The 144179-nt window shown below is 36.7% G+C and overlaps 1 protein-coding gene, 1 long non-coding RNA gene and 1 pseudogene across 4 annotated transcripts; 1 reads left to right on the forward strand and 2 right to left on the reverse strand.

Annotated features, from left to right (window-relative positions):
- Positions 1-47149: 47149 nt before the first annotated feature.
- Positions 47150-63731, reverse strand: LOC124461192. Of its 2 annotated transcripts, none has more exons than XM_047012745.1 (3): positions 61231-61710; positions 47436-47522; positions 47150-47369 (listed from the first exon to the last, which is right to left on the reverse strand). In XM_047012745.1, exons 1-3 carry the CDS (start codon positions 61594-61596, stop codon positions 47337-47339), a joined length of 486 nt encoding a protein of 161 aa, XP_046868701.1. In that variant the 5' UTR covers positions 61597-61710; the 3' UTR covers positions 47150-47336. The 2 variants fall into 2 exon arrangements, with proteins under 2 accessions (XP_046868701.1, XP_046868700.1); XM_047012744.1 differs by lacking the exons at positions 47150-47369; positions 47436-47522 and adding exons at positions 60859-61077; positions 63544-63731 and having other exon boundaries at positions 61144-61655.
- An 11740-nt stretch (positions 63732-75471) lies between these two features.
- On the reverse strand, positions 75472-78349 carry LOC124461191. 2 transcript variants are annotated; one of them, XR_006954966.1, is made up of 3 exons: positions 78158-78349; positions 75758-76268; positions 75472-75691 (listed from the first exon to the last, which is right to left on the reverse strand). It is a non-coding gene; the product is annotated as an uncharacterized LOC124461191 (long non-coding RNA). The 2 variants fall into 2 exon arrangements; XR_006954965.1 differs by lacking the exon at positions 78158-78349 and having other exon boundaries at positions 75758-76388.
- A 10423-nt stretch (positions 78350-88772) lies between these two features.
- On the forward strand, positions 88773-118017 carry LOC6637796 (annotated as a pseudogene).
- The last annotated feature ends 26162 nt before the right edge of the window (positions 118018-144179 follow it).

The raw sequence follows: 144179 nt of genomic DNA on the forward strand, positions 1-144179 counted from the left end.
GATGAGGATGATCGTGGTGCCTCCTCGCAATCTTTATCACTAGGTGTTAATGGCATTTTAAATATTTGTTAGCATTTTAAAATCAACCATATGTTATTAAATTTCCTTCTTTTATACCATACACCCATAGTATATTAAAGTCGCCAAAATGAATGTAACAGAAGGAAGCATCTCCGACCCCAGAAAGTATATAAATTCTTGATCAGGATCAACAACCGAGTCGATCTAGCCATGTCCGTCTCTCCATCCGTCCGTCCGTCTGTATGAACACGCAGATCTCGGAGACTCTTAGTTTGGTATGCAGACTCGTGTGGTATGTACAGTTATCGAGTTTGTTTCAAATTTTTGCCACGCCCCTTACGCCCCCAGAATTTACATAAAACTGTTTTTCTTAACAAGTATAACAGATAGAAATATCAAATTTGGTTTATATACTCGTTTAGTTAGCGCGCAGAAAATACTTGTTCCAACTTTTTGCCACGCCTCCTTCCGCCCCCGCAATTCACATAAAACTGATTTTCTTAAAAACTATGAAAGCTACCGACATTAAATTAGGTATGTAAGCTAGCCTAATAGACGCGCAGATATTGACTATTTAATAATTTTGCCACGCCCATTTCCGCCCCCGCAAATTAAACAAAACTGATTTTCTCGAAAACTAACAAAGCTAAAGTCACCAAATTTAGTATGTATACTGGCTTAGTATGCGCGCAGAATATATATATTTTAATATGTTGCCACGTCCACTTCCGCCTCCATAATTTAGAAAAAACCGATTGGCTCTTGTCTTATCTATTTCTATCAAACTACCAAATTTGATTGAAATCAGACTAGAAACATGCAAAATATACGTATGAACGTATTTTGCTATGCGATCCGCGATCTGAGCGAGATAGCATATGGTATGAGGCATGTTAAAACAATTTAATAGACATACATTTGATTTTCGAAATTTTAAATATTTTTTTCACCTGGTGTATGGTATACCCAAGTCGGCGAGACGACTTACTTACTTCATTATTTTGTATATATTTATACCCTTGCAAAAAGGGTATAATAATTTTGGTCAGAAGTGTGCAATGCATGGAAGGAAGCATTTCCGACCATATAAAGTATATATTCTTGATCAGCACGACGAGACGAGTTCAAATAGCTATGTCCGTCCGTCCGTCCGTCCGTCCGTCTGTCCGTCTGTCCGTCCGTCTGGATCAACGCAAACTCCTCCTAGACCGTTGGACCTACAGAGCTGAAATTTTGCATGTAGGCTTGTAAATACTGCAGGCGTTGTATATCTCGGATTCATCCGGATCGGATCACTATATCATATAGCTTCCATACAAATGGCAAAGTCACGAACAGTGACTTTTCTTAATAACTTCGTTATTTTCTGACCTATTGTCATGAAATTCAATATTGGTGCGTTACACGTATAAACGACTGTGCCAAATTTGATCGAGATCGGGTGACTATATCATATAGCTCCCATAGGAACGATCTTTCGAAAACAGTGACTTTGGTCAATAACTTTGTTACTTTTGACGCGATTGCTTTTAAATTAAATATTTGTTAGTTTAATATATCTGTTAATGACTGTGCCAAATTTGATAAGGATCGGGTAACTATATCATATAGCTCCATAGGAACGATCGGTGGAAAACAGTGACTTTGATCAATATCTTACAATTAGTTTTTTCCTATGCTAAGATTGTTGGCCGTTCTTTCGCAAACATTAGCTTTTTTAGGTTGTACGTTTTTCCATTTGATGGCTATAGGTAAGGAAAGAGCTACCATAAAAGTTGCAAGGGTATACAAACTTTGACGCGGTCGAAGTTAGCCCCGGCCCTCTGTTTTTTTTTTTTTTTGGCTTAGTAACGGGAAATTGAAATTTACATAGGTACACTGAAATATAAATTGGTAGTCTCTTTCTTACATAAATGAATTTAAAAAAAGGGTTTTGCTACCTGTTGTAATATAGTCTATTGCTATGACAATTATGATCTGGGGTTGGGTGATTAAACCTCTAATGTTCTCACCAATGTCCTGACCACTCACAATTCAGCTGCTATGTTATAAGAAATAACAAAACTGGACTGACTTGTATACGTACTCTCTACGATAATAGGCGCCCAGTGTTGGCTGCATAGGTGTATTTACAGCCGCGCTCTCTACCCACCCTACCATGATTTTACTTTCAGCGCTAGTGGAAAATCCCAAAGCAAACGTCCTTATTACCTCATAATAAATATCATTATTATTCACTTAAATTAAATGTTCCACAATCATTCATTTCTTAAAATCTAATATTTCATTCAGTACTATCTCTGAGAACAAAGTTAACTCATAAAAAAAACCCAAACCATTCTATAATATATAAGAAAATTCACAATTTCATAAATGATCAACATATTAATGTGTAATTTCTAAAAAAAAATATAGCTCGAAACTTTACCGCATATCGATTATTATTCAAAGATTAATAAATCCAAAATCAAAAAAAACCAGAGGGCCGGGGCTAACTTCGACCGCGTCAAAGTTTGTATACCCTTGCAACTTTTCTGGTAACTTTTTTCTTACCTATAGCCATTAAAGTGGAAAAACGTTGAAGCTAAAAAGGCTAATGTCCAAAAGAAACGCCTACCATCTTAGCATAGGAAACAACGAAGTATTGATCAAAATCACTGTTTTCCACCGATCGTTCCTATGGGAGCTATATGATATAGTTACCCGATCCTTATCAAATTTGGCACAGTCATTAACAGATATATTAAACTAACAAATGTTTAATTTGAAAGCAATCGCGTCAAAAGTAACGAAGTTATTGACAAAAGTCACTGTTTTCGAAAGATCGTTCCTATGGGAGCTATATGATATAGTCACCCGATCTTGATCAAATTTGGCATAGTCGTTTATATGTGTAATAAACTCACCAATATTGAATTTCACGACAATAGCTTAGAAAATAACGAAGTTATTAAGAAAAGTCACTGTTCGTGACTTTGTTATTTGTATGGTAGCTATATGATATAGTGATCCGATCCGGCTGAATCCGAGATATACAACGCCTGCAGTATATACAAGCCTACATGCAAAATTTCAGCTTTGTAGCTCTTACCGTCTAGGAGGAGTTTGCGTTGATCCAGACTGACGGACGGACGGACGGACGGACACCCGGACGGACGGACATGGCTATTTGAACTCGTCTCGTCGTGCTGATCAAGAATATATATACTTTATATGGTCGGAGATGCTTCCTTCTATGCGTTGCACACTTTGACCAAAATTAATATACCCTTTTTGCAAGGGTATAAATATTCTAAACACTCGGCATAATTTTATGAACATTTCTTTCAAACTTTGACCCACTGTGCAAAAGCAAAACGTCAGTATAAAATCAAGTGTTCAATTCTTTTCAACTATTCGCATACAAAACGTCTTCCTATTTTTAAACCCTTGCAAAAAGGGTGTATTAATTTTGGTCAGAAGTGTCCAACGCATAGAAGGAAGCATTTCCGACCATATAAAGTACATATATTCTTGATCAGCACGACAAGACGAGTTCAAATCGCCATGTCCGTCCGTCCGTCTGTCCGTCTGTCCGTCCGTCTCGATTAACGCAAACTCCTCCTAGACCGTTAGAGCTACAGAATTGAAATTTTGCATGTAGACTTGTATATACTGTAGGCGTTGTATATCTCGGATTCAGCCGGATCGGACCACTATATCATATAGCTCCCATACAAATGTCACGAACAGTGACATCAATAACTTCGTTACTTTTTTAGTTATTGTCGTGAAATTTAATATTAGAGAGTTTATTACGCTTGTTAACGACCGTGCCAAGTGATCAAGATCGGGTGACTATATCATATAGCTCCCATAGGAACGATCGGTTGAAAACAGTGACTTTGATCAATATCTTCGTTATTTCCTAAGCCGTTCTTTCGCAAATATTAGACCTTTTACACAAAAAACTTGCAAGGGTATACAAACTTTGACGCGGTCAAAGTTAACCCCGGCTCTGTGGTTTTGATTCTTTTCAATTTTTCAGTTCATTCTTATTTCTTTTCTTTACGCATGATTTTATTTGAAACAACATTAGAAGTATATAAAATATGTAGTGTGGCAAACGGAGGGAGGTAAGCAACGACAATTGTTTTCGCTCTTGTCTTTGCATTGAATATACTTGCTTAATCTCTCCGACTTCGCTTTATATACAATTTGGTAACAAAAAAATTTAGTAGGAAAACTCACCCTTGTAGCGTCCGACGAAGGCCTTCGAGGAATTGCTGTAGAGGATATAGATTTAATTTAATTTTATACCCTTGCAAAAAGGGTATATTAATTTTGGTCAGAAGTGTGTAACGCATAGAAGGAAGCATTTCGATGATCGATGTACGATAACATAATCAAAATCCTGAAGATACATAGCCCAACGAGCAACTCTCAAAGGAACATCTTTCTTTTTCATGGTCATAGCGATGTTACTGCGTTACAATTAGTAACTATGGTGAATCGAGATCCTAGGATATAAACACGCCATTTGGTTAGTGGTCCAATTATAGCAAGCACTTCGAGTTCGTAAGAATGATACCTTTCTTCGCACAATTTTATCTTACGACTCAAATATTCAACGGGATGAAATGAATTATCCTCTGGATGGTTTTGTAACAAAGCTGCCCCAAATCCGTATTTTGAAGCATCCGCATGTATTTCAGTTTGCAATTTTGGGTTAACCAATTTAAGGACGGGTTCCTTAGTCAACGCAGCTCTTAGTTCGAAGGCGAGTTTCTGTATATGTTTGAATTCAAACTTCGAATCCTTACGCATTAAATCGGACAACGGTTTCGCGATTACTGTATACCTTTTAATAAACTTTCTAAAATAGGAAGTTAGACCCAAAAATCTTTGTAACCCTTTGTAATCTTTGTAAAATTTGAAACAGCTCTAATCTTTTCTTTGCTCGGCGTTATGGTACCATTTTTCACATCATACCCTAAAAATAGGACTTTTCGTTGCAGCATCTGACATTTACTCAAATTAATTCGTAAACCGTTTTTGGCTGACACGTCTAGTACGCGTTTAGCTCGGCCAAACCATCATCGATACCTGTACTTGGAATGATGATGTCGTCCATGTAGACTACACAATCGCTTGCTTTAATCAAATCTCCTAACTCAACCATTATGAATCTTGTAAATACAGCTGGGGAATTTGAAATACCGAAAGGAACATACAGGAATTCATATTGTCCACTCTGAGTAACAAAAGAAGTGTATTTCTGAGAGCTTTCTACTACCGGTACATGGAAAAATCCGTTTGTTAAGTCTAAAGTTAAAAACATATTGGCACCTTGCAAGTTTTCTAAAACGCTGTCCATATGAGCCATGGAAAAGTTATCACGAAGAATCTTTTCGTTTAATTTCCTGTAGTCACAGCATAAACGCTTCTGACCATTCTTTTTCGAGACTAAGACAACTGGAGACGCCTACTCAGAAGTACTGGTTTTAATTATTTTCTCTGCTAGCCATTCTTGAATTTGTTTAATATAAATTTCATGCTTACTGGTGCTGTCGTGTATTATGAACTTTAGCAACTGCTCCTTGTTTTGACTGGTTGATAAGTTCTAACTTGTACATCTCTAATGTGGCATAAATACTTGCATACCGGACATTCTTGATTTGTCGAAACATAAGTAATTATACAATTTCTATGGAATGAGTGCATACTTGGTTGTTGCCCTCTCGTGTAAGTCTGAGATAAATAGTGAACAATGCTACACACTTGTGATGAGGATGATCGTGGTGCCTCCTCGCAATCTTTATCACTAGGTGTTAATGGCATTTTAAATATTTGTTAGCATTTTAAAATCAACCATATGTTATTAAATTTCCTTCTTTTTATACCATACACCCATAGTATATTAAAGTCGCCAAAATGAATGTAACAGAAGGAAGCATCTCCGACCCCAGAAAGTATATAAATTCTTGATCAGGATCAACAACCGAGTCGATCTAGCCATGTCCGTCTCTCCGTCCGTCCGTCCGTCTGTATGAACACGCAGATCTCGGAGACTCTTAGAGCTAGAGCCATCCAATTTGGTATGCAGACTCGTGTGGTATGTACAGTTATCGAGTTTGTTTCAAATTTTTGCCACGCCCCCTTACGCCCCCAGAATTTACATAAAACTGTTTTTCTTAACAAGTATAACAGATAGAAATATCAAATTTGGTTTATATACTCGTTTAGTTAGCGCGCAGAAAATACTTGTTCCAACTTTTTGCCACGCCTCCTTCCGCCCCCGCAATTCACATAAAACTGATTTTCTTAAAAACTATGAAAGCTACCGACATTAAATTAGGTATGTAAGCTAGCCTAATAGACGCGCAGATATTGACTATTTAATAATTTTGCCACGCCCATTTCCGCCCCCGCAAATTAAACAAAACTGATTTTCTCGAAAACTAACAAAGCTAAAGTCACCAAATTTAGTATGTATACTGGCTTAGTATGCGCGCAGAATATATATATTTTAATATGTTGCCACGTCCACTTCCGCCTCCATAATTAGAAAAAACCGATTGGCTCTTGTCTTATCTATTTCTATCAAACTACCAAATTTGATTGAAATCAGACTAGAAACATGCAAAATATACGTATGAACGTATTTTGCTATGCGATCCGCGATCTGAGCGAGATAGCATATGGTATGAGGCATGTTAAAACAATTTAATAGACATACATTTGATTTTCGAAATTTTAAATATTTGTTTCACCTGGTGTATGGTATACCCAAGTCGGCGAGACGACTTACTTACTTCATTATTTTGTATATATTTATACCCTTGCAAAAAGGTATAATAATTTTGGTCAGAAGTGTGCAATGCATGGAAGGAAGCATTTCCGACCATATAAAGTATATATTCTTGATCAGCACGACGAGACGAGTTCAAATAGCTATGTCCGTCCGTCCGTCCGTCCGTCCGTCTGTCCGTCTGTCCGTCCGTCTGGATCAACGCAAACTCCTCCTAGACCGTTGGACCTACAGAGCTGAAATTTTGCATGTAGGCTTGTATATACTGCAGGCGTTGTATATCTCGGATTCATCCGGATCGGATCACTATATCATATAGCTTCCATACAAATGGCAAAGTCACGAACAGTGACTTTTCTTAATAACTTCGTTATTTTCTGACCTATTGTCATGAAATTCAATATTGGTGCGTTACACGTATAAACGACTGTGCCTAACTATATCATATAGCTCCCATAGGAACGATCGGTGGAAAACAGTGACTTTGATCAATATCTTACAATTAGTTTTTTCCGATGCTAAGATTGTTGGCCGTTCTTTCGCAAACATTAGCTTTTTTAGGTTGTACGTTTTTCCATTTTGATGGCTATAGGTAAGGAAAGAGCTACCATAAAAGTTGCAAGGGTATACAAACTTTGACGCGGTCGAAGTTAGCCCCGGCCCTCTGGTTTTTTTTTTTTTTGGCTTAGTAACGGGAAATTGAAATTTACATAGGTACACTGAAATATAAATTGGTAGTCTCTTTCTTACATAAATGAATTTAAAAAAAGGGATTTGCTACCTGTTGTAATATAGTCTATTGCTATGACAATTATGATCTGGGGTTGGCTGATTAAACCTCTAATGTTCTCACCAATGTCCTGACCACTCACAATTCAGCTGCTATGTGCTATATTATAAGAAATAACAAAACTGGACTGACTTGTATACGTACTCTCTACGATAATAGTAGCGGTTGCATTATCTCTGGATGATGTTTCAGCCATGTGTCACAATCATATTTCCAGGTGATACGCATCCTATAGCAAAAGAAAGAGATACAGAGTCTAGACTACCACCACGCCTTCGTTTACTCAACACTTTTCAAACCAGAGTCTAGCTCTCAGTCACTTGCCAAAAGTTAGTTGTTTCTGCTGTTTTGACTGTTCTTGTTAGACTTGAGTTCATGTTGCAGTTCGCTTCAAAATATCTGAAACAATTTGTAAGCTATTTGAATATCCGGATCAGATCTCTGGGCATTGCCGGAGACGGTAATTCCAATGATATTTAACTTTCACGATTTTAAATTGTTGATAGTATAGAATAAAAGATTAGAATGCACAAAGAAATTAAAAGAAGAAAAGGGGTCAATTAACCAAATAAATTATCTACCTCTAAACTTAACGATATAATTAGAGTAGGCCCCTCAGTTGGTCGCCAAAAATTAGTGTAACGTACAAAGTCTCAATGCTGTTGATGGCCAACTAAATATCCATAAATACGAAACTACAAAGGCTTACCAACCATTGCAATCGGCAACTATACGTTATTGTGTGAGGCCTATCTTGATGTTAACACGATTCTTCTGCGGGACTCTTAATGCGGCTAGCATGACAATCGGCTGGGGTGGTTCTTTGATGAATGTGTTTCACCACCTCACACGTCAGCAACTTTAAATAAATTCCGTGCGCTAAAACTCGAAATAGAATAGAGAGAAAAGAATAGAAAAAAATAGTCCTAGTGTTGGCTGCATAGGTGTATTTACAGCCGCGCTCTCTACCCACCCTACCATGATTTTACTTTCAGCGCTAGTGGAAAATCCCAAAGCAAACGTCCTTATTACCTCATAATAAATATCATTATTATTCACTTAAATTAAATGTTCCACAATCATTCATTTCTTAAAATCTAATATTTCATTCAGTATTATCTCTGAGAACAAAGTTAACTCATAAAAAAAACCCAAAACCATTCTATAATATATAAGAAAATTCACAATTTCATAAATGATCAACATATTAATTTGTAATTTCTAAAAAAAAATATAGCTCGAAACTTTACCGCATATCGATTATTATTCAAAGATTAATAAATCCAAAATCAAAAAAACCAGAGGGCCGGGGCTAACTTCGACCGCGTCAAAGTTTGTATACCCTTGCAACTTTTATGGTAGCTCTTTCCTTACCTATAGCCATCAAAATGGAAAAACGTACAACCTAAAAAGCTAATGTTTGCGAAAGAACGGCCAACAATCTTAGCATCGGAAAAAACTAATTGTAAGATATTGATCAAAGTCACTGTTTTCCACCGATCGTTCCTATGGGAGCTATATGATATAGTTACCCGATCCTTATCAAATTTGGCACAGTCATTAACAGATATATTAAACTAACAAATATTTAATTTAAAAGCAATCGCGTCAAAAGTAACAAAGTTATTGACCAAAGTCACTGTTTTCGAAAGATCGTTCCTATGGGAGCTATATGATATAGTCACCCGATCTCGATCAAATTTGGCACAGTCGTTTATACGTGTAACGCACCAATATTGAATTTCATGACAATAGGTCAGAAAATAACGAAGTTATTAAGAAAAGTCACTGTTCGTGACTTTGCCATTTGTATGGAAGCTATATGATATAGTGATCCGATCCGGATGAATCCGAGATATACAACGCCTGCAGTATATACAAGCCTACATGCAAAATTTCAGCTCTGTAGGTCCAACGGTCTAGGAGGAGTTTGCGTTGATCCAGACGGACGGACAGACGGACAGACGGACGGACGGACGGACGGACGGACGGACGGACGGACGGACGGACGGACGGACGGACGGACGGACGGACGGACATGGCTATTTGAACTCGTCTCGTCGTGCTGATCAAGAATATATACTTTATATGGTCGGAAATGCTTCCTTCCATGCATTGCACACTTCTGACCAAAATTAATATACCCTTTTTGCAAGGGTATAAATATATACAAAATAATGAAGTAAGTAAGTCGTCTCGCCGACTTGGGTATACCATACACCAGGTGAAACAAATATTTAAAATTTCGAAAATCAAATGTATGTCTATTAAATTGTTTTAACATGCCGCATACCATATGCTATCTCGCTCAGATCGCGGATCGCGTAGCAAAATACGTTCATACGTATATTTTGCATGTTTCTAGTCTGATTTCAATCAAATTTGGTAGTTTGATAGAAATAGATAAGACAAGAGCCAATCGGTTTTTCTAAATTATGGAGGCGGAAGTGGACGTGGCAACATATTAAAATATATATATTCTGCGCGCATACTAAGCCAGTATACATACTAAATTTGGTGACTTTAGCTTTGTTAGTTTTCGAGAAAATCAGTTTTGTTTAATTTGCGGGGGCGGAAATGGGCGTGGCAAAATTATTAAATAGTCAATATCTGCGCGTCTATTAGGCTAGCTTACATACCTAATTTAATGTCGGTAGCTTTCATAGTTTTTAAGAAAATCAGTTTTATGTGAATTGCGGGGGCGGAAGGAGGCGTGGAAAAAAGTTGGAACAAGTATTTTCTGCGCGCTAACTAAACGAGTATATAAACCAAATTTGATATTTCTATCTGTTATACTTGTTAAGAAAAACAGTTTTATGTAAATTCTGGGGGCGTAAGGGGCGTGGCAAAAATTTGAAACAAACTCGATAACTGTACATACCACACGAGTCTGCATACCAAATTGGATGGCTCTAGCTCTAAGAGTCTCCGAGATCTGCGTGTTCATACAGACGGACGGACGGATGGAGAGACGGACATGGCTAGATCGACTCGGTTGTTGATCCTGATCAAGAATTTATATACTTTCTGGGGTCGGAGATGCTTCCTTCTGTTACATTCATTTTGGCGACTTTAATATACTATGGGTGTATGGTATAAAAAGAAGGAAATTTAATAACATATGGTTGATTTTAAAATGCTAACAAATATTTAAAATGCCATTAACACCTAGTGATAAAGATTGCGAGGAGGCACCACGATCATCCTCATCACAAGTGTGTAGCATTTGTTCACTATTTATCTCAGACTTACACGAGAGGGCAACAACCAAGTATGCACTCATTCCATAGAAATTGTATAATTACTTATGTTTCGACAAATCAAGAATGTCCGGTATGCAAGTATTTATGCCACATTAGAGATGTACAAGTTAGAACTTATCAACCAGTCAAAAACAAGGAGCAGTTGCTAAAGTTCATAATACACGACAGCACCAGTAAGCATGAAATTTATATTAAACAAATTCAAGAATGGCTAGCAGAGAAAATAATTAAAACCAGTACTTCTGAGTAGGCGTCTCCAGTTGTCTTAGTCTCGAAAAAGAATGGTCAGAAGCGTTTATGCTGTGACTACAGGAAATTAAACGAAAAGATTCTTCGTGATAACTTTTCCATGGCTCATATGGACAGCGTTTTAGAAAACTTGCAAGGTGCCAATATGTTTTTAACTTTAGACTTAACAAACGGATTTTTCCATGTACCGGTAGTAGAAAGCTCTCAGAAATACACTTCTTTTGTTACTCAGAGTGGACAATATGAATTCCTGTATGTTCCTTTCGGTATTTCAAATTCCCCAGCTGTATTTACAAGATTCATAATGGTTGAGTTAGGAGATTTGATTAAAGCAAGCGATTGTGTAGTCTACATGGACGACATCATCATTCCAAGTACAGGTATCGATGATGGTTTGGCCGAGCTAAACGCGTACTAAACGTGTCAGCCAAAAACGGTTTACGAATTAATTGGAGTAAATGTCAGATGCTGCAACGAAAAGTCCTATTTTTAGGGTATGATGTGAAAAATGGTACCATAACGCCGAGCAAAGAAAAGATTAGAGCTGTTTCAAATTTTACAAAGATTACAAAGGGTTACAAAGATTTTTGGGTCTAACTTCCTATTTTAGAAAGTTTATTAAAAGGTATGCAGTAATCGCGAAACCGTTGTCCGATTTAATGCGTAAGGATTCGAAGTTTGAATTCAAACATATACAGAAACTCGCCTTCGAACTAAGAGCTGCGTTGACTAAAGAACCCGTCCTTAAATTGGTTAACCCAAAATTGCAAACTGAAATACATGCGGATGCTTCAAAATACGGATTTGGGGCAGCTTTGTTACAAAACCATCCAGAGGATAATTCATTTCATCCCGTTGAATATATGAGTCGTAAGATAAAATTGTGCGAAGAAAGGTATCATTCTTACGAACTCGAAGTGCTTGCTATAATTGGACCACTAACCAAATGGCGTGTTTATATCCTAGGATCTCGATTCACCATAGTTACTAATTGTAACGCAGTAACATCGCTATGACCATGAAAAAGAAAGATGTTCCTTTGAGAGTTGCTCGTTGGGCTATGTATCTTCAGGATTTTGATTATGTTATCGTACATCGATCATCGAAATGCTTCCTTCTATGCGTTACACACTTCTGACCAAAATTAATATACCCTTTTTGCAAGGGTATAAAAATTAAATTAAATCTATATCCTCTACAGCAATTCCTCGAAGGCCTTCGTCGGACGCTACAAGGGTGAGTTTCCTACTAAATTTTTTTGTTACCAAATTGTATATAAAGCGAAGTCGGAGAGATTAAGCAAGTATATTCAATGCAAAGACAAGAGCGAAAACAATTGTCGTTGCTTACCTCCCCTCCGTTTGCCACACTACATATTTTATATACTTCTATTTCTAATGTTGTTTCAAATAAAATCATGCGTAAAGAAAAGAAATAAGAATGAACTGAAAAAGTGAAAAGAATCAAAACCACAGAGCCGGGGTTAACTTTGACCGCGTCAAAGTTTGTATACCCTTGCAAGTTTTTTGTGTAAAAGGTCTAATATTTGCGAAAGAACGGCTTAGGAAATAACGAAGATATTGATCAAAGTCACTGTTTTCAACCGATCGTTCCTATGGGAGCTATATGATATAGTCACCCGATCTTGATCACTTGGCACGGTCGTTAACAAGCGTAATAAACTCTCTAATATTAAATTTCACGACAATAACTAAAAAAGTAACGAAGTTATTGATGTCACTGTTCGTGACATTTGTATGGGAGCTATATGATATAGTGGTCCGATCAGGCTGAATCCGAGATATACAACGCCTACAGTATATACAAGTCTACATGCAAAATTTCAATTCTGTAGCTCTAACGGTCTAGGAGGAGTTTGCGTTAATCGAGACGGACGGACAGACGGACAGACGGACGGACGGACATGGCGATTTGAACTCGTCTTGTCGTGCTGATCAAGAATATATGTACTTTATATGGTCGGAAATGCTTCCTTCTATGGGTTGGACACTTCTGACCAAAATTAGTATACCCTTTTGACTTTTTAAGTCTTCTTTTTCCGTTTCCATTTCTGTGACTTCTGGTGTACCTCAAGGTAGTCAGCTTGGCCCTCTGCTCTTCACACTATTTATTAACGATCTTCCATCAGTCATTGTTCATTCGCGTGTGCTTATGTATGCTGACGATGTCAAGCTTTGTCTTACTTATAAAGATACAGATTCATTTAGTCGGCTACAAGCTGATCTTAAAAACTTTCAATCCTGGTGCCAGTTTAATCTACTAAATCTTAACACTACCAAATGTAAGGTAATGACTTTTTTTCGTAACTCTCCTCAACTGGTCACTTATTTTCTAAACAACAGCCCTTTAGAACGTCTAAATAATATGAATGATTTGGGCGTACTTATGGACCATAAGTTAAATTTTAACACCCATATTTCCACCACGGTCGCAAAGGCCATGAGTGTCCTGGGTTTCATTAAAAGATGGTCAAAAGAATTTGATGACCCCTATACAACTAAAGTTCTTTTTACTTCGCTTGTCCGTCCTATTTTAGATTATGGATCTTGCATTTTTGGTCACCTCAATATGAGTCGCACCAGATTAGACTAGAATCCGTTCAAAAGCAGTTCTTGCTATTTGCTCTTCGTGGCTTAAGCTGGGATCGCAATGTTAAATTGCCCTCGTATTCTAGTAGACTTCTCTTGATTAACCTTCCGTCCCTAACTAACCGTAGAATTATGCTTGGTGTCATTTTTATGCACAAGCTCCTAATTGGTGATATCGACTCGCCTGAGTTATTAGCTCAGGTGAATCTGTCGGTACCATGTAGACGGAGTAGACATCCTTTAATACCTTTATCCCTTAGTCGTTGTTCTTCTAACTATGCTATGCATGAACCTTTTAGGGTCCTCTGCTCTGATTACAATCTTCTATCCCCTGTAATCGGCTCAGAGTTTTCTATTAATATGCTTAAAACATCTATCCTATCCTATTTAGTTATTAGATAGCTATAGTATTATGGGTTTGTCTGTCTCTTCTATTGTGTATTTTGTCCACGCGATTCGTGCAAGGGTATACAAACTTTGACGCGGTCGAAGTTAGCCCCGGCCCTCTGTTTTTTTTTTTTTTTAGTTATGTTCACATTTTTTTTGTTTTTGATTTTGTTACCAAGTCTTGTAAAGCATATGCTCATGCTTGCTTTTTTATACCATACACCCATAGGGTGAAATGGTATATTAAAGTCGCCAAAATGTGAGTAACAGGCAGAAGGAAGCATCTCCGACCCCACAAAGTATATATATTCTTGATCAGGATCAACAACCGAGTCGATATAGCCATGTCGGTCTGTCCGTCCGTCCGTCCGTCCGTCTGTATGAACACGCAGATCTCGGAGACTATAAGAGCTAGAGCCATCAAATTTGGTATGCAGACTCGTGTGGTATGTACAGTTATCGAGTTTGTTTCAAATTTTTGCCACGCCCCCTTCCGCCCCTGCAATTCATATAAAACTGATTTTCTTAAAAACTATGTAAACTACCGACATTAAATTTGGTATGTAAGCTAGCCTAATAAACGCGCAGATATTGACTATTTAATAATTTTGCCACGCCCATTTCCGGCCCTGCAAATTAAACATAACTGATTTTCTCGAAAACTAACAAAGCTAAAGTCACCAAATTGTGTATTGTAAAGTCACCAAAATATGTATACTGGCTTAGTATGAGCGCAGAATATATATATTTGAATATGTTGCCACGCCCACTTACGCCTCCATAATTTAGAAAAAAACGATTGGCTCTTGCAATTTTTTTACCATTGCAATCAAATTTGGCGGACTAATTAATCTTATCTATTTCTACCAAACTACCAAATTTGATTGGAATCGGACTAGAAACATGCAACATATGCGTATGAACGTATTTTGCTACGCGATCCATAAGGGCAGAATTGGCCGTTGGCTAGTGGTGGCGCTAGAGTGCTCGTGTGTTTGCAGAGTGAGCGAGATAGCATATGGTATGAGGCATGTTAAAACAATTTAATAGACATACATTTGGTTTTCGAAATTTTAAATATTTGTTTCACCTGGTGTATGGTATACCCAAGTCGGCGAGACGACTTACTTACTTTATTTTGTTATAGATATTTTTGACATTTCAATTTTTCATTAGATTTCATTCTTTTTCTTTTATTCTAATTAAATTTTGTTAATTTATTCTTCTTCATTTTTTTTCTCATTTTCAGTGCATGTTACCTCGCGACTTGACAAAAAAAAAATTTATTTTTGCACAATGGGGCTCAAAATTTTTCTTCTTTGATTTTTTGTTTGTTTGACTTTTTTTCACTTGCTTCACTCCCTCTGTTTTCTCTTTCTTATTACCAATTATTACTTGTACAATAACCTCTCGTGCACTTGTTCTAACATTCGATTATATAACATTACCTAGATTTAAACAAAAAAAAAAAGAAGTTAACACTTTTCGTTTTCACTCGTTTCCAACATTCATCATCCGGCTTCAACCTTTTTACTTTCTTTTCACTCTGGTTAGACTGTTTTTCACATGGGTTGTTTTCTTTTATTTTTTCTTGCATTTTTAATATCCCTTTAACTCTGATATATTTTCTTTGGGCTGCGTGTTTTTGCCGTTTGTCACTTCTCACCGCTTGCCCTAGCACTTGCCAGTGTCGTAACGGAATTTGACTGATCAGTTGGTCGCCAATGTAATTGCTTCGTCCCCTTTGGTGAATAACTTCTTCGCTGCTTGCACTATCCAACATGAATATCTTGGAATTCTGGGTTTGGAAATCATCGATACCAAAATCTTGGCTTTATATTTGTCTAACAAGAAAATCTATACATATATGGGATAAATATGAATGTCGTTAATGTTTTTTATTTTGTAGAGCTGTGTAATTACCTTCTGCTTAATCGAAGCAATATATTTTAATTTCCTTATTTTGGCATTATGAACGAACATACCGAGACTTAGCAAATCTGCGTGCAAACATTTTATTTGCAAAATTACCAAATTTTATTCAATCAAATTAGCACTTACTCAAGAAGTATATCTTGAAATAGAGAACACCAACATAATTGGTTTCTTTTTATCATCGATTCAAGTCCATGAAGGATGGCTTGTATTTATTCGAAATTAAAATTTACTTGTGTTATTTTAACCACAAAAAAAAATGAACTATTAATTTATTTCACTTCCTGCAAAGAACTGTTTCGCTCGGTTGTTAATTTGAAAAGAATTTATCAAGATAATTCGCCTATGCTCTAGTCCTAGCTTTGATCTTCATTTAGACCCGAAGTCAATTATCAAAGTGACATTTATAAAGTTTTTCGAAGTGACAAAGCAAAAACTTTTTGTGTCGGCATCATTGTGTAAGAGCAAGCGAGATAGGCTGTGCCAAATTTGTTGCATAAAATCGTTGGTGCCCAAATACGTTATGACGCAGACAATAGTGTCGCACGAGCATGTTTGGTAATGGACGGCGATCAGTGAATTTTTCTAGAACAGTCTAGAAATATTGGGACAGAGCGAATCAAGACACAAAACGTCAGCAGAAGCAGAGGCAACCCGTTGGCAGAGGCAAAACTGGACGTAGCGTGAGGCAAAACGTCGGCAGAGGCAGAGGCAACCCGTTGGCAGAGGCGAACCGTTGGCATAGGCATCCCGTTGGCAGAGGCAAAGCTGGACGTAGTGCGTGATAAAACGCCCCTTTGCCACAGAGGCAAGAGACAAAACGTTAGAAGACAACCTGCTGCAGCATGCTGGCAGAAATTAAACGAAGATTTCGTGGGACAGGAGCGGACTTGGGTAAATATTTGGGGACTATATGAGATAGTTCTAACCTTAATTGAATTTACTAAAACTAACCTTAGCATTAATTATTGGTATTGAACATAAGTATGGCATTGCGAGTCGCAGATTTGCGAAATAAGTTGGCCGAATTGAACCTAAGCACAGTGGGAAGAAAACGTGATCTACAGAATAGACTTCATACTCATTACGATATTCAAGACCAAGATAGCGAGGAAGAAGAAGTAGAGGCGAATTAGTCGATCTTGGTACACCTTAAAAGATGTTGAGGGCAGTGTATCCTATTTTCCCGGCTCCGGTAGTTCCGACATTGATTCGTGGGTACAAGAGCTAGAAGAGTGTACAGTACAATGGGACAAGTTACAGACCTTTATATACGCCAAACAGTTGCACAGCTAAATCATTTATTCGGAGTCAACTTGGTATAAACAATTGGGAGATATTAAAAGCAGCACTGCGCAAAGAATTTGGTTCGAAACGATCAGCAGCATCGTTCTCAGAAAAGAGAGGATACTTTACATGAATATTTGTATGCTTTAATGGAAATTGCCAAACCAGTGAATTTGGACGATGAGAGCTTGACAGAATACTTTGTAAAGGGCATTCCAGACTCACAAGTAAATAATGCTATTATATTTCAAGACAGGAATCTACAAGAACTGAAGTTTCAAATAGAAACGTATCAGAAAGTTCGTGCTTCACACAAGTCGTTAAACGAGTTTTAGGCTCAGGCTCCTAATCAGGAGGAAAGATTAATCAGGGTAAAATAATTGATACATCTAAGAATCGGAAATGTTATGGTTGCAGTGATACATCACATATCAGACGAGACTGTCCAAAGAACGATCAAAAGTGTTTCAAATGTGGTAAAGTAGGACATTGAATGGCACAGCGCAAACTAGAAAATCCAATTAAATACGAGAGAAATACAAACGTGGTAGAAAATGAAGATGTTGTAATACAGCCGTCAAGCGAATTTACTCCGTCAGGGTTAGAACTTAAAGACACCGTATATTCTAACGTCATATTTAAAGGACTCGTAGATACTGGCGCTGGTTTATGTCTTATGCGAAGAAATATTTATTTCATGATTGGATCGAAACCGTTATAAGACGGAGCTAGACACTTAACAGGAATTGACGACAGTAAAGTGTTGACTTTCGGTAGTTTTGTAATACCAGTGAAAGTGGATGGTTTAGTTATGAACATAGAATTCTATGTAGTGCCAGATCAGGACATAAGTTTTGATGCTATACTGGGTCGAACGATATTGAACACTGACAGTGTTATATATATAATATATTATATAAATGTAACAGCAAATGGATCTAAGTTTGCTATGCGCAACGATATAGAAGTTTGTCCCACCCATAGTATGACAAAGAGAGAACAAAATGAGTCAGATATTCAGTTGGCAGGAGAGATTGGAAATATCTTTATCACAAATATTGAAGACAGGGATAAGATTCTAGACATTTGAACCATTTAATAAAAGGGGAAGTAGAGCAATTAATTCGAAACTACCAGCCAAAAAGAAATGCAAGCGCACCAGTAAGCATGAAATTTATATTGAGCGACGAAATACCTGTGTATCAGCACCCGAGACGTGTAGCCCTTTGTGATCAGGAAATCGTTGATAAACAAATTCAAGAATGGCTAGCAGAGAAAATAATTAAAACTAGTACTTCTGAGTACGCTCCAGTTGTCTTAGTCTCGAAAAAGAATGGTCAGAAGCGTTTATGCTGTGACTACAGGAAATTAAACTAATAGATTCTTCGTGATAACTTTCCCATGGCTCAAATGGACAGCGTTTTAGAAAACTTGCAAGGTGCCAATATGTTTTCAACTTTAGACTTAACAAACGGATTTTTCCATGTACCGGTAGTAGAAAGCTCTCAGAAATACACTTCTTTTGTTACTCAGAGTGGACAATATGAATTCCTGAATGTTCCTTTCGGTATTTTAAATTCCCCAGCTGTATTTACAAGATTCATAATGGTTGAGTTAGGAGATTTGATTAAAGCAAGCGATTGTGTAGTCTACATGGACGACGTCATCATTCCAAGTACAGGTATCGATGATGGTTTGGCCAAGCTAAACGCGTACTAGAGGTGTCACTCAAAAACGGTTTACGAATTAATTGGAGTAAATGTCAGATGCTCAAAAGTCCTATTTTTAGGGTATGATGTGGAAAATGGTACTGTTTCGAATTTTCCTATCCCAAGTACACAATACACAGTATACACAAACTCGCTTTCGAACTAAGAGCTGCGTTGACTAAAGAACCCGTCCTTAAATTGTTTAACCCGAAATTGCAAACTGAAATACATGCGGTTGCTTCAAAATACGGATTTGGGGCAGCTTTGTTACAAAAGCATCGACAGGATAATGCATTTCATCCAGTTGAATATATAAGTCGTAAGACAAGATTGTGCGAAGAAAGGTATTATTCTTACGAACTCGAAGTGTTTGCTATAATTGGAGCACTAACCAAATGGCGTGATTATGTCCTAGGATCTCGATTCTCGTACCCAATATGGCGTTACTGATTGTAACGCATTCGCTATCACCATGAAAAAGAAAGATGTTCCTTTGAGAGTTGCTCGTTGGGCTATGTATCTTCAGGATTTTGATTATGTTATCGTACATCGATAAGGGACTCAAATGAGGCAAGTCAATGCGTTGAGTCGTTTTGCATATTTTATGATTGTTGAGGACACTATTAAACATCGATTAAGAGAAGCTCAGTTGCAAGATGAGTGGACCAAGGCAGTAAGGACGCTAGTCGAAAAGGAAAGTTATAAAGACTTCTATATAGAGAACGAGATTCTCTTTAAAGACCCTAATTGTGAATTGATTGTAGTGCCTTTGGCAATGGAACGAGATTATTAGACTTGCACATACCCAGGATCATTTTTCCGTCAATATATTCCCGAATTGAGAGATAAGGTTATTCGTGTGGTACATAGTTGTGTAGAGTGTATGGTTATTAACGCAAAGGCTGGCAAAAGAGAGGGATATCTAACTTCGATAGAAAAGGGTGACAAACCACTTTGTTCTTACCATATTGATCACGTCGGACCAATGGAACTTACAAATAAACGAAATAATTACTTGTTAGTTATTATAGATAGTTTTTCTAAGTACGTTTGGTTGTATCCCACTAGGAGCACAGGCGTAGATGAAGTGATACGGTGTTTAGAAGTTCAAGCAACAAATTTTGGGAACCCAGTACGATTGATATCTGATAGAGGCGCGGCTTTTACATCGCACATTTTCAAAAAGTATTGCGAGGATCACGACATCGTGCATTTATTGATTACCACCGGAGTACCGCGAGGAAATGGGCAGGTTGAAAGGATTCACAAGATTGTTATTCCAATGCTAGCTAAAATGAGTTTAGATAATACAGCTTTATGGTATAAATACGTAGGGAAAGTTCAGCAAATCATCAACGATACGGCACCTAGAAGTACTAAGATAGCTCTTTTTAAAATCCTAACCGGAATTGACATGCGTAGATCAGAGGATGTAAACCTTAAAGAACTACTCTATGATCTTCTAATCGAAGAACTAGCAAAACACAGAAAGAAAATACGAATGGAGGCAGTTGAAAATATAAAACAAATTCAGGAGGAGAACAATAAGCCAGCTAATCTAAAGAGAAAAGAGGGAAAACGATTCAAAATAAATGATTTGGTTGCTATTAAGAGTACCCTATATGGCGTTAATCTGAAACTTAAAGGAAAGTATTTAGGACCCTATAAAGTAACGGCAATTAAAAATCATGGAAGATATGTAGTAGAGAAAGTTGGACAGGCGGAAGGGCCTAATAGGACATCAACTGTATCGGAATATATAAAATAGTGGGGACCGTCATTCGGGTCGAATTTAACGTCAGGAGGGCCGAATGTGGGAAATGGCATTGAGAGAGAGCAATCCAAAGTGATAGAAGAGAAGAGACAAACACGTAGTGGCCGAACTTTCTAGTAGTAGTAAAGAGAGCAGGGCATAGGATCATTATATAAGTTGAGAGAGAGCTTGTTAAAGAGGAAGTAGATTATTCGCAAAGAGACTGTCAACTGAGTCGCACGTCAAGGTCCATAAGTAGTCCAGTGTTATTTCTATAAGTATGTTTAAATCTTAACAATATATTGAACTCAATTGTCATCAAACAATTCAAATATTAATAAATAAATAAATATAGTAACGATCATTAACTCAACGCTACATAATATATACAAATATCTTTACGAATTCTCCAACCAATCAAGAGATATCTGCTCAACGAGATTTTCTATAAACCCTGAAAGAAAATGACATCAGAATTCCTAAAAGAACAAGTGGATAAGAGAAGTGGCATGAATGAAAAATCAAATCAAAACGGAAATGAAAATGTAATTAATCATTTTCAACCTCTCGTCAACCTTGCTTCAGATTTATAACACTTTCTTTGCGAATTGAATAGAGAACTGAACCACAAAAAATAAAAAGGACTATCTAGAAGATCAAAGAAACGAGAATGCACAATTTAGTTACACATTTATATTTTGAATTATGGAAATTATGCTTTGAATAATTTTCAGCCCTGTTTTGAATGAGGATTATTGAAAAGTCTTCTTCCATGTGAAATTCATACAATTATTACAGCCAATTCCGCGATCTGTTAATATAGTAAATTTTTTCTTCACATCTATGCAATTTTGATTGGTAATGGAAACGTCTTTTTTAATATCAATTTACGATATTAATTTTTAAAGTTCGAAAAAAAACTTGAAGCAGAGCGTGCATCTGAAATATGAAGAAAACTTTTTGTTTTAATTAAACTTTATATAAAATGATTCAATAGTTTCTTGGCAGATCATTTGCTTCTTATTCATCTTTAATATATTTTAATTCAATTGTACTACAGCGGAGAAATTCATTATAGATATATACATGTAAGACATAGAGATACCAGATAGCTGGCGACACACCATTCTACACTGTTTTTGGGTAGTTTTGCTCGGAAGCAAGTGTTCGTTGGGTAATCGCCTCTCAGTTGGCAGTCGCTCTCGTATAATGCATCACATATATTTACTCTGTATTACATGAACCTATTAAATAAACATTATAATAAACATTAAACTAACCTAAACCTTACATTTGGGGGCTCGCGCGTGTCAAATACAGAGACTTAAATGCATATGTGATCGCGAAAAGTAGAGTGTTGTTTTGTTAAAAGTTGCTAAGTTGTTATATGCTGCTAAAAAGTTGTTAAAGTTGTTACAAGTAGCTACAAACATTAAGTTGTACTATTCAAAACAAAACATTCTTTGCAGACGCGTGGTCTTAAAAATCAATTGCATAAAGTTGTGAAATTCGAAGCCGCCGTAGCGTCGCCAGAAAATTCTCGAAGTTAGGCGAAAAAAAGGGGAAAAGAGACAAAACAAAAAAGGCGAAATATCATGTCGACGGCTCCGGCGAAGAAAAAAGTTGCGAAGCCCGAAAGAAAATCGTGCTCGAGAGTATAGTTCTAATAATTAAAACAAATCTCAAGTAAAAGCAAATTTCAAGTAAAAATGAACAATCCAGACTGGCCTAACTTTAAAAAACCAAAGTGGAAGGAATCCAAGGTTTTAAAGCGGACAAAGTTAAACCTAAGATCGAAACGAAGAAGGCGGTCTTTTCCGCTAATCCACAAGTAATAGTGATGGCTCGTTTTGGCCACGTTTCCTGTGAGGTACGCCCACTCACTAGAAGTCCGACTCCCAAACCTAGGAGTATCAAGAAAAAACGTCGTGTGGCCGATAACGTGAAAAAAATTGCGGTCAAAAGCCTGAAGTCAGTTGGTAAAGAAGTACAAAAAATAAGAAATAAAAAAGAATGGCTTAAGGCCGCAGCTAAGGTCGATGAACTGGAAAAGTTCAAGAAAATCGTTAATAAACATCCCCGAGAGATTGGCGCATACAAATTATGAGGCCGAAGCCAAAGTGGAATGATGCACCAAAATGTGCTAAATTAAATGCTCGTCCAAAATTCCCAAGGTTTTAAGGCGGACAAAGTTAAACCTAAGATCGAAGCGAAGAAGGCGGTAATTTCCCCTAATACGAAAGTAATGGTGATGGCTCCTTTTGGCCATGTTTCCCGTGAGGTACGCCTACTCACTAGAAGTCCAACTTCCAAACCAAGGAGTATAAAGTAAAAACGTCGTGTGGCCGATAACGTGAAAAAAATGGCGGTCAAAAGCCTGAAGTCAGTTGGTAAAGAAGTACAAAAAATAAGACATAAAAAAGAATGGCATAAGGCCGCAGCTAAGGTCGATCAACTGGAAAATCGTTAATAAACATCCCCGAGAGCTGGCCATCCGAAGAGGACACACCAAGATAAATATCGCTAGAAATGACCAAAAAGTTTTGGTTAAGATGAAGAAAGAGGAGGACAAAGCATATGAAATAAAATAAGGATTACGTATATTTATGAATTTTTATACCCTTGCAAAAAGGGTATATTAATTTTGGTCAGAAGTGTGCAACGCATAGAAGGAAGCATTTCCGACCATATAAAGTATATATATTCTTGATCAGCACGATGAGACGAGTTCAAATAGACATGTCCGTCCGTCCGTCCGCCCGTCTGTCCGTCCGTCTGTCCGTCCGTCTGTCCGTCCGTCTGTCCGTCCGTCTGTCCGTCCGTCTGTTCGTCTGTCCGTCTGTCTGTCCGACCGTCTGGATCAACGCAAACTCCTCCTAGACCGTTAAAGCTACAGAGCTGAAATTTTGCATGTAGGCTTGTATATACTGCAGGCGTTGTATATCTCGGATTCCCGGATCGGATCACTATATCATATAGCTCCCATACAAATGGCAAAGTCACGAACAGTGACTTTTCTTAATAACTTTGTTATTTTCTGAGCTTTTGTCATGAAATTTAATATTGGTGAGTTAACATATTAACATATACATATAAACGACTGTGCCAAATTTGATCAAGATCGGGTGACTATATCATATAGCTCCCATAGGAACGATCTTTCGAAAACAGTGACTTTTGTCAACCGGGAGGTCGAGAATGAGATGCGCTCTTTCATGAGGCGGACTAGAGATAGTTTTGACACTTTAAGGGCAGGTTTTAATAAACTCCAAGCGGAGTTTACTGCGGTGGAGACTCAGTTCAGAAGTTTATCGAAACGTAAAAGGACCAGTCCTTGGGGTGTTTCTGTATCTGTAGATCTGCCAGCGTCTCTTATCGTCCCCGACCGGTCTCATGCACCGTCCACTCCTAATGTACAGCAATTGATATCGTTTAAGAGCCCGGTTGTGAATGCTATTAGTAATGAATTACCGGTATCACCTGGGAATGATCTCTTAAAAACGATGCCTATTGTAGTGTCCGATGTGTCTGGGCAATTACCCATTCCAATGGAAATTGCCGATAGTTCTAAAAGTATAGAGGGCCCCGTAATCAAGTTGACTGCTGCAGTGGGTGACTTGTCCAACGTTACTGCTGCGGCTGACGCTTCGGGACCGCGGCCTCTCGTTGGCATACCACCAAAGAAACATATATTTGTTTCTAGGCTAGACCATGTTGTCACATCTGATGATGTAATAGCCTATATTCGGAAGAAAGTTAACGTCTCGAATATTGCGGTGGAGAAGTTTAAATTTTCTTATTCTCGGGACATTTCGTCCTTTAAAATTAGTGTTTCTGCCAATATCTTCGACACTATATGTCGAGAAGATTTTTGGCCTAAACATATAATAGTTAAGGAATATACTGTAAAAAAGAAAAATCGGCAACCGATTCGCTTGCCTACAACAACAACTAATACTATTCCTGCCACATCAGCATCTGCTGGTGTGTCAAAAAACTAGCTTCGTCCCTTAACCTGGGTTACCAGAACGTTAGAGGACTGAAATCTAAACTTCCTAATCTCTATGTAGATAGTCTTTCTTTTGAGCATAACATTCTAGCTTTCACAGAGACGTGGCTAAAACTTGATATTGCTGATGCATCGGTTTTTTCCACAAACTTTTCTATTTTCAGACGTGATCGGATTTCTCGCATAGGTGGTGGCGTTCTGATAGCTGTGGATGCTGCTTTATCATCTGAAATGATTCAATTTTCTAGTACCCAGGAGATTGAGTTTGTCGGTGTTGAAGTAAATTTTAAATCTTTTAATGCTTTCATTACTTGTTCCTATATTCCACCATTGTCAGACATGGTGGTATATTTAAATCATTTAGAGGCAATTCAGTTTGTCTCCTCTTTAGTTTCGAGTCAAGACATGCTCATTTTAATTTACCCGCTTTAGCATGGTCACTAACAGATGAATCTACCACGTTGCTGCCCTCTTTGTCACATGACTTTATTGATGGCCTTCTAGGCTTATCTTTATCCCAAGTCAATCCTGTCTTAAATTCTAATGGAAAATCGTTAGATCTTATTTTTGTATTGGATTCTTCTTATTGTGAGGTTTCTAGGATCGAACCATTTGTTCTTCCAGAAGACAAATTTCATCCTACATTAAATTTAAAAATTTATTTGCCCTTGCTTTCACCATTACTTGGTTCAAATGAGTTACCACTAACTAGGTGCTTTCGTAAGACTGACTTTGCCAGCCTTAATGAAAACATTGCTACTACCGATTGGTCTTATTTGTACAATTGTAGTGATATGAACTCGGCTGTACGTTTTTTCTATGATACTCTGAATTCACTCTTTGATATTTGTGTGCCTCTTGGTAGACTGGAGCGGCTTAACAAACCTCCCTGGTTCTCTCGCGAGCTATTCAATTTGAAAAATGTGAAGACACGATATTATAAGAAGTTTCAAAAACCACGTCGTTCATCAGACTATGCTCTGTATACAGTCGCTCGTTCAAAATTCATGATGCTTAATACGCAATGCTATAAGCATTATCTTCAGCGGTGTAAGCTTCAGTTTTCTTCTGACCCTAAACAATTTTATAATTTTGTTAATTCTAAACGTAAGACCTCTGTGCACCCATCTTTTTTGTCTTTTCAAAATAAAAAAGCGAGCACTGATCAGGCAATTGCCGATATGTTTGCGAGTTTTTTCAAAACAACTTATTCCTCAACGGAATATCGAGCAAGTCCGTATCCTTATCATTTAAAAAAGGCTAATTGCATTTTCAATCCAGTGATTGATGAAAGTTCTATTCTTACCGAACTTAAATTAGTTAAACCTGTTTATTCTCCGGGGCCAGACGGTATTTCTGGATGTGTACTCAGGTTCTGTGCAAACGCATTATGTAAACCCATTTTAAAATTGTTTCTATTGTCTGTAGAATCTTCCTCTTTTCCATCTATTTGAAAGGAGTCGTATATTATTCCTCTGCATAAAAATGGCAAAAAGTCCGAAGCCTCTAACTATAGGGGTATCTCAAAGTTGTCCGCTCTTCCGAAAGCTTTTGAGAAAATTATAACTTCTCAATTGCAACATTTTTGCAGCTCTATTATTTCGCCATCCCAACATGGGTTTGTGAAACGTAGATCTACAACCACTAACCTTTTAGAACGTACATCAATAATTATCAAGGGGTTCAAAAATGGTAAACAAACTGATGTCATATACACTAACTTCAGCAAAGCCTTTGATTCCGTTAATCATACCCTATTACTTTCTAAGCTGAGCGACATTGGGTTTCCACCCCTTTTCCTTTCTTGGGTTCGAGAATATTTAACAAATAGAAAACAGAAGGTACTTTTTAAGTCTTCTTTTTCCGTTTCCATTTCTGTGACTTCTGGTGTACCTCAAGGTAGTCAGCTTGGCCCTCTGCTCTTCACACTATTTATTAACGATCTTCCATCAGTCATTGTTCATTCGCGTGTGCTTATGTATGCTGACGATGTCAAGCTTTGTCTTACTTATAAAGATACAGATTCATTTAGTCGGCTACAAGCTGATCTTAAAAACTTTCAATCCTGGTGCCAGTTTAATCTACTAAATCTTAACACTACCAAATGTAAGGTAATGACTTTTTTTCGTAACTCTCCTCAACTGGTCACTTATTTTCTAAACAACAGCCCTTTAGAACGTCTAAATAATATGAATGATTTGGGCGTACTTATGGACCATAAGTTAAATTTTAACACCCATATTTCCACCACGGTCGCAAAGGCCATGAGTGTCCTGGGTTTCATTAAAAGATGGTCAAAAGAATTTGATGACCCCTATACAACTAAAGTTCTTTTTACTTCGCTTGTCCGTCCTATTTTAGATTATGGATCTTGCATTTTTGGTCACCTCAATATGAGTCGCACCAGATTAGACTAGAATCCGTTCAAAAGCAGTTCTTGCTATTTGCTCTTCGTGGCTTAAGCTGGGATCGCAATGTTAAATTGCCCTCGTATTCTAGTAGACTTCTCTTGATTAACCTTCCGTCCCTAACTAACCGTAGAATTATGCTTGGTGTCATTTTTATGCACAAGCTCCTAATTGGTGATATCGACTCGCCTGAGTTATTAGCTCAGGTGAATCTGTCGGTACCATGTAGACGGAGTAGACATCCTTTAATACCTTTATCCCTTAGTCGTTGTTCTTCTAACTATGCTATGCATGAACCTTTTAGGGTCCTCTGCTCTGATTACAATCTTCTATCCCCTGTAATCGGCTCAGAGTTTTCTATTAATATGCTTAAAACATCTATCCTATCCTATTTAGTTATTAGATAGCTATAGTATTATGGGTTTGTCTGTCTCTTCTATTGTGTATTTTGTCCACGCGATTCGTGCCGTGCGTTATACGGCTGCACAACTCGGTCGGTCGGGTGGGAGGTGGTCAATTATCTGCATGGGCTCGCGCGTAAAAAAAAAAAAAAAAAAAAAAAAAATTAAACATATGTTAGTTTAATATAACTGCTAATGACTGTGCGGAATTTGATAAAGATCGGGTGCCTATATCATATAGCTCCCATAGGAAAACAGTGACTTTGATCAATATCTTCGTTTTTTCCTATGCTAAGATTGTACGCCGTTCTTTCTCAAACATTAACCTTTCTAGCTTGAACGTTTTCCCATGTTGATGGCTATAGGTAAGGAAAGAGTTACCATAAAATTTGCAAGAGTATACAAACTTTGACACGGTCGAAGTTAGCCCCGGCCCTCTGGTTTTGCATTAGAATTGACAACGATTCTACAAATTTTTTAAAATTTCTATAATGACTTTTTTCGACCCATATTTGTATTTGAAAATAAGTAAACATCTGGATTGTTAATGCAATTTTATATCTTCTGCTCTTTACAATGAGGAATTTTGGTTGTTTGGTAGTTCGATTGGGCGTCCCGAGTAGCTTATCTTATTTAGGACCGCATTTCATCCAATTAGCTTTGATTCCATAGCTCTAGAGACAGGCGGACATGGCCATATGTCAGCTTGACAATTATAGATTATAAACTATAATCAGAATTTTACTGTTAACCATTCATAGAAATGAAATTAAAACATAATATATAAGACTTAAATATAATATTTAATGGAATCACAACTAAAATATGTTGATAGAAAGATCATTATGAAATCCTGATCAGACACTGATCGACAAAGGCAGTAGGCGGGAGAGTGAAAAATAAAACGTGAAAAGTAGGCCATGTCCATTTGCCTAGTTTACCTGCCTCATTTCCTACTTCCATATTTCACATTCTAGAAAATCATGCTTGAGAGTATAGTTCTAATAATTAAAACAAATTTCAAGTAAAAATGCCCAATCCTGACTGGCCTAACTTTAATAAACCCGGAAACGGCAAGTTTAAGAAATTTGCCCAAAAACTGAAGGTTCCAAAGATGGCCTTAGATTAGCGCATCCAAATTATGAGGCCGAAGCCCAAGTGGAAGGATGTACCAAAATGTGCTAAATTTAATGCTCGTCCAAAACTCAAAGGTTTTAAAGCGGACAAAGTTAAACCGAAGATCGAAGCGAAGAAGGCTGTAGTTTCCCCTAATACGAAAGAAATGGTGATGGCTCCTTTTGGCCACGTTTCCCGTGAGGTACGCCCACTCACTAGAAGTCCGACTTCCAAACCAAGGAGTATCAAGAAAAAACGTCGTGTGGCCGATAACGTGAAAAAAATGGCGGTCAAAAGCCTGAAGTCAGTTGGTAAAGAAGTACATAAAATAAGAAATAAAAAAGAATGGCTTAAGGCCGCAGCTGAGGTCGATCAACTGGAAAAGTTCAAGAAAATCGTTAATAAACATCCCGAGAGCTGGAGAAAATAAGGCTTACGTATTTTTTGCATTAGAAAAGACGATTCTACAAATTTTTTAAAATTTCTATAATGACTTTTTTTGACCCATATTCGTATTTGAAAATAAGTAAACATCTGGATTGTTAATGTAATTTTATATCTTTTCCTCTTTACAATGCATTGCAATGGGGAAATTTGGTTGTTTGGTATTTCGATTGGGCGTCCCGAGTAGCTTATCTTATTTAGAACCGGATTTCATCCAATTAGCTATCGCTTTTATAGCGCTAGGAAAAGGTGGACATGGCCATATAGTCAACTTGACAATTATAGATATAAACTATAATCTGAATTTTACTGTTAACCATTCATAGAAATGAAATTAAGACATAATATATTAGACTTAAATATATGTAATAGAATCACAACTAAAATATGGTCGTAGATAGATTATTATGAAATCCTGATCAGACACTTACCGACAAAGGCGGTAGGCGGGAAAGTGAAAGTAAAAAGTGAAAAGTAGGCCATGTCCATTTGCCTAGTTTACCTGCCTCATTTCCTACTTCCATATTTCACATTCTAGAAAATCGTGCTCGAGAGTATAGTTCTAATAATTAAAACAAATTTCAAGTAAAAAAAAATTTCAAATAAAAATGCCTAATCCTGACTGGCCTAACTTTAATAAACCCGGAAACGGCAAGTTTAAAAAATTTGCTCAAAAACTGAAGGTTCCTTAAATGGCGACAGATTGTTGCAATCAAATTATGAAGCCGAAGCCAAAGTGGAAGGATGCACCAAAATGTGCTAAATTTAATGCTCGTCCAAAATTCCCAGGTTTTAAAGCGGACAAAGTTAAACCTAAGATCGAAGCGAAGAAGGCTGTAATTTCCCCTAATACGAAAGTAATGGTGATGGCTCCTTTTGGCCACGTTTCCCGTGAGGTACGCCCACTCACTAGAAGTCCGACTTCCAAACCAAGGAGTAAAGAAGTACAAAAAATAAGAAATAAAGAAGAATGGCCTAAGGCCGCAGCTAAGGTCGATCAACTGGAAAAGTTCAAGAAAATCGTTAATAAACATCCCCGAGAGCTGGCCATCCGAAGAGGACACACCAAGATAAATATCGCTAGAAATGACCAAAAAGTTTTGGTTAAGGTGAAGAAAGAGGAGTTCAAAGCATATGAAAGAAAATAAGCCTTACGCAAATATTGAATTTTTTTGCATTAGAATTGACGATTCTACAAATTTTTTAAAATTTCTATAATGACTTTTTTCGACCCATATTTGTATTTGAAAATAAGTAAACATCTGGATTGTTAATGCAATTTTATATCTTTTGCTCTTTATAATGGGAAAATTTGGTTGTTTGGTAGTTCAATTGGGCGTCCCGAGAAGCTCACCTTATATTTTTTTACTTGATCCTTAGAATAAGAAGTAGATGCACGAATATCCAAGTAAAGGTTAAACTTGAATAGGCCCAAATATGTTATAATTAGGAAGTAACCCCAAAAGCTTTCCTAAGTTGTTATGGTAACATTGGAATAAGTGTTTAATTCGATTTTTTAAAGAACGTGCTTTATCCTAATCAATCGAATAAATCTGGTCTTGCGGGTATTGTGGAGACACTTAAAAGCCATTCCCTCAATATTCCACTGTAAATACATCTAGATTATAGACTATAATCAGTATTTTACTGTTAACCATTCATAGAAATAAAATTAAGACATGATATATTAGACTTAAATATAATATTTAATGGAATCACAACTAAAATATGTTAATAGAAAGATTTTTATGAAATCCTGATCAGACACTGACCGACAAAGGCAGTAGGCGGGAAAGTGAAAGTAAAAAGTGAAAAGTAGGCCATGTCCATTTGCCTAGTTTACCTGCCTCATTTCCTACTTCCATATTTCACATTCTAGAAAATCGTGCTCGAGAGTATAGTTCTAATAATTAAAACAAATTTCATGTAAAAAAAAAATTCAAATAACAATGCCCAATCCTGACTGGGGTAACTTTAATAAACCCGGAAACGGCAAGTTTAAAAAATTTGCTCAAACACTGAAGGTTCCTTAAATGGCGACAGATTGCCGCAACCAAATTATGAAGCCGAAGCCAAAGTGGAAGGATGCACCAAAATGTGCTAAATTTAATGCTCGTCCAAAATTCTAAGGTTTTAAAGCGGACAAAGTTAAACCTAAGATCGAAGCGAAGAAGGCGGTAATTTCCCCTAATACGAAAGTAATGGTGATGGCTCCTTTTGGCAACGTTTCCCGTGAGGTACGCCCACTCACTAGAAGCCCGACTTCCAAACCAAGGAGTATCAAGAAAAAACGTCGTGTGGCCGATAACGTGAAAAAAATGGCGGTCAAAAGCCAGAAGTCAGTTGGTAAAGAAGAAAATAAGACTTACGTAAATGTTGAATTTTTTTGCATTAGAATTGACAACGATTCTACAAATTTTTTAAAATTTCTATAATGACTTTTTTCGACCCATATTTGTATTTGAAAATAAGTAAACATCTGGATTGTTAATGCAATTTTATATCTTTTGCTCTTTATAATGGGGAAATTTGGTTGTTTGGTAGTTCAATTGGGCGTCCCGAGGAGCTCACCTTATTTAGGACCGGAATTCATCCAATTAGCTATTGCTTTCAGAGAGCTAAAAACAGGCGGACATGGCCAATTTTTCTAGATAGCAGACTGATGTACATTTTTACATTTGAGCAGTGACAGAAATCTTGATTTATTTTATTTTTTTACTTGATCCTTAGAATAAGAAGTAGATGCACGAATATCCAAGTAAAGGTTTAACTTGAATAGGCCCAAATATGTAATAATTAGGAAGTAACCCCAAAAGCTTTCCTAAGTTGTTATGGTAACATTGGAATAATTTCCGTTTAATTCGATTTTTTAAAGAACGTGCTTTATCCTCATCAATCGAATAAATCTGGTCTTGCGGGTATTGTGGAGCCACTTAAAAGCCATTCCCTCAATATGCCACTGTAAATACAACTAGATTATAGACTATAATCAGTATTTTACTGTTAACCATTCATAGAAATAAAATTAAGACATAATATATTGGACTTAAATATAATATTTAATGGAATCACAACTAAAATATGTTAATAGAAAGATTATTATGAAATCCTGATGAGACACTGACCGACAAAGGCAGTAGGCGGGAAAGTGAAAAATAAAGAGTGAAAAGTAGGCCATGTCCATTTGCCTAGTTTACCTGCCTCATTTCCTACTTCCATATTTCACATTCTAGAAAATCGTGCTCGAGAGTATAGTTCTAATAATTAAAACAAATTTCAAGTAAAAAAAAATTTCAAATAAAAATGCCCTATCCTGACTGGCCTAACTTTAATAAACCCGGAAACGGCAAGTTTAAAAAATTTGCCCAAAAACTGAAGGTTCCAAAGATGGCCTTAGATTGGCGCATCCTAATTATGAGGCCGAAGCCAAAGTGGAAGGATGCACCAAAATGTGCTAAATTGAACGCTCGTCCAAAATTCCAAGGTTTTAAAGCGGACAAAGTTAAACCTAAGATCGAAGCGAAGAAGGCGGTAATTTCCCCTAATACGAAAGTAATGGTGATGGCTCCTTTTGGCCACGTTTCCCGTGAGGTACGCCCACTCACTAGAAGTTCAACTTCCAAACCAAGGAGTAAAGAAGTACAAAAAATAAGAAATAAAGAAGAATGGCTTAAGGCCGCAGCTAAGGTCGATCAACTGGAAAAGTTCAAGAAAATCGTTAATAAACATCCCCGAGAGCTGGCCATCCGAAGAGGACACACCAAGATAAATATCGCTAGAAATGACCAAAAAGTTTTGTTAAGGTGAAGAAAGAGGAGTTCAAAGCATATGAAAGAAAATAAGCCTTACGCAAATATTGAATTTTTTTGCATTAGAATTGACAACGATTCTACAAATTTTTTAAAATTTCTATGACTTTTTTCGACCCATATTTGTATTTGAAAATAAGTAAACATCTGGATTGTTAATGCAATTTTATATCTTTTGCTCTTTATAATGGGGAAATTTGGTTGTTTGGTAGTTCAATTGGGTGTCCCGAGGAGCTCACCTTATATTTTTTTACTTGATCCTTAGAATAAGAAGTAGATGCACGAATATCCAAGTAAAGGTTTAACTTGAATAGGCCCAAATATGTAATAATTAGGAAGTAATCCCAAAAGCTTTCCTAAGTTGTTATGGTAACATTGGAATAAGTGTTTAATTCGATTTTTTAAAGAACGTGCTTTATCCTAATCAATCGAATAAATCTGGTCTTGCGGGTATTGTGGAGACACTTAAAAGCCATTCCCTCAATATTCCACTGTAAATACATCTAGATTATAGACTATAATCAGTATTTTACTGTTAACCATTCATAGAAATAAAATTAAGACATAATATATTAGACTTAAATATAATATTTAATGGAATCACAACTAAAATATGTTAATAGAAAGATTATTATGAAATCCTGATCAGACACTGACCGACAAAGGCAGTAGGCGGGAAAGTGAAAGTAAAAAGTGAAAAGTAGGCCATGTCCATTTGCCTAGTTTACCTGCCTCATTTCCTACTTCCATATTTCACATTCTAGAAAATCGTGCTCGAGAGTATAGTTCTAATAATTAAAACAAATTTCAAGTAAAAAAAAATTTCAAATAAAAATGCCCTATCCTGACTGGCCTAACTTTAATAAACCCGGAAACGGCAAGTTAAAAAAATTTGCCCAAAAACTGAAGGTTCCAAAGATGGCCTTAGATTGGCGCATCCAAATTATGAGGCCGAAGCCAAAGTGGAAGGATGCACCAAAATGTGCTAAATTGACCGCTCGTCCAAAATTCCAAGGTTTTAAAGCGGACAAAGTTAAACCTAAGATCGAAGCGAAGAAGGCGGTAATTTCCCCTAATACGAAAGTAATGGTGATGGCTCCTTTTGGCCACGTTTCCCGTGAGGTACGCCCACTCACTAAAAGTCCGACTTCCAAACCAAGGAGTATCAAGAAAAAACGTCGTGTGGCCGGTAACGTGAAAAAAATGGCGGTCAAAAGCCTGAAGTCAGTTGGTAAAGAAGTACAAAAATAGAAAATAAAAAGAATGGCTTAAGGCCGCAGCTAAGGTCGATCAATTGGAAAAGTTCAAGAAAATCGTTAATAAACATCCCCGAGAGCTGGCCATCCGAAGAGGCCATACCAAGATAAATATCGCTAGAAATGACCAAAAAGTTTTGGTTAAGGTGAAGAAAGAGGAGGACAAAGCATATAAAAGAAAATAAGGCTTACTATTACTATTGAATTTTTTTGCATTAGAATTGACGATTCTACAAATATGACTTTTTTCGACCCATATTTGTATTTGAAAATAAGTAAACATCTGGATTGTTAATGCAATTTTATATCTTTTGCTCTTTACAATGAGGAAATTTGGTTGTTTGGTTGTTCGATTGGGCTTCCCGAGTAGCTCATCTTATATATAGACCGGATTTCATCCAGGTAGCTGTTGCTTTACTGCATCTTATTTAGGAGCGGATTTCACCCAGTTAGCTTTTCTTTTATGTTGGGCGCCAATTATATTATTGTTGTAACGATCCTTTTTTGTCCTTCGGGATATTTACGATATCTCTTGGGCTAGGTTCGGCACAACAAATTTATTTTGTGCCCCGGTGAAATTAAAACACGTTTGATTTCAGTTGTTAGGGCTTAATTGTATGTTTATTCAAATCATTGGTGGGCTCGGTTGGATATGACGGTTTCTCGATGGTAGTTCTGGGCTTGGGCAGCGTTGGTGAGTCACTTCGAATCCCTCGTCGACCCTTCTCGTCTTCCTCTTGCTCCTGTAGCCGTTGCTGGTTACTGTCTCGATCCGTATAGTGTGCTTGATTTGCGCTACACACCTCTGCACCCTTTTCGCTGAGTTCGTTGAGAATGCTTTTGCTTTAAGGCTCTGGGATGAATCCCGTAGCTGTTATCACGAAGCAGGATGTTCCTCAGAAATTGGTACTCGTCAGGATATATAGATCCTGGAATTTCGGCAGTAGGATATATCCTTGTGCCTTCCACTGACCTTGGGTACTCCTGAAGATTGCTTGGCTTCTCTCAAATTTACTCTAGCTTGGGTACGGTGTTTATTATCCTTATTTAAGGACTTGTTGCTATCAAGTGGAACTGTACAGGTTACTCGTAAGGCCTGTATAGTTCTTAGTTTGCTGCTGCTCCTTGTGTTTCCTTGCTAAGTTTCTTAAGGTTACTCGTAAGGCCTTAATTACTTGTTGCTTGATCACGTCTTGATGACTTGATGATTCTGCTTGATGGGCGTTGCCTTTATATAGGCAATTCCCGCGGCCTCAGGAATATCTTGGTGTAGTACCGCTATACAGCTGGTACATTTCCATCGGCCCTCTACTTTCACCCACGCATCCACTTGTTGCTATGCGTGGTGAAAGTCCCGTAAATCCTTTGCGCATATGTCCACTTTCTTTGTGGCTGAGCGCCCATTTATTTCCTTGTCCTTGTCTAGCTCCCTTGTATCTACGTGCTTCCATCACTTTCACGCATTGGCGTCGCCTTTCTATTGGCCGCCCTTCATATCCCGTTGACTCTCTCTGCTTTCTCTGCCAGCGCTGCCGTCGCCCGTCGCTCCCTTTGATTCACTCGTCATACCCAATTTCACCCATATTTGCTCAATATTGATATTTACATACATATATACTAATTGTATTAACTAAAATTATCATTTGAACATAAATAGCCTGATTAATTTAATATATTGTATTATTTAAATCCCCATGCAAATACACTTTCATATGCATCTCGCATCCATCAGATAGAGGGCTTCCCCATGGCCTCATCCCTCCCCCTTCGGCTTGCATATTCCCCTCACACCTCCATAAACCATCATTGCTTCTCGCATCTTTGCTTTCCCCCCTACACCCCGATTCACAAGCATAGCCCTCACTTGGTTTCGTTTCGGTACCAAGCGTCCCCCGCACCCGTCTTTCGGGCTTGCTTGGCCCTCACTTTTGTTTTCTCTCGCTCCCGAAATTCTTTTGGTGCTCGCATTCTAACTGCTTTCGCTCTCATGAGCGTGACGTAGGCATCGCGCGGCCCATTGGCCACCGGTATTCTCCCATGCCGTCACTCACGCATAGTGTACGTGTGACGTGCGTGTATGTACGCCAGGGCCCGGCACAAAGAGAGCGCTAAAAAAGTTTAGTTGTATGTGTGCACTTGCTTGTATGCGTATGTTGCTTTACACTGCGCAAAATTAAACTTCATCAAATTCTGCCTCGAATCAAGAAAACGAGTGCAGCAAATAATCTTATGCAAGAAAAAGATAGAGAAAACAAAGCAGCGATCAATTTTTTCATGTGTGTTTTCTCAACAAAGCGACATAGATCTGCTTGCGTCGAAATGCTGAGGGAAACTAAATCAACCCTCATCCTCTGTGTGAGGACTTCGGCAGCCGTTCGGTTACACGCATACGAGGTGCCGAACGTGTTCGTCCCCCGGGGGATATGAGTGCCGGGCTCTGATGCAGAGGTAGGCGCCCATAGCCCGTGCGGGCACTTTTGCTCGGCAATTGCTCGTGTGGCCGTCTGTGTGCATGCCGATGTAAGCACGAAGTACAAGTTGAGAGCGTAAAAAAACAGCTAGTGTCGCACAGACTTTTGACGACAGCAGTACTATGTCGCTTTGTTACGCAGCTACACGCAGAAAAATTAATGCTTCACTTTCTTACATGGCAACTTTAAAAATATTTTGTCCCTTTAGGGTAAAATGTATATCATAATACAATTAGGTCGGAATTATTCTTTTTCACTTGCAGTTTAATTTTTTTATTCGTTTCTTCACATACGATTCGCGCAGTGTAAAGCAGCTTACGCACACAAGCAAGCGCACGCATACATTGACAGTTTGAGCTGGCTCTCTTTGTGCCTACCCCTGCTCTGATGTACGCTAATGCATGCATTTACCTTTGTCTCTCCATGCTCTTAATTTATCTAATGAGGCCAATGCCCTATTTTTGCATGCAATTATGCCCTCAAGCCCGGTTTCATTTACTCTTATACAGCCACTAATACTCATTATGTTTCCCACGCATCCTTCCGCTTGTACGAAATCGCCAGCGGTTGCGTGGGGTTCGATCGGCCATGTTCGACCGGCCTCTTTCATTGGCTCTTATACGACCGAACTTATCGCATTATGTCTCCCACGCATCTTCCCGCTTGTACGAAAATCGCCAGCGGTTGCGTGGGGTTCGATCGGCAATGTTCGGCTGGCCTTGTTTATTTGATCATTTACATCCGATTTCACTCTTATACTTTAGTTTGTGTCTTGGCTGCGTTTGTATCTGGCTGTTTGTTGTATCTAATGTATTGTGGCTTTGTATCTTGTTTGTTGTAGCTTGTTTGTTGTGTGGGACATTATTCTTGTGTATATAATGTTCCTCACATTGTATGGAGCAGAGACCGGAAAGAAAAGGGAAAACGATTGACAGCTCACCAGGGTAGCCAAACCCAACGACATCAACCAACCGAGTGGCATCACTCCATAGCTGACTCATGGACACCATGTCAACTTAGGTAGGTGCCAAATCCAAGAATCACAAGCATTGGCTGACTCATGTTACCCAGCGATCGTGGCCACTGCTAATATTGCAGATGCAACCGCTTACCCTCTTGTCCATCTTAACTTGCTTGTTGGATTTAGCTCTGTTGTGCTCCCAGTTTGTGGCATTACAGTTTCCTCTGAATGTCCATATGTTTTTTAGCTTTCGGGTGCGGGTGAAATTTTTACCTCTAGTACAGATCTACTATGAGAGCGACTACGAAGTTGCTACGAGAGCGACTTCGAAATTGCTACGAGAGCAACAGAAAAGGAAATGCTCCGTAGCAGTAGCACAAAAATTTATTTTGTTTGCTCCGCTCTCATCTCGCTTTTAATGCTTGTGCTATTGCTACAACTACAAAAAGCGTATCGAAAATTTTTTCCTCTTGCTATCGAAATCAGAGCAGTAGCGGGAGCAAAAAAAAAAAAATCCGACGTAGCATAGCATTTTCAATCCCTGCTTCTCACTCTTCTTTTGCAAGTTTTTGATTATTGTGGTGATATCTTTGCCATTGTTTGATATCATTTTGATATTTATTTATAAACATATAGAGGTTCCTAAAGATCTAGAAAGAAAAACTCAAGCGATATGATGTAGCTTCTCTAATTCTTACTAACCCATAAAAACAAAATGTATTTTACTATTTCAATTCTCTGAATTTAATATTGTTTACTTATTTCATGAAATTCATAAGCACCAAATCTCTCTGTCGCCTCTAATTTATTTAGCCCTGCATAAAAAGCATTGCCTAGTTTTTAGGTTTTTTTTTGTCCTTTGCTCTTTGGAATTAAGTATCAATTTTAATAAAGGGACTTTCTTTTTGGTAACTTTGAAATTATAGTATTTGTATGTGACTTAAGTAAGGTCGAATAACTCTGATATTGGTATACATATAAAAGATGGACAATGCTTGTTTGCCTTCCTTTACCCACTCACTCGTACTGTTCGGCGAGTTTATCCACTTGCTTTGTTGTGTTAGAAATTTTTCAATTTCATGATGCAGCCACACAAACGTTGCCAGTCAACCTTTATTTCCGACATACCTCCACACTCACATACGCACACACATTCATGTTTTGTTTTTGTTATTGAAAACTTTGCACAAAGCCTGGTGCAGGGAGTCCTGCTTTTGAGTTGGTCTAGTGACCATTCCAGGCATTGGTGTGCTTTCTCAGCAATGTGTGAAACACTGAATGGATGCCTGGGAAATTGCTTGTTGTTCGTTTAGATGGGGGTCTTATGGCCTGGAGTTGAGGCACATCCTTCCCGTCCTTCACTAACCATTCACTACACTCATGCGTCTATACAAACAGTTTGCAACTACAATATGAAATGTGTCATTGCCGTTAGATTCGTGTTTTTTCCTTTTGGGCTAGACTTTTTCTCTACTTTTTGGCAATGCAATCATAATAGTATCAGGCATCTACAAGAGTTACACTACAATTGTTCGCTATCTCACAATATCTCTGTAGGTGGTTATAGCCCAAAGCTCTTCACGCAAACTTTACTCAAGCACGTTAACCTTACCATTCAAAAGAATGTACTTTTAGAAGCTTCTACATATTTTTTATAGTAAATAAGCCATAAATACTTAATGCTGTATTAATTTCACCTTAAATGGTTTAATGCATCTTCCATACAATACTATGCATTAGAAGTAAGCAATTTCTGCTCATCATAGTCCTTAGTTAAAGTATCTACCTTTGCGTTTTACTTTCTTCTTTTCAGTGCGAATTTTAAATTTCACTTTAAATACCTCTAAGTATGTAATGCAAAGAGGAATCTGCATCAGGTTAATGGATTCCGTTTCGATAGACATGCGAACGAAGTGAAATCTAATGGAAACGCGTCGTCGACCTTTAAAATGTAAATAAATGTTGTTACTCCCTCCTGTCTCTCGGGATGGCATAACCCTTTCTTCTTACCGTTTATCTGGTCGCGTTTCTTTGTTTGCTGGCACTCGCGGTGGTCCGCTTTTAATGCCGCGTAAATTTTGCAGGATAATCCAATAAAGAGATTTTCGATGTGGCCGTTGGCAAAAAGCCTGGATAAAACAGCCAACAAAACAGCAAAAAGAAAAAAAAAACCAGAGGGCCGGGGCTAACTTTGACCGCGTCAAAGTTTGTATACCCTTGCAAGTTTTTGTGTAAAAGGTCTAATATTTGCGAAAAAAACGGCTTAGAAAATAACGAAGATATTGATCAAAGTCACTGTTCACCACCGATTGTTTCTATGGAAGCTATATGATATAGTCGTTCGATCTTAATCAAATTTGGCACAGTCATTAATAGTTACGGTAAACTGAGAAATATAAATGTTTATAACAATTGCTTCAAAAGTAACGAAGTTATTGACAAAAGTCACTGTTTTCAACCGATCGTTCCTATGGGAGCTATATGATATAGTAACCCGATCTTTATCAAATTCAAAACAGTCATTAACAGATATATTAAACTAACAAATGTTTAATTTGAAAGCAATCGCGTCAAAAGTAACGAAGTTATTGACAAAAGTCACTGTTTTCGAAAGATCGTTCCTATGGGAGCTATATGATATAGTCACCCGATCTTGATCAAATTTGGCATAGTCGTTTATATGTGTAATTAACTCAACAATATTAAATTTCATCATCATAGCTCAGAAAATAACGAAGTTATTAAGAAAAGTCACTGTTCGTGACTTTGCCATTTGTATGGGAGCTATATGATATAGTGATCCGATCCGGCTGAATCCGAGATATACAACGCCTACAGTATATACAAGCCTACATGCAAAATTTGAGCTCTGTAGCTCTTACGGTCTAGGAGGAGACGGACGGACATGGCGATTTGAACTCGTCTCGTCGTGCTGATCAAGAATATATATACTTTATATGGTCGGAAATGCTTCCTTCTATGCGTTGCACACTTTTGACCAAAATTAATATACCCTTTTTGCAAGGGTATAATGAAACAAAGCAAAAGAAAAAAAATTAAAAATAAAAAATAGAATACAGAAAAAGTCTGACTAAATCTGTAAACAATTGTCTGAACTAAAGAAATTTTAAATGTGTGTGCAAAAGTGGTCCAGGTAACAATTTGGCTCGAAAATTGGAGATGTATAGCTGAAATAAAAGAACGTTTCAATATTGATAGGGAACACGGGGAATGAATGCTTTTTGTAATTTCTCAAAATTAACTAAGAGAAATCCAAAATGTTTTCCTTTCAGAATATCCCTTTTTATAGTCAGTTTGTCTATAACCTTAAGTCGTGAACTCAATCAGTTTAGCCCAGTTTTCTAGCCACATAATGAAATCCAAACGATGGCGAATGTCATCGTCATCGTCATCATTGTCATTGTCGGCGGGAGTTTGCAATGAAATAGAAAGGTGTATGAGAATGAACCGCAAGGATTTACACGTGTGCCAAACTGTCCCTTATGTGTTTTTTTTTTATTTATTTTCAACACATGATTTTGAATTGCCACAAAAACGGCCGACAAGTGGACACTAAAGCAATCTACTCGACCAACTAACTACTTGAAAAAGCCATGTGTGTAATTTCTGAATAATAATATGGCAACACAACATACAAAAACACAAAAGCAAGAACAAAAATCGACCAAATAAATTGTTTTCCGAACAACTAAAACGCATTGAGGCAAAAAGTACGTCAATATTCATATTACTCATACGCACAGTTGAGCAAACACTTTGAAAGGCTGTTGAAAAGGTTTGGCAATTTGAAGTTGCCTAATCAATGTTGGTATGATGATGGAAAAGTGATGTACAATAAAAAATCAATTTCTGCAACATGAATTACGGAAAAAGAAAATAAAAGTAAAAAAGAATTAAAATTTGAAATAAAATGTTTCCTAGTTGCAGTCTAAGGTGTATTAGTCGAATTGTCTGTAAAGTAGTGATCCGATGAAAGAAATATTAAGAAAGAAGTTTGCGTTTACACTAAATTTATTTCTTAAAATGCTGTGAATAAATTGTGGCTTTTTTGAATGAAATTGAAATGGAATAAAATAATATTTCTTGCAAGAAGATTATTTCTCAGACCATTAGGTTTAGCGATTAACGAAATTTTTTTTTTTTTTAATTTTCCCATTTAAAATTAGTCATGTATTCAAACGTTTTATTGATTACAGTAAAATTTATTCTCGTATCATCTCAAACTTTTTAGTAGAGCTGACTTGCTAGATGCGCCTCTCTTTGGGTCAACTGACCTAATTCAAGCTGGCTTTAAGGTTATGGCCGGACCATTTAAAGATATTTGTTAGCATTCTATTAAAGAAAAGAAAAGAAAAGAAAGAAGGCAAAATGAGTGCTTAAATTGTCATCGACATCAAAGATAAATCAATACATTTAATTACTTTCGTATAAACTTCCTTTTATATATTTTCTGTTTTTGAAATAAAAACTAAAGCAACTCTCGAGGAAGTTGTGCAACTAACATTCATCACCCGCCAGACAGTTGACGAGCTTATGACCCATACTCAAGTCAGACCCCTTAATCATTGCCCTTCAATGTTGACCAAGCAATAACTGTGGTTTGACAAATAGGTGGCTGGGAGACGGAACGCCTATGTATGGACCAATAATCCTTGTGGTATTACAAGTGGCACTTGACTGCCAAGGACGCCGCCGGAATGACTGGCGCGTTTTTCAATCGTATGAAAAAATTATTGTTGTGACTAAAATTTAAATTCTGAATAAAATAAAATAATAAAATGTATAATTTCAATTATGTAAAAGTTAAAGCTTTGACCAATTGTACACAGACTCAAATTGGAATAACACAAAACTAAAGTTTTAGAAGTATGTTAGACTTTATGGAATTAAAATTTGACAAGAAGATCAAATATTTCTTTTGTAAGATTAAATATTTTGTTGAAAATCCAAAATACACATAAAGGAATAACCTATTGAAATAAAATTGGATTGTGAATAAATTTGATATAAAGCGACGTCTTGATTTTATTAAATAATAAAATTAAAATGAAAAAAATACTTTTCTTCATTGTAAGCAATTGCGTTTGTAAGTATGTGTGTGTGTGTGTATTTAGTATGAACATAAATTGCCAACTAAAGTCACAAGTCTTAAGCTTAAACATCAAATGTCTTTCGTCTTGTTGTCTTGTTGCTTTCTCATTTCATTTCACATTTCGCAGTGGCATTCGAAAGACAAAACAAATAGCAAACGAAGCGAATGGAAGAGGAAAATTGCTTCGAGCTCAACAAAAAATCAATAAATTTCAAAGGAAATAATTAAGCAAGTAATTGACTTGGATTTCTTTTAGGAATTTTCACATAAATCTCACAGCTAAGCTACCGAGATACAGTAGCAGGAGATGAAGGCGACGGCAAACGCAAAGGCGAAAGCAAAGGCGAAAGACTAAACTAGAGACAAAACCCAAGGAGCTAGCATCTTGTTAACCTAATATGTACGATGTGTTTGTGAGAAGGCCAAAAAGGATTCCGACTCACATATGTACATATGTATATGTACACCCACACACACACACACACATATGGTAGATGCAATTCCATTGATGGAGGCAACTGAGAAGAGAGTAATGGTTGGCATGGGTTGGGCAAAAGGCATCTAGCTTACGGTTTAAACACGCCTGGAATGCGCCGCACTTACACTTCGAGGCATTCTTGAATGAATGGATGACGATGAGGATGTGAGAATGTGCGGATGTTCGGATGTGCGAGGCTATTTCTATGATATAAATAGACAAAATAAAATCCAATGCTGGGCAAACGTCATCTGAAATTAAAGCCAAAGGTATTTGGCCACTATGGTCAAAAAGAATTTCCGTTTTCACACACACATCCATACACAGCCATGAACACAAGAGGAAATTTCGTTTGCTTTATCCACAACAAATCATTGTCTTTTTTGTGCCGCCAAATTAAACTGTCAAAATTGATTTCTCTGTCGTTTTATAGTCGCCTGCAAAGCAAAACACTAACACACAACGACTACATACCCCCGAAAAATAGAGCAGCATAAATAAAATGAAATAAAAACTAATAACAAAAATAAGAACAAATTATGTTCACGCACAATCGACCATGACCATTTGCTGACAATGGACAATACAAAAAAGAGACAATTTGTTTGAAAATTTAGAAAAACAAATCACCAGATAAACTGCAAAACAATCCAGTAATTGCAAATACTTGGAAAATTGGATTTTGTTTTGTAAAAGAATATCTTAAATGGCATTAAAATTAACATATTCTTTTACTTAAACTTCAGACAAATTGAGTTCAGAATTTGAATTGGGATCTTCTAATACCATCAATGGTGTGGACTCTAGATACAATACAAGTTTTTAATATAGATAGACAATTTCAAACAAGTCTTAAAATTTAAAATCTAAAGTTTCACAATAACTTTTTTTTTATACCCTTGCAAAAAGGGTATATTAATTTTGGTCAAAAGTTTGCAACGCATAGAAGGAAGCATCTCTGACCATATAAAGTATATATATTCTTGATCAGCACGACGAGACGAGTTCAAATCGCCATGTCCGTCCGTCCGTCCGTCCGTCCGTCCGTCCGTCCGTCCGTCCGTCCGTCTGGATCAACGCAAACTCCTCCTAGACCGTAAGAGCTACAGAGTTGAAATTTTGCATGTAGGCTTGTATATACTGCAGGCGTAGTATATCTCGGATTCAGGCGGATCGGATCACTATATCATATAGCTCCCATACAAATGGCAAAGTCACGAACAGTGACTTTTCTTAATAACTTCGTTATTTTCTGAGCTATTGTCATGAAATTTAATATTGGTGAGTTAATTACGCATATAAACGACTATGCCAAATTTGGTCAAGATCGGGTGACTATATCATATAGCTCCCATAGGAACGATCTTTCGAAAACAGTGACTTTTGTCAATATCTTCGTTATTTCCTATGCTAAGATTGTAGGCCGTTCTTTCGGAAACATTAGCCCTTTTAGCTTAAACGTTTTTCCACTTTGATGGCTATAGGTAAGGAAAAAGTTACCAAAAAAGTTGCAAGGGTATACAAACTTTGACGCGGTCGAAGTTAGCCCCGGCCCTCTGGTTTTTACTTAATTTAGTGTACAGAGTCTTAATAACAGTAATCGACTATCTGCATACAAGAGTATCTAAATTATTAAAATTATATTATGAACCTTCAGATATGCTTGTTTAACATAACCAAATGTAATTAGAAATTCAAACTGATACTCTGCCTATATAAATTTACAATTTTTCCACACCATTTATTTAATTAAATTCATGGATCGGCAATCGCTTTGCATTTTATCATCTGCATTCTCCCCCTCCTTCAGTAGACACTTTGTCAATATTATGGGACTTATGCCTTAAATAAGTTTTTTATACCATACACCCATAGGGTGAAATGGTATATTAAAGTCGCCGACCCCAAAAAGTATATATATTCTTGATCAGGATCAACAACCGAGTCGAGCTAGCCATGTCCGTCTGTCCGTCCGTCCGTCTGTATGAACACGCACATCACGGAAACTATAAGAGCTAGAGCCACCAAATTTGGTATGTAGACTCGAGTAGTATGTACAGTTATCGAGTTTGTTTCAAATTTTTGACACGCCCCCTTCCGCCCCCGGTATTTACAAAAAACAGACTTCCTTAAAAACTATGAAAGCTACCGACATTAAATTTGGTATGTAACTACCTTAATACACGCGCAGATATTGACTATTTAAAAAAATTTCCGCGCCCATTTCCGCCCCCGCAAATTAAACAAAACTGATTTTCTCGAAAACTAACAAAGCTAAACTCACCAAATTTAGTATGTATACTGGCTTAGTATGCGCGCAGAATATATGTATTTTAATACGTTGCCACGCCTACTTCCGCCTCCAGAATTTAGAAAAAACCGATTGTCTCTTGCAATTTTTTGCCCATCGCGATTAAATTTGGCAGACTAATTAATCTTATCTATTTCTACCAAATTTGACTAAAATCGGACTAGAAACATGCAAAATATATGTATGAACGTATTTTGCTATGCGATCCATAAGGGCAGAATTGGCCGTTGGCTAGTGGCGGCGCTAGAGTGCTTGTGTGTTTGTAGAGGAAAAGATAGCATATGGTATGAGGCATGTTAAAACAATTTAATAGACATACATTTGGTTTTCGAAATTTTAAATATTTGTTTCACCTGGTGTATGGTATACCCAAGTCGGCGAGACGACTTACTTCATTATTTTGTATATATTTTAATATCATTTTGATGTGTTGTAAGAGAGGGGAGTTTAAGTTGGAGAGAGCCTTGATAAAATGTTGGTTGGGAGTTAAATGCACAAAGTATTATGAACATTTTGTCTACCCGCATCTGACTGTCTTCCTGCCTCGTGTCTGGTGACTCAAGTCTCGAGCGTTTCTTCTCTGACTTCAATACTTTTCTCTTTCGTTCTTGCTATCGTTCTTTCAGTGTCAAATTGAAATTTATACGAGACAGAAGTACACACAGACACACAGCAAGCGGAGCTTAACTTTTACAATGCATCAATAAATTGCATTATCCTTAATTTCCCGCGTTTTTCCGGTCAACACTGGGCGACATTTAACCCGCCCGCAGTTCTCAGTGTTGGCCTCCTGCTGTGCCAGCAAAAAAAAAACGAAAAAAAAGTATATTCTTATATATATAAAAATAAAAGTTGCTTGTGTAAGTGGAAGTAGACGAAGAGTAAGTATAGCAAGGGGAAACACAAAATGTGGAGCAAGTGCAGAAATTTGAAAAAAACGTTTCATTGAATACACACGCAACATAAGGGGCACACACACACACACACACATTTATACAAAGATTTAAACTTTAAATTTCTATAGAATTTTCTTAAACGTACACTTTTAAAGAATGCTTAGGCTTGCATGCATAGATGAATTATTTACAATTAATGTCCACAAAGAGTTCAGTTTAAATATACTATTTAAGAAAAATTAATGCTTATTCCTCTGCATGCAAATAATATTAATTCCACTATAGATCTGTTAATAAAACCATTATCCTCTAAATTTCTCACAAACTTAGTCAAAACAAAACTCACTGCATATTCTTAAGTTAAAGTTAACAATCTTTATTAAGATTGAAAATATTTCATATCTCACACAAGTAGGAAGCAGTGCAAATATTCATACGAGTCATATGAATGTAGGATTGCGTGAGAAACCCTAATCGTATCAGAATACCAATAACGATATTAGTTTGATAGATATCGATAGATGGTCAATCAGAGAGAGAGAGGAAAAGAGAAGCTTGAGTTGCTGGACGAAAAGGTTGTGTTGGTCTCGTTAAATTAAAAAGTGTTCAATAACATGGTTTCTTTTTCTTCTGTTAATAATTAAATAAAAATGATAAGCTAAGATACATACATAAAAGCAAAGTGGTGTGAAGAGTATATTTTATTTTGGTCCAGTGGACTCAGCCTTTCTACATGAATGTGAAAATACAGAAAGATTTTGCATCAAAAGGTGTTGCACTCAAAAATTTTTTTCTTCATGGATGTGGAGCTCAAATCGTTAAACGTAAATTTAATACAAATTGCTGATTCTGGGTCTCGAGTAATGCACTCTACTTATTGCGATTCTGGTTAAGTTTGCGTACCTGGAGTAAATGAATAATAATTCAGAACTGATGCAAAGCCAAGAAAGTCTTGACTCTTTAACTCACCCCACGACGATAATGTTTTTTTTCATCCTCTGACATTTTCATCCAGGCTTCCGCGGCTTTATTAACTAAGGCCTTTTGTACCATATCCTTATCATCCTCTGACATTTTCATCCAGGCTTCCGCGGCTTTATTAACTAAGGCCTTTTGTACCATATCCTTATTCTTGATCAAAAAGGAACGCAAGAAATGTAAGTATGTATTTGAAGTTTTGTACCGATTCATTTCCCTGCGTCTCAGAGCACTCGAACGAGTGACATTAAGTCGAGCGGCAGACGGACTAGATTTCGTAACCTTTGGCTTACGTGGTTTCTTGGCATTGCGAATGGCATTCTTTGGTGAGCGTAAATTATTTTTGCAGTCATCGTCAGTCAAGAGTGGAACTTTTGAAAATAACTCCTGTTCACTTTTGCTTAGTCTATTCCACACACGAACTACATCTTATGTGGAATCCAACATATATTGTTGACAGAAAATTGAGAATCCTGGAGAGGCGCACTTTTGTATGTTTTTCATTATCAGGGATATATCCATTTCTTGTCAATTCAAAATAAGATCTCAAAAAGTTCAAATTCTTTCAAAATTGTGTCTACCTGTAAGTGAGTTTAAGGGATTTGTTTAGTAAACTAAATAGATTGTTGATTGAAAAAGCAACGATTGAGAGATGACATAAAAATGGAGAAATCTTTGATTAAATTAACTAAGGTACTAGATTGTCCTTACCGTTACCTTAGTTATCATTGTTCTTAGGACAAAATTTTAATCATATATTTTTGTCAAAAACGCCATCAACTTAACCATTGTCTGAACAGTTTAATTTAGTTTAAGTTAACTATAATCAATTGAATTTAAATAACGAATGATCACTTAGACGGGACACAAACCTATTAGCAAGCTTGCTTCATTTCAAGCATCTCAAACTGTGGTTAAATGAAGTAAGTAAGTCGTCTCGCCGACTCGGGTATACCGTACACCAGGTGAAACAAATATTTAAAATTTCGAAAACCAAATGTATGTCTATTAAATTGTTTTAACATGCCTCATACCATATGCTATCTCGCTCACTCTACAAACACACGAGCATTCTATCGCCGCCACTAGCCAACGGCCAATTCTGCCCTTATAATTCGCGTAGCCAAATACGTTCATACGTATATTTTACGTGTTTCTAGTCCGAGTTTAATCAAATTTGGTAGTTTCATAGAAATAGATATTAGTCTGCCAAATTTGATCGCGATGGTCAAAAAATTGCAAGAGCCAATCGGTTTTTTCTAAATTATGGAGGCGGAAGTGGGCGCGGCAACATATTAAAATATATGTATTCTGCGCGCATACTAAGTCAATATACATACTAAATTTGGTGACTTTAGCTTTGTTAGTTTTCGAGAAAATCAGTTGTTTAGCTAGCTTACATACCAAATTTAATGTCGGTAGCTTACATAGTTTTTAAGAAAATCTGTTTTATGTGAATTGCGGGGCGGAAGGGGGCGTGGCAAAAATTTATAACAAACTCGATAACTGTACATGCTACACGAGACTGCATACCAAATTTGGTGGCTCTAGCTCTTATAGTCTCCGAGATCTAGGTGTTAATACGGACGGACGGACGGACGGACGGACGGACGGTCGGACGGACAGACGGACATGGCTAGATCGACTCGGTTGTTGATCCTGATCAAGAATATATATACTTTATGGGGTTGGAGTTGCTTCCTTCTGCCTGTTACATACATTTTGGCGACTTTAATATACCATTTCACCCTATGGGTGTATGGTATAAAAAGCTTTCACCTACATTTTATGAATCTGTTTGCTGGAGCTGGCCGAGTGGCCCCCTTCCCTTTTGCCGCTTGTTTCCCTCCCCCTGCCCAACCATCAGGTGAATTCAAGTTCACAATAAAACCCTCAACACTTTGCCTCGGCGCTTTCAGTTGGCTGCTGGCGCTTGGCTGAAGCGACGATCGGGAAACGTAATACAAACGGGTTGAAAAACGACAAAACCAAAAAAGTTTAATGCTATAATAACGGGTTTTACGTTTCAATTTCGGGGTTTGTTTGTTTTACTAACAAACTGCTTTTCAATTTAACAAGAAAAATGTTAAGTAGAGCCAAAAAAAACGAAAAAAAAATTTTCAAAACATCATTTTTTTTTGAAGCTGAGTCATCATATCGCTCAAATTATGCAAATTTGTTTAGGAACAAAATAAAGTAAAAGAACGTCACCTGACGTCATAAATTATATGGCGGTTTAATGTGGTTTCAACTGGTTTATAGTGATGAAAAAATCTGGGAACGAGAGTGTTACAAAATCTTCAACATTTCAATATTATTAAAATTATTTTTGGAAATTATCCCTTTTGTTTGCTGTGGCTTTCAAAACTGTTTCTGCTTCTTTCTAAATGAAACTTAAAATAAACTTTATTTATTTTCAACTCAAATAATAACTCTAATGGCGAAGAGTTTCTGCCACTTATAAGTTATAGTTTTCATTCATTGTATTACTTCATGTGTCATGTGTGTTCACTGACGTTTTATAAAGTTTTCTGGGAATACCGGCTGATTATTATAATTTACCTAAAGCCCCACAAAAGACTAAGCCCAATTTGATTGAGTTCAGCGGCAGACAAACAATCATCTCGCAGGCATTTGTAAGCAAAAACGTGTTTTATGGCGTGCTTGTCACGGTCATCGCCAAAGACATCGATCGACATGTTGCCGAATAAAGATAAATATATTCATATTCATTTTGTGAATATGATATATCATATTCAAACTAGACATGGAGATACCAAAATAAAAACAAAACAAAACAAAACTGAATGTGTCTCAAGCCCTTATAAACTGTTTCTTTTTTAGCCGTGTAGTTGATTTTATTTACCTTTCGAAAAATTATCGTTTAATTGAATGTTTGATTTGTTGTGTAAATGATTTTTATCACACTCGACCATATCTTGCATTACTTACACCATAAATTGGTTGTTCTTAATTAGAGACTTATCGATATCGACCAATAAAAGACCTGCACTGATAGTCAAGAGCCAGACTGATTGCAAATGTTATAAAGTTCATATTTGCCCTAACATATCATATGATATTTAGGCGAAGAAAAGTTAAGACTTTAAATAGTAACCTTGGTTATAAAAGTGAAAAAGTCTTTGTGGAGTACTTCGGAGCATTTTAAGATGAGATCTTTGTAGATCATATTTAATGTTCAATGGAAAAGTTTACCATCAATTTCTTTGGACCTTTCCCTTTTTTTATGCTAAAATTCTATTCGCATGAATAAAACATAGTTTAGATAATTCCCATTAATGAAATTTCAATTTCACAAGTAAAGTGATAACTCTTTCAATTAGTTTATATATGAACTCTGCTAAATTTCAATGTTGATTGATTTAAAATAAACATATTTTATTTACCTACTTCATGAATTGCTTTTGATTTTGATTCAAAATTCCCGTTCATTGACACTAATTGACGAGTCGACAGTTTAACACTTTCCTTACACAGTTTGAATAGCTTAATCAAAAGACATTTTTCTCTTACTTTTTCTTTTTTTCTCCACTTAACTATTAGTCAGCGAAACAAAAAATGTTTTCACAATAAAACAATTTGAATTCCATGACTCAATCAAGTCTCGGAAGCAAATCAATTAAATTTTAATAGATATAATATTTAAACTTATGTAGAAAGGCTGAGTCCACTGGACCAGAATAAAATATACTCTTCACACCACTTTGCTTTTATGTGTGTATCTTAGTTTATCATTTTTATTTAATTATTAACAAAAGAAAAAGAAACCATCTTATTGAACACTTTTTAATTTAACGAGACCCACACAACCTTTTCGTCCAGCAACTCAAGCTCTTCATACTGATTCACCATCTATCGATATCTATCAAACTAATATCGTTATCGGTATTCTGATACCATTAGGGGTTCTCACGCAATCCTACATTCGGCCATTCTACAGCCTCATTCGTCCCGAATGATGGTCACTACATCTTCATATACTTTGCTATGGTATTGGTCCTGTTTGGGCCCTCATTTTCCCCAATATTCTCTACATCATATTTAGCTTTTGTACGAATTTCATCTTTTCCCCGTTGTAACTCTATAAGTAATTCTTCCTCTAACTGAGACTTTAAACCTTGCCAAAATATTGTCCTCATTTAAACAACGAGTCCTCTTTAAAGCATCTGTATGTTTCATCTTAGTTCCAGGTCGATGTTTGATCTCAAAATCGTGGTCTTTAATGTTGCGTCGTATTATCTTCGGATTTGGCTTTCTATCATCACCGCATACTATATTCTTGCCATCTTTCCACGAAAGAAGCACCACAGGATATAAGTGCTTGGAAAAGTTTTGACGAACTATTCCAGCCTTCGTCTCTCTCTTTACTCGCTGATCTACTATCGCTTGATCCTGATATGGCAAACGTCTTCGCCTCTGATGAATCGGGATCTCGTCTGCTACTACAGTCTTCATTTCTGGGCACGGGTTACCCTCATTTAAGGTCATCGTCATTATATTTTCAACCGTCTTTTGCAAATCTGGGACTTTGTTTCGGTTTGCTTATCAGTACTGATTGGTTTTGGCATCTCATCCTCTTTGTGGAAAACAATTTCTCTTTTCCCAATGGTAACATTTAAGTTTTCCAAAACATCATTTCCGATTACTCCTTTGTACAAAGTATCTTTATATCGAACAACATGAAAGGCTATTTCCACGACGTTGCCGTCTAACTCTGTATTGATATCACTGCCCGAATCAAACTGAGCAGATAATACCCCATTGCCTATTGGAACGTCCTTAAAAGAACGATTAAACTTAAGTGTCATTTGTTGATAATTTGTATTTGTCTTCGTTGTATCCTTTGTATTCTTCGTTTCACACTGATTAGCTTTGTGTCCCATCTGATTACATTTAAAACATTTGAAATCGTCTTTACAATTCTTAGCGATGTGATTATTTCCTCCACACTTAAAGCATTTGAAATCCTCCAAAGTATTCCTCGATTGCAGCTTCTCAAATCGTGGTTTTGTTTTAGACTCTTGGTTGGAAGCATATTTCTCTTACATCGTTAGTTTCTCTCGTAATTCCTTTAAATCTCTCGCTTGGTAAAGAACGCTTTTATTCATTTTAGAGTCAGGGATACCCTCAATGATGTATTCGACAATGCTTTCCTCATCTAAGCTGCCTCTTTTGGCTATAACAGTAAACTCATCCTGTAGCGCGCTCTTCAGGCTACTCTTCATTAGATAAAAGTACTCAACCAGACTCTCGTTGTATTTCTTCTTTCTACTCTCTAATTGCTTGTGAACTTCTTTTGCCGCCAATTTAACAGTAAACTCATCCTGTAGCTCGCTCTTCAGGCTACTCCAACTTGTTAGACCCTCTTGACTATTTACGAACAACTTAGCCGCTCCTGTCAACAGCTGTCTACCATAGATAAATTTCTGAAGATCATTCCATTGTACTGTTACAGCAGTACCCTCAAAGTCTGAAAGCCATTCTAATACATCCTTTTTGTTGCTCCCATCAAACTCTGTCAACGAATCACGAATATCTTTTAATGTGAACGCCATTGTCACTTCTCTCTCAACTTCTTCAACTTCGCCTTGAATACTGGTATTAGCTTCTGAATATAAGGATTCCTCGTTCGTGTCTAAATCAAAATATGAAATTAATCTCTCTCTTAATTCAAGTTTGTTGCCTTTTACACTTAAATTCAGCTCTTTTAACTTTTCTTTTAACCCTGCGACGGTCAGTTCGGTGATCTCGTTATACAACATGTGTAAAAATATTGATTACAAAATAATTTAAATTAGTGTTTAAATTAGATGTTAGTTTATATGATTACAAATATTCTAATTCCTCTTTGTTGAATTTTCTTTCTTACTTATTTTTCCAAAACTCGTAGTTCGTCTTTTCTTATTTTGTCTTTCTCTAATTCGAAAATTTTAAATCTTCTTTCTTATTTTTCAAAATTTTAAATCTTCTTTTCTTATTTTCAAAATTTTAAATCCTCTTTTCTTATTTTCAAAAATTGTTCATTGTTCTCTTATTTCACAACTTTTGAATCATCTTTTCTTATTTCAAAAATTGTAATTCGTCTGTTCTCTTATTTCAAAACTTTTAACTATTGTTAGTATTAAAAATAAATGTACTTGCGATGTAGCCCTGGTTATTTTACGTCTATGTTGTCCGTTTCTCGTGATCTTTACGCAGTTGTCTTCTTACGTGTAGTCTTCCTTACGCAGTTGTCTTCTTACGTGTCGTCTTCTTTACGTCTTAGCTTCTTCTCACTCACACACACACAATGTTGGATGGATGATGCCTTCTGACTGTGCATGTAGTGGTGAATCGGGTCGTCTCGTCTTGATCTGGTACTCCTCGTATTAGCAGCCACTCTCCGTGTGACTCCTAGTCCGATCTCTGCTCCAGGTTACTTCTTGGTTTGCATGAATGATTGGATAGCGCCGAGTCCAAGCAAGTTCAATTTATCTCCTCGTTTTGTCCCTCTCTGAACAAATTTTTGTCGTCTTTCGTCTTTTGATGCTCTTCATGTTTATTCGCGTCTCTGAACAAATTTTCGTCTTTGGGAAGTTGTTCGTCTTTCAAATATTTTCGTCTTTGTTCTTGCTTTTCCTCATTTTGTTCCTCTCTGAACAAAATTGTCGTCTTTTAAGCGTTACTCATCTTTTCGTCTTTGTTGTTATTTTTTATGTGTTCGTCTCTTTTCTTGTCTTTCGGTGGTGAAATTAAAGCACGCATTTTATTTTGTCTCGCTTGCTCTCATGTTTCCCTATGTTGGCGTCACTCTTGCAATTACGCGCGATTTTTCATAAAGTTTTCTCTCTCACTCGCTCTTTGTTATTATCCCGGTTGAGCCCCCAAAATGTAGAAAGGCTGAGTCCACTGGACCAGAATAAAATATACTCTTCACACCACTTGGCTTTTATGTGTGTATCTTAGCTTATCATTTTTATTTAATTATTAACAGAAGAAAAAGAAACCATCTTATTGAACACTTTTTAATTTAACGAGACCAACACAACCTTTTCGTCCAGCAACTCGAGCTCTTCTTACTGATTCACCATCTATCGATATCTATCAAACTAATATCGTTATCGGTATTCTGATACCATTAGGGGTTCTCACGCAATCCTACACTTATAATAAAACAATAAAGATAAAGAACAAAAAATGATCAAAATATATTTCGCAGAATTGTTAACCGGTTTGTTTTAGCCGGTTACATAGGCGTTTGCACTTGACCGTCAAAAATGCAAACATAATTAAATTTTTTGTTTATTAATTTTTATTTCATGGTAATTTTTGCGATTAACAAGTTTTGCTTATTACTTGATTTGAGTTTGTTATGCCAATTTCAATAAACGCGAAAAGAGGTGTAAATTGTTTAAACAAATCAGCAAATATAATAAAATGACTTATATCAAAAAATCAACAAATGAAATGACTTGTTGTAAAGCGTTTTATCTCAATTAACATATTTGTTGAAGACAATTACTATAATTTGTTGAAATTTTTTTATAATTTTAGAATACGGGTATTACCCCTTATAAATTAGTTAAAAAGGGAAAGACTGTAAAGAAGTTGACAATGTTAAGAAAAAACATTACTTCGACTCGCACAATTTATCAATTATTTTTATTTTTATTGTTCAAAACATTGCCAAATGAAGAAAGGTTTAATGAATAAGGAACAAATATGATAATATAAAGTTTATTAATTGAGCAAAGAACAATTTTGGTAGATCATAAAGCACAAATTAGAAGTAAATTAATTTTTCTACTTTCAACATATAAGAATACTTTAGAATCCTCCTTTTATCTAGCAGAGAAATATAATTTTTTTCTTATAGTATCATGCTTCTCTTTTTGGTTTTATTTCAAATAAAATTAATAGTGTTTTAAAGTATGTAGATTTATAGATTATGACAGGTGTACCTAATAGAGACCTGCATGAATACATTCGAAACGGAAAACGAAACCCCTCTACACTTTCGGAACTCGTTTTCACACTTACTCGTATTTGTAAATCGAGTATATCAAGCATCTCAAACGAACGAATGAGTTTAAACGAGCAGGGCATACCGAAAAATCCGGTAAAGCAAATCCGAGCATACCGAGAAGCAAATACCGAAAATCGAACCGAGTACTAGGTACTGTTCAAATGTCTTGCTCGTTCTCGGTATACCGAATTGTGAAGCAAGTACCTGACAGCAGACTCAATGTATATAATATGAAACATCTGAAAATAAATTCTTTTTTTTAAATATTTACAGTACTTAATAAAAATAAAACATGATTTTATTATAATTTTAACAATGATATCTTAACAATAACTATTAACACATTTTCAAACATTTTTTGTGAAGATATGAATAATCTGAGACTATTTCTTCATTCTCATCCATGACCAGACCAGATGTATTCCAGACTTCACTCCGTCTTCTCTTTTCTTAAATTTATATTCTCCTGTCAGCAGTTTGGTCTTAATCGATCCAAAATGCTCGATTACTCCTGAGCTTTCCGAAATTCCATGCTAATTTAAAAACATATGTATATGTATAGTGTACTTATACATTTGGATATGTACATACATAGATGAATATTAAACTAATTTTAAAAGTACTCTTACAAGGGGAACTTCAGGTATGCGAATCACCGATTTGGATGAATTTTGGATATGTTGTAGAATACCCCGTCATTTGAAGCTGTGTGAAATTTTTCCCGCGCACTATTCTATATTTTCCTACAAATCATCGAAAGACCTACTTCGCTATTAGACAAAAATAATTATTAAAAAGCGAAAAAAAAAATGAAAACCCAAAACTAGTTTCTGGCCGTGGTTGAACCAGAGTTTCGTCGATTTTAGGCAGGACCTCTAACCCTTACACCGTCGAGCTGCTTTCATAAGTAACTTGAAATAAGCAGGGATTGAAAATGCTATGCTACGTCGGAGTTTTTTTTTTGCTCCCGCTACTGCTCTGATTTCGAACGGCTACGTAGCATAGCAGAGAGCACAAACGGAAAACGATTGCTCTTCTGCTCTGCTCCGTAGCATACATTGTCGGAGCACAGAGCAATAGCAAGAGCAAAAAAATTTTCGATACGCTATTTGTAGTTGTAGCAATAGCACAAGCATTAAAAGCGAGATGAGAGCGGAGCAAACAAAATAAATTTTTGTGCTACTGCTACGGAGCATTTCCTTTTCTGTTGCTCTCGTAGCAATTTCGTAGTAGCTCTCGTAGCAACTTCGTAGTCGCTCTCATAGTAGATCTGTACTAGAGGTGGGCATGGGCCGAAATGTTACATCCAACCCAACTCAGCCCATGGGCTTAAAATTTCACCCGCACCCGAAAGCTAAAAAAAATTTGGACATTCAGAGGAAACTGTAATTCCACAAACTAGGAGCACAACAGGGATAAATCTAACATGCAAGTTAACATGGACAAGAGGGTATAGCGGATGCATCTGCAATATTAGCAGTGGCCACGATCGCTGGGTAACATGAGTCAGCCAATGCTTGTGATTCTTGGATTTGGCGCCTACACTCACAGTTGCTTGGCGATAGGCATTAATGTATTTCGCAAGGTGAAAGTCCAAGGATCAAGTCTGGAGTGATGCCACTGTTGTGCTCCTAGTTTGTGGAATTACAGTTTCCTCTGAATGTCCAAATTTTTTTTAGCTTTCGGGTGCGGGTGAAATTTTTAGCCCATGGGCTGGGTTGGGTTGGATGTAACATTTCGGCCCATGCCCACCTCTAGTACAGATCTACTATGAGAGCGACTACGAAATTGCTACGAGAGCAACAGAAAAGGAAATGCTCCGTAGCAGTAGCACAAAAATTTATTTTGTTTGCTCCGCTCTCATCTCGCTTTTAATGCTTGTGCTATTGCTACAACTACAAATAGCGTATCGAAAATTTTTTGCTCTTGCTATTGCTCTGTGCTCCGACAATGTATGCTACGGAGCAGAGCAGAAGAGCAATCGTTTTCCGTTTGTGCTCTCTGCTATGCTACGTAGCCGTTCGAAATCACAGCAGTAGCGGGAGCAGGGCAATATTTTTATTGAAATTGCTGCTATGTAGCAGCAAATGCAAACACTGGAAATAAGTACCGTAATCATTTGTTTCGTTTGTAGTCTTTCTTATTTGTTTCGGCTTGCTATGATTTTGTTTTTGTTTGTTCGGCTTGATACATTCAGGAACTACGAAACACAAAACTTCGAGACTTTTCATCTCGTTTCATTCGTTCCGAAGCAATATTATGAAACCAAATATAGGAAAATTTGTAAGTATTTGAAAGACTGAGGCAAATGAGTGTATTCGTGCAGGACTCTAGTACCTAAGGAACTATTATGTCATACCTTCACATATTGTAGGGTTTCGAAGAGTACTCTCTCTCTCTTTTCTAAATATCTAATCTCCTGCCGCCAAATGCCATATATCTAATATTTGGTAAATGATTAAGATTTTTGTCTTGTTGCATTTGCAAATAAAAGATCATCATCAGTGTTTTCACTCTGTCTGAGCAAATGTAATCTAATCTTTAGAGAACTCGTGACAGTGACAGTGACAGCCATGTCCGTCTGTCCGTCCGTCCGTCTGTATAAACACGCAGATCTCGGAGACTATAAGAGCTAGAGCCAGAAAATTTGGTATGCGGACTCGTGTGGTATGTACAGTTATCGAGTTTGTTTCAAATTTCACGCCCCCTTACGCCCCCAGAATTTACATAAAACTGTTTTTCTTAAAAATTATAACAGATAGAAACATCAAATTCGGTTTATATACTCGTTTAGTTAGCGCGCAGAATAGTTGTTCCAACTTTTTGCCACGCCCCCTTCCGCCCCCGCAATTCACATAAAACTGATTTTCTTAAAAACTATGAAAGCTACCGTAGGTATGTAAGCCAGCCTAATAGACGCGCAGATATTGACTATTTAATAATTTTGCCACGCCCATTTCCGCCCCCGCAAATTAAACAAAACGGATTTTCTCGAAAACTAACAAAGCTAGACTCACCAAATTTAGTATGTATACTGGCTTAGTATGCGCGCAGAATATATGTATTTTAATACGTTGCCACGCTTACTTCCGCCTCCATAATTTAGAAAAAACCGATTGTCTCTTGCAATTTTTTGACCATCGCGATCAATTTGGCAGACTAATTAATCTTATCTATTTCTATCAAACTACCAAATTTGACTATATATTGAATATATGTATGAACGTATTTTGCTACGCGATCCATAAGGGCAGAATTGGCCGTTGGCTAGTGGCGGCGCTAGAGTGCTCGTGTGTTTGTAGAGTAAAAGATAGCATATGGTATGAGGCATGTTAAAACAATTTAATAGACATACATTTGGTTTTCGAAATTTTAAATATTTGTTTCACCTGGTGTATGGAATACCCAAGTCGGCGAGACGACTTACTTACTTCATTATTTTGTATATATTTATACCCTTGCAAAAAGGGTATATTAATTTTGGTCAGAAGTGTGCAACGCATAGAAGGAAGCATTTCCGACCATATAAAGTATATATTCTTGATCAGCACGACGAGACGAGTTCAAATAGCCATGTCCGTCCGTCCGTCCGTCCGTCTGTCCGTCTGTCCGTCCGTCTGGATCAACGCAAACTCCTCCTAGACCCTTGGGAGCTACAGAGCTGAAATTTTGCATGTAGGCTTGTATATACTGCAGGCGTTGTATATCTCGGATTCATCCGGATCGGATCACTATATCATATAGTTTCCATACAAATGGCAAAGTCACGAACATTTTCTGACCTATTGTCATGAAATTCAATATTGGTGCGTTAATTACACATATAAACGACTGTGCCAAATTTGATCAAGATCAGGTGACTATATCATATAGCTCCCATAGGAACGATCTTTCGAAAACAGTGACTTTGGTCAATAACTTTGTTACTTTTGACGCGATTGCTTTTAAATTAAATATTTGTTAGTTTAATATATCTGTTAATGACTGTGCCAAATTTGATAAGGATCGGGTAACTATATCATATAGCTCCCATAGGAACGATCGGTGAAAAACAGTGACTTTGATCAATAACTTAGTTTTTTCCTATGCTAAGATTATAGGCCGTCCTTTCGCAAACATTAGCCTTTAGCCTTTAGCCTATAGGTAGGGAAAGAGTTACCATAAAAGTTGCAAGGGTATACAAAAGTTTGTAAGTTTGACGTGGTCGAAGTTAGCCCCTGCCCTCTGGTTTAATATCATTTTGATGCGTTGCAAGAGAGGGGAGTTTAAGTGGAAGAGAGCCTTGATAAAATGTTGGTTGGGAGTTAAATGCACAAAGTATTATGAACATTTTGTCTACCCGCATCTGACTGTCTTCCTGCCTCGTGTCTGGTGACTCAAGTCTCGAGCGTTTCTCCTCTGACTTCAATACTCTTCTCTTTCGTTCTTGCTATCGTTCTTTAAGTGTCAAATTGAAATTTATACGAGACAGAAGTACACACAGACACACAGCAAGCGGAGCTTAACTTTTACAATGCATCAATAAATTGCATTATCCTTAATTTCCCGCGTTTTTCCGGTCAACACTGGGCGACATTTAACCCGCACGCAGTTCTCAGTGTTGGCCTCCTGCTGTGTCAGCAAAAAAACGAAAAAAAAGTATATTCTTATATATATAAAATAAAAGTTGCTTGTGTAAGTGGAAGTAAGTAGACGAAGAGTAAGTATAGCAAGGGGAAACACAAAATGTGGAGCAAGTGCAGAAATTCGAAAAATACGTTTCATTAAATACACACGCAACAGAGGGGCACACACACACATTTATACAAAGATTTAAACATTAAATTTCTATAGAATTTTCTTAAACTTACACTTTTAAAGAATGCTTAGGCTTGCATGCATAGATGAATTATTTACAATTAATGTCCACCAAGAGTTCACTTTAAATATAATATTTAAGAAAAATTAATGCTTATTCCTCTGCATGCAAATAATATTAATTCCACTATAGATCTGTTAATAAAACCATTATCCTCTAAATTTCTCACAAACTTAGTCAAAACAAAACTCACTGCATATTCTTAAGTTAAAGTTAACAATCTTTATTAAGATTGAAAATATTTCATATCTCACACAAGTAGGAGGCAGTGCAAATATTCATACGAGTCATATGAATGTAGGATTGCGTGAGAAACCCTAATCGTATCAGAATACCAATAACGATATTAGTTTGATAGATATCGATAGATGGTCAATCAGAGAGAGAGAGGAAAAGAGAAGCTTGAGTTGCTGGACGAAAAGGTTGTGTTGGTCTCGTTAAATTAAAAAGTGTTCAATAAGATGGTTTCTTTTTCTTCTGTTAATAATTAAATAAAAATGATAAGCTAAGATACATACATAAAAGCAAAGTGGTGTGAAGAGTATATTTTATTTTGGTCCAGTGGACTCAGCCTTTCTACATGAATGTGAAAATACAGAAAGATTTTGCATCAAAAGGTGTTGCACTCAAAATTTTTTTCTTCATGGATGTGGAGCTCAAATCGTTAAACGTAAATTTAATACAAATTGCTGATTCTGGGTCTCGAGTAATGCACTCTACTTATTGCGATTCTGGTTAAGTTTGCGTACCTGGAGTAAATGAATATTAATTCACAACTGATGCAAAGCCAAGAAAGTCTTGACTCTTGAACTCACCCCACGACGATAATGTTTTTTTTCATCCTCTGACATTTTCATCCAGGCTTCCGCGGCTTTATTAACTAAGGACTTTTGTTCCATATCCTTATTCTTGATCAAAAAGGAACGCAAGAAATGTAAGTATGTATTTGAAGTTTTGTACCGATTCATTTCCCTGCGTCTTGAACGAGTGACATTTAGTCGAGCGGCAGCCGGACTAGATTTCGTAACCTTTGGCTTACGTGGTTTCTTGGCCTTGCGAATGGCATTCTTTGGTGAGCGTAAATTATTTTTGCAGTCATCGTCAGTCAAGAGTGGAACCTTTGAAAATAACTCCTGTTCACTTTTGCTTAGTCTATTCCACATACGAACTGCATCTTGTGTGGAATCCAACATATATTGTTGCCAGAAAATTGAGAATCCTGGAGAGGCGCACTTTTTTATGTTTTTCATTATCAGGGATATATCCATTTTTTGTCAATTAAAAAGAAGATCTCAAAAAGTTCAAATTCTTTCAAAATTGTGTCTACCTGTAAGTGAGTTTGAGGGATTTGTTTAGTAAACTAAATAGATTGTTGATTGAAAAAGCAACGATTGAGAGATGACATAAAAATGGAGAAATCTTTGATTAAATTAACTAAGGTACTAGATTGTCCTTACCGTTACCTTAGTTATCATTGTTCTTAGGACAAAATTTTAATCATATTTTTTGTCAAAAACGCCATCAACTTAACCATTGTCTGAACAGTTTCTCAGTTTTTGCTTTGCAAATTCGAAATGTTTCCATCTACTCCCTTAAGACTTTTCGAAATTACATTATCAATCAATTACTAAAATTAAGCGTTTAAATGAGTAAAGAAACTTTTTTTAAAATTTAACTTAAGTTAACTATATTCAATTCAATTTAAATAACGAATGATCACTTAGACGGGACACAAACCGATTAGCAAGCTTGCTTCATTTCAAGCATCTCAAACTGTGGTTATGAAGTAAGTAAGTCGTCTCGCCGACTTGGGTATACCATACACCAGGTGAAACAAATATTTAAAATTTCGAAAACCAAATCTATGTCTATTAAATTGTTTTAACATGCCTCATACCATATTCTATCTCGCTCATTCTACTAACACACGAGCATTCTAGCGCCGCCACTAGCCAACGGCCAATTCTGCCCTTATGGATCGCGTAGCAAAATACGTTCATACATATATTTTGCATGTTTCTAGTCCGATTTTAGTCAAATTTAGTAGTTTGGTAGAAATAGATAAGATTAATTAGTCTGAAAGAGACAATCGGTTTTTTCTAAATTATGGAGGCGGAAGTGGGCGTGGCAACTTATTAAAATACATATATTCTGCGCGCATACTAAGCCAGTATACATACTAAATTTGGTGAGTTTAGCTTTGTTAGTTTTCGAGAAAATCAGTTGTTTAATTTTCGGGGCGGAAATGGGCGTGCAAAATTTTTAAATAGTCAATATCTGCGCGTCTATTAGGCTAGCTTACATACCAAATTTAATGTCGGTAGCTTTACATAGTTTTTAAGAAAATCAGTTTTTTGTAAATTCCGGGGGCGGAAGGGGGCGTGGGAAAAATTTGAAAAAAACTCGATAACTGTACATGCCACACGAGACTGCATACCAAATTTGGTGGCTCTAGATCTTATAGTCTCCGAGATCTAGGTGTTCATACGGACGGACGGACGGACAGACGGACATGGCTAGATCGACTCGGTTGTTGATCCTGATCAAGAATATATATACTTTGTGGGGTTGGAGTTGCTTCCTTCTGCCTGTTACATACATTTTGGCGACTTTAATATACCATTTCACCCTATGGGTGTATGGAATAAAAAGCTTTCACCTACATTTTATGAATCTGTTTGCTGCAGCTGGCCGAGTGGCCCCCTTCCCTTTTGCCGCTTGTTCCCTCCCCCTGCCCAACCATCAGGTGAAGTCAAGTTCACAATAAAACCCTCAACACTTCGCCTTGGCGCTTTCAGTTGGCTGCTGGCGCTTGGCTGAAGCGACGATCGGGAAACGTAATACAAACGGGTTGAAAAACAACAAAACCAAAAAAGTTTAATGCTATAATAACGGGTTTTACGTTTCAATTTCGGGGTGCCAGAAAAAAACATTTTGTGTGACCATAAATTACCCTTCAGTCGGTTCAAGTAATTTTAACTATTAAATTGACAAAATCATTGCAGCAAATCACAATTCGTCTTCTATTAGCAGCGCACGGTGCATTATTTATGTAGATTCCTAGCTCAAAGAGATCTCTCTCAAGAGTTCGAAATTGAATGACACAAATGTCCTTAGATACACTGACTTACAGATCTGGTTTACATACATACAACCTGCTCTACCTTTTTGGACATTTTTTTAATGGCATTGTTTCTGGTTTTAACTTTACTTACCGAAAATTCAGTATAAATCACAAGAATGACACATCAAATTTTTAGAATGTACTTGAAAAAAGACAGAATATTTCTTGAATTTTTGTGTGTACTTGTATGTTTGTTGTGTTTTATGAGAATGAGATTTATTGCAAACGGCTTGGTATATGGTCAAAAATTGTTTGGACAGATTACTCTGAGGTATACCGACTGAAAACATGTAGTATTCTATGAGAGAGATTTATTCTAAACAGGGTATGCAAATAGAAGGAAGTTAAATATTAATTAAGCACTTATATAAAATCCGCTTTGACTTGAATTTCAAGACAAACTTTAACCAGTTCATAGCAAAAAATATATTTGAATCAAAAAGTATTCCACATTTTTAAGATAATTTTGCTTTAATCACGCATCTATTTTCTTGTCAAGGTTTTTCCAATTCTTTATTCAAATCAATTAAAAATATTCCCAAGTAAAACAAAAAAAAAACTATTTGCCAAAGGCAAACTGAGGCTTGTCCCAGCCGTGAAATGATGTCTGAAGTAGCATTTACAATTTGACGTTTTTTTCTTGTCTGCAAAAAAACATCTGTCTTCATCTATTGTTTGTTTTACTAACAAACTGCTTTTCAATTTAACAAGAAAAATGTTAAGTAGAGCCAAAAAAAACGAAAAAAAAATTTTCAAAACATCATTTTTTTTTGAAGCTGAGTCATCATATCGCTCAAATTATGCAAATTTGTTTAGGAACAAAATAAAGTAAAAGAACGTCACCTGACGTCATAAATTATATGGCGGTTTAATGTGGTTTCAACTGGTTTATAGTGATGAAAAAATCTGGGAACGAGAGTGTTACAAAATCTTCAACATTTCAATATTATTAAAATTATTTTTGGAAATTATCCCTTTTGTTTGCTGTGGCTTTCAAAACTGTTTCTGCTTCTTTCTAAATGAAACTTAAAATAAACTTTATTTATTTTCAACTCAAATAATAACTCTAATGGCGAAGAGTTTCTGCCACTTATAAGTTATAGTTTTCATTCATTGTATTACTTCATGTGTCATGTGTGTTCACTGACGTTTTATAAAGTTTTCTGGGAATACCGGCTGATTATTATAATTTACCTAAAGCCCCACAAAAGACTAAGCCCAATTTGATTGAGTTCAGCGGCAGACAAACAATCATCTCGCAGGCATTTGTAAGCAAAAACGTGTTTTATGGCGTGCTTGTCACGGTCATCGCCAAAGACATCGATCAACATGTTGCCGAATAAAGATAAATATATTCATATTCATTAGGTGAATATGATATATCATATTCAAACTAGACATGGAGATACCAAAATAAAAACAAAACAAAACAAAACTGAATGTGTCTCAAGCCCTTATAAACTGTTTCTTTTTTAGCCGTGTAGTTGATTTTATTTACCTTTCGAAAAATTATCGTTTAATTGAATGTTTGATTTGTTGTGTAAATGATTTTTATCACACTCGACCATATCTTGCATTACTTACACCATAAATTGGTTGTTCTTAATTAGAGACTTATCGATATCGACCAATAAAAGACCTGCACTGATAGTCAAGAGCCAGACTGATTGCAAATGTTATAAAGTTCATATTTGCCCTAACATGTCATATGATATTTAGGCGAAGAAAAGTTAAGACTTTAAATAGTAACCTTGGTTATAAAAGTGAAAAAGTCTTTGTGGAGTACTTCGGAGCATTTTAAGATGAGATCTTTGTAGATCATATTTAATGTTCAATGGAAAAGTTTACCATCAATTTCTTTGGACCTTTCCCTTTTTTTATGCTAAAATTCTATTCGCATGAATAAAACATAGTTTAGATGATTCCCATTAATGAAATTTCAATTTCACAAGTAAAGTGATAACTCTTTCAATTAGTTTATATATGAACTCTGCTAAATTTCAATGTTGATTGATTTAAAATAAACATATTTTATTTACCTACTTCATGAATTGCTTTTGATTTTGATTCAAAATTCCCGTTCATTGACACTAATTGACGAGTCGACAGTTTAACACTTTCCTTACACAGTTTGAATAGCTTAATCAAAAGACATTTTTCTCTTACTTTTTTCTTTTTTTCTCCACTTAACTATTAGTCAGCGAAACAAAAAATGTTTTCACAATAAAACAATTTGAATTCCATGACTCAATCAAGTCTCGGAAGCAAATCAATTAAATTATAATAGATATAATATTTAAACTTATGTAGAAAGGCTGAGTCCACTGGACCAGAATAAAATATACTCTTCACACCACTTTGCTTTTATGTGTGTATCTAAGTTTATCATTTTTATTTAATTATTAACAAAAGAAAAAGAAACCATCTTATTGAACACTTTTTAATTTAACGAGACCCACACAACCTTTTCGTCCAGCAACTCAAGCTCTTCATATTGATTCACCATCTATCGATATCTATCAAACTAATATCGTTATCGGTATTCTGATACCATTAGGGGTTCTCACGCAATCCTACATTCGGCCATTCTACAGCCTCATTCGTCCCGAATGATGGTCACTACATCTTCATATACTTTGCTATGGTATTGGTCCTGTTTGGGCCCTCATTTTCCCCAATATTCTCTACATCATATTTAGCTTTTGTACGAATTTCATCTTTTCCCCGTTGTAACTCTATAAGTAATTCTTCCTCTAACTGAGACTTTAAACCTTGCCAAAATATTGTCCTCATTTAAACAACGAGTCCTCTTTAAAGCATCTGTATGTTTCATCTTAGTTCCAGGTCGATGTTTGATCTCAAAATCGTGGTCTTTAATGTTGCGTCGTATTATCTTCGGATTTGGCTTTCTATCATCACCGCATACTATATTCTTGCCATCTTTCCACGAAAGAAGCACCACAGGATATAAGTGCTTGGAAAAGTTTTGACGAACTATTCCAGCCTTCGTCTCTCTCTTTACTCGCTGATCTACTATCGCTTGATCCTGATATGGCAAACGTCTTCGCCTCTGATGAATCGGGATCTCGTCTGCTACTACAGTCTTCATTTCTGGGCACGGGTTACCCTCATTTAAGGTCATCGTCATTATATTTTCAACCGTCTTTTGCAAATCTGGGACTTTTGTTTCGGTTTGCTTATCAGTACTGATTGGTTTTGGCATCTCATCCTCTTTGTGGAAAACAATTTCTCTTTTCCCAATGGTAACATTTAAGTTTTCCAAAACATCATTTCCGATTACTCCTTTGTACAAAGTATCTTTATATCGAACAACATGAAAGGCTATTTCCACGACGTTGCCGTCTAACTCTGTATTGATATCACTGCCCGAATCAAACTGAGCAGATAATACCCCATTGCCTATTGGAACGTCCTTAAAAGAACGATTAAACTTAAGTGTCATTTGTTGATAATTTGTATTTGTCTTCGTTGTATCCTTTGTATTCTTCGTTTCACACTGATTAGCTTTGTGTCCCATCTGATTACATTTAAAACATTTGAAATCGTCTTTACAATTCTTAGCGATGTGATTATTTCCTCCACACTTAAAGCATTTGAAATCTTCCAAAGTATTCCTCGATTGCAGCTTCTCAAATCGTGGTTTTGTTTTAGACTCTTGGTTGGAAGCATATTTCTCTTACATCGTTAGTTTCTCTCGTAATTCCTTTAAATCTCTCGCTTGGTAAAGAACGCTTTTATTCATTTTAGAGTCAGGGATACCCTCAATGATGTATCCGACAATGCTTTCCTCATCTAAGCTGCCTCTTTTGGCTATAACAGTAAACTCATCCTGTAGCGCGCTCTTCAGGCTACTCTTCATTAGATAAAAGTACTCAACCAGACTCTCGTTGTATTTCTTCTTTCTACTCTCTAATTGCTTGTGAACTTCTTTTGCCGCCAATTTAACAGTAAACTCATCCTGTAGCTCGCTCTTCAGGCTACTCCAACTTGTTAGACCCTCTTGACTATTTACGAACAACTTAGCCGCTCCTGTCAACAGCTGTCTACCATAGATAAATTTCTGAAGATCATTCCATTGTACTGTTACAGCAGTACCCTCAAAGTCTGAAAGCCATTCTAATACATCCTTTTTGTTGCTCCCATCAAACTCTGTCAACGAATCACGAATATCTTTTAATGTGAACGCCATTGTCACTTCTCTCTCAACTTCTTCAACTTCGCCTTGAATACTGGTATTAGCTTCTGAATATAAGGATTCCTCGTTCGTGTCTAAATCAAAATATGAAATTAATCTCTCTCTTAATTCAAGTTTGTTGCCTTTTACACTTAAATTCAGCTCTTTTAACTTTTCTTTTAACCCTGCGACGGTCAGTTCGGTGATCTCGTTATACAACATGTGTAAAAATATTGATTACAAAATAATTTAAATTAGTGTTTAAATTAGATGTTAGTTTATATGATTACAAATATTCTAATTCCTCTTTGTTGAATTTTCTTTCTTACTTATTTTTCCAAAACTCGTAGTTCGTCTTTTCTTATTTTGTCTTTCTCTAATTCGAAAATTTTAAATCTTCTTTCTTATTTTTCAAAATTTTAAATCTTCTTTTCTTATTTTCAAAATTTTAAATCCTCTTTTCTTATTTTCAAAAATTGTTCATTGTTCTCTTATTTCACAACTTTTGAATCATCTTTTCTTATTTCAAAAATTGTAATTCGTCTGTTCTCTTATTTCAAAACTTTTAACTATTGTTAGTATTAAAAATAAATGTACTTGCGATGTAGCCCTGGTTATTTTACGTCTATGTTGTCCGTTTCTCGTGATCTTCTTTACGCAGTTGTCTTCTTACGTGTAGTCTTCCTTACGCAGTTGTCTTCTTACGTGTCGTCTTCTTTACGTCTTAGCTTCTTCTCACTCACACACACACAATGTTGGATGGATGATGCCTTCTGACTGTGCATGTAGTGGTGAATCGGGTCGTCTCGTCTTGATCTGGTACTCCTCGTATTAGCAGCCACTCTCCGTGTGACTCCTAGTCCGATCTCTGCTCCAGGTTACTTCTTGGTTTGCATGAATGATTGGATAGCGCCGAGTCCAAGCAAGTTCAATTTTTCTCCTCGTTTTGTCCCTCTCTGAACAAATTTTTGTCGTCTTTCGTCTTTTGATGCTCTTCATGTTTATTCGCGTCTCTGAACAAATTTTCGTCTTTGGGAAGTTGTTCGTCTTTCAAATATTTTCGTCTTTGTTCTTGCTTTTCCTCATTTTGTTCCTCTCTGAACAAAATTGTCGTCTTTTAAGCGTTACTCATCTTTTCGTCTTTGTTGTTATTTTTTATGTGTTCGTCTCTTTTCTTGTCTTTCGGTGGTGAAATGTTTCCCTATGTTGGCGTCACTCTTGCAATTACGCGCGATTTTTCATAAAGTTTTCTCTCTCACTCGCTCTTTGTTATTATCCCGGTTGAGCCCCCAAAATGTAGAAAGGCTGAGTCCACTGGACCAGAATAAAATATACTCTTCACACCACTTGGCTTTTATGTGTGTATCTTAGCTTATCATTTTTATTTAATTATTAACAGAAGAAAAAGAAACCATCTTATTGAACACTTTTTAATTTAACGAGACCAACACAACCTTTTCGTCCAGCAACTCGAGCTCTTCTTACTGATTCACCATCTATCGATATCTATCAAACTAATATCGTTATCGGTATTCTGATACCATTAGGGGTTCTCACGCAATCCTACACTTATAATAAAACAATAAAGATAAAGAACAAAAAATGATCAAAATATATTTCGCAGAATTGTTAACCGGTTTGTTTTAGCCGGTTACATAGGCGTTTGCACTTGACCGTCAAAAATGCAAACATAATTAAATTTTTTGTTTATTAATTTTTATTTCATGGTAATTTTTGCGATTAACAAGTTTTGCTTATTACTTGATTTGAGTTTGTTATGCCAATTTCAATAAACGCGAAAAGAGGTGTAAATTGTTTAAACAAATCAGCAAATATAATAAAATGACTTATATCAAAAAATCAACAAATGAAATGACTTGTTGTAAAGCGTTTTATCTCAATTAACATATTTGTTGAAGACAATTACTATAATTTGTTGAAATTTTTTTATAATTTTAGAATACGGGTATTACCCCTTATAAATTAGTTAAAAAGGGAAAGACTGTAAAGAAGTTGACAATGTTAAGAAAAAACATTACTTCGACTCGCACAATTTATCAATTATTTTTATTTTTATTGTTCAAAACATTGCCAAATGAAGAAAGGTTTAATGAATAAGGAACAAATATGATAATATAAAGTTTATTAATTGAGCAAAGAACAATTTTGGTAGATCATAAAGCACAAATTAGAAGTAAATTAATTTTTCTACTTTCAACATATAAGAATACTTTAGAATCCTCCTTTTATCTAGCAGAGAAATATAATTTTTTTCTTATAGTATCATGCTTCTCTTTTTGGTTTTATTTCAAATAAAATTAATAGTGTTTTAAAGTATGTAGATTTATAGATTATGACAGGTGTACCCAATAGAGACCTGCATGAATACATTCGAAACGGAAAACGAAACCCCTCTACACTTTCGGAACTCGTTTTCACACTTACTCGTATTTGTAAATCGAGTATATCAAGCATCTCAAACGAACGAATGAGTTTAAACGAGCAGGGCATACCGAAAAATCCGGTAAAGCAAATCCGAGCATACCGAGAAGCAAATACCGAAAATCGAACCGAGTACTAGGTACTGTTCAAATGTCTTGCTCGTTCTCGGTATACCGAATTGTGAAGCAAGTACCTGACAGCAGACTCAATGTATATAATATGAAACATCTGAAAATAAATTCTTTTTTTTTAAATATTTACAGTACTTAATAAAAATAAAAACATGATTTTATTATAATTTTAACAATGATATCTTAACAATAACTATTAACACATTTTCAAACATTTTTTGTGAAGATATGAATAATCTGAGACTATTTCTTCATTCTCATCCATGACCAGACCAGATGTATTCCAGACTTCACTCCGTCTTCTCTTTTTCTTAAATTTATATTCTCCTGTCAGCAGTTTGGTCTTAATCGATCCAAAATGCTCGATTACTCCTGAGCTTTCCGAAATTCCATGCTAATTTAAAAACATATGTATATGTATAGTGTACTTATACATTTGGATATGTACATACATAGATGAATATTAAACTAATTTTAAAAGTACTCTTACAAGGGGAACTTCAGGTATGCGAATCACCGATTTGGATGAATTTTGGATATGTTGTAGAATACCCCGTCATTTGAAGCTGTGTGAAATTTTTCCCGCGCACTATTCTATATTTTCCTACAAATCATCGAAAGACCTACTTCGCTATTAGACAAAAATAATTATTAAAAAAGCGAAAAAAAAAATGAAAACCCAAAACTAGTTTCTGGCCGTGGTTGAACCAGAGTTTCGTCGATTTTAGGCAGGACCTCTAACCCTTACACCGTCGAGCTGCTTTCATAAGTAACTTGAAATAAGCAGGGATTGAAAATGCTATGCTACGTCGGAGTTTTTTTTTTGCTCCCGCTACTGCTCTGATTTCGAACGGCTACGTAGCATAGCAGAGAGCACAAACGGAAAACGATTGCTCTTCTGCTCTGCTCCGTAGCATACATTGTCGGAGCACAGAGCAATAGCAAGAGCAAAAAAATTTTCGATACGCTATTTGTAGTTGTAGCAATAGCACAAGCATTAAAAGCGAGATGAGAGCGGAGCAAACAAAATAAATTTTTGTGCTACTGCTACGGAGCATTTCCTTTTCTGTTGCTCTCGTAGCAATTTCGTAGTCGCTCTCGTAGCAACTTCGTAGTCGCTCTCATAGTAGATCTGTACTAGAGGTGGGCATGGGCCGAAATGTTACATCCAACCCAACTCAGCCCATGGGCTTAAAATTTCACCCGCACCCGAAAGCTAAAAAAAATTTGGACATTCAGAGGAAACTGTAATTCCACAAACTAGGAGCACAACAGGGATAAATCTAACATGCAAGTTAACATGGACAAGAGGGTATAGCGGATGCATCTGCAATATTAGCAGTGGCCACGATCGCTGGGTAACATGAGTCAGCCAATGCTTGTGATTCTTGGATTTGGCGCCTACACTCACAGTTGCTTGGCGATAGGCATTAATGTATTTCGCAAGGTGAAAGTCCAAGGATCAAGTCTGGAGTGATGCCACTGTTGTGCTCCTAGTTTGTGGAATTACAGTTTCCTCTGAATGTCCAAATTTTTTTTAGCTTTCGGGTGCGGGTGAAATTTTAAGCCCATGGGCTGAGTTGGGTTGGATGTAACATTTCGGCCCATGCCCACCTCTAGTACAGATCTACTATGAGAGCGACTACGAAATTGCTACGAGAGCAACAGAAAAGGAAATGCTCCGTAGCAGTAGCACAAAAATTTATTTTGTTTGCTCCGCTCTCATCTCGCTTTTAATGCTTGTGCTATTGCTACAACTACAAATAGCGTATCGAAAATTTTTTGCTCTTGCTATTGCTCTGTGCTCCGACAATGTATGCTACGGAGCAGAGCAGAAGAGCAATCGTTTTCCGTTTGTGCTCTCTGCTATGCTACGTAGCCGTTCGAAATCACAGCAGTAGCGGGAGCAGGGCAATATTTTTATTGAAATTGCTGCTATGTAGCAGCAAATGCAAACACTGGAAATAAGTACCGTAATCATTTGTTTCGTTTGTAGTCTTTCTTATTTGTTTCGGCTTGCTATGATTTTGTTTTTGTTTGTTCGGCTTGATACATTCAGGAACTACGAAACACAAAACTTCGAGACTTTTCATCTCGTTTCATTCGTTCCGAAGCAATATTATGAAACCAAATATAGGAAAATTTGTAAGTATTTGAAAGACTGAGGCAAATGAGTGTATTCGTGCAGGACTCTAGTACCTAAGGAACTATTATGTCATACCTTCACATATTGTAGGGTTTCGAAGAGTACTCTCTCTCTCTTTTCTAAATATCTAATCTCCTGCCGCCAAATGCCATATATCTAATATTTGGTAAATGATTAAGATTTTTGTCTTGTTGCATTTGCAAATAAAAGATCATCATCAGTGTTTTCACTCTGTCTGAGCAAATGTAATCTAATCTTTAGAGAACTCGTGACAGTGACAGTGACAGCCATGTCCGTCTGTCCGTCCGTCCGTCTGTATAAACACGCAGATCTCGGAGACTATAAGAGCTAGAGCCAGAAAATTTGGTATGCGGACTCGTGTGGTATGTACAGTTATCGAGTTTGTTTCAAATTTCACGCCCCCTTACGCCCCCAGAATTTACATAAAACTGTTTTTCTTAAAAATTATAACAGATAGAAACATCAAATTCGGTTTATATACTCGTTTAGTTAGCGCGCAGAATAGTTGTTCCAACTTTTTGCCACGCCCCCTTCCGCCCCCGCAATTCACATAAAACTGATTTTCTTAAAAACTATGAAAGCTACCGTAGGTATGTAAGCCAGCCTAATAGACGCGCAGATATTGACTATTTAATAATTTTGCCACGCCCATTTCCGCCCCCGCAAATTAAACAAAACGGATTTTCTCGAAAACTAACAAAGCTAGACTCACCAAATTTAGTATGTATACTGGCTTAGTATGCGCGCAGAATATATGTATTTTAATACGTTGCCACGCTTACTTCCGCCTCCATAATTTAGAAAAAACCGATTGTCTCTTGCAATTTTTTGACCATCGCGATCAATTTGGCAGACTAATTAATCTTATCTATTTCTATCAAACTACCAAATTTGACTATATATTGAATATATGTATGAACGTATTTTGCTACGCGATCCATAAGGGCAGAATTGGCCGTTGGCTAGTGGCGGCGCTAGAGTGCTCGTGTGTTTGTAGAGTAAAAGATAGCATATGGTATGAGGCATGTTAAAACAATTTAATAGACATACATTTGGTTTTCGAAATTTTAAATATTTGTTTCACCTGGTGTATGGAATACCCAAGTCGGCGAGACGACTTACTTACTTCATTATTTTGTATATATTTATACCCTTGCAAAAAGGGTATATTAATTTTGGTCAGAAGTGTGCAACGCATAGAAGGAAGCATTTCCGACCATATAAAGTATATATTCTTGATCAGCACGACGAGACGAGTTCAAATAGCCATGTCCGTCCGTCCGTCCGTCCGTATGTCCGTCTGTTCGTCCGTCTGGATCAACGCAAACTCCTCCTAGACCCTTGGGAGCTACAGAGCTGAAATTTTGCATGTAGGCTTGTATATACTGCAGGCGTTGTATATCTCGGATTCATCCGGATCGGATCACTATATCATATAGTTTCCATACAAATGGCAAAGTCACGAACATTTTCTGACCTATTGTCATGAAATTCAATATTGGTGCGTTAATTACACATATAAACGACTGTGCCAAATTTGATCAAGATCAGGTGACTATATCATATAGCTCCCATAGGAACGATCTTTCGAAAACAGTGACTTTGGTCAATAACTTTGTTACTTTTGACGCGATTGCTTTTAAATTAAATATTTGTTAGTTTAATATATCTGTTAATGACTGTGCCAAATTTGATAAGGATCGGGTAACTATATCATATAGCTCCCATAGGAACGATCGGTGAAAAACAGTGACTTTGATCAATAACTTAGTTTTTTCCTATGCTAAGATTATAGGCCGTCCTTTCGCAAACATTAGCCTTTAGCCTTTAGCCTATAGGTAAGGAAAGAGTTACCATAAAAGTTGCAAGGGTATACAAAAGTTTGTAAGTTTGACGTGGTCGAAGTTAGCCCCTGCCCTCTGGTTTAATATCATTTTGATGCGTTGCAAGACAGGGGAGTTTAAGTGGAAGAGAGCCTTGATAAAATGTTGGTTGGGAGTTAAATGCACAAAGTATTATGAACATTTTGTCTACCCGCATCTGACTGTCTTCCTGCCTCGTGTCTGGTGACTCAAGTCTCGAGCGTTTCTCCTCTGACTTCAATACTCTTCTCTTTCGTTCTTGCTATCGTTCTTTAAGTGTCAAATTGAAATTTATACGAGACAGAAGTACACACAGACACACAGCAAGCGGAGCTTAACTTTTACAATGCATCAATAAATTGCATTATCCTTAATTTCCCGCGTTTTTCCGGTCAACACTGGGCGACATTTAACCCGCACGCAGTTCTCAGTGTTGGCCTCCTGCTGTGTCAGCAAAAAAACGAAAAAAAAGTATATTCTTATATATATAAAAATAAAAGTTGCTTGTGTAAGTGGAAGTAAGTAGACGAAGAGTAAGTATAGCAAGGGGAAACACAAAATGTGGAGCAAGTGCAGAAATTCGAAAAATACGTTTCATTAAATACACACGCAACAGAGGGGCACACACACACATTTATACAAAGATTTAAACATTAAATTTCTATAGAATTTTCTTAAACTTACACTTTTAAAGAATGCTTAGGCTTGCATGCATAGATGAATTATTTACAATTAATGTCCACCAAGAGTTCACTTTAAATATAATATTTAAGAAAAATTAATGCTTATTCCTCTGCATGCAAATAATATTAATTCCACTATAGATCTGTTAATAAAACCATTATCCTCTAAATTTCTCACAAACTTAGTCAAAACAAAACTCACTGCATATTCTTAAGTTAAAGTTAACAATCTTTATTAAGATTGAAAATATTTCATATCTCACACAAGTAGGAGGCAGTGCAAATATTCATACGAGTCATATGAATGTAGGATTGCGTGAGAAACCCTAATCGTATCAGAATACCAATAACGATATTAGTTTGATAGATATCGATAGATGGTCAATCAGAGAGAGAGAGGAAAAGAGAAGCTTGAGTTGCTGGACGAAAAGGTTGTGTTGGTCTCGTTAAATTAAAAAGTGTTCAATAAGATGGTTTCTTTTTCTTCTGTTAATAATTAAATAAAAATGATAAGCTAAGATACATACATAAAAGCAAAGTGGTGTGAAGAGTATATTTTATTTTGGTCCAGTGGACTCAGCCTTTCTACATGAATGTGAAAATACAGAAAGATTTTGCATCAAAAGGTGTTGCACTCAAAAATTTTTTTCTTCATGGATGTGGAGCTCAAATCGTTAAACGTAAATTTAATACAAATTGCTGATTCTGGGTCTCGAGTAATGCACTCTACTTATTGCGATTCTGGTTAAGTTTGCGTACCTGGAGTAAATGAATATTAATTCACAACTGATGCAAAGCCAAGAAAGTCTTGACTCTTGAACTCACCCCACGACGATAAGGTTTTTTTTCATCCTCTGACATTTTCATCCAGGCTTCCGCGGCTTTATTAACTAAGGACTTTTGTTCCATATCCTTATTCTTGATCAAAAGGAACGCAAGAAATGTAAGTATGTATTTGAAGTTTTGTACCGATTCATTTCCCTGCGTCTTGAACGAGTGACATTTAGTCGAGCGGCAGCCGGACTAGATTTCGTAACCTTTGGCTTACGTGGTTTCTTGGCCTTGCGAATGGCATTCTTTGGTGAGCGTAAATTATTTTTGCAGTCATCGTCAGTCAAGAGTGGAACCTTTGAAAATAACTCCTGTTCACTTTTGCTTAGTCTATTCCACATACGAACTGCATCTTGTGTGGAATCCAACATATATTGTTGCCAGAAAATTGAGAATCCTGGAGAGGCGCACTTTTTTATGTTTTTCATTATCAGGGATATATCCATTTTTTGTCAATTAAAAAGAAGATCTCAAAAAGTTCAAATTCTTTCAAAATTGTGTCTACCTGTAAGTGAGTTTGAGGGATTTGTTTAGTAAACTAAATAGATTGTTGATTGAAAAAGCAACGATTGAGAGATGACATAAAAATGGAGAAATCTTTGATTAAATTAACTAAGGTACTAGATTGTCCTTACCGTTACCTTAGTTATCATTGTTCTTAGGACAAAATTTTAATCATATTTTTTGTCAAAAACGCCATCAACTTAACCATTGTCTGAACAGTTTCTCAGTTTTTGCTTTGCAAATTCGAAATGTTTCCATCTACTCCCTTAAGACTTTTCGAAATTACATTATCAATCAATTACTAAAATTAAGCGTTTAAATGAGTAAAGAAACTTTTTTTAAAATTTAACTTAAGTTAACTATATTCAATTCAATTTAAATAACGAATGATCACTTAGACGGGACACAAACCGATTAGCAAGCTTGCTTCATTTCAAGCATCTCAAACTGTGGTTATGAAGTAAGTAAGTCGTCTCGCCGACTTGGGTATACCATACACCAGGTGAAACAAATATTTAAAATTTCGAAAACCAAATCTGTCTATTAAATTGTTTTAACATGCCTCATACCATATTCTATCTCGCTCATTCTACTAACACACGAGCATTCTAGCGCCGCCACTAGCCAACGGCCAATTCTGCCCTTATGGATCGCGTAGCAAAATACGTTCATACATATATTTTGCATGTTTCTAGTCCGATTTTAGTCAAATTTAGTAGTTTGGTAGAAATAGATAAGATTAATTAGTCTGAAAGAGACAATCGGTTTTTTCTAAATTATGGAGGCGGAAGTGGGCGTGGCAACTTATTAAAATACATATATTCTGCGCGCATACTAAGCCAGTATACATACTAAATTTGGTGAGTTTAGCTTTGTTAGTTTTCGAGAAAATCAGTTGTTTAATTTTCGGGGGCGGAAATGGGCGTGCAAAATTTTTAAATAGTCAATATCTGCGCGTCTATTAGGCTAGCTTACATACCAAATTTAATGTCGGTAGCTTTACATAGTTTTTAAGAAAATCAGTTTTTTGTAAATTCCGGGGGCGGAAGGGGGCGTGGGAAAAATTTGAAAAAAACTCGATAACTGTACATGCCACACGAGACTGCATACCAAATTTGGTGGCTCTAGATCTTATAGTCTCCGAGATCTAGGTGTTCATACGGACGGACGGACGGACAGACGGACATGGCTAGATCGACTCGGTTGTTGATCCTGATCAAGAATATATATACTTTGTGGGGTTGGAGTTGCTTCCTTCTGCCTGTTACATACATTTTGGCGACTTTAATATACCATTTCACCCTATGGGTGTATGGAATAAAAAGCTTTCACCTACATTTTATGAATCTGTTTGCTGCAGCTGGCCGAGTGGCCCCCTTCCCTTTTGCCGCTTGTTTCCCTCCCCCTGCCCAACCATCAGGTGAAGTCAAGTTCACAATAAAACCCTCAACACTTCGCCTTGGCGCTTTCAGTTGGCTGCTGGCGCTTGGCTGAAGCGACGATCGGGAAACGTAATACAAACGGGTTGAAAAACAACAAAACCAAAAAAGTTTAATGCTATAATAACGGGTTTTACGTTTCAATTTCGGGGTGCCAGAAAAAAAAATTTTGTGTGACCATAAATTACCCTTCAGTCGGTTCAAGTAATTTTAACTATTAAATTGACAAAATCATTGCAGCAAATCACAATTCGTCTTCTATTAGCAGCGCACGGTGCATTATTTATGTAGATTCCTAGCTTAAAGAGATCTCTCTCAAGAGTTCGAAATTGAATGACACAAATGTCCTTAGATACACTGACTTACAGATCTGGTTTACATACATACCAACCTGCTCTACCTTTTTGGACATTTTTTTAATGGCATTGTTTCTGGTTTTAACTTTACTTACCGAAAATTCAGTATAAATCACAAGAATGACACATCAAATTTTTAGAATGTACTTGAAAAAAGACAGAATATTTCTTGAATTTTTGTGTGTTCTTGTATGTTTGTTGTGTTTTATGAGAATGAGATTTATTGCAAACGGCTTGGTATATGGTCAAAAATTGTTTGGACAGATTACTCTGAGGTATACCGACTGAAAACATGTAGTATTCTATGAGAGAGATTTATTCTAAACAGGGTATGCAAATAGAAGGAAGTTAAATATTAATTAAGCACCTATATAAGATCCGCTTTGACTTGAATTTCAAGACAAACTTTAACCAGTTCATAGCAAAAAATATATTTGAATAAAAAAGTATTCCACATTTTCAATATAATTTTGGTTTAATCACGCATCTATTTTCTTGTCAAGGTTTTTCAAATTCTTTATTCAAATCAATTAAAAATATTCCCAAGTAAAACAAAAAAAAAACTATTTGCCAAAGGCAAACTGAGGCTTGTCCCAGCCGTGAAATGATGTCTGAAGTAGCATTTACAATTTGACGTTTTTTTCTTGTCAATATCTGCAAAAAAACATCTGTCTTCATCTATTGTTTGTTTTACTAACAAACTGCTTTTCAATTTAACAAGAAAAATGTTAAGTAGAGCCAAAAAAACGAAAAAAAAATTTTCAAAACATCATTTTTTTTTTGAAGCTGAGTCAAATTATGCAAATTTGTTTAGGAACAAAATAAAGTAAAAGAACGTCACCTGACGTCATAAATTATATGGCGGTTTAATGTGGTTTCAACTGGTTTATAGTGATGAAAAAATCTGGGAACGAGAGTGTTACAAAATCTTCAACATTTCAATATTATTAAAATTATTTTTGGAAATTATCCCTTTTGTTTGCTGTGGCTTTCAAAACTGTTTCTGCTTCTTTCTAAATGAAACTTAAAATAAACTTTATTTATTTTCAACTCAAATAATAACTCTAATGGCGAAGAGTTTCTGCCACTTATAAGTTATAGTTTTCATTCATTGTATTACTTCATGTGTCATGTGTGTTCACTGACGTTTTATAAAGTTTTCTGGGAATACCGGCTGATTATTATAATTTACCTAAAGCCCCACAAAAGACTATGCCCAATTTTATTGAGTTCAGCGGCAGACAAACAATCAACACGCTGGCATTTGTATGCAAAAACATGTTTTATGGCGTGCTTGTCACGCTCATCGCCAAAGACATCGATCGACTTGTTGCCGAATAAAGAGAAATATATTCATATTCATCGAAAAATTATCGTTTAATTGAATGTTTGATTTTTTGTGTAAATGATTTTTATCACACTCGACCATATCTTGCAATACTTACACCATAAATTGGTTGTTCTTAATTCGATATCGACCAATAAAAGACCTGCACTGATAGTCAAGAGCCAGACTGATTGCAAATGTTATAAAGTTCATATTTGCCCCAAAATGTCATATGATATTTAGGCGAAGAAAAGTTAAGACTTTAAATAGTAACCTTGGTTATAAAAGTGAAAAAGTCTTTTTTTTTTTTATAGCGGACGTTGACGAAACCATGCGCAGTACGTTCAAGTGGCCCCTACGACACCAGGACAAAGCCTGTAACGCGCGAGCCCAAGCAGATAACTGCCCACCTCCCACCCGACCGACCGAGGGGTGCAGCCTTATAACGCACGGCACGAATCGCGTGGACAAAATACACAATAGAAAAGACAGACAAACACATAATACTATAGCTATCTATTAACTAAATGGGATAGGATAGATGTTTTAAGCATATTAATAGAAAACTCTGAGCCGATTACAGGGGATAGAAGATTGTAATCAGAGCAGAGGACCCTAAAAGGTTCATGCATAGCATAGTTAGACGAACAACGACTAAGGGATAAAGGTATCAAAGGATGTCTACTCTGTCTACATGGTACCGACAGATTCACCTGAGCTAATAACTCAGGCGAGTCGATATCACCAATTAGGAGCTTGTGCATAAAAATGACACCAAGCATAATTCTACGGTTAGTTAGGGACGGAAGGTTAATCAAGAGAAGTCTACTAGAATACGAAGGCAAATTGACATTGCGATCCCAGTTTAAGCCACGAAGAGCAAATAGCAAGAACTGCTTTTGAACGGATTCTAGTCTAATCTGGTGCGACTCATATTGAGGTGACCAAATGCAAGATCCATACTCTAAAATAGGACGGACAAGCGAAGTAAAAAGAACTTTAGTTGTATAGGGGTCATCAAATTCTTTTGACCATCTTTTAATGAAACCCAGGACACTCATGGCCTTTGCGACCGTAGTGGAAATATGGGTGTTAAAATTTAACTTATGGTCCATAAGTACGCCCAAATCATTCATATTATTTAGACGTTCTAAAGAGCTGTTGTTTAGAAAATAAGTGACCAGTTGAGGAGAGTTACGAAAAAAAGTCATTACCTTACATTTGGTAGTGTTAAGATTTAGTAGATTAAACTGGCACCAGGATTGAAAGTTTTTAAGATCAGCTTGTAGACGACTAAATGAATCTGTATCTTTATAAGTAAGACAAAGCTTGACATCGTCAGCATACATAAGCACACGCGAATGAACAATGACTGATGGAAGATCGTTAATAAATAGTGTGAAGAGCAGAGGGCCAAGATGACTACCTTGAGGTACACCAGAAGTCACAGAAATGGAAACGGAAAAAGAAGACTTAAAAAGTACCTTCTGTTTTCTATTTGTTAAATATTCTCGAACCCACGAAAGGAAAAGGGGTGGAAACCCAATGTCGCTCAGCTTAGAAAGTAATAGGGTATGATTAACGGAATCAAAGGCTTTGCTGAAGTCAGTATATATGACATCAGTTTGTTTACCATTTTTGAACCCCTTGATAATTATTGATGTAAATTCTAAAAGGTTAGTGGTTGTAGATCTACGTTTCACAAACCCATGTTGGGATGGCGAAATAATAGAGCTGCAAAAATGTTGCAATTGAGAAGTTATAATTTCTCAAAAGCTTTCGGAATAGCGGACAATTTTGAGATACCTCTATAGTTAGAGGCTTCGGACTTTTTGCCATTTTTATGCAGAGGAATAATATACGACTCCTTTCAAATAGATGGAAAAGAGGAAGATTCTACAGACAATAGAAACAATTTTAAAATGGGTTTACATAATGCGTTTGCACAGAACCTGAGTACACATCCAGAAATACCGTCTGGCCCCGGAGAATAAACAGGTTTAACTAATTTAAGTTCGCTAAGAATAGAACTTTCATCAATCACTGGATTGAAAATGCAATTAGCCTTTTTTAAATGATAAGGATACGGACTTGCTCGATATTCCGTTGAGGAATAAGTTGTTTTGAAAAAACTCGCAAACATATCGGCAATTGCCTGATCAGTGCTCGCTTTTTTATTTTGAAAAGACAAAAAAGATGGGTGCACAGAGGTCTTACGTTTAGAATTAACAAAATTATAAAATTGTTTAGGGTCAGAAGAAAACTGAAGCTTACACCGCTGAAGATAATGCTTATAGCATTGCGTATTAAGCATCATGAATTTTGAACGAGCGACTGTATACAGAGCATAGTCTGATGAACGACGTGGTTTTTGAAACTTCTTATAATATCGTGTCTTCACATTTTTCAAATTGAATAGCTCGCGAGAGAACCAGGGAGGTTTGTTAAGCCGCTCCAGTCTACCAAGAGGCACACAAATATCAAAGAGTGAATTCAGAGTATCATAGAAAAAACGAACAGCCGAGTTCATATCACTACAATTGTACAGATAAGACCAATCGGTAGTAGCAATGTTTTCATTAAGGCTGGCAAAGTCAGTCTTACGAAAGCACCTAGTTAGAGGTAACTCATTTGAACCAAGTAATGGTGAAAGCAAGGGCAAATCAATTTTTAAATTTAATGTAGGATGAAATTTGTCTTCTGGAAGAACAAATGGTTCGATCCTAGAAACCTCACAATAAAAAGTATCCAATACAAAAATAAGATCTAACGATTTTCCATTAGAATTTAAGACAGGATTGACTTGAGATAAAGATAAGCCTAGAAGGCCATCAATAAAGTCATGTGACAAAGAGGGCAACAACGTGGTAGATTCATCTGTTAGTGACCATGCTAAAGCGGGTAAATTAAAATCACCTACAACTATGAGCATGTCTTGACTCGAAACTAAAGAGGAGACAAACTGAATTGCCTCTAAATGATTTAAATATACCACCATGTCTGACAATGGTGGAATATAGGAACAAGTAATGAAAGCATTAAAAGATTTAAAATTTACTTTAACACCGACAAACTCAATCTCCTGGGTACTAGAAAATTGAATCATTTCAGATGATAAAGCAGCATCAACAGCTATCAGAACTCCACCACCTATGCGAGAAATCCGGCCAAGTCTGAAAATAGAAAAGTTTGTGGAAAAAACCGATGCATCAGCAATATCAGGTTTTAGCCACGTCTCTGTGAAAGCTAGAATGTTATGCTCAAAAGAAAGACTATCTACATAGAGATTAGGAAGTTTAGATTTCAGTCCTCTAACGTTCTGGTAACCCAGGTTAAGGGACGAAGCTAGTTTTTTGACACACCAGCAGATGCTGATGTGGCAGGAATAGTATTAGTTGTTGTTGTAGGCAAGCGAATCGGTTGCCGATTTTTCTTTTTTACAGTATATTCCTTAACTATTATATGTTTAGGCCAAAAATCTTCTCGACATATAGTGTCGAAGATATTGGCAGAAACACTAATTTTAAAGGACGAAATGTCCCGAGAATAAGAAAATTTAAACTTTTCCACCGCAATATTCGAGACGTTAACTTTCTTCCGAATATAGGCTATTACATCATCAGATGTGACAACAGGGTCTAGCCTAGAAACAAATATATGTTTCTTTGGTGGTATGCCAACGAGAGGCCGCGGTCCCGAAGCGTCAGCCGCAGTAGTAAATTGGACAAGTCACCCACTGCAGCAGTCAACTTGTTTACGGGGCCCTCAATACTTTTAGAACTATCGGCAATTTCCATTGGAATGGGTAATTGCCCAGACACATCGGACACTACAATAGGCATCGTTTTTAAGAGATCATTCCCAGGTGATACCGGTAATTCATTACTAATAGCATTCACAACCGGGCTCTTAAACGATATCAATTGCTGTACATTAGGAGTGGACGGTGCATGAGACCGGTCGGGGACGATAAGAGACGCTGGCGGATCTACAGATACAGAAACACCCCAAGGACTGGTCCTTTTACGTTTCGGAGACTCATTCATAAGCGATAAACTTCTGAACTGAGTCTCCACCGCAGTAAACTCCGCTTGGAGTTTATTAAAACCTGCCCTTAAAGTGTCAAAACTATCTCTAGTCCGCCTCATGAAAGAGCGCATCTCATTCTCGACCTCCCGGCAAGCATCACATCCATATTTTAAGCCACCTTTAGCAATAGACTCCTTGATTCTGCCTGTGTAACCTGCACACTTAACGTGAACCGCATTGTCACACAACCAGCAAAGAATATAATCATGGGAGTCAACCAAGGATGTAGGATGAAATTTGTCTTCTGGAAGAACAAATGGTTCGATCTTAGAAACATCACAATAAGAAGAATCCAATACAAAAATAAGATCTAACGATTTTCCATTAGAATTTAAGACAGGATTGACTTGGGATAAAGATAAGCCTAGAAGGCCATCAATAAAGTCATGTGACAAAGAGGGCAGCAACGTGGTAGATTCATCTGTTAGTGACCATGCTAAAGCGGGTAAATTAAAATCACCTACAACTATGAGCATGTCTTGACTCGAAACTAAAGAGGAGACAAACTGAATTGCCTCTAAATGATTTAAATATACCACCATGTCTGACAATGGTGGAGTATAGGAACAAGTAATGAAAGCATTAAAAGATTTAAAATTTACTTTAACACCGACAAACTCAATCTCCTGGGTACTAGAAAATTGAATCATTTCAGATGATAAAGCAGCATCAACAGCTATCAGAACGCCACCACCTATGCGAGAAATCCGGTCATTAAAACCTGCCCTTAAAGTGTCAAAACTATCTCTAGTCCGCCTCATGAAAGAGCGCATCTCATTCTCGACCTCACGGCAAGCATCACATCCATATTTTAAGCCACCACCTTTAGCAATAGACTCCTTGATTCTGCCTGTGTAACCTGCACACTTAACGTGAACCGCATTGTCACACAACCAGCAAAGAATATAATCATGGGAGTCAAACGCATTAGTGGCAACTATGCAATTATTTTTTGAGCAGACAACCATTTTATCAAAAGTTTAATTTAATTACAAGAGGAAATACAAAAAAATAATAAATAAAAATTCTGTAGGTAAAAAATCTGTGTATAAGAATATACTGACCAGTTCTGACACAAGGGTTGATGTGCAGAGTAAGCCTTCACAACTAAAGAATAAAAAGAAATGAAAACACAAAAACAAAAACACGTATCACAGAGTCGCGGGTAGGCAAAAGACGAGAGCGCAAATCAATCAAGAATAGGAAAGAGCGGGAGAGCGCGTCAAATTGAACACATGCAACAACAATTTGTACGCAAGAGCGCGAGAGTTAGTTAAAACGGTAAAGACACAAAAGCAAAAGAGATAAACAAAACAACAACACCGCTAATGCAAGTATTGTTGTAAGTTTTGATTTTATTTAAATTTAAACAAAAACGACAGCAAGAACCCGCGAAATGAAAATGAAGTAAGTAAGTCGTCTCGCCGACTAAGGTATACCAAACACCAGTAAAGCAAATATTTCAACTTTATTAAACAAATGCATTTTCACATGCTTCTTACAAGCATATCTTAGTACCTCGCTCACTCAATCATACGAGCTCCCTAGCGCCCCCACCAGCCAACGGCCAAGTCCGGCCTTATGGAAAAACGTTTATATGCATAACTCGACTGTTTTTTGTCCGATTTTGATCAAATTTGGTGTTTTGCTAGATATTAGTATTAAATTTAAGTGTGCCAAATTTGATTGCATAAGGTAAAAAAATACGGGAGATAATCAAGTTTTTCAAATTACGGGGGCGGAAAAGGGCGTGGCAAAATTTTTATCCATACAAAATGTGTGCATTTACTAAGCGAATATACATACCAAATATGGTGTCTCTAGCTGGAATAGTTTTTGAGATAAACGCTTTTTTTAAATTGCGGGGGCGGGAAGGGGCGTGGCAAAAATTTGAAATAAACTTGATCACTCTACATACTACACGAGTCTACATACCAAATTTGGTGGCTCTAGCTCTCACAGTCTCCGAGATCTAGGTGTTCATACGGACAGACGGACAGACGGACGGACGGACGGACGGACGGACGGACGGACAGACGGACATGGCTAGATCGACTCGGTTGTTGATCCTGATCAAGAATATATATACTTTGTGGGGTCGGAGATGCTTCCTTCTGCCTGTTACATACATTTTGGCGACATTAATATACCATTTCACCCTATGGGTGTATGGTATAATAAAATTCGGATGTTGTAATTATTATTAATAAAACCGATAATTTAAGAGTTATGTAAAAGTATTTAATCGCGAGAAAAAATAAAAATTGATAAGCGCAAAAAAAACACGTCCGTCCTCTGCAACGAGTGAAAGTTTTTTTTGTGGAGTACTTCGGAGCATTTTATGATGAGATCTTTGTAGATCATATTTAATGTTCAATGGAAAAGTTTACAATCAATTTCACAAGTAAAGGGATAACTCTCTCAATTAGTTTATATATGAACTCTGCTAAATTTCAATGTTGATTGATTTAAAATAAACATATTTTATTTACCTACTTCATGAATTGCTTTTATTTTTGATACAAAAATCCCGTTCATTGACACTAATTGACGAGTCGACAGTTTAACACTTTCCTTACACAGTTTGAATAGCTTAATCAAAAGACATTTTTCTCTTACTTTTTTCTTTTTTTCTCCACTTAACTATTAGTCAGCGAAACAAAAAATGTTTTCACAATAAAACAATTTGAATTCCATGACTCAATCAAGTCTCGGAAGCAAATCAATTAAATTTTAATAGACATCATAAATGCCAATATTCGCATACGTGTTTAGATTTATTTAAACTTATAATAAAACAATAAAAATAAAGAACAAACAAAAAATGAAGTAAGTAAGTCGTCTCGCCGACTTTGGTATACCATACACCAGTAAAGCAAATATTTCAAGCATTTTTACATGCTTCTTACAAGCATATCTTAGTATCTCGCTCACTCAATCATACGAGTACCCTAGCGCCCTCACCAGCCAACGTCCAATTCCGGCCTTATGGAAAAACGTTTATATGCATAACTCGACTGTTTTTTTCCGATTTTGATCAAATTTGGTATTTTGCTAGATATTAGTATTAAATTTAAGTGTGCCAAATTTGATTGCATAAGGTAAAAAAATACGGGAGATAATCAAGTTTTTCAAATAACGGGGGCGAAAAAGGGCGTGGCAAAATTTTTATGCATACAAAATGTGTGCATTTACTAAGCGAATATACATACCAAATATGGTGTCTCTAGCTGGAATAGTTTTTGAGATAAACGCTTTTTTTAAATTGCGGGGGCGGAAAGGGGCGTGAAATAAACTTGATCACTCTACATACTACACGAGTCTACATAAAAAATTTGGTGGCTCTAGCTCTTATAGTCTCCGAGATCTAGGTGTTCATACGGACAGACGGACAGACGGACGGACGGACGGACAGACGGACATGGCTAGATCGACTCGGTTGTTGATCTTGATCAAGAATATATATATTTTGTGGGGTCGGAGAAGCTTCCTTCTGCCTGTTACATACATTTTGGCGACTTTAATATACCATTTCACCCTATGGGTGTATGGTATAAAAATGATCAAAATAAGTTCCCAAAATTGTTAACCGGTTTGTTTTAGCCGGTTACATAGGCGTTTGCACTTGACCGTCAAAAATGCAAACATAATTAAATTCTTTGTTTATTAATTTTTATTTCATGGTAATTTATGCGATTAACTAGTTTTGCTTATTACTTGATTTGAGTTTGTTATGCCAATTTCAATAAACGCGAAAAGAGGTGTAAATTGTTTAAACAAATCAGCAAATATAATAAATGACTTATATCAAAAAATCAACAAATGAAATGACTTGTTGTAAAGCGTTTTATCTCAATTAACATGTTTGTTGAAGACAATTACTATAATTTGTTGCAATTTTTTTATAATTTTAGAATACGGGTATTACCCCTTATAAATTAGTTGAAAAGGGAAAGACTGTAAAGAAGTTGACAATGTTAAGAAAAACATCACTTCGACTCGCACAATTTATCAATTATTTTTATTTTTATTGTTCAAAACATTGCCAAATGAAATAAGGGTTAATGAATAAGGAACAAATATGATAATATACAGTTTATTAATTGAGCAAAGAACATTTTTGATAAACCATAAAGGACAAGTTAGAAGTAAATTAATTTTTCTACTTTGAACATATAAGAATACTTTAGAATCCTCCTTCTTTTATCTAGCAGAGAAATATAATTATACCCTTGCAAAAAGGGTATATTAATTTTGGTCAAAAGTGTGCAACGCATAGAAGGAAGCATCTCCGACCATATGAAGTATATATATTCGACGAGTTCAAATAGCCATGTACGTCCGTCGGTCCGTGCGTCTGTATGAACACGCAGATCTCGGAGACTATAAGAGCTAGAGCCATCGAATTTGGTATGCAGACTCGTGTGGCATGTACAGTTATCGAGTTTGTTTCAAATTTCACGCCCCCATACGCCCCCAGAATTTACATAAAACTGTTTTTGTTAAAAAGTATAACAGATAGAAACATCAAATTTGCTTTATATATTCGTTTAGTTAGCGCGCAGAAAATAGTTGTTCCAACTTTTTGCCACGCCCTTTTCCGCCCCGCAATTCACATAAAACTGATTTTCTTAAAAACTATGAAAGCTACCGACATTAAATTATGTATGTAAGGTAGCCTAATAGACGCGCAGATATTGACTATTTAATAATTTTGCCACGCCCATTTCCGCACCCGCAAATTAAACAAAACTGATTTTCTCGAAAACTAACAAAGCTAAAGTCACCAAATTTAGTATGTATACTGGCTTAGTATGCGCGCAGAATATATATATTTTAATATGTTGCCACGCCCACTTACGCCTCCATAATTTAGAAAAAACCGATTGGCTCTTGCAATTTTTTGACCATCGCGATCAATTTGGCAGACTAATTAATCTTATCTATTTCTATCAAACTACCAAATTTGACTAAAATCGGACTAGAAACATGCAAAATATATGTATGAACGTATTTTGCTACGCGATCCATAAGGGCAGAATTGGCCGTTGGCTAGCGGCGGCGCTAGAGTGCTCGTGTGTTTGTTGAGTGAGCGAGATAGCATATGGTATGAGGCATTTTAAAACAAATTAATAGACATACCTGGTGTATGGTATACCGAAGTCGGCGAGACGACTTACTTTATTTTTATCTGTAAGAACTATGTGTTTGAATGCTCCGGGGCTTATCTGATTGTCAGTTATACAGCCTCCACTTGTCCCCATTAGTTGAAATTCTACATTCGCAGCAAATAGTCGATTTCAAATAGCCATTTCTCGTTCTCGTTCGTTACAGTTCAGACCAATTATGGAATCAGTGCAGCAGAATCACAATCCTGCTTTCATTGGTGATGATGGACGCAGCACAGCCAGCACTGTGGTTATGTCGGTAAGTGGTGAACGCTTTAACTAGAATGCTATGAACTGAAATCTATTAGCCAACTAATCATCGATTTTGTTAGCCAAACCATGGATTCCGTTCACCTGCCACCGACAATGCCGACCGGGAGGCTGGCAAATTGTCGCCTGAACGAACTGAACGTGCCACATGGGGCAATGGTATTGAGTTTCTAATGTCCTGTATAGCCAAGTCTGTAGGTCTGGCCAATGTATGGCGATTCCCATTCACAGCGCTCGATAATGGCGGTGGTGCTTTTTTAATACCATATCTTGTTGTGCTCTTTGTCATCGGTAAACCGATTTACTATCTGGAAATGGTAATTGGCCAGTTTTCCAGTCGTGTTTCGGTAAAAGTTTTCGATTTGTGTCCGGCCTTGAAAATGAAGTTGGGGAAAGACAGTGGCTTTTATATGTATTATTAATTTTTTTCGGCGCTAATAATACTCAGCAAATAAATCGAAGTCATCCCTTTTACCACATCAAAGTGTTTGAATTCAAAAATTCAGCTAAAAACTACTTGAAATACAAGAATGACTTAAATTTAAAATATAAATGAAATATTAAATTCAGTATGTGAAAAAGAGATCCTAATTCCAAATCAAAACTTCAGCAACCATTATCGTTTCGATGGGGGCCTTGAATTTGAATTTATATATCCAAAAGTGGTCTAAAATTAAGGATTATTAAGATTCGTTTTGCCCTGCCTTTGTTTGTCAAGCATAAAATTATTTATTCAAGTCGGATGCCATAATTTTTATCAACATCATCATCATCATCAACATCGTCGTCATTATCATTGTTGCACTTTTTGGCTATCAAACGCATTCATATTAACTGGATTGCTCTAGGTGTTGGAATTGGTCAGGTCATATCGATATCTTTGGTTACCACCTACTATGTGGCCATAATGGGTATAATCTTTAGTTATTTGTATGACTCGTTTCGTGCACCGTTGCCCTGGTCCGAATGTCAACCGGATTGGCAGCCCTATTGTGTTGCCTCCAGTTTGGGTAAAACGTCCAAATTGGTCAGCCCAATGACTATGGACCAGCAGCACCTAAGGGAGATCGGGCAAAATGAAAAGCAGGAGCAGCCTGTTCCATCGGCCGAGTTGTATTTCCTGTAAGTGGTTTTGATTCTTGTTGTTGTTGTTAATGGTGTTCGTGCTGGTATGGGTCTTGTTTGTGTGTGTATGTGTGTGTGTGAGTGTGTGTCTGTGTGCATGTTGTTGTGGATAATCTTATCGCGGTTGAAAGCGGTCGCAATCACCGCCCGACTCAAGTATATGGTCTATACCAAAACACTGAAACGTGTATTGTAGCAGGGTAATGTTGGTTCTCTTAAAAACTGACACCGTGATATTCCGATCTTACAGCGGGTCGGGACCCTAATTTGTAACCGTAGCTCTTCCGGGTGGGATGGGTTGTTGCTGCAGTTTTCGAAACATCGCGCTACATATAATTTATTATAGAGTACCTAATGAAACTAAAAGAGAGAACTGCATTCTCGAAAAAAAATGAACAAACGTCTGACTTTTTAATGTCTCAAATAACAGGACAAAAAAAAATATCGCTAAGTTAATCAACTAGCTATCTAACGCGAACTCCTCCCAATGTATGATGTCTACCTCTAGTATGGCTTAGATGTTGGCTGCCATTATGCATCTATACCCTCCCGTCCATGGCCAATAACAAAAGACAAAAATTATGATATGTTAAACCACCCCAAATGCACATTCTATTTCATCATTTTTATGATTATCATGTTGTGGGAACTTAAACTGCTATTCAAAATACATTTTTCTTATTTACTTATTCTTCAAAAACAATTTCATTCGCAAAGGGCATTTTCTTTCTATTCACCGCATATAAATTACTTACTTTACTCAAATCTACGCTTCATTATTAACTATTGTATTACATGTTTTTTTTTTTTTTTTTTTTTTTTTTAATGATTACTGTAAATTATATGAACAACCAGATTTTACCCCGCATTTAATCGTGATGCAGACTGATGCAATAAAGTAGTAAAAATTTTGGTCAAGGTTATTCAAAAAAAATTATTCGCGACACCGAATAATTGATAGCACCTATTGGAATACCCTTATTTCAATAATAACATTATGCAACACTTCTAACGTGGTGATTTAACATAGAGATTATTTATCAAGTAACTACATCTGGTCCCACTGAATTTTTTTTTTTTTGTGAAAACCGTCTTAGTGTAAACAAGTGGTGTGATGTTGCAACGAAAATATATTCAAAGAAAATAAAAGACATCATAATATAAAACATAAAATAAACTACAGTATTCTTTATTGAATAGCTTTGTCTAGTTTTCCAACAGCACCTATATCTTTTAATAATTTTTATTTAATTTAATTCAAAATTTCACGATCATTTGTAAGTGTAGTTTGTATGTGAGACAAACATACATAAGTATATGTGGTCGTCAAACCTTTTTTTTCTTTTGCATTTTAATCTTAATCACCAAATGTTATGCGCTCTAGAGGTAAAAAGGTAAAAGTGATAAAAAGAATACACTTACGTTTTTGAAGAGTCCACCGATGAAGGCTTTCAGCAGCTGGATCATGTGTTTGTTTTTAAGGTTTTTAAATATACTTTTTATGGTTTTGTTTTAATGAATTATACGATTCTATTAGTGTTTTAAATGCTTAATACCGACACACAAACTCACAAAAAAAATTGACTCTAACATAGGTGCGCTGAAAAAGGGTATCTTTCTATCCGTTATAGAATTTACACTTTTAATTTCAATAAAATTTTCGTTTCTTCTGCAATTACAATTATTTTCGTTTACAACCCCGACAAGAAATTAATATTTTTTTTCCAATAATTTTTGTAACTGAGTATGTTCATTTACAAACAAAAATTTTCTGTATGACCACTTTATAATTTTCTGTACTTTTACACACGAATTTTCGCCTTGTGACAGCTAACATTTAAACTTGTCAAACTATGACGTCACTGTTGACTGATGTTTAACATCAGCGATTAAATTATCTCCTTCCATAGAGTTTGATTGAATTGTCGTCTTGGCCATGTGGTGTTGGTGATAGGCCTATGACAGATTATGCCAAAATTTACGTAAATTTTTCCTAGATCAAATAATGTGATTTTAGACGAATGTCAAAAAAAAATTTTCTGGCCGACATACCTTGTAAAAAGAATATAATGTGTAGGCTGAATAACCCATGGTTATAGGGTTAACCACGAGGTCTTTAGGTTAGGCTCACGCCTCCTATGCCTCTGGGTCGAGATTGGTATCCAAAAAAATTTAATTATTCCAACTGCCTTTTCCTTTTTGGTTTGTTTCTGGGCTTACGAATATTTGATTAAACCCGAGTGATTTTAATTATTTGCTGATTTTCACAAAAAAATTTTAACTGTTCACTTTATTCTTCGGGGAATGAAAGCAATTCGTCGTTAAGGCAGAATAATGAAAAGAGGTGGAAGTGCGGGTGGAAGGTTATTATATACAATGGTATATATAGGGAAATGCCCTTCTATTCTCAAAGCTTTCCCTTTATGAAGTTAGCTGCGGTTACGCTGCAAAGCTTCTACAGAGATGCATTATTTCTATAAACGGTTATGAATTCGACACATATTTTTGATCGCACTCGATAGTTTGCGATAAACTCAAATATGCGTCGGATAATTAGTATTTAAATTTACACGCAACCATTACAAACACAGGTAATTCTGACAACCACCAGGAGGAAGATTAACTGGAATTTTAAGGTCGAATGTCCTTCGCATGATAAGTTCCAATTTCTTTCCCCTGCAAAGTTTCCAATAAATAATACGCATTTCCCAATTTCTTCTTAACTCGACATTGCGAGAACTGAGGCCCTAATTTTTTATTATAGTTCTGACTAAAATTGCTCAAGTTAAAATTTCTTTTAAAAACTTCTTGGCCGACCTTAAATGAAACGGGACTGGATCTTAAATTGTATTGCTTTACATTACATTCGTATGCTTTTTTACTATTGTCTTGAATATCCTTACGAATCAAGGTAAGCGTATCTGTTCTACTAAAGGGTATGGATTCTTCTAACAATTGTAAATTTCTCAAAAGTTTATATTCGTCGCCATGATTTATCATATTGAATCCAAATAGAGCCCTTATATATAGACGTAGTCGTACAACGCTCAGTACGAACAAGTGGCCCATATGACACCAGGCCCGGGCCTGTTACGAATGACCCTAAGTAAAGTTAATGTTACAACCTCTACCCACTCCGACCTAAGGGCATAGGCGTATTACATATATAAACATAAATTAAACTAAAGAAATAGAAAATATTAAATGTAATGAGATAATAGGTTACATATAAAAAGAAAACAGGATAGGTATAAATAAAGATGATTACAACTAATTACGAGCGAGGAATGACAAGATCGCAGTTTTAATACCCGGAAGCGATGTTTCGGAACCGATAACGTGCCAAAGTCTGTTGTAGTCACTACATAGTATACGAAAAGGTTCATGCAGAGAATAGTTAGTTGTGCAAGTGGGAAGTATAAGCGGTGTGAAATTGCGGGTCCTTCTAGATGGAACAGAAATGTTAATTTGGCTCAACAGCTCGGAAGAGTCAATCTCACCATTCAAAAGTTTGTAAAGAAAAGTTACACCAAGCATTGTTCTACGATTAGTTAAAGAAGGAAGGTTAATTAACTGAAGTCGACTAGAATAAGATGGAAGTTGTACAGTTGGATCCCAGCGCAAATCACGAAGGGCAAAGAGTAAAAACTGTTTTTGTACAGATTCTAATTTGTTTTGATAAAACTCATATTGAGGAGACCAAACACAAGATCCATATTCTAATATGGGGCGGACTAAAGAAGTAAAAAGTATTTTGGTAATATATGGATCCTTGAACTCCTTCGACCAGCGCTTCATAAAGCCAAGAACACTCTTAGCCCTACTAACAGTAGTCGATATATGCTGATTAAAACTAAGTTTGTGGTCGATTAAGATCCCCAAATCTTTTACAACCAAGGAAGTATTATTAATTTTTTCTAACGGGAAATTATTTAAAAAGTAACTCGTTAATTGGGGAGAACCTCTATAAAAAGACATAACTTTGCACTTAGAACAGTTTAGAGATAACAAGTTAGTCCTACACCACCCCTGAAAAGCATTCAGGTCAGCTTGCAAGGTATGACATGAGAGAGAGTCTACGATGCGATTAGCGATTTTTACATCATCGGCATACATAAGAACTCTGGAATTTAAAAGAACGGTGGGGAGATCATTAATAAAAATGGTAAATAATAATGGGCCAAGGTGACTGCCCTGTGGGACTCCCGATTCAACACAAATGATCTTAGAAAGAGAGGACCTAAAAAGAACCCTCTGCCTCCTATTGCTTAGATATTGTAAAATCCAAGCAAGCAGAGCATCCGGAAAGCCAACTAAATTCAGCTTATGTAATAGTAAGGCATGGTTTACCGAATCGAAAGCCTTACTGAAATCCGTATATATAACATCAGTTTGCTTTTGTTTCTTAAAACCTTGGATTACAAAAGATGTAAACTGTAAAAGGTTAGTTGTGGTAGACCTATTCTTGACAAACCCATGCTGGTATGGCGAAAAAATAGATTTACAGAAATGCTGTATTTGAGACGTCATAATTTTCTCAAACAGTTTAGGTATCGCTGACAATTTAGAAATTCCTCTGTAATTAGTGACGTCGGATTTATTGCCACATTTGTGAAGAGGTAAAATGAACGAATCCTTCCATATAGTTGGAAACTCGGACAGTGTAACGGACAACTCAAAAAGCTTAAGTAAAGGCGAGCACAATGACTCCGCACAGAACCTCAGGACACAAGCGGGAATACCGTCTGGGCCCGGTGAGTATACCGGCTTAATCGTCATTAGTTCCTTAGCTACCGAACTTTGCGTTATAATAGGATTAAGAATACAGTTGGATTTCGTTATAGGATATGGATATATCTGGCTAGAGTTGTACTTAGTAGATATGTACGTAGTCGAGAAGAAGTTAGCAAATAAATTAGAAATAGATTGATCAGAAGAGGCCGAATCATTATTAAAAACTGCAAACGATGGAAGGGAGACAGAATTTCGCTTTGAGTTAACGAAACTATAGAACTCTTTAGGATTTTCGGAGAATTGCAACTTGCAACGTTGTAAGTAATTATTATAGCATTTTGAATTAGAAACAATAAAATTCGATTTAGCAACCAAGTAACGAGACAGATCCGATGATAGACCCGTGACTTTATATTTTTTGTAATACCTAGACTTAAGATTCTTCAGTTTTGACAGCCCCCGCGTAAACCATGGTGATTTTTGCGTCACCACAGGAGACACTAGGGGTACACAGTCATTAAAGATCGAGTCAACAGTGGTATAAAATAAAGAAATGGCGGAATTCATATCCGTACAAGTGTATAAATTAGTCCAATCGGTATTAAGAAAGGCATTGTTTAGTGCGACAAAGTCAGTCTTCCGAAAACATCGGGTGCTTACCGTAGGATCACACTCGGAGATGGGCTCGCGGCTGGGAAACTCAATAGATAACTCTAAAGTTGGATGATAACTATCCTCTGGTAACACCATTGGACTAGTTCTAGATACTTCACAAAAGCTAGGATCAGAAGTAAAAATCAGATCCAGAAATCTGCCAGACGTATTAGAAATCGAATTCAGCTGGGCCAACGAAAGCTCAAGCAGACCATCAATAAAATCATGACACCCAGAGGGCAGCAACGTTTTGCTACCATTAACTGTTGACCAAGTCATAGTGGGCAGGTTAAAGTCCCCTAGGACAATTAATAAGTCTCTGTCAGAAAGTAGTTCAACTATAAATTTAATAGAATCTAAGTGTAGTAAATAGGTTGGCCATTCCGATTGGGGTGGAATGTAAGAACAGGTAACAAAAATGGAAAAACGACTAAAAGATACCTTAACGCATATAAATTCGATAGTACTTGAGACAGGTATTGTTATCAGACCCGATGATAGGGCGGAATCTACAGCAATAAGAACTCCACCACCCCTACGATCAGTACGATCACGTCTAAAAATATTGAAATTAGAGGGTAGAACTGTGGCGTCAAAAACGTCAGGTTTTAACCAAGTCTCAGTAAAGACAATTAGGTCAAAATCAAAAGACAGACTATCTACAAAGAGTTTAGTAAGTTTAGTATTAAGGCCTCTGACATTCTGATAGCCGACAGAGAAGGAAGTTGTTAGTTTTTTGATAGAGTAGAAGAAGGAATAGATAAGGAAGGAGTGGAATAGATGAGGAAGAAAGAGGAATAGATGGTGAAGGAATCCTTGTTTGGCCCCGTGTCTTCTTTTTTCTGGATGTAAACTCCTTCACAATTAAGCTTTTCGGCCAGAAGCTAGAACTGCAGATACAGTCAAAGAACTCAAAGGGAACACTGATTTTAAAAGATGAAATTTCTCTAGAATATGAAAATTTGAACTTTTCTATTGATATATTGGTATATGGTGAACATCCTAGAGACTGATGAAGTGCTGACCAAGGAGAACAAGATATATGTGTTAAATATTTATCCCATTCTCGTTGATCCTGTTTTAAATATGAGCGCACCGCACACAATAGCGATCTATTAACTCTTTCAGCTGCGTTACTCTACGGTGAGTATAGCGCAGTAAAATATGCTTAATTGCTTATTTAGATCGAAAGGCTTCAAAGGCAACCGCCTTGAACTGGGATCCATTGTCGCTGATAATAATTTCTGGTACTCCATAACAGTGAAAGATTTGCTTTTCTAAAAATTCCTGAATCAAATTTGATGTAAATTTTTTCATTGGGCAAAGCCAATGGAATCTGCTAAAATGATCAAGAACTATAAGCAAACCAATATGCCCTGATTTACTTCGCCGGTATGGTCCTAGTAAGTCAATATACAATTTTTGAAACGGTCTGACTGAAACACTTTGTACTCCCATGGGAGGTCTTAATATTTTGTTGGGAGCTTTCGTTTCTTTACAGGTGATACAAGTGCTTATATATTCTCGAACCTGTTTCGAAATTCCTGACCAAAATAAATTTCTCCTTAATCGCTCTATAGTTTTTTGGACCCCTCCATGTGCCGATAACAAATTATCATGAGCTTGTTCTATGGCTATTAATCTTAATTTTTCCGGTACCCATAATTTCCAGCAGTACGAATTATCTTCTTTGCTTCCACGTGAATGTTCGGTTCGAATATATACAAATTTGTGCTTCACTTGTAAGTCTGGGAATTTTTCTAAATTCTCACACCCTTTGTTTGAGTTCTAAATATTCCTTATCTAAAAAAGCTGATGATTCCAAATCTATTATTGGTTCCATCTTTTCCAGAGATTCTATATCTGCTTCCCAAAAAGCATCTGCTTGACAAAGCATCTGGAACTATATGATCTTTTCCTTTCGGTGTGAAATCGTTAACTTAAACGCTTGTAAACGTAATATCCATCTGGCTAATCGTCCTGATACGTTTGTTGTCTCATTCGCCATAATAAACTTGAGTGATCCGTCACAACTTCGAACTCCTGTAACTCCAAATAACATCAAAACTTTTCTATGGCTAGAATGACCGCTAAACATTCACGTTTTGTTACGCTATAATTTCTTTGCGCCTTGCTTAGTTTCTAAGACATGTATGCTATAGGCTTTTCTTCTTGATTATCGGACAAATGAACCAAAACTGCTCCAACCCCTTTATCGCACGCATCACAATGCACGAAAAATTTCTGATCGAAATTTGGATTTGCTAATACCGGAGCCGTGGTTAAAAGAGATTTAAGCTTCCTGTGCCTCTAAAGTCCACTTGAATGTTTTTTTTGTAGCCAGTATATCGGTAATCGGGCAGCTAATTTCTGCAAAATTTCTGATAATCTTCTGTACCAACCACAAACTCCTAAAAACCCACGAACTTGCTTCAAACTCTTCGGCGTTGGCCAATTTAAAATACAGGAAATCGTAGAAGGATCTGTGGAAATTCCTCCGCTATCTATTACATAGCCCAAATAATTTATTTTTGTCACACAGAATTGGCTCTTGGCCAAGTTAAGCGTCAAATTGGCTTTACGAAATTGTTCAGCTATTATTACCAGAACTGCTAAATGAGACTGAAAATCGATGTTACAATGCATAGGTCATCAAGATAACCAAAAGCACAATGACGTAACTCTGGTTGAATAATTTCGTCCATCAGGCGACACATGGTTGTTGCGTCATTACAGAGTCCAAAAGGCATAACTGTAAACTGATACAATGGCCTTCCCGGAACTGTGAATACTGTTAACGCCTTTGATTGCTCTGTTAGACATATCTGCCAATAAGCGTCTTTTAAATCAAGTTTTGAAATGATATTTGCTTTCGGTAATCTAGCAAATGTACCATCAATGCTTTGCAATGGGTATGCATCTTTGTGAGTTACGTCATTCACCTTTCGTGCGTCCAGGCATAAACTCACTTTGCTAGGCTTCACTACCATTCTCATTGGAGAGCTCCAAGCACTTTGAGATGGTTCTATTACTCCTAGGCTTATCATTCTATCTACTTCTTGGTATAAAAGCTTTTCTACTGCAGGACTTACCGGATAATATCTGCTTTACTGCTCTGCTTTACTGGTTTGGCCTCACCTACATCAATGTGGTGTTCTAGCAAAGAATTGCGACCCAGGCCCTGTTTTTCAAAGTTAGGAAAAAACTCCTTAACTATCTCTAATTGTTGCAACTCTTTTCAGTTAACGGACATGTTTCTGTTTCTTTATCTAATTAAAACTCAGATACGCGTTCTACTGAACTACTCTACTGGAACTGCTTTGCATCAGCTGTTTTCACATTGGAACCCATGCATTTAAATTTCAAAAATTCTGTTCTTAACTTCTAAATAGTTTTTCCATTTTTTGTGATAAGGCAAAAACCTAAGGTTATGATTAACATGTGAGCTATTCTCTATTTGACTATCTGTTTTAGATTGATGAAAATAATCAGATAGGCTTGGTTTTTTGGTTTCTATTGGTTGTGGGACAGCCTCACTGACTGGGATCCCCCTACTTGCCGGTTTTCCGAACGCTTCTTGCAGTTCACACAATTGGGCTTATAAATGTTAGGCGTACCGCACCCGTAACAAAATATTCTTCTCTCTTTTAAACAATCTTCCCACTTATGGCCTTGAGTACAACAGTTCCAACAAGATAATTTCTCAGTGTTTTTCTGCAGAGCTGCAACTTGAGAATGACCTTCAATTGTGCTTGCTTCTTCTCCTACTTCCTCTAATGCATATACTCGGTGTGATCCTATCTCTTTTCCTCGTGTATTTGAAAACTTGATACGACTCGATTATTTAAGAAAATTCTCTCTCTTTTGTACAAGATGACGTAGGTTACTGATTGACCGTATTTCCTCGAAAAGTAGTCGATCCTTTAGATCAGCTAATAAATTCCCTTTTACAATTTCTACTAATCTTCTTCCAATCTTGTAGGTAATCGATCCATTAATTGACATATTGCTTCGTCAAAACCTTCGAAAGTTTCTCCCGGTTTCTGTTTGAGAGCTCTTATTTGTTCCCTTATTTCATAATTGGACTTAGTTGGAAGTAGTCGATCCTTTAGATCAGCTAATAAATTCTCTTGTACAATTTCTACTAATTCGTCTTCTTCCAATCTTGTAGGCAATCGATCCATTAATTGACATATTGCTTCGTAAAAACCTTCGAAAGTTTCGTTAGAAGATCCATCAAAATGGATTCCCCACTTCTGAATCACCTCAGCCACTTTGTTTGTGCCTATTAATTGATAATGAGTTCTTCTGCTACTACTCTGCGATCTGTTTAGTCGAATATGACTGTTTTGTTTCGCGTTGCTACTTATTGAAGAAATAACCCGTTCTACTGTCTGCTGAATGGGAGATTCCATTTCCGCTCTATTTATTTCGTTACGTAAGGGCTGATTAACGGGACGTCGTGTGTTCCTTCGACGACTTGGCCTACCTCTTTGACGAATTGGTCTGGGAATTGATTGCGAAACTTCTCCATGTTGCGTACTATTCCCTGCATCTAATGGTAATAAGCCGGCTTGACTTGTGTTGTGTATTTGTGCTTCAATAACGTTTACGTTTATGAGCTCTTCTGTTCTTGGGTCTTCATTTACGCTACGTGCAAAGGATCTGGTGACGAATTGTTTTTCCTTGTTGGATTATTTTAATTACCTTTAAGTCCTTCTCCTGCACTTTAGTAAGACACGCTGGACATTCTTCTTTTTCTTTTATATAATTTAGGATACAAGCTTTGTGAAATGAATGCTTGCAAATAGTAATAATATATATATATATAAATCAAATCGCGACTAGTACGTCTCCCAATTAAAGAAAATTAAATTCACTGTGAAGGCAAAACGAGCTAATTGTGATACGTCTAGGCTTTAAACCTGAGCGAATTAAAAAAAAGTGCTCTATATTTTTTTCGGTTCTTGACTTTTAACTAAATAATTTTACTAAAGTGTTGGTTGACAACCATCAGCTTCTGCTAAACAGCTCAAATTCCATACACTGTGCAAATAAATTAATAAACAACTTCCCTTTGACGAGTCACATTACACATCACAATATAAACGTTGAACTTGACTTGTGTGTCCCTCGTGTTGGGCGCCAAAATTATGTATTGTAGCAGGGTAGTGTTGTGTTTCTTAAAAACTGACACCGTGATATTCCGATCTTGCAGCGGATCGGGACCCTAATTTGTAACCGTAGCTCTTCCGGATGGGATGGGTTGTTGCTGCAGTTTTCGAAACATCGCGCTACATATAATTTATTATAGAGTCCCTAATGAAACTAAAAGAGAGAACTGCATTCTCAAAAAAATGAACAAACCTCTGGCTTTTTAATGTCTCAAATAACAGGACAAAAAAAATACCGCTAAGTTAATCAACTAGCTATCTAACGCGAACGTCTCCCAATGTATGATGTCTAGCTCTAGTATGGCTTAGATGTTGGCTGCCATTGTGCATCTATACCCTCCCGTCCATGGCCAATAACAAAAGACAAAAATTATGATATGTTAAAGGACCCCAAATGCACATTCTATTTCATCATTTTTATGATTATCATGTTGTGGGAACTTAAACTGCTATTCAAAATACATTTTTCTTATTTACTTATTCTTCAAAAACAATTTCATTCGCAAAGGGCATTTTCTTTCTATCCACCGTATATAAATTCTCCCGGTACTTTACTTAAATCTACGCTTCATTATTAACTATTGTATTACATGTTTTTGTTTTTTTTTTTTTTTTTTTTTTAATGATTACTGTAAACTATATGAACAAGCCCCCGCATTTTACCCCGCATTTAATCGTGATGCAGACTGATGCAATAAAATGGTTAAAATTTTTTACAAGGTTATTCAAAAAAAATTAATCGCGACACCGAATAATTGATAGCACCTATATCTTTTAATAATTTTTATTTCATTTAATTCAAAATTTCACGATCATTTGTAAGTGTAGTTTGTATGTGAGACAAAGGCAAATAAAATGTAGAATGCATAAACCAAATAAAAGAAAACAATAATAGCGAGTGACCAGCATAACATAGGTATATGTGGTCGTCAAACCTTTTTTTTCTTTTGCACTTTAATCTTAATCACCATATGTTATGCGTTCTAGCGGTAAAAAGGTAAAAGAGATAAAAAGAATACACTTACGTTTTTGGAAAGTCCACCGATGACGGCTTTCAGCAGCAGGATCATGTGTTTGTTTTTGATGTTTTTAAATATACTTTTTATGGTTTTGTTTTAATGAATTATACGATTCTATTAGTGTTTTAAATGCTTAATACCGACAAACAAACTCATAAAAAAAAATTGACTCTAACATAGGTGCGCTGAAAAAGGGTATCTTTCTATCCGTTATAGAATTTACACTTTTAATTTCAATAAAAATTTTCGTTTCTTCTGCAATTACAATTATTTTCGTTTACAACCCCGACAACTAAAATTAATATTTTTTTTCCAATAATTTTTGTAACTGAGTATGTTCATTTACAAACAAAAATTTTCTGTATGACCACTTTATAACTTTCTGTACTTTTACACACGAATTTTTGCCTTGTGACAGCTAACATTTAAACTGGTTAAACTATGACGTCACTGTTGACTGATGTTTAACATCAGCGATTAAATTATCTCCTTCCATAGAGTTTGATTGAATTGTCGTCTTGGCCATGTGGTGTTGGTGATAGGCCTATGACAGATTATGCCAAAATTTACGTAAATTTTTCCTAGATCAAATAATGTGATTTTAGACGAATGTCAAAAAAAAAATTTTCTGGCCGACATACCTTGTAAAAAGAATATAATGTGTAGGCTGAATAACCCATGGTTATAGGGTTAACCACGAGGTCTTTAGGTTAGGCTCACTCCTCCTATGCATCTGGGTCGAGATTGGTATCCAAATAATTTAATTATTCCAACTGCCTTTTCCTTTTTGGTTTGTTTCTGGGCTTACGAATATTTGATTAAACCCGAGTGATTTTAATTATTTGCTGATTTTCACAAAAAAATTTTAACTGTTCACTTTATTCTTCGGGGAATGAAAGCAATTCGTCGTTAAGCCAGAATAATGAAAAGAGGTGGAAGTGCGGGTGGAAGGTTCTTATATACAATGGTATATATAGGGAAATGCCCTTCTATTCTCAAAGCTTTCCCTTTATGAAGTTTGCTGCGGTTACGCTGCAAAGCTTCTACAGAGATGCATTATTTCTATAAACGGTTATGAATTCGACACATATTTTTGATCGCACTCGATAGTTTGCGATAAACTCCAATATGCGTCGGATAATTAGTATTTAAATTTACACGCAACCATTACAAACACAGGTAATTCTGACAACCACCAGGAGGAAGATTAACTGGAATTTTAAGGTCGAATGTCCTTCGCATGATAAGTTCCAATTTCTTTCCCCTGCAAAGTTTCAAATAAATAATACGCATTTCCCAATTTCTTCTTAACTCGACATTGCGAAAACTGAGGTCCTAATTTTTATACCCTTGCAGAGGGTATTATAAAATTGGTCAGATGTTTGTAACGCACAGAAGGAGACGTTTCCGACCCCATAAAGTATATATATTCTTGATCAGCATGAGAAGCTAAGTCGATATAGCCATGTCCGTCTGTCCATCTGTCCGTCTGACCGTCTGTCCGTCTGTCCGTCGGTGCGTACGCGTTTTATTCAGCCATCTTAAGAGCTATCGGGATGAAATTTTTTTTGGGAGCTTTTTTTTACCCGGGTGAGATAAAGTATGAAAATCTTTGGGATCGGACCACTATATCATATAGCTCTAGAAGAAACATTTTTGCAAAAATTGGAGTATCCCCATGAAATTTACCAATATGATAGTAATAGATATAAAATCTCAGATCCCAAAATTTGAATCTGATCCGATAAATAGAACACAAGTTACAGTCAATATAAATCGGTTCAAACGCTGCCGGCAGCGCTGCTTGCTGCCTACTACTGCCATCATCAAATCAACAGAGCACACGCATACACACACAGACGCAACGCTACATGAACTGTATGTGTATGCGTGCCGTGCTTTGCTTAGAAAATGATGGAAGAAGAAAAACTTGTGGTAAAAAGAGAAATAATATTTTGTTTGTGTATTGATGAATTGAGTTGCAGGGAAAGAAATTTCAAAAAGGAAAAATATTATTGCCAAGTATACTGCAAGGGTATATAAACTTCGGCATAGCCGAAGTTAGCTTCTTTGATATTTTACTATTGTCTTGAATATCCTTACGAATCAAGGTAAGTGTATCTGTTCTACTAAAGGGTATAGATTCTTCTAACAATTGTAAATGTCTCAAAAGTTTATATTCGTCGCCATGATTTATCATATTGAATCCAAATAGAGCCCTTATATGGTGAACATCCTAGAGACTGATGAAGTGCTGACCTAGGAGCACAAGATATATGTGTTAAATATTTATCCCATTCTCGTTGATCCTGTTTTAAATATGAGCGCACCGCACACAATAGCGATCTATTAACTCTTTCAGCTGCGTTACTCTGCGGTGAGTATAGCGCAGTAAAAATATGCTTAAATGCTTATTTAGATAGAAAGGCTTCAAAGGCAACCGCCTTGAACTGGGATCCTTTGTCACTGATAATAATTTCTGGTACTGCATAACAGTGAAAGATTTGCTTTTCTAAAAATTCCTGAATCAAATTTGATGTAAATTTTTTCATTGGGCAAAGCCAATGGAATCTGCTAAAATGATCAAGAACTATAAGCAAACCAATATGCCCTGATTTACTTCGCCGGAGCTTTCGTTTCTTTACAGGTGATACAAGTGCTTATATATTCTCGAACCTGTTTCGAAATTCCTGACCAAAATAAATTTCTCCTTAATCGCTCTATAGTTTTTTGGACCCCTCCATGTGCCGATAACAAATTATCATGAGCTTGTTCTATGGCTATTAATCTTAATTTTTCCGGTACCCATAATTTCCAGCAGTACGAATTATCTTCTTTACTTCAACGTGAATGTTCGGTTCGAATATATACAAATTTGTGCTTCACTTGTAAGTCTGGGAATTTTTCTAAATTCTCACACCCTTTGTTTGAGTTCTAAATATTCCTTATCTAAAAAATCTGATGATTCCAAATCTATTATTGGTTCCATCTTTTCCAGAGATTCTATGTCTGCTTCCCAAAAAGCATCTGCTTGACAAAGCATCTGGAACTATATGATCTTTTCCTTTCGGTGTGAAATCGTTAACTTAAACGCTTGTAAACGTAATATCCATCTGGCTAATCGTCCTGATACGTTTTGTTGTCTCATTAGCCATAATAAACTTGAGTGATCCGTCACAACTTCGAACTCCTGTAACTCCAAATAACATCAAAACTTTTCTATGGCTAGAATGACCGCTAAACATTCACGTTTTGTTACGCTTTAATTTCTTTGCGCCTTGCTTAGTTTCTTAGACATGTATGCTATAGGCTTTTCTTCTTGATTATCGGACAAATGAACCAAAACTGCTCCAACCCCTTTATCGCACGCATCACAATGCACGAAAAATTTCTGATCGAAATTTGGATTTGCTAATACCGGAGCCGTGGTTAAAAGAGATTTAATCTTCCTGTGCCTCTAAAGTCCACTTGAATGTTTTTTTTTGTAGCCAGTATATCGGTAATCGGGCAGCTAATTTCTGCAAAATTTCTGATAATCTTCTGTACCAACCACAAACTCCTAAAAACCACGAACTTGCTTCAAACTCTTCGGCGTTGGCCAATTTAAAATACAGGAAATCGTAGAAGGATCTGTGGAAATTCCTCCGCTATCTATTACATAGCCCAAATAATTTATTTTTGTCACACAGAATTGGCTCTTGGCCAAGTTAAGCGTCAAATTGGCTTTACGAAATTGTTCTGCTATTCTTACCAGAACTGCTAAATGAGACTGAAAATCGATGTTACAATGCATAGGTCATCAAGATAACCAAAAGCACAATGACGTAACTCTGGTTGAATAATTTCGTCCATCAGGCGACACATGGTTGTTGCGTCATTACAGAGTCCAAAAGCCATAACTGTAAACTGATACAATGGCCTTCCCGGAACTGTGAATGCTGTTAACGCCTTTGATTGCTCTGTTAGACATATCTGCCAATAAGCGTCTTTTAAATCAAGTTTTGAAATGATATTTGCTTTTGGTAATCTAGCAAATATACCATCAATGCTTTGCAATGGGTATGCATCTTTGTGAGTTACTTCATTCACCTTTCGTGCGTCCAGGCATAAACTCACTTTGTTAGGCTTCACTACCATTCTCATTGGAGAGCTCCAAGCACTTTGAGATGGTTCTATTACTCCTAGGCTTATTTCTATCTTCTTCTTGATATAAAATCTTTTCTACTGCAGGACTTACCGGATAATATCAGCTTTACTGCTCTGCTTTACTGGTTTGGCCTCACCTACATCAATGTGGTGTTCTAGCAAAGAATTGCGACCCAGGCCCTGTTTTTCAAAGTTAGGAAAAAACTCCTTAACTATCTCTAATTGTTGCAACTCTTTTTCAGTTAACGGACATGTTTCTGTTTCTTTATCTCATTAAAACACAGATACGCGTTCTACTGAACTACTCTACTGGAACTGCTTTGCATCAGCTGTTTTCACATTGGAACCCATGCATTTAAATTTCAAAAATTCTGTTCTTAACTTCTAAATAGTTTTTCCATTTTTTGTGATAAGGTAAAAACCTAAGGTTATGATTAACATGTGAGCTATTCTCTATTTGACTATCTGTTTTAGATTGATGAAAATAATCAGATAGGCTTGGTTTTTTGGTTTCTATTGGTTGTGGGACAGCCTCACTGACTGGGATGCCCCTACTTGCCGGTTTTCCGAACGCTTCTTGCAGTTCACACAATTGGGCTTATAAATGTTAGGCGTACCGCACCCGTAACAAAATATTCTTCTCTCTTCTAAACAATCTTCCCACTTATGGCCTTGAGTACAACAGTTCCAACAAGATAATTTCTCATTGTTTTTCTGCAGAGCTGCTACTTGAGAATGACCTTCAATTGCTTGCTTCTTCTCCTACTTCCTCTAATGCATATACTCGGTGTGATCCTATCTCTTTTCCTCGTGTATTTGAAAACTTGATACGACTCGATTATTTAAGAAAATTCTCTCTCTTTGTACAAGATGACGTAGGTGACTGATTGACCGTATTTCCTCGAAAAGTAGTCGATCCTTTAGATCAGCTAATAAATTCCCTTTTACAATTTCTACTAATCTTCTTCCAATCTTGTAGGTAATCGATCCATTAATTGACATATTGCTTCGTCAAAACCTTCGAAAGTTTCTCCCGGTTTCTGTTTGAGAGCTCTTATTTGTTCCTTATTTCATAATTGGACTTAGTTGGAAGTAGTCGATCCTTTAGATCAGCTAATAAATTCTCTTGTACAATTTCTACTAATTCGTCTTCTTCCAATCTTGTAGGCAATCGATCCATTAATTGACATATTGCTTCGTAAAAACCTTCGAAAGTTTCGTTAGAAGATCCATCAAAATGGATTCCCCACTTCTGAATCACCTCAGCCACTTTGTTTGTGCCTATTAATTGATAATGAGTTCTTCTGCTACTACTCTGCGATCTGTTTAGTCGAATATGACTGTTTTGTTTCGCGTTGCTACTTATTGAAGAAATAACCCGTTCTACTGTCTGCTGAATGAGAGATTCCATTTCCGCTCTATTTATTTCGTTACGTAAGGGCTGATTAACGGGACGTCGTGTGTTCCTTCGACGACTTGGCCTACCTCTTTGACGAATTGGTCTGGGAATTGATTGCGAAACTTCTCCATGTTGCGTACTATTCCCTGCATCTAATGGTAATAAGCCGGCTTGACTTGTGTTGTGTATTTGTGCTTCAATAACGTTTACGTTTATGAGCTCTTCTGTTCTTGGGTCTTCATTTACGCTACGTGCAAAGGATCTGGTGACGAATTGTTTTTCCTTGTTGGATTATTTTAATTACCTTTAAGTCCTTCTCCTGCACTTTAGTAAGACACGCTGGACATTCTTCTTTTTCTTTTATATAATTTAGGATACAAGCTTTGTGAAATGAATGCTTGCAAATAGTAATAACTCTGATCTGCGTTTGTGTTTGAGTTTCGCTACAGACCAGGCAAATATTTTCCCCAGAATTTGCGGGATTATTTACTTCCTCCATACTGTGTTGTAAAGGCATTTGTTTTTTTTTTTTGTTAATTTTTCCCACAGAACAAGAAGTCATAATATGTGAAATAGATTTTAAATTTTTTTATACCCTTGCAAAAAGGGTATATTAATTTTGGTCAAAAGTGTGCAACGCATAGAAGGAAGCATTTCCGAGCATATAAAGTATATATATTCTTGATCAGCACGACGAGACGAGTTCAAATAGCCATGTCCGTCCGTCCGTCCGTCTGGATCAACGCAAACTCCTCCTCGACCGTTGGAGCTACAGAGCTGAAATTTTGCATGTAGGCTTGTATATACTGCAGGCGTTGTATATCTCGGATTCAGCCGGATCGGATCACTATATCATATAGCTCCCATACAAACGCCAAAGTCACGAACAGTGACTTTTCTTAATAACTTCGTTATTTTCTGAGCTATTGTCGTGAAATTTAATATTGGTGAGTTAATTACACATATAAACGACTATGCCAAATTTCAAGATCAAGATCGGGTTACTATATCATATAGCTCCCATAGGAACGATCTTTCGAAAACGGTGACTTTTGTCAATAACTTCGTTACTTTTGACGCGATTGCTTTCAAATTAAACATTTGTTAGTTTAATATATCTGTTAATGACTGTGCCGAATTTGATAAAGAGCGGGTTACTATATCATATAGCTCCCATAGGAACGATCGGTGGAAAACAGTGACTTTGATCAATATCGTCGTTATTTGCTATGCTAAGATTGTAGGCCGTTCTTTCGGAAACATTAGGCCTTTTAGCTTGAACGTTTTTCCACTTTGATGGCTTTAGGTAAGGAAAGAGTTACCATAAAAGTTGCAAGGGTATACAAACTTTGACGCGGTCGAAGTTAGCCCCGGCCCTCTGGTTTTTAATATATTAACTATTGAATCTAGTTATCTGATTTCAAAAGTGTTAAGAAATATCTTCTAATAACTCTGCTCATCTTTGGACAAGTGTACGCTTAAGCATTACCTTGAGATTCCAAAAGATTGTGCATGTTTGTATCCTTTCAAACATTATCATTAACTAACAATTTTTTAATCAGGATAAGTGCAATTTAAAATTTTCCTTATCCGAAATAAAAAAGTAACATTTGACTTTAGCTTATACCGGTAACATTGGTCGATGGTAATCACATGCGCAATCACTCGAATTCCAAATTGTATATAAATCAAATCGCGACTACTACGTCTCCCAATTAAAGAAAATTAAATTCACTGTGAAGGCAAAACGAGCTAATTGTGATACGTCTAGGCTTTAAACCTGAGCGAATTAAAAAAAAGTGCTCTATATTTTTTTTCGGTTCTTGACTTTTAACTTTTTTAATAATTTTACTAAAGTGTTGGTTGACAACCATCAGCTTCTGCTAAACAGCTCAAATTCCATACACTGTGCAAATAAATTAATAAACAACTTCCCTTTGACGAGTCACATTATCATGAGCCACTCAAGACCAAAGCTCTACATTTAATCTTTCGATTTATACCCAATATAAACGTTGAACTTGACTTGTGTGTCCCTCGTGTTGGGCGCCAAAATTATGTATTGTAGCAGGGTAGCGGACGTTGACGATACTATGCGCAGTACGTTCAAGTGGCCCCTACGACACCAGGACAAAGCCTGTTACGCGCGAGCCCAAGCAGATAACTGCCCACCTCCCACCCGACCGACCGCGGGGTGCAGCCGTATAACGCACGGCACGAATCGCGTGGACAAAATTCACAATAGAAAAGAGCCGATTACAGGGGATAGAAGATTGTAATCAGAGCAGAGGACCCAAAAGGTTCATGCATAGCATAGTTAGAAGAACAACGACTAAGGATAAAGGTATTAAAGGATGTCTACTCCGTCTACATGGTACCGACAGATTCACCTGAGCTAATAACTCAGGCGAGTCGATATCACCAATTAGGATCTTGTGCATAAAAATGACACCAAGCATCATTCTACGGTTAGTTAGGGACGGAAGGTTAATCAAGAGAAGTCTACTAGAATACGAAGGCAAATTGACATTGCGATCCCAGCTTAAGCCACGAAGAGCAAATAGCAAGAACAGCTTTTGAACGGATTCTAGTCTAATCTGGTGCGACTCATATTGAGGTGACCAAATGCAAGATCCATACTCTAAAATAGGACGGACAAGCGAAGTAAAAAGAACTTTAGTTGTGTAGGGTCATCAAATTCTTTTGACCATCTTTTAATGAAACCCAGGACACTCATGGCCTTTGCGACCATGGTGGAAATATGGGTGTTAAAATTTAACTTATGGTCCATAAGTACGCCCAAATCATTCATATTATTTAGACGTTCTAAAGGGCTGTTGTTTAGAATATAAGTGACCAGTTGAGGAGAGTTACGAAAAAAAGTCATTACCTTACATTTGGTAGTGTTAAGATTTAGTAGATTAAACTGGCACCAGGATTGAAAGTTTTTAAGATCAGCTTGTAGCCGACTAAATGAATCTGTTTTTTTATAAGTAAGACAAAGCTTCACATCGTCAGCATACATAAGCACACGCGAATGAACAATGACTGATGGAAGATCGTTAATAAATAGTGTGAAGAGCAGAGGGCCAAGATGACTACCTTGAGGTACACCAGAAGTCACAGAAATGGAAACGGAAAAAGAAGACTTAAAAAGTACCTTCTGTTTTCTATTTGTTAAATATTCTCGAACCCAAGAAAGGAAAAGGGTGGAAACCCAATGTCGCTCAGCTTAGAAAGTAATAGGGTATGATTAACGGAATCAAAGGCTTTGCTGAAGTCAGTGTATATGACATCAGTTTGTTTACCATTTTTGAACCCCTTGATAATTATTGATGTAAATTCTAAAAGGTTAGTGGTTGTAGATCTACGTTTCACATGTTTGAAAAGACAAAAAAGATGGGTGCACAGAGGTCTTACGTTTAGAATTAACAAAATTATAAAATTGTTTAGGGTCAGAAGAAAACTGAAGCTTACACAGCTGAAGATAATTCTTATAGCATTGTGTATTAAGCATCATGAATTTTGAACGAGCGACTGTATACAGAGCATAATCTGATGAACGACGTGTTTTTTGGAACTTCTTATAATATCGTGTCTTCACATTTTTCAAATTGGATAGCTCGCGAGATAACCAGGGAGGTTTGTTAAGCCGCTCCAGCCTACCAAGAGGCACACAAATATCAAAGAGTGAATTCAGAGTATCATAGAAAAAACGAACAGCCGAGTTCATATCACTACAATTGTACAGATAAGACCAATCGGTAGTAGCAATGTTTTCATTAAGGCTGGCAAAGTCAGTCTTACGAAAGCACCTAGTTAGTGGTAACTCATTTGAACCAAGTAATGGTGAAAGCAAGGGCAAATCAATTTTTAAATTTATTGTAGCATGAAATTTGTCTTCTGGAAGAACAAATGGTTCGATCCTAGAAACCTCACAATAAGAAGAATCCAATACAAAAATAAGATCTTACGATTTTCCATTAGAATTTAAGACAGGATTGACTTGGATAAAGATCAGCCTAGAAGGCCATCAATAAAGTCATGTGACAAAGAGGGCAGCAACGTGGTAGATTCATCTGTTAGTGACCATGCTAAAGCGGGTAAATTAAAATCACCTACAACTATGAGCATGTCTTGACTCGAAACTAAAGAGGAGACAAACTGAATTGCCTCTAAATGATTTAAATATACCACCATGTCTGACAATGGTGGAATATAGGAACAAGTAATGAAAGCATTAAAAGATTTAAAATTTACTTCAACACCGACAAACTCAATCTCCTGCGTACTAGAAAATTGAATCATTTCAGATGATAAAGCAGCATCCACAGCTATCAGAACGCCACCACCTATGCGAGAAATCCGGTCACGTCTGAAAATAGAAAAGTTTGTGGAAAAAACCGATGCATCAGCAATATCAGGTTTTAGCCACGTCTCTGTGAAAGCTAGAATGTTATGCTCAAAAGAAAGACTATCTACATAGAGATTAGGAAGTTTAGATTTCAGTCCTCTAACGTTCTGGTAACCCAGGTTAAGGGACGAAGCTAGTTTTTTGACACACCAGCAGATGCTGATGTGGCAGGAATAGTATTAGTTGTTGTTGTAGGCAAGCGAATCGGTTGCCGATTTTTCTTTTTTACAGTATATTCCTTAACTATTATATGTTTAGGCCAAAAATCTTCTCGACATATAGTGTCGAAGATATTGGCAGAAACACTAATTTTAAAGGACGAAATGTCCCGAGAATAAGAAAATTTAAACTTCTCCACCGCAATATTCGAGACGTTAACTTTCTTCCGAATATAGGCTATTACATCATCAGATGTGACAACAGGGTCTAGCCTAGAAACAAATATATGTTTCTTTGGTGGTATGCCAACGAGAGGCCGCGGTCCCAAAGCGTCAGCCGCAGCAGTAACGTTGGACAAGTCACCCACTGCAGCAGTCAACTTGTTCACGGGGCCCTCGATACTTTTAGAACTATCGGCAATTTCCATTGGAATGGGTAATTACCCAATTGCCAGACACATCGGACACTACAATAGGCATCGTTTTTAAGAAATCATTCCCAGGTGATACCGGTAATTCATTACTAATAGCATTCACAACCGGGCTCTTAAACGATATCAATTGCTGTACATTAGGAGTGGACGGTGCATGAGACCGGTCGGGGACGATAAGAGACGCTGGCGGATCTACAGATACAGAAACACCCCAAGGACTGGTCCTTTTACGTTTCGGAGACTCATTCATAAGCGATAAACTTCTGAACTGAGTCTCCACCGCAGTAAACTCCGCTTGGAGTTTATTAAAACCTGCCCTTAAAGTGTCAAAACTATCTCTAGTCCGCCTCATGAAAGAGCGCATCTCATTCTCGACCTCCCGGCAAGTATCACATCCATATTTTAAGCCACCACCTTTAGCAATAGACTCCTTGATTCTGCCTGTGTAACCTGCATACTTGACGTGAACCGCATTGTCACACAACCAACAAAGAATATAATCATGGGAGTCAACCGCATTAGTGGCAACTATGCAATTATTTTTGAGCAGACAACCATTTTATCAATAGTTTAATTTAATTACAAAAGGAAATACAAAAAAATAAAAAATAAAAATTCTAAAGGTAAAAAATCTGTGTATAAGAATATACTGACCAGTAAGTAAGCCTAATAAATAAAAAGAAATGAAAACACAAAAACAAAAACACGTATCACAGAGTCGCGGGTAGGCAAAAGACGAGAGCGCAAATCAACCAAGAATAGGAAAGAACGGGAGAGCGCGTCAAATTGAACACATGCAACAACAATTTGTACGCAAGAGCGCGAGAGTTAGTTAAAGCGGTAAAGACACAAAAGCAAAAGAGATAAACAAAACAACAACACCGCTAATGCAAGTATTGTTGTAAGTTTTGATTTTATTTAAATTTAAACAAAAACGACAGCAAGAATTCGCGAAATGAAAATAAAATTCGGATGTTGTAATTGTTATTAATTAAACCGATAATTTAAGAGTTATATAAAAGTATTTAATCGCGAGAAAAAATTAAAGTTGATAAGCGCAAAAAAACACGTCCGTCCTCTGCAACGAGTTAAAGTTAATGGTAGTGTTGGGTTTCTTAATAACTGACACCGTGATATTCCGATCTTACAGCGGATCGGGACCCTAATTTGTAACCGTAGCTCATCCGGGTGGGATGGGTTGTTGCTGCAGTTTTCGAAACATCGCGCTACATATAATTTATTAAAGAGTCCCTAATATAACTAAAAGAGAGAACTGCATTCTCAAAAAAATGAACAAACCTCTGGCTTTTTAATGTCTCAAATAACAGGACAAAAAAAATACCGCTAAGTTAATCAACTAGCTATCTAACGCGAACTTCTCCCAATGTATGATGTCTAGCTCTAGTATGGCTTAGATGTTGGCTGCCATTATGCATCTATACCCTCCCGTCGATGGCCAATAACAAAAGACAAAAATTATGATATGTTAAAGGACCCCAAATGCACATTCTATTTCATCATTTTTATGATTATCATGTTGTGGGAACTTAAACTGCTATTCAAAATACATTTTTCTTATTTACTTATTCTTCAAAAACAATTTCATTCGCAAAGGGCATTTTCTTTCTATCCACCACCACTATCCACCGTATATAAATTCTCCCGGTACTTTACTTAAATCTACGCTTCATTATTAACTATTGTATTACATGTTTTTTTTTTTTTTTTTTTTTTTTTTTTAAGGATTACTGTAGTCTATATGAACAACCCCCCGCATTTTACCCCGCATTTAATCGTGATGCAGACTGATGCAATAAAATGGTTAAAATTTTTTACAAGGTTATTCAAAAAAAATTAATCGCGACACCGAATAATTGATATCACCTATATCTTTTAATAATTTTTATTTAATTTAATTCAAAATTTCACGATTTATTAATTTATAGATTAATTAGCGCTTCTGATAAACACAACACAAAATGTTTAAGCTTTTACTGTTTTGTTTTTCGTTTTTGTTTTTTTGTTGTTAATATAGAATGATACAATTTAAATATATTTATATATGTATAGTTCTCATATAAGATGTTCTCTAAATACTAAACTCCACACATTTCGGTTTTAATTGAAATATTTCAAAAAGAAGAAAAGAACTTTCATTTTTTGCTGGTTTTCCATTTAACACAGCGTTTTTTTTGTAAGTGTAGTTTGTATGTGAGACAAAGGCAAATAAAATGTAGAATGCATAAACCAAATAAAAGAAAACAATAATAGCGAGTGACCAGCATTACATAGGTGTATAAAAATACACTTACGTTTTTGGAAAGTCCACCTATGAAGGCTTTCGGCAGCTGGATCACGTGTTTGTTTTTGATGTTTTTAAATATACTTTTTATGGTTTTGTTTTAATGAATTATACGATTCTATTAGTGTTTTAAATGCTTAATACCGACACACAAACTCACAAAAAAAAATTGACTCTAACATAGGTGTGCTGAAAAAGGGTATCTTTCTATCCGTTATAGAATTTACACTTTTAATTTCAATAAAAATTTTCGTTTCTTCTGCAATTACAATTATTTTCGTTTACAACCCCGACAACTAAAATTAATATTTTTTTTCCAATAATTTTTGTAACTGAGTATGTTCATTTACAAACAAAAATTTTCTGTATGACCACTTTATAACTTTCTGTACTTTTACACACGAATTTTCGCCTTGTGACAGCTAACATTTAAACTGGTTAAACTATGACGTCACTGTTGACTGATGTTTAACATCAGCGATTAAATTATCTCCTTCCAAAGAGTTTGATTGAATTGTCGTCTTGGCCATGTGGTGTCGGTGATAGGCCTATGACAGATTATGCCAAAATTTACGTAAATTTTTCCTAGATCAAATAATGTGATTTTAGACGAATGTCAAAAAAAAAATTTTCTGGCCGACATACCTTGTAAAAAGAATATAATGTGTAGGCTGAATAACCCATGGTTATAGGGTTAACCACGAGGTCTTTAGGTTAGTCTCACGCCTCCTATGCATCTGGGTCGAGATTGGTATCCAAATAATTTAATTATTCCAACTGCCTTTTCCTTTTTGGTTTGTTTCTGGGCTTACAAATATTTTATTTAACCCTAGTGATTCTAATTATTTGGTGATTTTCACAATAAAATTTTAACTGTTCACTTTATTCTTCGGGGGACGAAAGCAATTCGTCGTTAAGCCAGAATAATGAAAAGAGGTTGAAGTGCGGGTGGGAGGTTTTTATATACCCTTTCCCTTCTATTCTCAAAGCCTTCCCTTTATGAAGTTAGCTGCGGTTACGCTGCAAAGCTTCTACAGAGATGCATTATTTCTATAAACGGTTATGAATTCGCCACATATTTTTGATCGCACTCGATAGTTTGCGATAAACTCAAATATGCGTCGGATAATTAGTATTTAAATTTACACGCAACCATTACAAACGTTCAACATTCGCTTTATTGGCTTGCGAGGCTAATTAAATGAGAGTATCCCTCCCCACAAGATACGTCTCTTCTCATTCTCACACCATTCATTGGAAGTCCTGGAAATGTTGCAATAGATCGATTTGATTGCAACAGCCAACGTTGCCGACACTTTGTATGGGTAATTTGAGACTGAATAACATTGAATAACATTCAATTATTCAAATGTCTGCGATTAAATTATAATCTATCTATCTAACAATGAATTTTGAAGGGACTCTTATGCTTAATTTAAGATGTAGTAGGTTGAGTAAAACCTTTAATCCAGCATTTATCAAATATTTAATTTTGACCATTATCTTAATACAGAGTTTTTACTAATGGCTTTAATTTTCTAACTCTATTCATAACATTCGCATTTGGCATTCGCACAATTCCTTTTCGCATTTTCATCAGATTGATATTTGAATTAGTATTTCAATCACTATTTTACTTTCATTGCCCTTAACCTTCCCCCACCCCTTTTTGGCCATATCAATCAAAAATCAAAACAAAATCAAGGTGGAGCCGGTCAGGCGTTTCAGGTGTTTATGCTCAGCACTTACTATGCCGCTCTTGTAGCAATAATTGGTCGATATTTTTATGAATCATTTCGCAATCCATTGCCCTGGGCCACCTGCCGCGAGGAATGGCCGGGCAATTGCCTTGAGTCGGCCCCAAAAGATGAATCCGATGCGACGCGTTCGGTGCAACAACTAAATTTCACCCTAAACGAAAAAAGCGACAGGGTGATCTCCAGCTCGGAGTGGTTTTTCGTGTAAGTGCTAAGCGCATGGAATGCATGTTGTAGTTAGTTGGAAGGAGTTATATATTTTTTTTCGTGGTGGCGGAATTTCGTTTATGTCAAAGAATAATTTTCATGTGACTTTTCCTTTCTCTAACACACACTTTTCCAGCAAGGAGGTTCTACATGAAAAGGATACATTGGGAGTTGGTCATTGGTCTGTTTGTGTCGTGGCTTTGCGTCTTTCTCATCATACGTCAGGGTGTTAAAAGCTCTGGCAAAGCCTCGTATTTCCTGGCCCTGTTTCCCTATGTCATAATGGGCGTACTTTTGGTACGTGCAGTTACCCTGCCTGGCTCTCTGGATGGCATTTACTATTTCATCAAGCCAAATTGGAGTAAAATCTTGGACCCAAAAGTCTGGTATGCCGCTGTCACGCAATGTTTCTACTCTCTGTCCGTTTGTTTTGGCAACATCATCATGTACTCGTCGTTCAATAAATTTGGCCACAATGTTCATCGTGCCACCATTGTTACTGCGTTGGTGTTGTTACTGCGTTGGATACGGCTACCTCATTGTTGGCTGGCTTCACAATATTTGGCATCTTGGGGCACTTGGCTCATGAAATTGGCACCGATGATATTGGCAGTGTTGTCAAGGGCGGTGCCGGTTTGGCCTTCATCTCATATCCCGATGCCATAGCCAAGTTCAAGAATTTACCGCAAATATTCTCAGTGCTGTTTATTTTTGATGCTGTTTGTCTTGGGCATTGGTTCGAATATTGCCATGACATCGTGCTCGGTGACAGCCATCAGAGATCGTTTTCCCAGTTTTAAGCAATGGTACTGCGCCCTGTTTATATCTGTTATCAGTTTTTGCATTGGATTAATGTACACAGCTCCAATAAGACAACAATTTGTTCAATCAAGCTTCATTCAATAAACCTTTTTCTATCTTGTTTCATTTGTGATTTTTCAGGGCGGTCAGTATATGTTGACTTTGGTGGATTTCTTTGGTGCCTCCATGATTGCTCTGGTTCTGGGTACAGCCGAGTTGTACAGCGTTGGCTGGATCTATTGCACAGATCGTCTATGCAAGGATATTGAATTCATGTTGATTCGCAAAGTTGGTCTCTATTGGCGTCTCTGTTGGGGCATTTTCACTCCTCTCATTATGACCATCATTTTGATACATTTGTATGCCACATATGAACCACTTACCTACAATGACCAAATCTTTCCCAGTTGGGCAAGTGGTAAGAGCAAAACCTAATAATAACTCTCAAATTAATAAGCTAATCAAAAATTTCCGATTCAGGCATTGTTTGGACTATTACTGCCTTTGGTATACTTCAGCTGCCCATTTGGATGGTTGTGGCCATTATACGAGAACCGGGTAAAACTTGGCTCGATAAAATACGTGGAGCTTTCACACCGAAAAAGCATTGCGGTCCTACAGATCCTTAACTTCTGGAGCAGTATCATAAAGAAATCGAACATGAGCTAAAACCAAAACGTGGCAAAGGTTTTTGGCCAGCCATTAAGCAAAATATCTTTGGCTAAAACAAAAAAAGGTTTGAAGTCATTTCAACTTCATGTGTAAATAATAGTTATATAGATTTTAAGTTGAAGAAATTTGCCAGATTTTTTATTAATTTATAATTAGTCTGTCAATAAATTTTTTAAAAAACCAAAAACTCGTTGTAATGGAAAAATTCCAAGAAGAACCACTTTAAGTTGTATACTTTATAATTTCAAGTTATTTGGTTTTGACTGTATTAATATATATTTTTAACTTGTCAAGTTGTATACTTTATAATTTCAAGTTATTTGGTTTTGACTGTATTAATATATATTTTTAACTTGTCAAGTTTTGTTCGGAAAGGTGGAAAACTCTGTACAACAATGTAACAGATAATTTTGTTTTTTAAATTTTCATTACCCGGGAAAAACAAAGTATGAAAACCATCAGGATCGGACCACTATATCACATAGCTCTAGAAGAACTAGAAGAAACATTTTCAATTGATAATGTTGGATATAAAACCCCAGATCCCAAAATTTGAATGTGATCGGATAAATATAACACAAGTTACAGTCAATATAATACTCTGCTCTCTGCTTTCGTCATCAACAGAGTACATGCATACACACACAGACGCACCGCTACATAAACTGTATGTGTATGCGTGCGTTGCTTTGCTTTGGGAATGAAGGAAGAAGAATAAATTGTAAAATAGAGAGTAAAATTGTTTTGTTTGTATATTGATGAATTGAGTTGAAGAAAACAAACATGTAAAATTATTATTACCAAGGACTGCAAGGGTATATAAACTTCGGCCAAATTAGCCGATGTTAGCTTCTTTGATTTTTAAATGTTAAAAAACTTCTACTTTGGTCTAATTATGTAGTATTTACGACATGAAATAAACCTCCTGTTGCCTTTCATGATAATTACGGGACCGAGCAACAACGAACAGAACAAAAGTAACAACAACAGCAATAAAATGTCACCCAGCAGCAACAATAAATAACCGCAACTACTTAGCAACATTATACACTTCCGTACCAGCATCAGGATCCCAAAAACAATGAAGTAAGTAAGTCTTGGGTATACCATACACCAGGTGAAACAAATTTTTAAAATTTCGAAAACCAAATGTATGTCTATGAAATTGTTTTAACATGCCTCATACCATATGCTATCTGTTGTAATATTGGTTTGGTTGGCTTAGTATTAGTTTAGTTTTTAATAAAAGCACAATAATCTTTTTATTTGTTTTATGATTGATTTTATTTTATTAGATTTTATTTTATTAATTTTCACACGACCAGCCACTTACACGTTTCGAATAGGAAAGAGGAAGTAAAGAAGACAGTGTGCCCGTACATTAATTTTTAGGCTTTTCATAATGTTATTTTTGCAGGTTTAAATAACGTCGCAACTTTAGCAATGTTATGTTATTCAACACGCCCCCTCAAAAATTACATTATATTAATTTTCAAAAAAACAAATTCAAATAATAATTCAATTACTGTGACTGGTGCGTGTACTCTGGGAGGTATTACAATATGATCTGGCATTCACCATTAAGATTGGAAAAACCCAGAAAACCAATCAGATCATTTATATCATTTAAGCAAAACAAACATTATTTTCATTTCAAAAAGTTACGTTAAACATTACTTAAAAATTAACTTCAGTTTAGTTTATGAGATTTTGTTAAATTGTATATTTTGTTTCTTTTGACTTCTCAAAGCAGTCCCATCTTGCCTCTCAGCTCCATGAACCTTCCAGTAGATAACGGTTTTGTAAAAATATCAGCCAGTTGATTTTCTGTGGGAATATACTCAATAGAAATAAGATTATTTTCTACTTGCTCTCTTGCAAAATGATATTTAATATCTATGTGCTTTGACCGCTTATGACATGATGAACTACTGGCTATGCTTATACAACCCTGGTTATCTTCAAATATTTTTATAGGTTTGTCTAAGTTAATATAAATACTTTTTGAAAGAGACTTCAGCCATAAGGCCTCTCTTACAGCTTCAAACAAGGCCATATACTCTGCTTCAGTAGATGATGCCGCTACTGAATTTTGCCTTTTAGTGTTTCAACAAATAAGATTTGAATTAAACATTTGAAAAAGATAACCTGTTGTGCTTTTTCTATCAGTTTCATTCCCACCCCAATCGGAGTCAACATAGCCAACGAACACATCTTCAAAATCAATATTTTTTTTAAAAATTAGTTTCATGTCAATGTTTCCTTTAAGGTATCTCAGAACCCTTTTTAAACCTTTCCAAAGTTCTATATTATTTTTATTAGTATATCTACTTAGAATATTGACGGCTGTTGCAATATCCGGACGAGTACAAAGCATAATGTACATTAAACTTCCAATCAAATTTCGACAAGGAGCATCGTATGTGTCGTCTGAGTTTAACATTTCATAATTTAGTTTACTTGGAAGTGGATTATTTACAGATTTACATTCCTCCATATTAAATTTAGTTAAAACCCTTTTTATATATGCAGATTGGCTTAACAATATCTGATCTTGGCATATTTCAATTTTCATTCCAATAAAGTGTCGTATTTCCCCAAGATCTGTCATTCTAAACTTTGTCATAAGATATTGTTTGAAACTGCTCATTATTTTTAAGTCTGATGTCGCTATTACTAAATCATCCACATATAATAACACATAAATATTTTTATTTATCTGGTTAGAGATTGCGACCTATTGAAATTTAAATTGAATTTAAACCGGCTCGAGGTCAATCTTACAAAAGAAGATTATTTCAAAGGTAACACACAAAAAGGTGAGCAGGTTGTCTGTATAGCTATTTCAAGAACTACCAAGTTCTATCATCAGCAGACTTTGCTAAAGAACTCCAGAATTGCAATAGCCATACCATGTCTTCAACGCTAAAACTAGTTGGGAATTACATTGCCAACTAAATGAAGCGAAAAAAGCTGGCGAAGCCTACAATACCGAAGACCACCTTTTGTGCATTACCCTTAGGCGCTATGAAATATTAGTGTAAGAGCTTCGCCCTTAACAAACTAAATTCAAGACCTGTTTCTTTTTATACACGGTATATTGTACCATATAGAAAAAGGGGTTTTTTTGGAATAAAATTCCAAAAATAACGGCGTGCCTTCCGTTATTGTTATCTGGTTAGTAATTCCCAACTAGTTTTAGCGTTGAAGACATGGTATGGCTATTGCAATTCTGGAGTTCTTTAGCAAAGTCTGCTGATGATAGAACTTGGTAGTTCTTGAAATAGCTATACAGACAACCTGCTCACCTTTTTGTGTGTTACCTTTGAAATAATCTTCTTTTGTAAGATTGACCTCGAGCCGGTTTAAATTCAATTTAAATTTCAATAGGTCGCAATCTCTAACCAGATAACAATAACGGAAGGCACGCCGTTATTTTTGGAATTTTATTCCAAAAAAACCCCTTTTTCTATATGGTACAATATACCGTGTATAAAAAGAAACAGGTCTTGAATTTAGTTTGTTAAGGGCGAAGCTCTTACACTAATATTTCATAGCGCCTAAGGGTAATGCACAAAAGGTGGTCTTCGGTATTGTAGGCTTCGCCAGCTTTTTTCGCTTCATTTAGTTGGCAATGTAATTCCCAACTAGTTTTAGCGTTGAAGACATGGTATGGCTATTGCAATTCTGGAGTTCTTTAGCAAAGTCTGCTGATGATAGAACTTGGTAGTTCTTGAAATAGCTATACAGACAACCTGCTCACCTTTTTGTGTGTTACCTTTGAAATAATCTTCTTTTGTAAGATTGACCTCGAGCCGGTTTAAATTCAATTTAAATTTCAATAGGTCGCAATCTCTAACCAGATAACAATAACGGAAGGCACGCCGTTATTTTTGGAATTTTATTCCAAAAAAACCCCTTTTTCTATATGGTACAATATACCGTGTATAAAAAGAAACAGGTCTTGAATTTAGTTTGTTAAGGGCGAAGCTCTTACACTAATATTTCATAGCGCCTAAGGGTAATGCACAAAAGGTGGTCTTCGGTATTGTAGGCTTCGCCAGCTTTTTTCGCTTCATTTAGTTGGCAATGTAATTCCCAACTAGTTTTAGCGTTGAAGACATGGTATGGCTATTGCAATTCTGGAGTTCTTTAGCAAAGTCTGCTGATGATAGAACTTGGTAGTTCTTGAAATAGCTATACAGACAACCTGCTCACCTTTTTGTGTGTTACCTTTGAAATAATCTTCTTTTGTAAGATTGACCTCGAGCCGGTTTAAATTCAATTTATTTTTATTTATATTTCCTTGATCTTGAACATATATACACGGATCAACAGGAGAATTCTTAAATTTACACTCCTTTAGCGCTTGCTCAAACACTTCAAACCAGCACCTTGCTGCTTGTTTGAGCCCATAAATTGCTTTATTTAATTTACATACACTTCCATCATTGCAAATAATTCCCTCAGGGACTTTCATATATATTTCTTCTTTTAGCATACCATTTAGAAATGCCGTTTTAACATCCATATGATGTACTTTAAAATTATATTGGACAGCAATAGACAACACAAGTCGAAGACTAGGAATTCTAGCAACAGGAGCGAATGTTTCATCGTAATCTATTTGATATTTTTGTGTAAAACCGCGTGCAACTAATCTTGCCTTACATCTAGCTGGATTTCCCATTTCATCATGTTTTAAAGTAAACACCCACTTACTATCTACAATATTCTTATTTTCAGGTCTTTTAACAATAGTCCAAGTATTGTTTAAGTCATGAGCGGATAATTCTACTTTAACAGCTTTCTTCCCATAAATCCTTATCACTTCGACTTTTTATTTCTTCGAATAAATGAGGGGCTTTGTCAAAAATTGTGTGAGCATTGAAAAGATAGTTATTAGAACTTAATTCATCTTCGTCATAGGAAATATGTGGTTTATTTTTCAATCTTTCGCTTTTTCTAGTTGCATCATTGATAACTCTATTTGAGACTTCACAAGGCTGTTTGTCATCCTTACTCTCATTCGGGAAACTGTCTTTATTATTGTCCTTACTCTCATTCAGGATCTCTGGTACGCAACATTCCATACTCTCATTCTGGAAATTCAATTTTTCATTATCCTTACTCTCGTTCAGGATATTCGGCGCACAACATTCCATACTTTCATTCTGTAAATTCACTTCTTCATTATCCTTACTTTCGTTCAGGATACTTGGTACACAACATTCCATACTCTCATTCTGGAAATTATCTTCTATATTTTCCTTACTCTCTTTCGGGAATTCAATGTTTACTTCATCCTTACTATCATTCAGAATGTCACTTTCAACAGCTCTTGAGTTTACCATATTTGTCTCATCAACTACCACATCTCTAGCAACAATGAATTTCTTATTTTCAATATCCCATAACTTATAGCCGTTAGGTTCATATCCCACAAAGATACTTTTAAACGATTTATTGTCGAATTTCCGTTTTCTAATTTTATTGTGTACGTATACAGTTGAACCAAATACTTTTAAATACTTTAAAACTGGCTTTCTATTATGCCACATCTCGTATGGTGTTGCTGCACGATCTCCAAGTGCCCTACTTGGAATTCTATTTTTTATATATGTTGCTGTCAGAACAGCTTCACCCCAAAAATATTTTTCCAACTTTGCACCATTGACCATGGCACGAGCCTTTTCAGTAATTGTTCTAATCATTCTTTCTGATACTCCATTTAACTGTGGAGTATATGGTACAGTTAAATGGTAACTGATTCCTTTCTGAGTACAAAAGTCTCGCATATCGCTAGACAAATATTCCCTACCATTATCGATGTATAGGTTCACAACTTTCAGGTTGAAGTGCGCTTCACTTTTTGCCACAAAGTCCTTAAACATTATAAATACATCCGATTTATGTTTTATTAGGTAAGTAACACAATAATGTGTAAACTGATCTACAAAAATTACATAGTAATTTTTATCATCAATAGTTGTGGGTGTAATCGGACCGCAGACATCAGAATGTATAACAAAAAGTGCTCTACTTATATGTTCTTTATTTTTATATTTGTCAAAACGTAATCTGGCTTGCTTTCCATTTAAACAAGCTTCACATATATCGTCTGTAGGATTAACTTTATCAAGTAGTTTATTATCTTGAAACAAATTCTTTCTTTTTATTTCTAACATTTTCCCTATACTTATATGACCCAATCTTTCATGCCATAATTTATATAAATTTTCAGTTTTTATATCAATTTTATATGCTTTGAATTCAAAAATTGGCATTTTGTACTCACCTGAGTTTTCGGCAATAATAATACCACCTTTTGTCAATTTAACTCCAGTCAAACACTACTGTCACTCCAGCCTCTTGTAGTCTTTTTACAGAGATTAGATTTTCTGTAACTTCTTTGCAGTATAATGCATCTTCTAGTGTTATCTGGTACCCATTCTTAAGACGAACGATTCCACGTTTTGTTGCAAAGATGTATTGCCCTTCCTTGGCGATAGCAATCTTCACTGGAGTTTGAAGTTCAGTAGAATCCATAAAAAGTGTCTCATCATTGATTATATGGTCGGATGCACCCGAGTCAAGGATGAAATTCACATTTGTTTTCAACTTATTATTATTTGAATTCAAACTTTTAATCATGAACGCGAAACCTGGCGTGGTCGTTGCAATATGAGCTTGTGTGTTATTTTCTTTATTATTATCATTTATTAGTTTTTTATATGCATAACAATTTTTTTTTATGTGCCCTGGCTTCCCACAGTGGTGACATTTTATATAATTTTGTTTGTATTTGTCATTATATGGCTTGCGAGTATTATTATTTTTTTTATAATTTTGATTTTTATATTTATATTTGTTGTTATAATTGTTTTTGTAGTTATTATTATTATACTTATTTTTAACCTCAACGTGTAATATCTTTTTACTTGTGTCATTATTAGCGTTATTTAGTTTTGTCTCATGATCGAGCAAACGGTGCTTAACGAAAACTAGAGTAAGATCTTCTTTCGATAGTGTCTCTATAGCAGTGATGACCCCGTCATATGATGATGGCAAAGTGTGCAGTAAGTGCGAAACCTTGTCCATTTCGTCTATATTGGCGCCTGATGCTAACAATTCATTAACCATTTCGTCAAAAATAATAAAGTGGTGTATAAGAGCCATCTCGTTTTTTAGTTTAAGCGACAACAACCGTTTTCGGGCAGACAACTGAGATGCCACACTTTTTCGTTCATACACAGAATCCAGATTCCTAAGAATATCACGTGCTGTGTTGTTGTCTGTTGCGAAATCCAAAAATGCATCGCTCAAGTGCCCTATCACTATACTTTTTGCATAGCGTTCGGCCTTAACCCAACTTTCATCTGTTTCTTTAGGAGCCTCGCTATCAATAACTTTTAATGCATCTTGTTCAGCAAGAAGTGCTTTTATTCTTTTTTTCCACACAGAATATTTCTCACCGTTAAACTGATTTATAGTAAGCTTTATCTTTTCCATAATTGTATATTTTTATTTTTTATTTGAATTTATATGTATGTGTAATACAAACGACTATTGTGAAAAAAAACTTAATGTGCAAATTTTTATTTTATTTTATTTTTTTTTTTTATAGAACGCACTCTGGGCCCATAACCTGTTGTAATATTGGTTTGGTTGGCTTAGTATTAGTTTAGTTTTTAATAAAAGCACAATAATCTTTTTATTTGTTTTATGATTGATTTTATTTTATTAGATTTTATTTTATTAATTTTCACACGACCAGCCACTTACACGTTTCGAATAGGAAAGAGGAAGTAAAGAAGACAGTGTGCCCGTACATTAATTTTTAGGCTTTTCATAATGTTATTTTTGCAGGTTTAAATAACGTCGCAACTTTAGCAAGGTTATGTTATTCAACACTATCTTTTACTTTACAAACACACGAGCACTCTAGCGCCGCCACTAGCCAACGGTCAATTCTGCCCTTATGGATCGCGTAGCAAAATACGTTCATACATATATTTGCATGTTTGTAGTCCGATTTCAATCAAATTTGGTAGTTTGATAGAAATAGATTTGATAGAAATAGATAAGATATTAGTCTGCCAAATTTGATCGCGATGGGCAAAAAATTGCAAGAGACAATCGGTTTTTTCTAAATTATGGAGCCGTAAATGGGCGTAGCAACATATTAAAATATATGTATTCTGCGCGCATACTAAGCCAGTATACATACGGAATTTGGTGACTTTAGCTTTGTTAGTTTTCGAGAAAATCAGTTTTGTTTAATTTGCGGGGGCGGAAATGGGCGTAGTAAAATTTTTAATTAGTCAATATCTGCGCGTGTATTAAGGTATCTTACATACCAAATTTAATGTCGGTAGCTTACATAGTTTTTAAGAAAATTTGCCCCATTACGTGGCAAAAAGTTGGAACAATTTCTTTCTGCGCGCTAACTAAACGAGTATATAAACCAAATTTGATTTCTCTATCTGCTATACTTTTTAAGAAAAACAGTTTTATGTAAATTCTGGGGGCGTAAGGGGCGTGGCAAAAATTTGAAACAAACTCGATACTACATACTACACGAGACTGCATACCAAATTTGGTGGCTCTAGCTCTTATAGTCTCCGACATCTGCGTGTTCATACAGACGGACGGACGGACGGACGGACAGACGGACATGGCTAGATCGACTCGGTTGTTGATCCTGATCAAGAATATATATACTTTGTGGGGTCGGAGATGCTTTCTTCTGCCTGTTACATACATTTTGGCGACTTTAATACATCATTTCACCCTATGGGTGTATGGTCTAAAAACCAGAGGGCCGGGGCTAACTTCGACCGCGTCAAAGTTTGTATACCCTTGCAACTTTTTTGGTAACTTTTTCCTTACCTATAGCCATTAAAGTGGAAAAACGTTGAGCATAGGAAAAAACTAAGATATTGATCAAAGTCACTGTTTTCCACCGATCGTTCCTATGGGAGCTATATGATATAGTAACCCGATCTTTATCAACTTCGGCACAGTCATTAACAGATATATTAAACTAACAAATGTTTAATTTGAAAGCAATCGCGTCAAAAGTAACGAAGTTATTGACAAAAGTCACTGTTTTCGAAAGATCGTTCCTATGGGAGCTATATGATGTAGTCACCAGATCTTGATCAAATTTGGCACATTCGTTTATATATGTAATTCACTCACCAATATTAAATTTCATGCTCAGAAAATAACGAAGTTATTAAGAAAAGTCACTGTTCGTGACTTTGCCATTTGTATGGGAGCTATATGATATAGTGATCCGATCCGGCTGAATCCGAGATATACAACGCCTGCAGTATATACAAGCCTACATGCAAAATTTCAGCTCTGTAGCTCCAACGGTCTAGGAGGAGTTTGCGTTGATCCAGACGGACAGACGGACGGACGGACGGACATGGCTATTTGAACTCGTCTCGTCGTGCTGATCAAGAATATATGTACTTTATACGGTCGAAAATGCTTCCTTCTATGCGTTGCACACTTTTGACCAAAATTAATATACCCTTTTTGCAAGGGTATAAAAATAAAATGGCTGTGAAAATGTTCATGGAAATGGGCAGCAGTCATGCTGACGGATGACAGTCCTGTGAATAGTAGATAAAGTAGCGATTAAATGGAAACTGTAATGACTTAATCAAGGTAATGCCAATTTTTATACTCTAACAACTGCCCCAGTAATGTTTAGACTAATAATGACAGCATTGTGAGGTATTTAGCAAAGTTTTGACTCATTAAACCAATGTCATTTGTAGAGTAGAAAATTTGCAATTATCCTTAGCAGATGTTTTATGTTAATATTATCGTTGTTATCTATCCTTATTTATGGTTAAGAGATTTATGGTTAAGTGACCAAAACCTAGTTGATTCCAAACGCAAAACTAGATCAGTTATTCTGATTCAATTATGAGTTACTTTAAGGACTGGTAGAAGGTTTTGACAAAGTTAAACTTAATTGGTTTTTATTTGCTTACCAAGAGGTTCAACAATGCCTCAAACATTTCTAAAGATATTTCAAAACCCATAAATAATATCAATAGTTTCAACAGAGTATTAACCTCTTTTGTAAAGGAAAATTATTAATTTAATTTTTTATTAGGAACCTGTTTTCCTACAATATCTATTTTTAATGAATCTAATATTGATTTTCTCACATAACTTTTAGGCCTACTTCCTGTTCCTTTGATTTTCAATATGTCTTTTAAATTTTCATTTTTCTCATACAAAGTGCCATTGAATAAGTTTCTTAAAACGTTTGTTGAGAACTTCTTTAACTCATCAGTAACACAAACGCGTTCGCATTCGCCAAGAGACCGAAATCCTGCATCGCAACTGAACAATTTGTGACATTTTTTGCTAGACGAAATATAAAACCATTTGAAACGTTGCTTTGAGCATTTTAAATCGGGCACATTAAAGCAGTTGTCTAAAAGAGAAAAACGTTGTAAAAAAAAATTAAAACAGTTTTTTGATATTTACATACAATAGCTGCCGTCATTAAAGTCGGCGTTGACCATTACGAAAAGGCCCCAAAAACTAGTCAATAGCAGCTGTTTATTCATAAAGAGACAGCTGAAGTATGAAAACTAATTGAGATCACAGAAATCTTAAATGTATTTCTAATCGACCTTAATGCAATTAGTAAAACCTTTAGACATGGCAAGTTTCGTTTAAATTTCAACCAAAACTAAAGGTTTTCCGTTTCTCTCAATCGGCAGACTTAAAGCACTATGCAAGAGTTTTTGTAGTAGGAAAAATTTCAAATAAAATTCCATTTAAGTAAAAGTCCATACCAGGATTGGGCATGTTGGTTGGCATTGTTTAAATTCTCAGTCTACATAAAAAAAAGAAAAAAAAAACTGTGCATAAGCCCAAGAAAAAGGCAAAGATAAACACATAACAAATCTGTATTAGTTAGAGCTGGCGATTTGAACGGTAAAATATATCTCTTAATGAAAGAAAAACAAATGAAAATTGTAAATAAATGTAATTAAAATTGTAGATCATTTAATATTTTTAGCATTTGTCATTTTTTTGAACATAAACAAGCCAAATTTAAGTAAATTGAAATTTTATCGATAGCATGAAAGTATTTCATATTTACATATATGATTTTTTGTATGGTTTTTATATGATATATGCATATACCTCAAATAATCTTAAAATACTTAGCATCAAATCAGGGAACTACATACATTAACGAAATAATTTGTTTTCTTGTCCTTTATAAGGCGTTTTTGAAATTTCAACAAAAATTTAACTAAGTTGTTAGTAGCTAAAGCGTTTTGTTCTTTGAAAACTTTGTGTCATTCACTAATATAAAGAGTATATCAACTTTTCCATCTCTAGCATTCGTTTCATGTTTTTGTTTCCTAACTTCCGCTGGTCTAGCCGTTAAAAGACATTTGCAGCTACAAGCAAAACCGGCATGGCATCAACCCAACCAAACCAAGCCAAAAACGAAAAGAAATAGTTTTTATTTTTTTTTTTTTTTTTTTTTTTGGTAAAGGGAGTTCTAGTGGATTTATTTATTTATTAATATTTGAATTGTTTGATGACAATCGAGTTCAATATATTGTTAGAATTTAAACATACTATAGAAATAACAATGGACTAGTTATGGACCTTGACGTGCGACTCAGTTGACAGTCTCTTTGCGAATAAACCACGGCCTCTTTAACAAGCTCTCTCTCAACTTATGACTGTACATGCGACCCGAATGACGGTCCCCACAATTTCATATATTCCGATATAGTTGATGTCCTATTAGGCCCTTCCGCCTGTCCAACTTTCTCTACTTCATATCTTCCACGATTTTTAATTGCCGTAACTTTATAGGGTCCTAAATACTTTCCTTTAAGTTTCAGACCAACGCCATATTGGGTACGCTTAATAGCAACCAAATCATTTATTTTGAATCGTTTTCCCTCTTTTCTCTTTAGATTAGCTGACTTCTTGTTCTCCTCTTGAATTTGTTTTATATTTTCAACTGCCTCCATTCGTATTTTCTTTCTGTGTTCTGCTATTAGAAGATCATCGAGTTGTTCTTTAAGGTTTATATCCTCTGATCTACGCATGTCAATACCAGTTAGGATCTTAAAAGGAGCTATCTTAGTACTTCTAGGTGCCGTATCGTTGATGATTTGCTGAACTTTCCCTACGTATTAATACCATGAAGCTGGATTATCTAAACTCATTTTAGCTAGCATTGGAATAACAATCTTGTGAATCCTTTCAAACTGCCCATTTCCTCGCGGTACTCCGGTGGTAATCAATAAATGCACGATGTCGTGATCCTCGCAATACTTTTTGAAAATATGCGATGTAAAACCGCGCCTCTATCAGATATCAATCGTACTGGGTTCCCAAAATTTGTTGCTTGAACTTCTAAACACCAACAAGTAATTATACCGTTTATTTGTAAGTTCCATTGGTCCGACGTGATCAATATGGGAAGAACAAAGTGGTTTGTCACCCTTTTCTATCGAAGTTAGATATCCCTCTCTTTTGCCAGCCTTTGCGTTAACAACAATACACTCCACACAACTATGTACCACACGAATAACCTTATCTCTCAATTCGGGAATATAGTATGATTTCTCGATCAAGTCTTGCGTTTTCTTGACGGAAAAGTGACCCTGGGTATGTGCAAGTCTAATAATCTCATGTTCCATTGCCGAAGGCACTACAACCAACTCACAATTAGCGTCTTTAAAGAGAATCTCGTTCTCTATATAGAAGTCTTTATAACTTTCTTTTTCGACTAGCGTCCTTACTGCCTTGGTCCACTCATCTTGCAACTGAGCTTCTTTTAATCGATGTTTAATAGTGTCCTCAACAAGCATATAACATGCAAAACGACTCTGTAGTCACAGCATAAACGCTTCTGACCATTCTTTTTCGAGACTAAGACAACTGGAGACGCGTACTCAGAAGTACTGGTTTTAATTATCTTCTCTGCTAGCCATTCCTGAATTTGTTTATCAACAATTTCCTGATCACAAAGAGCTAAACGTCTCGGGTGCTGATACACAGGTATTTCGTCGCTCAATATAATTTTCATGTTTACTGGTGCGTTTGCATTTCTTTTTGGCTGGTAGTTCCGAATTAATTTCTCTACTTTCCCTTTTATCAAATGGTTCAAATGCGAAAGATTTATGTCTGGACTCTTATCCCTGTCTTCAATATTTGTGATAAAGATATTTCCAACATCTCCTGCCCACTGAATATCTGACTCATTTTGTTCTCTCTTTGGCATACTATGGGTGTGACAAACTTCTATATCGTTGCGCATAGCAAACTTATATCCATTTGCTGTTACATTTATATTGACAGTGTTCAATATCGTTCGACCCAGTATAGCATCAAAACTTATGTCCTGATCTGGCACTACATGGAATTCTATGTTCATAACTAAGCCATCTACTTTCACTGGTGTTATAAAACTACCGAAAGTCAACACTTTACTGTCGCCAATTCCTGTTAAGTGTCTAGCTCCGCCTAATAACGGTTTCGATCCAATCATGAAATAAATATTTCTTCGCATAAGACATAAACCAGCGCCAGTATCTACGAGTCCTTTAAATATGACGTTAGAATATACGATGTCTTTAAGTTCTAACCCTGACGGAGTAAATTCGCTTGACGGCTGTATTACAACATCTTCATTTTCTACCACGTTTGTATTTCTCTCGTATTTAATTGGATTTTCTAGTTTACACTGTGCCATTCGATGTCCTACTTTACCACATTTGAAACACTTTTGGTCGTTCTTCGGACAGTCTCGTCTAATATGTGATGTATCACCGCAACCATAACATTTCCGATTCTTAGATGTATCAATTATTTTACCCTGATTAATCTTTCCTCCTGACTGAGCCTCAAACTTGTTTAACGACTTGTGTGAAGCACGAACTTTCTGATACGTTTCTATTTGAAACTTCAGTTCTTGTAGATTCATGGCTTGAAATAGAATAGCTTTATTTACTTGTGAGTCTGGAATGCCCTTTACAAAGTATTCTATCAAGCTCTCATCGTCCAAATTCACTGGTTTGGCAATTTCCATTAAAGCATACAAATATTCATGTAAAGTCTCCTCTCTTTTCTGAGAACGTTGCGATAATATTCTATGAATCTCAGCTGCTGGTCGTTTCGAACCAAATTCTTTGCGCAGTGCTGCTTTTAATATCTCCCAATTGTTTATACCATGTTGACTCCGAATAAATGATTTAGCTGCCGCAGCTAACAACTGTTTGGCGTATATAAAGGTCTGTAACTTGTCCCATTGTACTGTAATAGCACACTCTTCTATCTCTTGTACCCATGAATTAATGTCGGGACTACCTGAGCCGGAAAAATAGGATACACTGCCCTCAACATCTTTTAAGGTGTACCAAGATCGACTACAATTGTTTATGGGCAATTCGCCTCTAGCTGTAACTACTGATTCTACTTCTTCATCCTCGCTATCTTGGTCTTGAATATCGTAATGAGTAAGAAGTCTATTCTGTAGATCACGTTTTCTTCCCACTGTGCTTAGGTTCAATTCGGCCAACTTATTTCGCAAATCTGCGACTCGCAATGCCATAACCTCGTCAAGCTCCATATTACAATATTTTCTTTGTTCAATACCAATAATTAATGCTAAGGTTAGTTTTAGTAAATTCAATTAAGGTTAGAACTATCTACATATAGTCCCCAAAAAATTTACCCAAGTCCGCTCCTGTCCCACGAAGTCTTCGTTTAATTTCTGCCAGCAGGTTGTCTGTCCTCTTCTAACGTTTTGTCTCTTGCCGCGTCCAGCTTCTGCCTCTGCCAACGGGTTGCCTCTGCCTCTGCTGACGCTTTATCACACACCACGCCCAGCTTTGCCTCTGCCAACGGGTTGCCTCTGCCAACGGTTCGCCTCTGCCAACGGGTTGCCTCTGCCTCTGCTGACGTTTTGCCTCACGCTACGTCCAGCTTTGCCTCTGCCAACGGGTTGCCTCTGCCAACGGGTTGCCTCTGCCAACGGTTCGCCTCCGCCAACGGGTTGCCTCTGCCTCTGCTGACGTTTTGCCTCACGCAACGTCCAGCTTTGCCTCTGCCAACGGGTTTCCTCTGCCAACGGTTCGCCTCTGCCAACGGGTTGCCTCTGCCTCTGCTGACGTTTTATCACACACTACGCCCAGCTTTGCTTCTGCCAACGGGTTGCCTCTGAAAACGGTTCGCCGCTGCCAACGGGTTGCCTCTGCCTCTGCTCACGTTTTGCCTCTGCCAACGCTTCTTGATTCGCTCTGTCCAAATATTTCTAGACTGTTCTAGAAAAATTCACTGATCGCCGTCCGTTACTAAACATGCTCGTGCGTGTAGTGTCTGCGTCGTAACGTATTTGGGCACCAACAATTTTATGCAACAATTTAGCACAGCCTATCTCGCTTGCTCTTACACAATGATGCCGATACAAAAGTTTTTGCTTTGTCACTTCGAAGAACTTTATTTGTTGTCTCTTTCACTCACGCAGTGTTATATGTATGTATGTTAATTTCTTTAAACAATATTTCGGGCGAGCCCCCAAAAATGTAGCGTTGATTTAGCGATCGTTACTATATTTATTTATTTATTAATATTTGAATTGTTTGATGACAATCGAGTTCAATATATTGTTAGAATTTAAACATACACCTTATAAACGAACGAACGGGCGCACTTTAGAAAATTCGATATTTCTAAATCGGTGTGATTTGCATATAATGCGACAATAACTGCATGTCTCTTCATTTGTTAAGTTAAATTGTAGTCCTCCATGTCCTATTTAAGAAAAAATTACTGTAAAAAAAGTGATTTCTGAAAGATATAGTAACATATGTACATGTCCTACCGTACGCACCCTGTACTATAGAAATAACACTGGACTAGTTATGGACCATGACGTGCGACTCAGTTGACAGTCTCTTTGCGAATAAACCACGGCCTCTTTAACAAGCTCTCTCTCAACTTATAAGTTTATTCTCAACCCATTTTCCGCAGCTATCTTTAACACCCTTTTAAGTTTAATTAGACCATCATTCACGTTAACGCTTGGTATAATTATATCGTCCATATACATCACTGCATCTCCATTCTTCACTGATTCTCTCATTACTGCCATTATAAATCTTGTAAAACCTGCTGGAGAGTTGGATATTCCGAATGGTACATATAGGAATTCATACTGACCATTCTGAGTTACGAATGCTGTGTACTTCTGAGATTTTTCCTCAACAGGAACATGGAAAAACCCGTTTGTTAGATCTAGAGTTGTATAAACTAACGCACCTTGAAGTTTTTCTAATACGGTACCCATCTGTGGCATAGGAAAATTATCTCGGACCACTTTCTCATTTAGCTTTCTGTAATCGCAGCACAAACGCTTTTTCCCATTCTTCTTTGTTACAAGTACAACAGGCCAAGCATATTCGGAAAAACTTGGCCTTATTATCTTCTCTTCCAACCATTCTTGTACTGTACTATCAACAATTTTCTGATCAGACTCTGCTAGACGCTTTGGATGCTGATAAACTGGCAACTCATCCGTTAGTACAATCTTCATTTCTATAGGAGTGTTTGTATTTCTAATAGGTTTGTAACTTTTGATCAACTTCTTGACTTCACTAGCGATTTCTGCACTGATATGTGACAAGTCACTCTTGATTTCCACTTTATTCTGTTCTGCACTGTGCATACAAATACGTTTAAATTCCTTAAACAACTCAGCACAAGATTTATTCGTTACACAGTGATTCTTTTCTCTTGATGCTCACAAACTTTGTTCCTTTCTTTGTAACAACCAAACCGACGTGATCTAATATGATCCAAAATTGCCTCATATGCCATCTATTTTCACACTTATGCTAAAACTATCAAAGGTCATCACATGACTTCCACCAATGACTGTAAGGCTCTTCGAATATCCTGTTAATGATTCAATTCCAAGTTTGACAAACACGCTTTTACGTATGATTCTCAAATTTGCTCCTGTATCAATTAGACCGTTGAACTTAATCGACTTATAAGTTACTTCTTTCAACTCCAAACCCGAATCAGTAAATTTACCTGATGCTTTTATTAATTTATCATCTACAACATTGGTACTTTCAACTTTGGTGGTATCTATTCCCTTACATTCAAATGAGCGATGGCCTGTTTTGCCACATTTAAAACAAGTAAACGTTTTCTTGTTACAGTCTCTCATCATGTGGAAGGATTACCACACTTAAAACATTTGCGATCACCTTTTGTTATCGAACTTTTCTCTCTATTATCTTTACCTTGCTTGTGGAGAGATGACTCCAATGTTGTTTTCTTTGACGACTTCCTAGGATCATAGGATTTTAAGTAGGTCACTATTTGAACTTTCAACCCATCCACTGTTCTGGCTTGATACAATAATGCCTTATTTGCTCTCAGGTCTAGTATACCTTCTACGAAATACTCGATTAAACTTTCGTCATCCAAATCGATCGGCTTTGCGATTTCCATTAACGAATACAAAAACTCATACAAATTCTCACCTCTCTTCAACTGTCGATTGCTTAGTCTTCTATGAACTTCGGCTGATGAAACCTTTACTCTGAATTCGTTTTTCAAAGCTACTTTCAGGGACTCCCAACTACAAATATCTCTCTTACTACGTATAAACGACAATGCAGCTCCCTTTAACAATTGTTTTGCATACAAAAAAAGCTGTAACTAACTCCATTGTACGGTTAAAGCGCATTCTTCTAGCTCCCTAGTCCATTGTACAATATCAATCGAACCTAAACCGCAAAACTCAGAAACGCTTCCCTCCACATCTTTTAGTGTGAACCATGACCTTTGCCCATCTGTGTTCGGGGCTTCTGGAATTGTTCTAGCCGAGGCGAAATCTGCCTCCTGCCCGTCATTTTCAGTTTCTATTAGATCGTAATGAGCGATTAGACACGATTGCAGCTCAGCTTTAAGGCCTGTAGTCTCTAGCCCTAACTCTCTCAATTTAATGCGCAACTCTTCAATACGCAAAGTTAGAATCTCACCTCGATCCATTTCACACAATTACAGGTATAATGCTTAACAAGTCTGCTATATTAATGTATAGTTAGTATCAATCAAGCAAATTTTTTACGACTTTGCAAAATTTACACACTATGTTAATGTAGGTCAAATTGTGGTAGGTTATGGTTAAACTCAGACGATTCTTAGAAATGTGCTCTCTGCAGCTCGCATCAATTTCGTCAATATTTCTGCCACCGGTATGGTTTCGTCGTGCAAGCGAAGTAACTCACACTCAAGACAATATTTAAACAGCTCACCCAACTATAGTCGTCCTGCTCTATGGAACCACTCAATATCGCTGTAGCAACTCACTCAGATGTTCAGTTCGCTCTCGGGCCTCTGTCTGTCTGCTTCCACAGTGAACACTAATTATCATCAACTTCGTGTCCGCTGTCTGCTTCCACAGTAAACACTGGTTATCATCAACTTCATGTCTGCTGTCTGCTTCCACAGTAAACACTGGTTATCATCAACTTCGTGTCTGCTGTCTGCTTCCACAGTGTCTTCTTCCACGGTGAACACTGGTTATCATCAACTTCGTGTCTGCTGTCTGCTCTCTTTTCCTCTCGAGTCACCACCGTTCTCGTGCCGCTCTCAACTTCAGTCGCCGACTTTTTGCCTAAACGGCGCCAAAATTCTTAGTGACGCTCTACTTGCGTCGTCCGACCGCTCACCGTCTCACCGTCCACTCGTCGCCTCTCGTACAGCCACACCAACTTCCACTATTTTTTGAACTTGTAGTGGTTGCTTCTTGTGAAATTCGTTTGCCAACAACCTTGAGTTTGTATATGTATTACACGTTAATGCATGCAATTTTAACAATTAACTGTTCACTTGCGAACTTCACACACACACACACAAATTTCACTAATTGTCTTGGGCCAGAAATCTCGGTTGAGCCCCCAGTTTGTAGGATTTTACTTTATCCCGGTTTATTTATTACAATATTATTAAAGGATGTGATTTCCTTGTTATGTCTTATATTATTAACAATGTTTCTTTGTGTTAAGAATACATATGTATATTTTATATTATTTAAATGGCCTTAGTGATAATTTGGGTGCGCGATGTGATCGAGGCGAGAGTACGATTGCGAGTGCTTTATGAATCAACGCTTCTCTTTATTTTCCCATGAGTGAGTCGACCAGATAGGTACGGCCGCTGCGTGTCGTTCTGTCTCGCTCACTAGCTACTGCCCGATTGCCATGATTATGCCCGCCTGACACTTCATTTCCTACATATACTTATGTGAATATTAATATTCACTTCTTTTCGCAATCAAAGTATCAAATTAAATGAAAAAGCCTGTACCAAAAATTCTGTTTCTAAGCAAACGCAATGCATGCGAACGAATTCTAACGGATCTTTTCCATGCTCTCTTCTTTGCTTACGCTTTGCGTTCGCTATGCGTACCAATTGAAGACATGTGCGTAGTACGCAAGGGGGGTTATTCATTTATTCTTGCAAATAAACAAAAATAAATATTCTTTTTTTTCGAAATGGAATTAAAATTATTATTATTAAAGAGGGCTACTACAAATCGAAAAAAAAAACTTAAACCGAAAATGACATTTGAATAATAGAGTATATTGTTATAAGTTCTTATGCCGATTTGCTTCACACTAGCAAGAGCACTTCCGCATATTTTTAGGAGTGCCTAGCTTACCGAGGTGGAAATATCGTTTTTAAAAAATAAGTGATAAAGGTATAACATTATCTCAAAATCAAAAAAAAAACTTAAACCGAAAATACTTACGAGAGTTTGTATTCTATCAATTGCAATTTCTAAAAAAGCCATTATATTGAAAGTGTATTAGGAAATTGTTATGTATGTGACCCATCTCTAAGAAGCTGTTATCGTCTCACTGTTAAAAAGGTCTGTTAACAGCTGCACTTCTCAGTCGTTCTACTAATTGCTTCGGAACAACATCGGACTCCCCTGCTACAACTACGAGGGATTACTACTACAACTACGAGGGATTTCTACTACTGTAACTACTACTACAGCTACGAGGGATTACTACTACAACTACGAGGGATTTCTACTACTGCAACTACTACTACAGCTACGAGGGACTTCTACTACTGGACTTCTACTTCTACTACTAGATCTACAACTACTACATATCCCAGATTTTTACTGTACAATTATCTATTAATAAACCATATATATATAAGTTTGCACAAACACAAAATTGGCGACGAGGATGGGATAATTCGTCAAACTTATATATATGTCGTGTACAGTTACAATCGGCCAAGCGAAAGCGAACAAAGAGACGCCAAAAACAGCATGCGTGCTGGCGCCAGGTTTATTGGAATAAAGAAACGGTACTTTTCCAACGCGCGCATTCGCAGACAGACGCACTAGGACTACTGCAATTTGAATTGATGCTTACACACACACATACGATCGAATTCAACTACTAATGTCTGATTTGGAATCACTTGAGGAAAAGCCCGCCAAAGTGAATATTGCTACAGAACGCAAAACAACAAATAAATCAGTGATAATGTCAGGAGTGGGTCAGTTAGAACCATTTGACTTAAATCACCCAAACAAATGGACAACTTACAAGCAGCGTTTTGAGCTGTATTTTCTGGCCAATGACGTTACGGAGGAAGCGCGGAAGAAGGCTGCATTGCTTACGCTGGCTGGCGCTCCACTGTTCGAGCTTCTAACGTCATTGGCATCCCTTACTCAGGTGAGTGATTTGAGTTTATCGGAAATATATGAGTATATCGGAAATTGCGGCCTACTACCAATTTCACAAGCGAGACCAACTAATTGATGAATCGGTTGCGAACTACATGGCTGCACTTAGGACTCTCGCTGTCGACTGCAAATTCGGAGCTGCTTTGGATCGCATGTTGCGCAATCGCTTCGTATGTGGAATGAAGGATGAGGGTCTTCAGAAAAGTCTTCTAGCAGAGGCAGATTTAACGATTCAACGCGCGATGGAACGCGCCACATCTAGTGAGGCCGCTGCTCACAGCGCTTGGGCCATGCGAAATACAGTTGAGAGCACTGAGTCGATTCACGAAGTGCAGACCAACGCGATGCGTCCAAGCCGACCCAATCAGCACCACTGTGCCCACATCGGAACACTGTGTGCCATGCCTGTCACCGAGCAGGCCATCTTCAACGAGTCTGCCGGGCTGTAAGAGACCCGGGTCGTACAGCATTCAACACATCGAGTGGCCATGACTCCTACCGAGGACCACACAAGCAAAAGCCGAACGAAGAATACAGGGTCCACAGCATACTACCGTTGATTTGTCCAAAGGAAATCATTACAATAATTATAAATAAACGAAAATGCCAATTCGAAGTGGATTCGGGGTCTGCGATCACAATGATAGACGAAGCTACGTTTCGTTATATCTGGCCAACGGATAGACCGAATATCCAAGATTGTTCTCTAGAGTTCACGGATTACCAGAAAAACCGAATTCCAGTTATTGGCATCGTGGATACATCTGTCCAGTACGATAAGAAATACATTCCGAATCTTCCACTGGTTGTTACATCAAGCGGTGGATCGAATTTACTTGGACGCAACTGGTTTATGCCTTAGGCATCAGCATAGAAGGAATACATGCCATTAACGCTAAACTTAGCATCGAGGCAACTCTGGCGAAGTATAAGGATCTGTTTTCGTCTGAATTAGGCCGTTTTCGGTGGCCACCTGTGTCATTACAAATCAATACTGATGCAACACCAGTCGGACTGCCAGACGCATTCCATTTGCAATTCAAGAATTATATGAAGAAGAATTAGACCGTCTGTGCTCCCAAGGAATCCTAGTACCCATTGAATACTCCGACTGGGCGACTCCTACAGTGCCAGTAATTAAAAAGGATGGTACTATTCGCATATGTGGCGACTACAAGTCTACAATTAATAAAGTGATTAAGCAACACGGCCATCAAATTCCTCCAATGAATTCATTATTAGCATCAGTTGAAGGAGGATCCATATTTGCGAAAATCGACTTGGCTCAGGCGTACCAACAACTAGTGGTAGATGAGCAGTCTGCATTGATGCAAACCATATGTACACACAAAGGTTATTTCAAAGTAACCAGACTACAATTTGGAATTTCTTCAGCCCCGGGCATATTTCAGAGCTGCATCGAACGTATATTGCAGAACGTTTCTGGTATTTTACCCTACTTGACATAATTGTTATGGGAAAATCAGAGGAAGAGCTAGCGGTGCGTTTAATGAGGTGCTTTCAAGATTTGATAATGCCGGGCTACGCCTACGCAGAGACAAGTATAAATTTGGAGTTCCATCAGTAGAATTTTTAGGTTTTAAAATCGATGCACTGGGTATAAGACCGTGTCCCAGTAAGGTCGAAGCTATCAAGTGCGCTTCGGTTTCAAAAGATAAGAAACAATTACAAGCATTCTTGGGACTCATCAATTTTTACCACGCATTCCTGCCACCGTCTACTGGATAAAAATGCGCCATGGGTGTGGGCCCATAAACACCAAGATGCCTTCATGAATCTAAAAAATCCTGTAACTTCATAAAATGTGCTAATGCATTTCGATGGCAAATTGCCAGTATTGTTAACCTGCGATGCATCTCCGTACGGAATCGGAGCGGTGCTGAGTCACAAACTTCAGGATGGATCAGAGAAGCCTATTGCCTTTTATTCTATAACTCTCTCCAAGACAGAAAGAAACTACTCGCAAATCGACAGAGAAGCCGTTGGGCTTATATCAGGCGTTAAAAAATTTCACGATTATCTATATGTCCGTTCTTTTACTCTCGTCACAGATCATCGCCCATTGCTCGGCATATTTACAACGGCCAAGGCAACTCCAAATGTAATTTCCACACAGATCGAAGAGCAATATTCTTGAAAGCCTATGACTTTACACTAATTCACAGACCGGGATCAAAAATGGGCAACGCCGACTTCTTAAGATATTTCCACAACAAGGCGAAGGCAACACTACAGAAGAAGTGTTAATGATTGAATGGGCTGGAACACCACTTGTCAGCGCTCAATCTCTAGCATTACAGACTAAGAAGGACGCGCATTTATCAAAGTTGTTCGTTCAGATCAGCTCTACTCGTATTTTTCTCGCCGACATGAGCTTTCAGCAAACAAAGGAATTCTTGTATGGGCCAACCGGGCTGTGATTCCCGAACCATCTAGACCGGCTTTACTTCAAGCGTTGCATACTTCACACCCGGGGATTGTAAAAATGAAAGCCATGGCTCGAAGCTACTTTTGGTGGCCTAATATTGATGCTGAAATAGAGCTACTTGTGAAACGTTGATATTACAAACAGAAACTCACAGTTTTATCACACGCATGCATCCACGGCTTGAGTCGGGCTGATTCTAAGATACCTTTGTAGGGCAATTGAGTAAGTTGACAATCGTCAATATCAGTGACTTCGTAACGGTCATTTGGAAGAACTCGATTTATCTTATAAGGACCACGGTACTTAGGAGCGAACTTTTTGCACGACCCCGGAGTGACATCAACATTGCGAATGGCAACAAAATCATTGACTCTATAGGATAAAGGTGCCTTATGCCTTAAAGCGTACCGCTTTTCATTGCGCTCCTGCGATAATTGAATTTTCGCACTTGCCTCTTGCCTAGTGGCCTCAAGGTTACAGGGGTTTTCTGAATTAAATTTCTCGTCAAGATACTCGGTTAATTTGTCTACTAAGGGGCGTCGCTGATCGCAACCAAACAACAACATTGACGGAGTTTTACCCGTACTACACTGCACTGAGTTATTAATAGCGAACTCCACACGATTAACTAATTTATCCCAATCGGCTTGGGCTAAAGGTTCTGACAGCTTTCCCAACATTGGGGTCAACACACGGTTCACACGCTCGACCTGCCCATTGGCTTGAGGGGCAGCAGTCGCTACTTTAATGTGGTCAATATTTTGGTTTTCTACAAATTCAGCAAACTCAAACGACGTAAAACACGTACCTCTATCGGATATAACTCTTCTTGGTCGGCTATAATAATCAAAATATTTTTCTAATGCGGCGGTAACTTCTTTGGTACTATTGGAATTTACTGGATACAATACGTGACACCTTCTTATTAATTCCCCTTGCATGCGAGCCGGTGCATACAAACACAGTCTTTCCATAGCATTTCTTTTGTACACTATACCATCTATTAACTCAAATCCAACATCATTGCCTTTTTCTAAATTTTCTCTTAGTTTACGGATATCCGGATCTCTTATTTGTTCTGATTGCAATAATAAATCAACATCTTGCGGAGACGCACCCACTACACCAACCAGCTTTGCCGACTCATTTCGATCGAGCTGGTTACTTCTTTCGCTTTGGTTACTCAATATTGGATCAACAGAACTTTCATTTAAAGAAACACAAGGTTTATTCTTAACCAGCCTTAACCGACTTTTTTCTAAACATAGCTCGGCCTGAAACAACCTTTCGCTAAATGAACACACGGGTTTGTCCCAAACGGTCCTAAATAATTCTTCCCTAAAGGAGCACATGGTTTTATTTTACACGGGCTTATCTCACACGGGTCTATCTTACACGGGTTTTTCTCACACGGGTCTATCTCACACGGTTTTATCTCACACGGTTTTATCTCACACGGGTCTATCTCACACGGTTTTGTCTCAAATTTGTCTATCTCACACGGTTTTGAACAAATTTTCCCTAAAGGAACACACGGTTTTATCTCAAACGGTTTTAAATAATCCTTCCCTAAACGAGCACACGGTTTTACTTCACACGGTTCCATCAAATCGCTTTCAAAGTCATTCAGTTTAACGAACTCACATGGTTCGGCGCAACTTTCATCTTGAATGGCAAACAGCTTGGTCAAATCTCCACCAAACTCACACGGTTTAACGCATTTTTCCTTAATAGTAATATACGGTTCACAAGGTTCAAAATCACCTTCTACAATATTCTCGAACAACTCGGTTTGCCGACTCAATGCGTCTACATTGCCCATGTTTGAACCGGGTCTATGAGCAATGGTATAATCAAAGTTTTTCAATTCCAACGACCACCGCGCAATGCGGGGATTTATTGATTTTTTACTCAAGGTTTGGACCAATGAATTACAATAAACGCGAAATCGGCGCACGGCATATATTATGGCCAAAGTTTCAAGTTCAAAACTGCGATAACGGGACTCGGCGGCTGTCGCCTTTCGGGAATAATAAGAGACTGGATGCATTTTGTCATCAGTCTGTCTGTCGGCAAGAATAATATCGTCCATATAAACTACAAGTTCTCGATCTCTAATCATATCACTAAGTATGTTCGATATAAATCTCTGAAATACAGCAGGTCCGTTCTTTAGACCAAAAGGCATTCTCAGATATTCGAACTGCCCTTCGGGTGTAACGAATGCGGTGTATTTAATTGAATCCTCTTCCATACCTACATGGTAAAAACCACTTTTCAAATCTATGAAAACGGTCTTGCCCTCCAGGTAATCTGTCAGACGTATTCTCATCATATATTTGGGCAACCCGTAATTAATTGAAAATCGGTCAATGTAATGCCCGATGCACGATGTCTCGGCACTCACGCATCGCGCCTAATCCAAATTCACTGCCAACAGTAGTATTCCCGGTATCTGACAGCATTGCACAAACGGTTTGCAACTCTGTTAGCCATTCTCGAAACGGGGATGCATTCGTGTTTACATTAGGGTTATTACACTAATTATCTAGATCAGTGGTATTATTACTAATGGTATTATGCTTAGGATATTTAGTAAACAGGGATGTACAGAAGGATTTGTAAACAAAAGCCATGGTACTCTTTAATGATGCAGAATTCTTTTCATACTTTCTTACATTTTCAATCAATGAGAACTTAAGACCTATTTTATTCAAGGCGTCTCTACCAAGAAGTAGTTGTGTCGGCATAATATTATTATATTATAATGATGTTATAATATTATAACATCAGTGCATCCCCCTTTACAAGATATTCTTAAACTTACTAATTGAATAAATGACTTATCATCAATGGTGTCCGGGTCTTCACTAGAGCTCATGGCGGCGATCTGGGTTCGCATTGGACAATTCCGGTACTGATGGCCCACTTTGAAGCACCGATAGCAACTTCCTTTTGGTCTCTCCGGGCGTGGACAGTCAAACATTAAGTGACCAATCTGGCGGCAATTGA

This window comes from Drosophila willistoni, unplaced genomic scaffold (assembly GCF_018902025.1).
Source record: "Drosophila willistoni isolate 14030-0811.24 unplaced genomic scaffold, UCI_dwil_1.1 Seg253, whole genome shotgun sequence".
Classification (NCBI taxonomy): Eukaryota; Metazoa; Arthropoda; class Insecta; order Diptera; family Drosophilidae; genus Drosophila; species Drosophila willistoni.

Coding starts and splice junctions, on each gene's coding strand:
- LOC124461192 (XM_047012745.1), bottom strand. CDS start 61,596: ATGGATATATCCCTGATAATGAAAAACATAAAAAAGTGCGCCTCTCCA. Junction 47,523..61,230: donor CCTTTTTGATCAAGAATAAG/GATATGGAACAA, acceptor GAGGATGATAAG/GATATGGTACAAAAGGCCTT. Junction 47,370..47,435: donor AAAAACATTATCGTCGTGGG/GTGAGTTAAAGA, acceptor CATTTACTCCAG/GTACGCAAACTTAACCAGAA.